The sequence below is a fragment of the Phyllobates terribilis genome, unplaced genomic scaffold, assembly GCF_046119375.1.
Source record: "Phyllobates terribilis strain yellow unplaced genomic scaffold, ASM4611937v1 Scaffold_3__8_contigs__length_932513732, whole genome shotgun sequence".
NCBI classification, from domain to species: domain Eukaryota; kingdom Metazoa; phylum Chordata; class Amphibia; order Anura; family Dendrobatidae; genus Phyllobates; species Phyllobates terribilis.
In genome coordinates this window covers 715000215-715144393 of record NW_027362763.1, presented here as the reverse complement: position 1 = coordinate 715144393, position 144179 = coordinate 715000215, and positions in this window count along the sequence as shown.

The following is a 144179-nucleotide window of genomic DNA, read 5'->3' as shown; positions in this document are numbered from 1 at the left end:
AATATCCTTCCCTCAATAATTTTCCTAATTTCTGACTTTTTTCTTTTGTGTATCATCTGTTTTGCTTTTCTTTTTCTTTTCTCATCCTTTTTAAAAAAATGAAGAAGGCAAAGCATTTTTACATTGTCACTTAGCAAAGGATCAGTTAAATATAGATGAAACCGGAAATGGATGAAACCTGGATGGAAAATGGATGGCTTCTGTTTTTTTTTTTGTCAAAATACATATTTATGGCAAATGGTAGGTCCTCTATAAATTTAGTTATTTTCTTGGCATTAGAAATTGCCTTTTGTTATAGGAAAATTGTAACCTTCGTGATGTCAAGCGATATCCTTAGCTTTATTTCTACATCCAGATTTTCCTCCTCCTGATTTTCATTTTTCTCCCTATTTCATGAATCTGTTTGATGTCAGATTTTAAACGTATATGATTCTGTGACCACATCTATTCTATCTATAGAGAAATCAAAGTATATAAACTACCGACATACTCTAACAATAATGAAGCCACAAAATATGTCTTACCTGGTCCTTAACCCCTGGAGGACAAGAGCACTGTTTTCTATATTTCCTCTTTGCAATGCAGCAGTCATAACTTTTTTTATTTTTTAGACGTAGCTGTATCAGGCTCTGTTTTTTTCAGAATGAGTTGCATGTTTCTTATTGCTTTACTATAATTTATATATAGTGTTTTATTAAATTATATTTTATATATATATATATATATATATATATATATTGTGACAGAGTCACTGGTATGGTTTATGAGGGGAGGTATGTGTCACGCAGGTTGCTGACCTGTGTGAACTAAAACCAATAAACTTTCTGCCAGCATGTTACATGCTGGGGTTTAACTCTTTTAAAGGGTGTGGTTTTATGGGAATGACATAGAGATGGGAGGGAAGTCATTCCCCATATCTCCGCCTCAGGGTGTGGCTGAGCAAAGTTTAAAAAGTCAGTTTTTTCTGTTGTTGAGTTTGGAGTGGCAAGGACTCCAGACTGGAAGCCCACAGCTCGGAGAGGAGCTGAAAGCTTGGACTACAACCTTTGTGGCTAATCCCACACTGCTATGGACTGTGTTATTGTTTATCTTTTTGATTTGTTGTTTTGCCAGCAAGGCTGTGTTTATTTTTGCTTCAGTGCAGAGCTTTATGCCACATAATAAAACCTGCAGAGAAAACACGTTTCCTGAGTTCACTTCCAGAAGCGGCTGAGTGAGGCATCCTACCACAAAATATACAAATTCATTAGATTTTTATTATTTTTATATTTGCAAAAATGCATAAATAAGTAATTTTGAGGCAGGTTTTCATTTGTTTTTGTTTTTTTTGTTCACTGATTATTATAAATGATGTAATAATTTTAACGTACAGGCTACTACGGTCATTACAATACCGAATACAGTGCTTGTATATTATTTTATTTCCATCGAGGGGGATGTTGGCTTTTGCACCATTTCAGATCAGATTCTTACTTGCAGCTTGCAGTGCAGGGATGATCATCATGACTAGTGCCCATATTCCATCTTGTGTCATGTCTTTCAACCACTTTAGGGTTCGGGAACCCAAAAGTTGTTAAAAGAAGTGAACTTTGCATTCATCGAAAATACAGAGTAAAAGACACTTGCAGTGGAGCCACCACAAAAACGTCTGAGGAGAACATGGCATCAGTGACTTGACTACTCCATTCTTTCTATCTGTCCTTCATTGACAGGCCACTTGTGTGCAGACCCGGGCTGGCAAGTCCACTATTTTTTCATTAAGATTCCTAGGTCTGACCTACTACTACAGCGGCTGAGCTCACCTTCTGTCTGTTACATGTAGTTACATGGCTTGCTACCTCAGAAAATCTTCTCTTTGACCACTCACCCAGTATGTAGCCGAGTCTGTCACACTCTCTGTGACTGGCGAGGAAGTAACTCTCTTCTTACTCCCATCTGCAGGGTAGGGTAACTCTTTTGTTCCCTGCATCTTCACTGTTACTTTCACACTCCCAACACAAGTGCACAGAGGAGTATTACTCACAAATGAAACAATTGCACCAAACATCAAAATAAGGAAAAGGTAGCAATATGATACATATCATCACCATAAGGTTTTCAGGAGGGTGTTTCTTCTCTTTCCACTCGCTAACACCCATACTGTTTCAAATTCTCAATAATTGATTCAGTTTATATCTGCTATGTTTTATATTGCTTTTTCCTTGGCTGCTTGGACACAGGATTTAGTGTGGTGCAGAGATCCAGAAGAGTCATCAATATGGGGTGGAGAGATCCAACCTCCCAGTAATTCCTGCAGATCCCTGCAAGTCAAGATGAGATGGTAATTAAAGCTAATCGTAACTACAAGACAAAGCATGACGAGGACAGCAGAACAATCAGATTTAAAACTAGAGTAAAGGTTCCCTTACACATTCGACAAATATCGACCAAACCCGCCAATATCGGGTACCAATCAGATATTGGAGAGATAAGGATCAGTAATATCCAAATTCTGACTCTTGATCATTTTGTTCTCGACAAAATAAGAGGAACAGCTCTCTCATATAGAGAACACTGAGCAAGAACTCCTGTATATGGAGGATACAAGAGAGAGCTGCCATCAGAACGAGCAGCCGAAACCTAGATTTTCATCAAGTAACTGTAAGGAATCACAGAGATGGCTGTCCTCTGTGATGTAACCCAAAGTGTTTCTCTAGTGCATGTAAGCACTAAAAGGACTATTTGGTGCACCTGGGACAGGGTTACAGGTAGTTGAGAGATGGGCGGGTCTTGCTACCCACATACCTCACTTCTGGGTGTGGTTAAGATATAAAATGGAGGCCGTTATTTGGCACATGGTCTGTGTGTTTGGAGGGAGAAGGCCTCCTGTGGGTTGTGGTCTCCTGACTGAGCCAGTGGACTGGAAGCTACCCAGCCTGTGTGCCCACAGGACTGGTTAACCAGACACTTTGCCTTAACGACTCTTTACTTTGTTTTTGCCTAAACTATAGTCTGTTTGTATTTCTTTTTGCTTTTGCCGGGTTTATGACGAAATAAAGCGACATGGACATTTAAAGGAACATGCCTCCTGATGCACCTGAGTGAGTAGAACCCCCACATAACAAACAGGGTACCTGGTATAACAATTGTATAACATAAATACTAAAAAAGTAGAGACTACATTGAATTATTGTGATTCCTCCTGGGAAATATATAAGACCCGTTAGATTCTTTCTGTTACTGGTATTGAATTTGTCTCTTACTTTGCTCTCATTCCTATCCTGATATCTTGAGGACCTTCTCTACCTTTATCTCATTCTCTAGTTCAAGGATCTTTTCTGCAAACAATTCATTACCAAGGAATGGATTTGTTGTATTGGATTTTGGGATTCCTATAATACAAATATTATTTCTCCTAGAGCGATTTTTCAAGTCCGAGACCTTTCTTCTGAGCATCACATTTTTCTTTTTAAGCTTAGAAAACGTTGCTTCTTTTTTTTTCTAATACCGTCTTCCACTGATGAAATCCGAATCTCTAGATGTTGTGTGCAGTCTTTCTGCTTCAGGATATTCATTCGAACAGATTTTAAGATCTATGCAATTACTTTATCAACTGTCTCCTTTATCATTGACATTCATTCTTCTGTTGCTGCCTTATATTGTATCACAATATTAACTTGTGGGCTATCGAGCTAAATGTCTTTGCTCTGGTAGCGCCCCTAATTCTCAGTAGAAGATTTACAGCATGTTTTAAGTCTATTTGTCAATTTTATTTTATTTTCCTGGGGTGTTGGATTATCTTTAGGAGCAAAGCTGTTGAAATACAATAAAAAAAAAGTACAAAGATACAAAGGAAAAATTGTTTTTGCTACAAAATATTAGATGTTTATGCGACTGCAATTATTAATATAATTAATTTTATCAGATTAATTAAATGAAAATCTACCTTTGACTATGCTTCTTTCAGTGGCATAAGTAGAGTCCTATAGATCCCAGACCAAAATGTGGATCTGGGAACCCCACTACCACAAGTATTTTCTCATCTGTTGCTCAGGGTCCAGTGGCATTCTAGGGTCTTCAACCATATGGCTCCACATTAGCAAATACACCATAATATCACCATACATTACTAAAGTAAACCCAGAACATCGACATCAATCTTGTCAGTAATATGCAGAGTCAAATAATTCTGCTATGCTATCATCACATATTACAAGCATATACAGTAGTAATGGTGAATGAATAATGCCACCATATTCCTACTAAATAAAAATCACCATGCAAAATCCAATATTATCACTAATGACAATAGCGATAAATACAAGTTCTACAAAGGATTTGTATATACCTTTCAAGTGAATACAGTATATATTGATCCAGTTACTCATAGATTATGTCATCTCTCATTGAAGTAATTAATTTTCCCGTATCTTCTCCATCCGGCCCAGTCCTCTATGATACTTTCTCCCAGCCATGACTCCCTGCAGAATATGTAGCGCCCCGAGGGTTCGGCCGCTACAGGAGTATTGCACCTCAACCAGAGGTGTGGTATTCCACTCCCGGGTAAGGATGGAGTATGGACCAGGGCTCAGTTAGCTGCATACATACACACTCCTCATTTCCGAGGGACAGCTCTACGGTGCTCCCATTAGTATGCAGGCACGACTGACTATGTCCCTGGCTGGAGTGGGGAGGGGGGGGAACTTAGCGATGTGGGAGCAGATAGGGGCTGGTTTCTGGGCATAGGAAGGAGCTCATTGGATGCAGGTCACCTGGGCTCAGACACGGAGGAGGAGGTATAAAAGGTGGGCACCATCTTGGAGTTCAGTCCAGTCTGTGAAGAGAAAGTGAGAGTGGAGAAGAAGGGGAGCAGAGGCTCCGCTGGAGTTCTGCTCCAGAGCCAGGCCTAGGGACATGGGCAGGGCGAGAGGGAGAGAAAAGAAAGGAACAAAACAGAAGGTGAAAGGAACAGAACAGAAAGAGAAGGAAACAAAGAATAGAAAGGCCCAGGAACACGAAGGTAGAAGGGACCCTAAGGACCCAGGAGATTACGGGTGACGGGTCAGGCAAGAAAAGGGTACCGGATCCCAAGTTGGTGGAGGTAAATAATCCTCAGCCAAGAACCGGAGGTCGTGATCATTGATTGGTGCGACCCCTCGCTAAACCTACTAGGAAGGCACCACATAGGGCCAGGGAAGCTGGTGCCAAGTTCTCCTAGAGAAGGCCCGAGGCAGCCGGACAGAAGTTTGGTCACTGGTGGGGCACGGCCAGAGGAAGGAGAGAAGGGAGTTCTGTGCCATGCTCTTGAATTGCCTGAGGGTTGACCGAGCCCCGCACCTGGTGGACGCAGCACGGCTTGAGCAGTCCTACCCGGGCAAAAGTGACTTGGATAACAGCTGTGAGTAAAAGAACCTGAACTGCAATACCTGGTCTTTGTGCTTCCTCGTCGTGTCAGCACTAACGGTACGGGGACGCCCCGCACCATCACCCCCAGCATCCCACCACACTGCCCTGAGGCTACACTCTTCCTGTGGGGAGTTATACGATCTCAGCTGCACACACCATCAGCCTCAGTGGACTGCCTTGCAGTGGCGGTTTATAATAGCCGCAATCCACGGGTGGCGTAGTCGGACTTTGCAAAACATATAGAAGACTGCCACTGGTCTGACCACCCTGAGCCATGGACCGGGTTGCCACTACTACCCCCATTATTGCCCTGTTGCCCGGCTCCGAGTGCCCCACGGCCCAGGGGGTGAGTCAGCTTTAGTGTAGTCGGCAGGATTGTGACCAACCCGCCACAAACGGGTATTGCGTGCCTGAAAAGAGACTGTTTCACTGTATTAAAGATGGTGCCCGCCCCAGAAGAACGGACGCCATAATGTGCGCGCCAAAAGACAAGAGGAAGCCACCTCCCATCGTGGGACAGGTTCCAGAATGGCGCCAAAGAAGGAGCCCACCCCCAACAGCCATGAGTGCGGCTGTAGAGATGTCCATCAAGGTGGGGGGCTGCCCCTGAAAGTGATTGTCAGCAGATTGCCCCAAGACCACCCCCAATGGGGGCGGAAAGAGAAGAAAACTGTGGGGCCGGGTGTGGTTTGGATCAGTCTCACCAGACCACACCCGGAGATGGAGAGAGAAGCCAGCTCCAGCATCCTGGCGAGGGGCCAGCTGCAGGCCGAACCACCATGCAGCTTCATGGAGCTGCTAGCACAGCTCCCCAAGGAAGACCCGGAGTATATGCGGGCTGTGCTGGAGGAGCTGGACCGGAGGATGGTCCAGGCGCAGCGGGACGTGATTGCCAGGTGGAAGGAAGAGATGGCACAGCGGGCCGTGACCCAGCAGCAGGAGGCGCTGCCACCACCCAGCAGCACGCCTGCCTCCGAGGGCGGTGAGAGTGGACCAGAGGCCGAGGACGACGCCGCGGAGGAGGCCATAGCCGCGGAGGCAGGTAACAGGGAAGTCCTTACCCCGAGTTCGGGGGCCGCAACCCTGTCCCTGTCTCCCGCCACGGTACCCGAAGCCCCGGGAGCCGTAGCTGCCACCACGCGTCCCCTGCTACCAACTGGGCCCCAGGCCGTAGGCGCCGCCGTTGAGCCCCGCCCCACGCCATGCCCTTTAACCCCGGGCGCGACCGGAAGATGACCACCGCAGGCCTGGTCACAAGGCCTAGTGCCCCCGGGCGCCGCTGCCCCGCCAGCGCCCCCTGCCTCTGCTGTGCCACCCCCGGGTGTGACCAGAAGACTACCACCGCAGGCCTGGTCGCAAGGCCTAGTGCCCCCGGGCGCCGCTGCCCCGTCAGCGCCCCCTGCCTCTGCTGTACCACCTCTGGGCACAGATCTGTTCGCCCAGCACACCGGTCCAGATGGGCTCCCTTTCATCTGGCCCCCCGGATATGTTAACCCCCGCCTCCAGAGGAGCCTGTCCGCGGAGGCCGGAGCCCCACCTGAACCCCTGATACCTGCTCCGGAGCCCATGGAAGTCTCCCAGCCCCCTGCTCGAGGACGCCCAGTTTGAGTGGGACCCGACCGGAGAAAGTCTGATGGGGTTCACCCAGGAAACGCGGGCGCCGACGGGAGTCCTGCCGCCAGCAGTTGGCGCTATTCGAGATGGAGCAGCGAGAGCGGCGCATCAGGCAAGAACAACTACAGGTTCAGAGTGCGGAACAGAAAATGAGACCCCCGAACTGCCCGCGGTCCCCGAGCCACGGGGACTGTTGTCAAATTCCAGATGGAGCATGGCTGGGGTTTCATCAGGGACCCGGACACGATAAGTGATGTGTTCGTGACCCGGAGGGATGTCGAGAGCCACCTGCCGGAGGGTCATTGAGGGCGAGACCTGTATCCTGGGGACGTGGTGACTTACACCAGACATCAAGGCGTAAAGGGGTGGTATGCCCTCCACGTCCACAGAGTGGTAGAAGAGGAGGAACAACGCCACTCTGCCCAAGGATATCAAGAGGGCCTGGACGGGCCTGAAGATTACCAGGAGCAAGGCGCATATGGAGGTCAGCATTTACAGTAAAGTGGAGAAGCGCCGGTATACATAGTTACCCGTTAGGGTACAGAGACTGTTTTGGGACTGTTTCCAGATTAGAGCGTGGTCCCCGTTGGGATTGATGTGGAACTGTTAAAAGTTGCCCCTTTCCTTACCTGGCTGAGGACTGAGAGCAGCCACTCCCCTCTCCTAAACTGGCTGGGGACTGAGACCAGCCATCCCCTTCCCCACCGGGCCGAGGACTGAGAGCGGCCGTCCTTGTAAATAGTTGCGCTTCCTAAAGCGCCCCCTATTGGTTTTATAAAAGAACTGCAACGTCTACCTCAAGACAAGTTTGCTAGAGTGTTGCACCTTTAAGAAGAATGAACACCTGGTCGCAAGTTGCACCGCGGCCAGGGCACAAGAATATGTTTTACTTAAAAATGTTGTATATGAAAAGTTTTATATGCTGCTACATGATAAGGAGAATGTTTTATATGACAAAAGAGTTCCGGTAGTATTAACAATGTCTTATAAGGAAAAGTGTTTCCCATAAAGGGAATTGAGGTGTGGTATTCCACTCCCGGGTAAGGATGGAGTATGGACCAGGGCTCAGTTAGCTGCACACATACACACTCCTCATTTCCGGGGGACAGCTCTACGGTGCTCCCATTAGTATGCAGGCACGACTGACTATGTTCCTGGCTGGAGTGGGGAGGGGGGGGACTTAGTGATGTGGGAGCAGATAGGGGCTGGTTTCTGGGCATAGGAAGGAGCTCATTGGATGCAGGTCACCTGGGCTCAGACACGGAGGAGGAGGTATAAAAGGAGGGCACCATCTTGGAGTTCAGTCCAGTCTGTGAGGAGAAAGTGAGAGTGGAGAAGAAGGGGAGTGTAGCGCCCCGAGGGTTCGGTCGCTACAGAGGTATTGCACCTCAACCAGAGGTGTGATATCCCACTCCCGGGTAAGGATGGTGTGTGGACCAGGGCTCGGTTAGCTGCATGAATCACACACACCCCATTTCCGGGGGACAGCTCAAAGGTGCTCCCATTAGTACAGTAATGCAGGCACGAAAGAACATGTCCCTGGCTGGAGTGGGGAGGGGGGAGGAAAACCCAGTGATGTAGGAGCAGGAGGGGATGGTTTCTGGGCATAGGTAGGAGCCCATTGGTTGCAAGTCACCTGGGCTCATACACTAGAGGGAGGTATATAAGGTGGGTACCATCTTAGTTCTGGGAGAAGAAGTGCAGTCTGTGAGGAGAGGCTCTGCAGGAGCTCTGCTCCAGGGCCAGGCCTAGAGTAGAGGCCGGGGCCCGAGAGAAGAGAGGAGAACAGTAAGGAAAGTAAGAAGGAACAGAACACCAAAAGAGGCCCAGAGACACAAAGGCAGAAGGAACCCTAAGGACCCAGGAGATTGCGGGTGACGGGTTGGCAGAAGAGGGTACCGGATCCCAAGTTGGTGGAGGTGACTAATCTTTAACCAAGAACTGGTGGTCGTGATCATTTACTGGTGCGACGCCTCACTACACCTACTAGGAAGGCACACCACATAGGGTCAGGGAAGTGAGCACCCAGTCCTCCCAGGAGAAGACCCGAGGCTGCCGGACAGGCGTAGTGTCACTGGTGGGGCACGGCTGACGAAAGGATAGAAGGGAGTCCTGTGCCACACTCCGGAATTGCCTGCGGGTTGATCGAGCCCCCTGCCCGGTGGACGCAGCACGGCTCAGGCGGTCCTACCTGTGCACAAGTGACCTGGATGAGAACTGTGAGTAAAGAACCTGAACTGCAACACCTTATCTCTGTGCTTTCTCACCGTGTACAGCACTACTAGTACTGGGACGCCCCGCACCACAACCACCATCATCGCTCCACATTGCCCTGAGGCTAAACTCTTCCCGTGGGGAGTCATACCACACTCTGCTGCCCTCAGAGGTCGGTTCGGCAGCGGCGGTTCTTATTGACCACAATCCACGGGTGGCGTAGTCGGACATTAAACCACAAAAATACCCATAAATAGACTGCCACTGGTTTGACCACCCTGAGCCACGGGACCGGGTCGCCGCCACGGTGACTACAACCCCCAGCATCCACAAAAAGGGCCCGGTTCCGGGTTCCCCACGCGGCCCAGGGGGCGCGTCAACTTTGGCGTAGTCGGCAGGATAGCGACCAACCCGCCACAAACGGGTATTGCGCGCCTGAAGAGAAAGAGACTGTTTAATTGAAATTGACTGTGCTGAAAAATGGCGCCTGCCCCAGCAGAACGGATGCCATAATGTGCGCGCCAAAAGACAGCAGGAAGCCACCTCCCATCGTGGGCCAGGTCCCAGAATGGCGCCAAAGAAGGAGCCCGCCCCCAACAGCCATGAGTGCGGCTGTAGAGATGTCCATCAGCGTGGGGGTCTGCCCCTGAAAGTGATTGTCAGCAGATGGCCCCAGGACCACCCCCAATGGGGGCGGACAGGAAAGAAAACCGTGGGGCAGGGTGCGGTCTGGATCAGTCTGGACATACCGCACCCGGGAATGGAAGGAGCAACGAACCCGACCAGCACCCTGGCCCGTAGCCTGTTGCAGGCTGAACCACCGTGCAGCCTAACAGAGTTGCTGGCACAGCTCCCCAGAGACCCGGAGTGTGCGCGAGCTGCGCTGGAGGATTTGGACCGGAGGATGGTCCGGGCGCAGCGGGATGTGTTTGCCGGGTGGAAGGAGGAGTTGGCCCGGGGGCCTGTAACCTACCAGCAGGAGACATCACCAGGGCCGAGCAGCACGCCCGCCTCCGAGGGCGGTGAAGGTGGACCGGTGGCCGAAGACGTCACCGCGGAGGAGGCCACAAGGACCGAGGCAGGTAACGGGGACATCATCACCCCAAGCCCTGAGGCCGCAAGCCTGCCCCCGCCTCCCGTTGCGGGACCCGAAGCCCCGGGAACCGTACCTGCCACCGCGCCTCCGCTAGTCCCGGCTAGGCCTCAGGCGGCAAGAGCCGTGGCTACGCCCTGCCCCACACCGTGCCCTTTAACCCCGGGCGCAATAAAGAGAGATATGTCACAGGCCGGGACGCAAGGCCTAGTGCACCCGGGCGTCGCTGCCTCACCAGCGCCCCCTACCTTGACTGCACCACTCCCAGGCACGACCAGCAGGCGACCACCAGCCTGGTCGCAAGGCCGAGTGCCCCCGGGCGCTGCTCCCCAACCAGGGCCCCCTGTTAGAACCCTCCTGTTAGTTTTTTCTATTTTGCTGGTCACATGACTTTTTGCCTATTTAATCCAGCTCCGCCCTCCTGGCCTTGCTGGACTTCAGTGTTACTTTTACTCTTAAGCTAGCCAGGTGCTTTGTACCTTACTCTGTAGTTTGCTTGGTCTTTTGACCACTAGTCCTTGTGTTTGTTTGTTTGTCTTTGCTCTGCTACAATTTCTGCTAGGAGGTGTCCAACTTTATCCCAGTCCTTAGTTCTTGTAGGGACCCCTCCCTTATATCTATAGGTCTGCGTTCAGACTAGCCGAGGACTTAGGCAGCTCTGTTCACAAGGAACAGGTCCCCCGCTGCATTGTAGGGAATCAGCTTAGTCCTATTGTAGGGACAGTTTTCCTATCTTTCCTTAGTGTTTGTAACAGTTCATAACAGTAAGTCCAGCCCAAAAATAAAACACTCTAAGGAAAGAAATCCTGATTTCAGCATGGTGTCAGTTCAGGAGTTGGCTCAACGCCTGCAGGGACTGTCTTTGGAGGTGGCTGAACTCCAGCAACACGTGAGTAGCTGTCCTGGAGTGCATTTTGTCGAATCGAAGGTAGGACTTCCAGATTTTTTTTATGGTAAACGGCAAGATTTTTTTTCCTTTAAAAATGCTTGTTTATTATATTTTCGTTTAAGACCCAGATCCTCGGGGAATGAATCACAGCGCATTGGGTTTATAATGTCACTTTTGCGCAAAGAACCACAGGGATGGGCCTTTTCTCTACAACCTAATGATCCGTGTTTTAGATCTGTGGAAGATTTTTTTTCTGCTATGGGGTTGTTGTATGATGATCCTGATCGAGTCTCATCTGCTGAAACTGAATTAAGACGTTTGAAGCAGGGATCAGGTGATGTGGAAAATTATTGTACATACTTCAGAAGATGGTCGGCTGAAGTGGAATGGAATGACTCAGCATTGAAATGTTTGTTTCTTGATGGTCTAGGTGAAAGGGTTAAGGATCTGCTGATTGCCTTCCCAAAACCTGGAACCTTGCAGGAGGCAATGCAATTAGCCATACGTGTGGACAGGAGACTGCGTGCTAGGAGTAATGAAGAGAAATTGACTGCTATGGCAGCTCCTAGTTTTCAGAGGGTCTGTTCAGAGGGTGGAGAACCGATGGAGATTGGGGCGATGTCACCCCACTCTCAGGAAAAGGACCGCAGGTTTGCTAAAGGATTGTGTTTTTATTGCGGTAAATCTGACCACTTTATTAAGAACTGTGTACTTCGTTTGAACAAAGAAAAAAAAAAGAGGTCAGTTACGCCCGCATAGCGTGTTTAAACTCAAAAGGGCTATTTCTTTCTGGGAGCACCTCATTTCAGGAGGAGTTGATTGAATTTCGTGTATTTGTGGATTGTGGTTCTACACTCAATGTGATTGATGAGGGTTTTTTGGAAAAATTTAAATTAGAATCCAAACTTTTGTCATCTCCTATTTCTGTGGTTGCTGTTGATGGCTCTCCCTTGAAAGGTATTACTCACAAGGTTTTTGAATTTCCCCTCACCATTAATGGTATTCACCAAGAGAATTTGGATTTGGCGGTATTAAATAATTTGCCTGCTCCAGTGGTTTTGGGGTTACCTTGGTTAAAATTGAACAATCCTGTACTGGACTGGTCTACCAATGAAATTAAGTCTTGGAGTCCTAAGTGTTATGATAGATGTTGTAACGGTCGCATTGCTGCTGTGGAAAGAGGGGAATTACCTGTACCTATTCAGGATTTTTGGAAGGTTTTTTCTGAGGAGGAGTCGCAAGTTTTGCCTCCTCATAGGGACTATGATTGTACTATTGAGTTTGTCCCTGGAGCAACTCTTCCCAAGAGTCGCTTATTTAATCTTACTATCCCTGAGAGAAAGGCCTTGGAGGAATACATACAGACAAGCTTGGCCGCTGGTCACATTAGACCTTCTAAGTCACCTGTGGCTGTTGGATTTTATTTTGTAAAAAAAAAGGACGGCGGTTTACGTCCATGTCTGGACTTTCGCGAAATTAATAAAATTACAGTACACAATTCCTACCCACTGCCATTAATTCCTGACTTGTTCAACCAGTTAGTGGGGGCCAAGTGGTTCTCTAAGATTGATCTCCGGGGGGCATACAATATGTTACGTATGAAAGAAGGTGATGAGTGGAAAACTGCTTTTAACACTCCAGTGGGTCATTTTGAGAATCTGTTTATGCCCTTTGGTCTTACCAACGCACCAGCGTTTTTTCAGAACCTTATTAATGACATCCTAAGACCGTTGATCGGTAAGAATGTGGTGGTGTATTTGGATGACATTTTGAGTTTTGCGCCGAATCTGGAGTCTCATTGGCAGAGAGTACGTGAGGTATTGCAGTTGTTAAGCGACAATTCACTTTTTGCTAAGCTGGAGAAATGTGAGTTCGCTGAGCAGAGAATTCGTTTTTTGGGCTACATTATCTCCAGCGAGGGCTTTGAGATGGACCCGGTGAAGGTTCAGGCGGTGCAGGAATGGCCTAGGCCTATTGGTTTGAAACCAATACAGAGATTTTTGGTTTTCGCCAATTATTACAGAAAATTCATTAAGAATTTTTCTATAATTGTTAAGCCGCTGACCGATCTCACCAGGAAAGGTGCGAATACGGTTCAGTGGACTACTGAGGCCACTGAAGCTTTTGTGCATCTCAAGGAGAGGTTCAGTTCTGCCCCCATCCTTATGCAGCCTGATGAGACCAAGCCTTTTTTGGTCGAGGTTGATGCTTCTTCGGTGGGGGTAGGTGCTGTTTTGTCTCAGGAAAGCAAGGATGGAGTACATCCCTGTGCTTTTTTTTCAAAAAAATTTTCTGAGACCGAACTTAATTACGATGTCGGTAATCGGGAATTGCTGGCGATTAAACTCGCATTTGAACATTGGCGTCATCTCTTGGAAGGTGCTAATTCTCCCATTCAGGTTTTTTCTGATCATAAGAATCTGATCTATCTTGATGCTGCCAAGCGCTTGAATGCCCGTCAAGCTAGGTGGGCACTTTTTTTCTCACGGTTTAATTTTTCTGTTACTTACATTCCGGGTACCAAGAATGTAAAAGCTGATGCTTTATCTCGCAGTTTTTCTCCCATGGTTGGTACCGAGGAGGAGGAGAGCATTATACAGGAAGGTGTTGTGATAGCCTCATTGGACTCCGTTTTGGAAGATGGGATTCTGAAAGCCCAGGAGGATGCCCCATCTAACACTCCCCATGGGAGGTGGTTTGTGCCTAGAAACTTTAGTAGAGATTTGTTTGTGGAGTGTCATGAGTCTCGGTTGGCAGGTCATCCAGGAATTTCGGAGACTAAGAGACTTGTAGGTCGCAGTTTTTGGTGACCTGGGTGGCAGAAGAAAGTCATTAAGTGGGTGCGTCAATGTACTGTGTGTGCTAGATCTAAGTCTTCACATGCTCCTGCTGCGGGGTTGCTTTGCCCTCTGGAGGTTCTTCCTAGTGCTCCTTGGACGCATCTTGCTATGGATTTTATTACTGATCTTCCTGCCTCTGAGGGTTGCACTGTTATCTGGGTGGTCGTGGACCGTTTTAGCAAGATGTGTCATTTGGTTCCCTTCATCAAACTGCCCTGCGCCAAGACACTCGCTAAAGCTTTTGTTAAAGAAATTGTCAGGCTCCATGGCGTTCCTACTGACATTGTTTCCGATAGGGGACCTCAGTTCGTGGCTCGTTTTTGGTGTGCCTTTTGTGACAGGTTGGGAGTCCATTTGTCATTTTTGTCTGGTTATCATCCTGAGTCTAATGGACAGACAGAAAGAAAGAACCAGGATGTTGAACAGTTTTTGCATTGTTTTGTGGCTGACAATCAAGAGGGGTGGTCTGAATTTCTGCCACTGGCTGAATTTGCTCTTAACAACCATACATCCTCTTCTGCTGGGCGTTCTCCTTTTTTTTGTTGTACTGGGAGACATTCGTCGTTTGGGTCATTCTCCAAATTGGTATCGGCTGTGCCGGAGGAGGAGAATTTTTCCGGTGATTTAGAGAGAGTTTGGACTGATGTACGTCGTAACCTTCAAGAGGCTAACAAAAAATCCAAGAGGTACTTTGACAGGAAACGTCAAGAGGTTTTGTTTACTGTTGGTGACATGGTTTGGTTGTCCTCTAGGAATCTGCAGTTGAGGATTCCTTCTAAGAAATTGGGCCCGAAGTTTGTGGGTCCATTTAAGGTGCTTCAGGTAGTTAACCAATCTGCTGTTAGGTTGGAGGTTCCTACCTCCTGGAAGATTAATCCGGTCTTTCATGTTTCCTTATTGAAAAAAGCTGATATTTCTGATAGGGACGCCACTGTCTCTGTTCCTCCGGTGGAGGAAGACGGTGAATATGAAATTTCTCGCATTCTTAATTCTAGATGGAATAGAGGGAGATTGCAGTATCTCGTTGCTTGGAAAGGTTTCGGTCCCGAGGATAACTCCTGGGTAAGGGCGGATGATGTCTCTGCTCCTAGACTTGTCGGAGCGTTTCACAGGAGGTTTCCTGATAAACCTGGGCCTCATAGAAGAGGGGGTACTGTTAGAACCCTCCTGTTAGTTTTTTCTATTTTGCTGGTCACATGACTTTTTGCCTATTTAATCCAGCTCCGCCCTCCTGGCCTTGCTGGACTTCAGTGTTACTTTTACTCTTAAGCTAGCCAGGTGCTTTGTACCTTACTCTGTAGTTTGCTTGGTCTTTTGACCACTAGTACTTCTGTTTGTTTGTTTGTCTTTGCTCTGCTACAATTTCTGCTAGGAGGTGTCCAACTTTATCCCAGTCCTTAGTTCTTGTAGGGACCCCTCCCTTATATCTATAGGTCTGCGTTCAGACTAGCCGAGGACTTAGGCGGGTCTGTTCACAAGGAACAGGTCCCCCGCTGCATCGTAGGGAATCAGCTTAGTCCTATTGTAGGGACAGTTTTCCTATCTTTCCTTAGTGTTTGTAGCAGTTCATAACAACCCCTGGGTGCGGATCTGTTCGCCCAGCCCACCGGCCCGGATGGACTGCCCCTGGTGTGGCCGGCCGAGCTGACCAGCGGCCGCCCATGAAGAGTTCAACCACCGCGCGAGCCCCTGATACCTGCTCCGGAGCCTGTGAAAGTCACCCAGCCCTCGCTACAGGATGTCCAGTTCGAGTGGGACCCCACTGGCGAAAACCTAATGGGGTTCACCCAGGAAACCCGGGCGGACGCAGCCAGTCACCTGGAGTCCTGCCGTCAGCAGCTGGCGACCTTTGAGAGAGAGCGGCGGGAGAGGCGTATCAGGGAGGAGCGACTCCAAGCCCGGAGCGCAGAACAGAAGCGGAGAGCCCGTCAGGATCCCCAAGCCACCCGCGGTCCCCGAGCCACCGGGACCGTAGTAAAGTTTCAGCTGGAGCACGGCTGGGGCTTCATTAGAGACCCGGAGGCCGCGAACGACGTCTTCGTGACAAGAAGGGACGTCGAGAGTCACCTGCCAGAGGGGCATCACGGACGTGACCTGTACCCTGGTGACGTGGTCACCTACACCCGGCACAAGGGCGCAAAGGGATTATATGCCCTCCACGTCCACCGGCTCACAGAGGAGGAGCTACAATACAACTGTGGAGAAAGTCAAGAGGGTCCGGACGGGCCTGAAGACTACCAGGTGGAGCAAGGCGAATATGGAGGACGTCGCCTGCAGTAAAGAAGAGAAAGCGCCTTTGTAAATAGTTACCCGTCAGGGTATCAGAACTGTTGTGGAGCTGTTTCTACTGAGAGAGTGGTCCCCGTTGGGACTGTTATGAGACTGTTACCTGTTTGAAAGTTGCCCTCTATATCCTTTATCTGGCTGGGGACTGAGAACAGCCATCCCTTTTCCCTATCTGGCCGAGGACTGAGAGCGGCCGCCCCTGTAAATAGTTGCGCTTCCTAAAGCGCCCCCTACTGGTTTTATAAAAAGACTGCAACGTCTACCTCGGGACAGAGAGTTCCTCACATTTAAAAGTTTGCTGAAGTTTTTGCACTTAAAAGAAGAATGAACACCTGGTCGCAAGTTGCACCACGGCCAGGATCCAAGAAAATGTTTTGCTTGAAAGTGTTTTATATGGAAAAGCTTTATATGCTGCTAGGTGATAATGCAAATGTTTTATATGACAAAAGAGTTCCGGTAGTATTGACAATATCTAATGAAAGAAAAGTGTTAAAGAAGAGGAAAATGTTTCCCATAAAGGGAATTGAACAATGTCGTCCGTTTCCTACTGTAAAAATGTTTTGAAAAAGTTTTGCATGTCTGGTAATCAAATGTTTTTGCTCTTTTCCAGCCCGAGGACGTGCTGTGGTTTACCGGGGGGGAATGTAGCGCCCCGAGGGTTCGGTCGCTACAGAGGTATTGCACCTCAACCAGAGGTGTGATATCCCACTCCCGGGTAAGGGTGGTTTGTGGACCCGGGCTCAATTAGCTGCATGCATCACACATACCCAATTTCCGGGGGACAGCTCAACGGTGCTCCTATTACTACAGTAATGCAGGCACGACAGAACATGTCCCTGGCTGGAGTGGGGAGGGGGGGAGGAAAACCCAGTGATGTAGGAGCTGGAGGGGACGGTTTCTGGGCATAGGTAGGAGCCCATTGGTTGCAAGTCACCTGGGCTCATACACTAGAGGGAGGTATATAAGGTGGGTACCATCTTAGTTCTGGGAGAAGAAGTGCAGTCTGTGAGGAGAGGCTCTGCAGGAGCTCTGCTCCAGGGCCAGGCCTAGAGTAGAGGCCGGGGCCCGAGAGAAGAGAGGAGAACAGAAAGGAAAGTAAGAAGGAACAGAACACCAAGAGAGGCCCAGAGACACGAAGGCAGAAGGAACCCTAAGGACCCAGGAGATTGCGGGTGACGGATTGGCAGAACAGGGTACCGGATCCCAAGTTGGTGGAGGTGACTAATCCTTAACCAAAAACCGGTGGTCGTGATCATTTACTGGTGCAACCCCTCACTACACCTACTAGGAAGGCACACCACATAGGGTCAGGGAAGTGAGCACCCAGTACTCCCAGGAGAAGACCCGAGGCAGCCGGACAGGCGTAGTGTCACTGGTGGGGCACGGCTGACGAAAGGATAGAAGGGAGTCCTGTGTCACACTCCGCAATTGCCTGGGGGTTGATCGAGCCCCCTGCCTGGTGGATGCAGCACGGCTCAAGCGGTCCTACCTGCTGCACAAGTGACCTGGATAAGAACTGTGAGTAAAGAACCTGAACTGCAACACCTTGTCTCTGTGCTTTCTCACCGCGTACAGCACTACTAGTACTGGGACGCCCCGCACCACAACCACCATCATCGCTGCACATTGCCCTGAGGCTAAACTCTTCCCGTGGTGAGTCATACCACACTCTGCTGCCCTTACAACATCAGCCTCAGAGGTCGGTTCGGCAGCGGCGGTTCTTATTGACCGCAATCCACGGGTGGCGTAGTCGGACATTAAACCACAAAAACCCCATAAATAGACTGCCACTGGTTTGACCACCCTGAGCCATGGGACCGGGTCGCCGCCACGGTGACTACAACCCCCAGCATCCACAAAAAGGGCCCGGTTCCGGGTTCCCCATGCGGCGCAGGGGGCGCGTCAGGAGCAGAGTCTCCGCTGGAGTTCTGCTCCAGAGCCAGGCCTAGGGACACGGGCAGGGCGAGAGGGAGAGAAGAGAAAGGAACAAAACAGAAGGAGAAAGGAACAGAACAGAAAGAGAAGGAACCAAAGAATAGAAAGGCCCAGGAACACGAAGGTAGAAGGGACCCTAAGGACCCAGGAGATTACGGGTGACGGGTCAGGCAAGAAAAGGGTACCGGATCCCAAGTTGGTGGAGGCAAATAATCCTCAGCCAAGAACCGGAGGTCGTGATCATTGATTGGTGCGACCCCTCAATAAACCTACTAGGAAGGCACCACATAGGGCCAGGGAAGCTGGCGCCAAGTTCTCCCAGAGAAGGCCCGAGGCAGCCGGACAGAAGTTTGGTCATTGGTGGGGCACGGCCAGAGGAAGGAGAGAAGGGAGTTCTGTGCCATGCTCTTGAATTGCTTGAGGGTTGACCGAGCCCCGCACCTGGTGGACGCAGCACGGCTTGAGCAGTCCTACCCGCGCAAAAGTGACTTGGATAACAACTGTGAGTAAAAGAACTTGAACTGCAATACCTGGTCTTTGTGCTTCCTCGTTGTGTCAGCACTAACGGTACAGGGACGCCCCGCACCATCACCCCCAGCATCCCACCACACTGCCCAGAGGCTACACTCTTCCTGTGGGGAGTTATACTATCTCAGCTGCACACACCATCAGCCTCAGTGGACTGCCTTGCAGTGGCGGTTTATAATAGCCGCAATCCATGGGTGGCGTAGTCGGACTTTGCAAAACATATAGAAGACTGCCACTGGTCTGACCATCCTGAGCCATGGACCGGGTTGCCACTACTACCTCCATTATTGCCCTCTTGCCCGGCTCCGAGTGCCCCACGGCCCAGGGGGCGAGTCAAATGTAACACACAGATATCATTAGCTTATTGCTTTTTCAGCATCATGACCACTTTTCCCTTACTTTTACACAAAATGTATCACTCCCTCTTGTGTCCTGCACATTTTTTTGCGCACCAGACAGTTCACCTAAAAATAAAATCTTCTCTTGTAACCCCACACATTAATAAAATCACCCTGTACGGTCCCTATATAATAGTGATACCTGTTTTTCTGCCCCCCATACAGTAGTAATGTCCTCTTTTGTGGCCCCGATGCAGCAGTAATGTCCCCTTTTGTGCCCATATACAGTACTATTGTCCACTATTTGTGTGCCCCACACAGTAGTAATGTCCCCCTTTGTACCACCGAACAGTAGTAGTATTCCCTTTGTTCTCCAATACACTAGTGATGTAAAAATATGTGCTAGCAAAGATCTGGTTTTCACAGGTGATTTGAATAAAAAAAGAAAAGTATTTGCAATAAGTGTTAAAAAGGAGTATAAAAGGATAAAAGATATAAACGTGTACGGAGACCACTATAAATATGAGAGAGCCAGAGATCTCACCTGCTGCAAAAGGAAATGGTTGTTAAATTAAAATCCTGGCTCATAGCCATCGGTCTTCTATGCATGCTCGTAGCAAATAATGTTATACAATAAAAAAATAAAACAATGAATAAGCAAAACATAAATAATTAATAGATTTCAAAGATCATTATGACTCAAAAAGAACTGGAAAAGAAGTGTTTGGTTTCTATGAGGATATCTTATCTAGAGAACATGTAAATTGTATCTACAGAGAGTAAGAGGACTTGAACTCTAGTGCCACCTATTGGAAGGAGCAATCCTACAAGGCAATATTGACCCTTTAACGAGCCTTACTACATGACTTAGAAAAAAAGCTAAACCAGAATCCCAATTTGCAAACACTGTGTTTCAGGGTATTGCCCCTCATCAGTGCAAAGTATGAGATCTTATTTGGCTAGGTGAGAGAATAAGACTGGGAGCTAAGGGGTAAGGTGTTTCCTTGTGGAGAGTGACAAGCCAGGTCTAGCATGCAAGTATGAGGAGACTGAAACGCCTTGCATGCTTCTCTGGGAAATTAAATATGCAAATTAAATATGCACTGTGTCTGCAAATTGGGATTCTGGTTTGGCTTTTATTCTAAGTCATATTGTAAGGCTCGTTAAAGGGTTAATATTGACTTGTAGGATTGCTACTTCCATTATGTGGCACTAGAGTTCAAGTCCTCTTTCTTTCTGAAGAGACAATTTGCATATACAATTTCCCAGAGAGCATGCAAGGTGTTTAAGTCTCCTCATACTGGCATGCCAGACCTGGCTTGTCACTCTCCACAAGGAGAAACCTTACCCCTTAGATCTCAGTCCAGAGCCTCTCACCTAGCCAAATCAGATCTCATACTTTGCACTGATGAGAGGCAATACCCTGAAATACCCTGAAAGCCAATCTGCAAATTGGGATTCTGGATTGGCTTTTATTCTAAGTCATATTGCAAGGATCATTTAATAGTTGATGTTGACTTGTAGGATTGCTGCTTCCAATAGGTGGCACTAGCGTTTAAGTTATCTTCCTCTCTGAAGAGACAATTTGCATATTTATTTTCCCAGAGGAGCATCCAAGGTGTTTAAGTATCCTCATATTGGCATGCCAGACCTAGCATGTCACTCTCCACAAAGAGAAACCTTACCTCTTAGATCCTTATCTAGAGAACATCATCTTACATCTTAGCCTTTGTTTTTTTTAGCTGGTTTTATAAAGCTCATATGAAGCTTGCATAAGACAAGTAATATAACATATTGGAAAATGATTATAATAGCTGCATTGATTAATTTCTTTACCATTAGTAATGTGTCCCATTTGTCATCCTCACCCCCTCCGATATAATAGTATCACCCCCCTTTGTTCTCCTTAGACAGTAGGTCTAAGGGATACAGTTTCTCCTTTGGAGAGTGCCACCTTTGAATAGGGAGACTTATAGACCATGCAATACTCCCGTGGGAATTTAAATATTTAAAAAGCTTCTTCAGAAAGGAAGAGGACAGGAAATCTAGTGCCACGTATCAAAAGTAGCATTCATTTCAGGATTGGTACTACCAATAAATTTACCTAGACGTCAATAACATCCCCCATTGTACTCCATAGTTAATAGTAATATCTCCCCAAACAGTATTGTCTCCCTTTGTGCTCCTATAAAATAAAAATAATCTAGTCCCCATACAGTAGTCCTCTTGTTCATCCCTCCGATATTAATAAAGCCCCCACAGTCATTTGCATGTCAATCTTTTCCTCCAATAGTAATGATCCCACAAAGTGGTCCTCATGTGATAGGGGTTTTACGGGCATATAATATTAATCACCTATCATAAGGATAGGCCATCAATATTAGATGAGTGAGGGTCCGATACCAGACACCTCCACTGATTAGCCATTATTAAAATGAGTAGCAGCTGTATACACACATCTTGAGCTGGGATTTCTTGAGCCAAGAGGAAAGGTAAGGAAGACATCTAAAGGCTCCTTGTGCAAAGATTTCAACCCACAAATATCCATAAAAGAATAAACCTACACTATAGTTGCACTGTATTTGCATATTAGGCAATTCAAGCATTTTATTCTGGAGAATGTTTCCAAAGTTTTTAGACAGTGTGGGACGAAAATGCTTTTAGCAAAAATTAATAGTGAATCCCACAGAAATGTAATCAAGTGGATAATACACGTCATTGTAAAGATCCAGAGCTGACTCACTGATTTACATTTGTATTGTGTAACGGGTCTGGTAGGCGGAACCTCTGAGCTACTATACAAGGGGGCGGTCCTTGTAAGGGAGCGGGTGGCGACCAGGGAAGACGGGTAGGCAGTCACAGCAGGTGACCGGGTCAGTCTCTGGGTGAACGGGCAGGAGGTCACGGCAAGTGACCGGGACAGTCTCTGGGTAAACGGGCAGGAGGTCACAGCAAGTGACTGGGGCAGTCTCTGGGTGAACGGGCAGGAGGTCACAGCAAGTGACCGGGGCAGTCTCTGGGTGAACGGGCAGGAGGTCACAGCAAGTGACCGGGGCAGTCTCTGGGTGAACGGGCAGGAGGTCACAGCAAGTGACCGGGACAGTCTCTGAGTATAGGGTAGGTACGACCTGTGACGGCTGAGCCTCCAGGTAGGCTAGCAGGCGGATGACAGATGAGTGCTCCCAGGTGAGCAGGCGAGAGTCTCTGGAAAAGCAGGTGGTCACAGCACGTGACGGCAGAGCCTCCAGGTAGGCAGGCAGGCAGGTAGCGGAGGAGCGCTCCCAGGTGAGCGGGCAAGAGTCTCTGGAATAGCAGGTGGTCACAGCACGTGACGGCGGAGCCTCCAGGAAGGCTAGCAGGCAGGTAGCAGAGGAGCGCTCCCAGGTGAGCGGGCAGGCTGGTCCATAGACAGACTGACAGGAGTAGGAAGGCAGACCGTCGGACCTCAGGCTAGCAAGCAGGTAGCAGGAATATCAGGCAGGAAACAGACAGCAAACTGGCAGGACTCTGGCAGGAATCAGGCAGGTAACTGGCAGGTAACTGGCAACGGGCCCTGAGGGCTGAAGCAGAGTAGTGAACAGTGCAACAACATTGCTCGGGCACCTCCATTTTGGAGGAGGTGCCTTATATATGGTGAAGTCCTCCGGCCATTGGCCGCGGACTCCTTAGGACGGCGCGCGCGGCCCCTTTAAGAGGGAGGGAGCGCGCGCGCGCGCGCCCTAAGCACAGTGGCCGGGAAGGAGCACGCGCTGCCAGCAGAGCGGGAGGGGGACGCCGGGCTCGGAGCAGAGAGGTGAGGGGAACAGCGTCCCTGCCTAGCAGAGGGCAGGGACGCCGACGCTACAGTACCCCCCCCTTTAGGCCCCCCCTTTTTTAGGCCAGACAGAAATTTAGCAAGGATGAGAGGGGCATGGATGTTCTCCCGGGGCTCCCACGTTCTCTCTTCAGGACCAAACCCCTTCCAATCTACTAGAAAAAAGGTCTTCCCTCTTACCCTTTTGGTGGCCAGAATGTTCTCTACCTCAAATTCGTTTTCAGCGGAAACCGGAGCAGGAGGCGTACCTGTAGACTTGGAAAAAGAGTTAAGTACCACGGGTTTGAGGAGAGATACATGGAAGGAGTTAGGGATCCGCAAGTTGGCCGGGAGTTTCAATTTATAGGCCACCGGGTTGATCTGACTGATGACCTCCAGAGGACCGATGAACCGAGGCCCTAACTTATAGGAAGGAATCTTGAGCCGGACATACTTGGACGAGAGCCAGACCTTATCCCCTGGACGGAATTGAGGAGGATCCAGACGTTTTTTGTCAGCATGTCTTTTCATACGCTCGGATGACAGAAGGAGTGCGGACCGGGTACTCTCCCATATGGAGGAAAATTTGTTAACAAGAGATTCCGCAGCCGGATTGTCCACCGAGGTGGAGACGGGAAACGGGATCCGAGGATGCTGACCGAAGACTACAAAAAACGGGGATTTGGAGGAAGATTCGCTCTCGTGATTGTTGTACGAGAATTCGGCCCATGGCAGGAGATCCACCCAGTCAGAATGGTGGGCATTAACGAAGTGCCGGAGGTAACTGGTCAGGATCTGATTGATCCGCTCCACTTGACCATTAGACTGTGGGTGGTAAGCGGAGGAGAAGTCCAGGGTGACGTCTAGCAATTTACAAGTGGCTCTCCAGAAACGAGAAGTGAACTGTACCCCACGATCCGACACGATGTGACGGGGCAGGCCATGAAGACGGAAGATGTGGCAGATAAAGTCTTTAGCCAGCTCGGGTGCAGACGGGAGGCCTGGCAGGGGAATGAAGTGAGCCATCTTGGAAAAGCGGTCAGCGACCACCCAAATGACCGTACAACCAGCTGAGACGGGAAGATCAGTTATGAAGTCCATCGCTATATGCTGCCAGGGGGCAGCAGGTACTGGCAGAGGAAGGAGGCGACCGGCTGGCAGGTGTCTCGGAACTTTGTTGTGGGCACAGGACACACAGGCAGAAACAAAGTCTATTACATCCTTGCGCAGGTTAGGCCACCAGTAGTGCCGGGAAATAAGCTGGAGGGTCTTTTTCTGACCGGCGTGGCCAGCTAGTTTAGACGAATGACCCCAGTGTAGGATCTTCTCCCGATCAGGTACCGATACGAACGTCTTACCGGGAGGGAGACGATTTAGACTCACGGGAGCCACCTGCATTACTCTGGCGGGATCGATGATGTGTTTAGGTTCCTCCTCGAGATCAGATACCAGAAAGGATCGGGACAAGGCGTCTGCTTTGATGTTCTTGTCAGCCGGGCGAAAATGTAGAACAAAATCAAAGCGAGCAAAAAACAAGGACCACCGGGCTTGGCGCGGATTAAGTCTCTGGGCATGCTGGAGATAAGCCAAGTTCTTGTGGTCAGTGTAAATTATTACCGGATGAAGAGCCCCCTCGAGTAGGTAACGCCACTCCTCCAATGCCAGCTTGATGGCCAATAACTCTCGGTCTCCTATGGAATAATTGCGTTCAGAAGAGGAGAAGAGTTTGAAGAAGAATCCGCAAGTTACCATCCTCCCGGAAGAAGATTTTTGAGTAAGTACAGCTCCGGCTCCAGAGGAGGAGGCGTCAACCTCCAGAAAGAACTGCTTGTTGCCGTCCGGACGATGCAGCACCGGGGCGGAAGAGAAGGCCTGTTTTAAGGAAAGAAAAGCCTCCTCTGCTTCGGGCGGCCACTCTTTGGGATTAGTACCCTTACGTGTGAGCGCGGAAATTGGGGCAGTCCGGGAAGAGAAGTGCGGTATGAAGAGGCGGTAATAGTTGGCGAAGCCCAGGAACCGCTGAATGGCCTTCAACCCCTCCGGTCGGGGCCATTTCTCGATGGCAGACAGTTTCTCTGGATCCATTCGTAGGCCGGTCTGAGAAATAATGTAGCCCAAAAACGGAAGCGAGGTCTGCTCAAAGAGGCACTTCTCATATTTAGCGAAGAGGTGGTTCTGCCTGAGCCTGAGCAGGACCTGACGAACGTCCCTCCGGTGAGTCTGGAGATCCGGAGAGAAGACCAAGATGTCGTCCAGGTACACCACAACGCAGGAGTAGAGAAGGTCCCGGAAGATGTCATTGACCAACTCTTGAAAGACGGCAGGAGCGTTACAGAGACCAAAGGGCATTACCAGATATTCATAGTGGCCGTCCCGGGTGTTGAATGCCGTCTTCCATTCATCCCCTTGACGGATACGAACCAGGTTGTACGCCCCACGGAGGTCCAGTTTGGTGAAGATTCTAGCCCCCCTCAGGCGATCAAAGAATTCTGGAATGAGCGGAAGGGGGTACTTATTCTTCACCGTGATCTGGTTAAGGCCTCTATAGTCTATACAGGGACGGAGAGAGCCGTCCTTCTTTTTTACGAAGAAGAAGCCTGCTCCCACCGGGGAGGTAGATTTCCGGATAAATCCCCTGGCCAAATTCTCCTCAATATATTCGGACATCGACCGGGTCTCAGCAGCGGACAATGGGTAAATACGCCCACGGGGAGGAGTAGTACCGGGTAGCAGGTCGATAGGACAGTCGTATGGTCTATGAGGGGGTAATGTCTCTGCCTCCTTTTTATTAAAGACATCAGCAAATGACCAATAGGGAATAGGAAGTCCAGGTAGATTAGTTGGGGTAGGAGAAGGACGGACGGGATGAACAGGAACCAAACAAGTCTTATGACAGTCCTGTCCCCAGCGAAGGACTTCTCCGGTCTGCCAGTCAAGCACGGGTGCATGTCTCTGGAGCCAAGGTAGACCTAGTAAGAGGGCGTGAGAGAGTCCAGGCAGAACATGAAAAGAGATGCTCTCAGAATGCAGCATTCCCACCTGCAGAGTTATGGATTCGGTGATGAGTTGGATTGGACGTGGTAAGAGGCCCCCATCCACCGCAGCGACAGATAATGGTACAGCCAGAGGTTTGGTGGGAATGCGGTATTTTTCTACCAGGGACTGTGAAATAAGATTCCCGGCCGCTCCAGAGTCAAGTTGGGCTAGTTCGAAATAACGATTCTCCTCGCAGATAATAGAGACTGACAGTAGCAGAGATGGAGAGGATTTATTCTTGTCTAGGTCGACCTCTCTGAGCGAACCTAGACACAGGCGTTTCCCGACCTCTCCGGGCAGGTACGGATCCGGTGCTCCTTACTGCCACAGTAGAAGCAGCTCCCCTCGGCACGGCGTAAGTCCTGACGGGTTTTGACCATCTTGGTCTGGTCGACCTGCATAGGCTCAGGAGAGTGTACCTGGGGAGAAACGGAGGGAGTGACGGATTTCTGAAAGGTAGGAGCTAGACGTGGAAACCTCCTCTCACGGGTGACCTCTTTGGCACGCTCCTGGAACCGTAGGTCAATCCGGGTGGCAAGAGTTATTAGGTCATCGAGAGTGGTAGGAATGTCCCGACCGGCAAGTTCATCTTTAATACGGCCGGACAGACCCTCCCAGAAGACGGATACCAGAGCGTCGTTATCCCAGGCCAGCTCCGAGGCAAGGGTACGGAACCGTATGGCATATTGGGCCACGGTGAGACTTCCCTGACGGAGGCGTAGCAGAGATGATGCGGATGAGGTCTTCCGTCCGGGTTCGTCGAAGACTTTCCGGAAAGCCGTGAGAAAGGCAGGCAAGTCGGACACCAGGGGGTCTCCTCTCTCCCATAGAGGATTTAGCCAGGCCAGGGCCTCCCCGGTGAGATGGGACATGATGAAAGCAATTTTGGCCCGGTCGGAGTTAAACTGGGACAATAGTTCAAAGTGCAGGGTGCACTGATTTATGAAGCCCCGAGCCTGGGCGGAGTCGCCTCCGAAGCGAGGAGGTGCAGAAAGCCGGGGTCCGGGGTAGGATACCATGGTATTAGTGGGCAGTGGAGCTGCCGGATTGCGAGTCATGGCACTGGCGGAGGTTGCTGGCGGAGCAGTCAGTGTCCAGGCGAGAATTGACATTCCGCAGGTGACCCAGGATGGACTCCTGTTGGGACCTCTGACGGGACAGTTCATGACACAGGTCCGAGAGCGAGGGAGCTTGGGTGCCACCGGGTTCCATGGCCCGAGCAAACTGTAACGGGTCTGGTAGGCGGAACCTCTGAGCTACTATACAAGGGGGCGGTCCTTGTAAGGGAGCGGGTGGCGACCAGGGAAGACGGGTAGGCAGTCACAGCAGGTGACCGGGTCAGTCTCTGGGTGAACGGCCAGGAGGTCACGGCAAGTGACCGGGACAGTCTCTGGGTAAACGGGCAGGAGGTCACAGCAAGTGACTGGGGCAGTCTCTGGGTGAACGGGCAGGAGGTCACAGCAAGTGACTGGGGCAGTCTCTGGGTGAACGGGCAGGAGGTCACAGCAAGTGACCGGGGCAGTCTCTGGGTGAACGGGCAGGAGGTCACAGCAAGTGACCGGGACAGTCTCTGAGTATAGGGTAGGTACGACCTGTGACGGCTGAGCCTCCAGGTAGGCTAGCAGGCGGATGACAGATGAGTGCTCCCAGGTGAGCAGGCGAGAGTCTCTGGAAAAGCAGGTGGTCACAGCACGTGACGGCAGAGCCTCCAGGTAGGCAGGCAGGCAGGTAGCGGAGGAGCGCTCCCAGGTGAGCGGGCAAGAGTCTCTGGAATAGCAGGTGGTCACAGCACGTGACGGCGGAGCCTCCAGGAAGGCTAGCAGGCAGGTAGCAGAGGAGCGCTCCCAGGTGAGCGGGCAGGCTGGTCCATAGACAGACTGACAGGAGTAGGAAGGCAGACCGTCGGACCTCAGGCTAGCAAGCAGGTAGCAGGAATATCAGGCAGGAAACAGACAGCAAACTGGCTGAAGCAGAGTAGTGAACAGTGCAACAACATTGCTCGGGCACCTCCATTTTGGAGGAGGTGCCTTATATATGGTGAAGTCCTCCGGCCATTGGCCGGGGACTCCTTAGGACGGTGCGCGCGGCCCCTTTAAGAGGGAGGGAGCGCGCGCACGCGCGCCCTAAGCACAGTGGCCAGGAAGGAGCACGCGCTGCCAGCAGAGCGGGAGGGGGACGCCGGGCTCGGAGCAGAGAGGTGAGGGGAACAGCGTCCCTGCCTAGCAGAGGGCAGGGACGCCGACGCTACATATTGTACATTTATACATAAGAGGCGCCAGCCAAAGAATATTCACTACTGAGAAATAACTTCCTCAGTGTAATCCTCAGTTAAAGAAGTTGTGTGGAAATAGAAAAATAAGGCTCCCTCCTTTCCAAAACAGTCCACCCCTGTTCACAGATTGTGTGTGTTGTTGCAGTTCATCCCCATTAGCTTAAGGCTACATGGCGAATTTGTCCGCGACACAAAATGCTCGGCCAATGTAGCAAGGCAATGTACAAGTGAATGGGGTTACATCTTAGTTGCAAAACATGGGGTCGCAGAAAATCAAACTGGTTTCAACTTTTTGTAACTTGCTTTTCATTAGGCGATTTCATTCACTTCATTATACAGTAGACTTTGGCCAAATGACCTGTGTCACTGCCAAAGTTGCAGTGTAGCCCCAGCTTTAAATAAGTATTCTCACAGCACGGTGGCTCAGGGGTTAGCCCTGTTGCCTTGCAGCGCTGGGGTCCTGGGTTTAAATCCCACCAAGGACAACATCTGTAAGGAGTCAGTATGTTCTCCCCATGTTTGCGTGGGTTTCCTCCCGGTTCTCCGGTTTCCTCCCACACTCCAAAGACATACTGACAGGGAATCTAGCTACAGTATCAGTGGAACTATAAAGTTTAGAACATGTTCTGCTATAACACATTCAACTATTAGTAGTTGTTTTCAGTCTACACTGTTATCCCTGCTACACCAAGCTTGTGGCAGACTTGCTGTGAAAGGTATAGGGCTGGTGATTAGTAACTGCATCTCCACAGAAGATGAGAGAGAGAGACAAGGAGGTAAACAGGTAAATGGTGTACAGAAATCAATGGATTGGAGAGAACTGACTAGAATGTTAAGAGTTAATGACGTGCCCCCTGGGCTGTGGGGGTACCCGGAGCCGGGCCTTGTAGATGCTGGGGGGTTGTAGTCACCGTGGCGGCGACCTGGTCCGTGACCCAGGGCGGTCAAACCAAGGGGGGTAGTCTATGTGTATAGATGTTAATGTCCGACTATGCCACCTGTGGATTGCGGTTATTGGTAACCGCTGCTGTGGGGCAGTCCACTGAAGCTGGTGGTATGTGCAGCTGTGTCACCCTGGCCTGGATGTCACAAATATAATAAAGCTGTGTCTGAGTGCAAGGGGGAGGTTCTCTGGTCAGGGGAACATTAGCATGCAATACCTCCTGTCTCAGGCCAGTAGGGGCAGCAGGCTGCCCCTATAAAAGCTGGAACTGGGGGCAGGGTTAGGGAGAACTGGACGACCTGTCTCTGGATTGAGAGCTGTCCCAGAGCAGTGAGGGACAGTTGTATTGCACCCTAAGAGGACGTGTGGTGGTGGGAGAGCCACAAGCCAGGGACAAGATGTGAAGATGTGAAGATGTGAAGATGTGAATTATCTGTCCTGGCAGATAAAGAACCAAATTTACCAGACTTTGGTGTCTGAGGCTGTGAGGATTCCACGTCCTATGGCAGATAACCAGTCCGCAGCGGACTGTACGTTCCTTGGCCTAAGAAGCCCGGAGGCTCCGCCACAGCAGAAGGGACCAGCAGAGCCGTACCAGGCCGGGAGTAGAAAGGAACCCACGTTGCAAACCATACGGGCGAGAGGACACGGTGAGCTCGGGACCGTGGGCTGTTACCCTACCAGGAGGAGATAGCCAAAAGGAGTGCAGAGAGCACGGTAGGCCTACACCCTCACCCTGACCAGGGCCAATTTCCCCGTTGCTCTCAGACATCCAGGTCCCCTCCTAGCCGGGACTGTTTGTGGGTCAGTTCACCTGTTCTAGTAAAGACCCTAGACTGCAACCTGTTGTCTGTGTGCTCCTTGTTCCTCCAGCACTAATGGTACTGGGATGCCCTACACCATCACCCCCATCTTCCATTATACTGCCCTGGGGCCGCACTCTTCCCGTGGGGAGTCTCACTATCCCAGCTGCATACATCATCAGCCCCAGCGGTCTACCTGGCAGCGGCGGTCCGCACTGACCGCAATCCACGGGTGGCGTAGTCGGACACACCAACGGCGGACTACCATTGGCCTGACCACCCTGAGCCACGGAACCGCGTTGCCACTACTACCCCCATAGTTTCCCGATTGCCCGGCTCCGAGTGCCCCACGGCCCAGGGGGCGAGTCACAGCTAGGTGATGTGACTCCCCACAGGAGGAGTGTAGCTTCAGGTCAGCATGAGTGGATGATGGTGGTGAATCAGTAGTGACAACGCGGAGTTACAGCTCTCTGCTGGTTGGGGGACCCGGTTCCCCTTCTTGGCCTGACCCCCCTACTCTTCTAGTAGCGGCGGGCGTACGGGTGGCTTGCTGCACGGCCCGTACCCCTGGGGTCCCTTCGGTTCCTGTCCTGGAGCCGTTCTGCTCCCTCTCAGGCTCAGGCCTTCTGGCTGGGCCTGCCTGTGGAGCAGAGCTCATACAGAGCCTCTGCCCCCTGTCAGCACCTCAGTCTGACTGACTGGTACTGAACTCTCCCATTCACTCCCTGAACCAAGATGGTTCCTACCTATTATACCTCTTAACACTGTGCTCCCAGGATCAATGTCCTCCACCCATCCACTACATAGTTCCCCCTCTCTAGGTGGTTCCCCCCACTCCAGCCAGGGATCAGGGACACTTGTGCTCTACTGTAGGAGCATTATCGCCCTGTCCCCCGGAAATGTGGTGTAGTGGATGTAGTGTTAGGGTCCTGAGCCATACTCCTTCCTTACCTGAGAGTGAGATGCCACATCTCTGGGTGAGATGCAATAACTCTGTGGCGACCGAACCCTCAGGGGCGCCACATTAACCCCTCTCCTGGAATGTAACTACTGTGAACTCTCAGCCAGTGGCTCAAGTTCAAGCTCCATGGAAACCAGCTGTACACTATAAAAGATAAAAGCTGTCATTGCAGGGGAATCACAGCAGAAAGTAAAAGCAAGTCAATTGCAAACTTACTTATTTTCATGCTGTCTAAATAATTATAGCAATTTAAAAAATTGGGAATACCCCTTTAATCGAGAGAAGTTTTAATATCAGATACAACCCATAGACAGGTGTGAAATGTTGCCAACTGATTTAGATAAGGATTTATATTCATCACAGCTTGTACTGTAGAAAAGGACAACACTAGTGTTGAGCGAGCACTAAAATGCTCGGGTGCTCGAAGCTCGGGCCGAGCTCGCCGTGATACTCGGGTGCTCGACCCGAGCAACGAGCCCAATGTTAGTCTATGGGAGACCCGAGCATTTTTGCAGCGGCTCCCCCGGCAGTCTGTAGAAAGCCTAAAAAGTGCCCAAAACGATAGTGACAGTGCTCAAATGACATGGGAGCAGCATGGGGATCGCCCCTGGAAGCATTTCTGACCCCCAGGTCACTGCTGTCAACAATGTGGTCAGAGGTATTAAGCCACTTTTACAGGCTCACAATAAAACCTTCAAAAACGAAAGTGAAAGTGCTTTCCTGTGAAATATGTTAACCCCTTAACGACCATTGGTCTTTCTGTTTATGTGTTTTCCTTTTTTGCTCCCCTTCTTCCCAGAGCCAGAACTTTTTTAATTTTCGTTCAATATGGCCATGTGAGGGCTTATTTTTTGCGGGACGAGTTGTACTTTTAAACACCATCACTGGTTTTACCATATCGTGTGCTGGAAAATGGGAAAAAAATTCCAAGTGCAGTGAAACTGCAAAACAAATGCAATTCCACAGTTGTTTTTTGGGTCCTTTTTTTACCACGTTCACAGATTGCTAAAACTGACCTGCCATCATTATTTTCCAGGTCGTTACGAGTTCATAGACACCAAACATGTATAGGTTCTTTTTTATTTAAGTGGTGAAAAAAAAATCCAAAGCTTGCTAAAAAAAACCAAAAAAATGACGCCATTTTCCAAGACCCTTAGCTTCTCCATTTTTCGGGATCTGGGGCCAGGTGAGGGCTTATTTTTTGCGTGCCGGGCTGACGTTTTTATTGATACCATTTTGGGGTAGATACGATGTTTTGATCACCCGTTATTGCATTTTATTGCAAAGTTGTAGCGACCAAAAAAACTTAATTCTGGCGTTTAAAATTTTTTTCTCGTTACGCCGTTTACTGATTGTATGAATTCTTCTTTTATATTGATAGATCGGGTGATTCTGAACGCGGCGATACCAAATATGTGTATGCGGTTTTTTTTTTTATATATATATTTTATTTTGAATGGAGCGAAAGGGGGGTGACAAACTTTTATATATTTTTTTATTTTTTTAAAAACTTTTTTTTTACACTTTCTGCTTGCTTCTATAGTCTCCAGAGGAGACTAGAAGCAGCAGTTGTCTGATTGCTTCTACTGCATACAAGCGATGAGCAGATCGCTTGTACGCAGGAGAAATGCTCACTTGCTATGAGCGCTGACCACTAGGTGGCGCTCATAGCAATTGAGACATGACAACCACAGGCGTCTGCTGCAGACCCTGAGTTGTCATGCCCACCCATTGGTGACCCGCGATCACGTGACGGGGTCACTGATGGGCGGGGCTTAGGACTCCCGGAAGCGCGAGTAAAATGCCACTGTCAGAGATTTAACATGTTAACAGCCGCGGGTGGATTGCGATTCCAATAATCAGCTGACATGTGCTCGCTTCAGTGCGGGCTCACCGCTGGAGCCCCCGCTGAACCGGCCTTCCCGACCTGGTGCGTACTAGTACTGACCAGGTCGGAAAGGGGTTAAGCAACATCCTTTCCAGGGTAAAGACTTGTGTATAAGGTAAAATAAATAACCAAAAACAAAAATACTCCTCCACACCTTGGGCTATGTTCACAAGTAGCATTTTTTATGCGTTTTTGCACGTTTGTATTGCTTTCAACCGTGACAAATGCATTCACCGGGAAATGTCATTTTAACATTTTACAACCTTATCTGGCCATGTGCTGTGTGACACATGCATACAGTGCTAAAAAGACATGGGAACAGCATGGGGAAGACCCCTGGAAGCATCTCTGACATCCAGGTCACTGCCTAAAAGTGTGCCCATCAGAAGTGATCCTTGCCGCATCAGAAGATGCAGACTTGCAACTATCCCCGTGCAAGTCCTTGTCCCAGGGCAGTGTTCAATTGTACCTCCCCCATAACTTGCAATACAAGCGCAAGTATGCCGCCTGCCACCCACCCACCCCCAGGCTGCAATACCATACTGCTAGCTTGCTTGCACTTGAAATTGGGCCTTTTAGGCATGTGGAGGTGGAATCTGGCCACCACGTCATGGCTGCATCGGTAGCCTGGTATTCATACTCAGTCCCCAGCCGCCCGGCGGCCGGGTGTCCACGCTTGGTCCCCAGCCGCCAGGGGGCGGCCGGGTGTCCATACTCAGTCCCCAGCCACGTGGGGGTGGCCGGGTGTCCATAAACGGTCCCCAGCCGCCCCTATTTGTTCCGGTGCGCCTTATACACAAGCGCGCATAACAAAACATTACCTGTGCCCTCCCCAGTGAATTTAGTGGGAAGGACAGCCTAACCACAAACACGTGGACAAGTGAATGTGGCCAGGAATGGTCCATCTCGCTGACGCCTTCACACTGGGTTAATATTGTGGAAGCCAGGACACAGTTGGACACTGGGATGCAACACGTCCTCCAGACATAGAGGATTGCGGGTCCTGGGTCAATCAGGCTTCAACACAAAGTTCAGAAGGTAGACAGCAGCAGTGGTCGGCCTCCTACACAACGAGTAAATTATTCATGATCATGAGGCCATCCACCTCCTTAGCTTTCTGTTCCTTGGAATGCAAGCGCATGTATGTAGTAGCAGCTAGGCCTGAGGTGGTCAGCGTTTTGGTGCATATTCTACCTCCTTCGAGGATTGCTGGATGTTTTCCTGCTACTATCCCAGTTCTATGACTCCCGTTAAAACAAAGCTTCAGGTGATGAATGATGGATGAGGTGGTGGCAAAGGAGAAAGAGCAGGAGGAACAGGGACCATTCACATCAATATCAGGCCAGCCAACCACACATGTCTTGTAGGATATGTTTCTGTACCAAAAGGAGCGGTTCAGCTACACAGTTATAAGGCATACAGTGAATGCAATGCCTACCAAAAATTTCGAGGCACTCCAATGCCCCTTGGAAGTAACATGGAGGTCAGAGGGCCTTAACTAAACCGTTTTTTCCATTTATAGCAACTGGGTCTCCTGTACACTGTTGGCCTAAGCAGGGAATGGAAGGCTTTCCAAAAATTATTAGGCACTGCAATTAGTGTTGAGCCACCCCCGTAGTGTTCGGGTTCGGTTCGGTTCGTCGAACACCGGGATGTTCGAGGAACTGTTCGTCGAACTGTTCGTCGAACACCTTAGAACACCGTCGAACACCGTTAAAACCAATGGCAGGCAAACAAAAACACATAGGAACACATAGAAAACACCTTCAAAGGTGTCCACAAGCTCACAAACTGCTCAGAAGACGCTTTCTTTAAAAAAGCCGGCCGGCAATTCAGCAGCGGCATACACCGGTACCCGACAATTTAGACATGAAGGAATAGAGCATCACACATAGATTAGATAGATAGAAACATGTCAGTCACATATATATGAAGTACAGTGACAGTGTTGATTACTGTACTTGTCATTTAGTGTAAAGGATTTATTAAAAAATATAATAGTGTTTTCGTGCACCGTCTCTTTAAAAAAGCCGGCCGGCAATTCAGCAGCGGTACCCGACAATTTATAACAGACAGAATAGAGCTTCACACATAGATTAGATAGATAGAAACATGTCAGTCACATATATATGAAGTACTGTGACAGTGTTGCTTACTGTACTTGTCATTTACTGCAAAGGATTTATTAAAAAAAATAATAGTGTTTTCATGCACCGTCTCTTTAAAAAAGCCGTCTGGCAATTCAGCATCTGTACCCGACAATTTAGAATAGAAGGAATAGAGAATCACACATAGATTAGATAGATAGAAACATGTCAGCCACATATATACGAAGTACAGTGACAGTGTTGCTTACTGTACTTGTCATTTAGTGTAAAGGATTTATTAAAAAAAATAATAGTGTTTTCATGCACCGTCTCTTTAAGAAAGCCGGCCGGCAATTCAGCATCTGTACCCGACAATTTAGAATAGAAGGAATAGAGAATCACACATAGATTAGATAGATAGAAACATGTCAGTCACATATATATGAAGTACTGTGACAGTGTTGCTTACTGTACTTGTCATTTACTGCAAAGGATTTATTAAAAAAAATAATAGTGTTTTCATGCACCGTCTCTTTAAAAAAGCCGGCTGGCAATTCAGCATCTGTACCCGACAATTTAGAATAGAAGGAATAGAGAATCACACATAGATTAGATAGATAGAAACATGTCAGCCACATATATACGAAGTACAGTGACAGTGTTGCTTACTGTACTTGTCATTTAGTGTAAAGGATTTATTAAAAAAAATAATAGTGTTTTCATGCACCGTCTCTTTAAGAAAGCCGGCCGGCAATTCAGCATCTGTACCCGACAATTTAGAATAGAAGGAATAGAGAATCACACATAGATTAGATAGATAGAAACATGTCAGCCACATATATAAGAAGTACAGTGACAGTGTTGCTTACTGTAATTGTCATTTAGTGTAAAGGATTTATCAAAAAAAATAATAGTGTTTTCATGCACCGTCTCTTTAAAAAAGCCGGCCGGCAATTCAGCATCTGTACCCAACAATTTAGAATAGAAGGAATAGAGAATCACACATAGATTAGATAGATAGAAACATGTCAGTCACATATATAATAAGTACAGTGACAGTGTTGCTTACTGTAATTGTCATTTAGTGTAAAGGATTTATCAAAAAAAATAATAGTGTTTTCATGCACCGTCTCTTTAAAAAAGCCGGCCGGCAATTCAGCATCTGTACCCGACAATTTATAACAGACAGAATAGAGCTTCACACATAGATTAGATAGATAAAAACATGTCAGTCACATATATAATAAGTACAGTGATAGTGTTGGTTACTGTACTTGTCATTTAGTATTAAAATAAAGGATTTATTATTAAAAAAATTGGCGTGGGGTTCCCCGTAATTTTAGTCTCTAGCGGAGGTTAAGCAGACAGCTGGGGCAGATGTTTGAAGCCTGGGAAGGGGGTAATACCCACGGAGCTTCCCAGGCTACTAATATCAGCCCCCAGCTGAATACCTAGCCTTTACTAGCTATTAAAATGGAGGACCCCCCCCCAAAAAATGACGTGGGGTCCCCCCTAATTTAATAGCTAGCAAAGGCTAGGCAGACAGCTGGGGGCTGATATTAATAGCCCAGGAAGGGAGCCATGAATATTGGCCCCCTCCCAGGCTAGAAACACCAGCCGTCAGCCGCCCCAGAAATGGCGCATTCATAGGATGCGCCAATTCTGGCACTTAGCCTCGCTCTTCCACGCTGCCCTGGTGCGGTGGCAGGGGGTAATAGGGTTGGGGTTGATGTCAGCTTATAATGCCAGCTGACATCAAGCCCAGGTTAGTAATGGAGAGGCGTCTATAAGACACCCCCATTACTAACCCCATAGTCAAAGTTACAAAAAACACACAAACACCCAGAATAAAGTCCTTTAATTGAAATAAAGACACAATTCTTTATTGTTCTAAATTAAACCATACTTACCATCACGCCCATTCCAGCTGAAGCCAACGATCTCCTGCAATAAAAGAAAAATAATAAAGCAACCTCATCCTTACCTTTCCATGGTTCTCAGGACAGCTTCAGCTCTGCTACATCGAGATGACAGGCTGGACCGCAGCAGAACGCTGCCATCCAGCCTGTCATCCCGCAGACACTGAGAAGCGCAGGCATGCTTGCGCTCCTCAGTGTCTGACTGTGACGGCATCCAGATGAGCCGACAATGAACTCGGCTCACCTCATGTACGTCACTGACAGCGTGGGAAAATTCTCCTGCACTCAGCGCTTCAGCGTGAGAATTTTCCCACGCTGTCAGTGACGTGCATGAGGTGAGCCGAGTTCATTGGACATGACCTCGGCTCATCTGGATGCCGTCACAGCCAGACACTGAGTAGCGCAAGCATGCCTGCGCTTCTCAGTGTCTGCGGGATGACAGGCTGGATGGCAGCGTTCTGCTGCGGTCCAGCCTGTCATCTCGATGTAGCAGAGCTGAAGCTGTCGTGGGAGCCATGGAAAGGTAAGGATGATGTTGCTTTATTATTTTACTTTTATTGCAGGAGATCATTGGCTTCAGCTGGAATGGGCGTGGCGGTAAGTATGGTTTAATTTAGAACAATAAAGAATTGTGTGTTTATTTCAATTAAAGGACTTTTTTCTGGGTGTTTGTGTTTTTTTAAATACTTTACTAGAAATTCATGGTGGTCATGTCTAATATTGGTGTGACCCCATGAATTTCGGGCTTCGGGCCAGCTGATAATGCCAAGCTGGCCTTAACCCCTTTATTACCCAGTGAGCCACCGCACCAGGGCCCTGGATGAGTTGGGTACAGCGCCAGAAGATGGCGCTTCTATGAACGCGCCATTTTCCGGGGCGGCTGCGGACTGCAATTTGCAGCGGGTGGGGCCCAGAAAGCTTGGGCCTCCCTGCGCTGCAGATTCCAGCCCCCAGCTGCCTAGTTGTACCTGGCTAGACACAAAAATAGGGCGAAGCTCCACGTATTTTTTTTTTAAATTCATGAAATTCATGGAATAATTAAGAAATAAAGGGCTTCCCTATATTGTTGTGTCCGGCTAGGTACAAATAGGCAGCTGGTGGTTGGGAGCAGCCCGTTCCTGCCTGCTGTACCTGACTGGACACAAATATAGGGCGAAGCCCCACATCAATTTTTTTTTCATTATTTCATGAATTTCCTGAAATAATTAAAAAAAAATTGACGTGGGGCTTCGCCCTATATTTGTGTCCAGTCAGGTACAGCAGGCAGGAACAGGCTGCCCCCAACCACCAGCTGCCTATTTGTACCTGGTTGGACACAACAATATAGGGAAGCTCTTTTTTTCTTAATTATTCCATGAATTTCATGAAATAATTAAAAAAAAAAATGCGTGGGGCTTCGCCCTATTTTTGTGCCCAGCCAGGTACAACTAGGCAGCTAGGGGCTGGAATCCGCAGCGCAGGGAGACCCAAGCTTTCTGGGCCACCCCCGCTGCAAATTGCAGTCCGCAGCCGCCCCAGAAAATGGCGCGTTTATAGAAGCGCCATCTTCTGGCGCTGTACCCAACTCATCCAGGGCCCTGGTGCGGTGGCTCACTGGGTAATAAAGGGGTTAAGGCCAGCTTGGCATTATCAGCTGGCCCTAAGCCCGAAATTCATGGGGTCACGCCAATATTAGACATGACCACCATGAATTTCTAGTAAAGTATTTAAAAAAACACAACACCCAGAAAAAAGTCCTTTAATTGAAATAAAGACACAATTCTTTATTGTTCTAAATTAAACCATACTTACCGTCACGCCCATTCCAGCTGAAGCCAATGTCTTCTGCAATAAAAGAAAAATAATAAAGCAACCTCATCCTTACCTTTCCATGGTTCCCAGGACAGCTTCAGCTCTGCTACATCGAGATGATAGGCTGGACCGCAGCAGAAAGCTGCCATCCAGCCTGTCATCCCGCGGACACTGAGAAGCGCAGGCATGCTTGCGCTCCTCAGTGTCTCGCTGTGACGGCATAAAGATGAGACAAGTTCATGTCCAATGAACTCGGCGCACCTCATGCACGTCACTGACAGCGTGGGAGAATTCTCCTGCACTCAGCACTTCAGCGTGAAAATTCTCCCACGCTGTCAGTGACGTACATGAGGTCAGCTGAGTTCATTGGACATGAATGAGCTCACCTCATGCACGTCACTGACAGCGTGGGAAAATTCTCACGCTGAAGCGCTGAGTGCAGGAGAATTTTCCCACGCTGTCAGTGACGTGCATGAGGTGAGCTCATTCATGTCCAATGATCTCAGCTCACCTCATGCACGTCACTGACAGCGTGGGAAAATTCTCCTGCACTCAGCGCTACAGCGTGAGAATTCTCCCACGCTGTCAGTGACGTGCATGAGGTGAGCTCATTCATGTCCAATGAACTCAGCTGACCTCATGTACGTCACTGACAGCGTGGGAGATTTCTCACGCTGAAGTGCTGAGTGCAGGAGAATTCTCCCACGCTGTCAGTGACGTGCATGAGGTGCGCCGAGTTCATTAGACATGAACTCGTCTCATCTTTATGCCGTCACAGCCAGACACTGCAGAGCGCAAGCATGCCTGCGCTTCTCAGTGTCTGCGGGATGACAGGCTGGATGGCAGCGTTCTGCTGCGGTCCAGCCTGTTATCTCGATGTAGCAGAGCTGAAGCTGTCGTGGGAACCATGGAAAGGTAAGGATGAGGTTGCTTTATTATTTTTCTTTTATTGCAGGAGATCGTTGGCTTCAGCTGGAATGGGCGTGATGGTAAGTATGGTTTAATTTAGAACAATAAAGGAATGTGTCTTTATTTCAATTAAAGGACTTTATTCTGGGTGTTTGTGTTTTCTTTTAACTTTGACTATGGGGTTAGTAATGGGGGTGTCTTATAGACGCCTCTCCATTACTAACCTGGGCTTGATGTCAGCTGGCATTATAAGCTGACATCAACCCCAACCCTATTACCCCACTGCCACCGCTACAGGGCAGTGGGAAGAGCGAGGCTAAGTGCCAGAATTGGCGCATCCTAAGGATGCGCCATTTCTGGGGCGGCTGACGGCTGGTGTTTCTAGCCTGGGAGGGGGCCAATATTCATGGAACCCTTCCTGGGCTATTAATATCAGCCCCCAGCTGTCTGCCTAGCCTTTGCTAGCTATTAAAAAAGGGGGGGCCCCACGTCATTTTTTTGGGGGGTCCCCCATTTTAATAGCTAGTAAAGGCTAGGTATTCCGCTGGGGGCTGATATTAGTAGCCTGGGAAGCTCCGTGGGTATTAACCCCTTCCCAGGCTTCAAACATCTGCCCCAGCCGTCTGGTTAACCTCCGCTAGAGCCTAAAATTATGGGGATCCCCACGCCAATTTTTTTTTAAATAAATCCTTTATTTTAACACTAAATGACAAGTACAGTAATCAACACTGTCACAGTACTTCATATATATGTGACTGACATGTTTCTATCTATCTAATCTATGTGTGATTCTCTATTCCTTCTATTCTAAATTGTCGGGTACAGATGCTGAATTGCCGGCCGGCTTTTTTAAAGAGACGGTGCATGAAAACACTATTATTTTTTTTTAATAAATCCTTTACACTAAATGACAAGTACAGTAAGCAACACTGTCACTGTACTTCATATATATGTGACTGACATGTTTCTATCTATCTAATCTATGTGTGATTCTCTATTTCTTCTATTCTAAATTGTCGGGTACAGATGCTGAATTGCCGGCCGGCTTTTTTAAAGAGACAGTGCATGAAAACACTATTATTTTTTTTAATAAATCCTTTATACTAAATGACAAGTACAGTAAGCAACACTGTCACTGTACTTCATATATATGTGACTGACATGTTTCTATCTACCTAATCTATGTGTGATTCTCTATTCCTTCTATTCTAAATTGTTGGGTACAGATGCTGAATTGCCGGCCGGCTTTTTTAAAGAGACGGTGCATGAAAACACTATTATTTTTTTTAATAAATCCTTTACACTAAATGACAAGTACAGTAATCAACACTGTCACTGTACTTCATATATATGTGACTGACATGTTTATATCTATCTAATCTATGTGTGATGCTCTATTCTGTCTGTTATAAATTGTCAGGTACCGCTGCTGAATTGCCGGCCGGCTTTTTTAAAGAGACGGTGCACGAAAACACTATTATATTTTTTGATAAATCCTTTACACTAAATGACAAGTACAGTAATCAACACTGTCACTGTACTTCGTATATATGTGACTGACATGTTTCTATCTATCTAATCTATGTGTGAAGCTCTATTCTTTCGGTTCTAAATTGTCGGGTACCGGTGTATGCCGCTGATGAATTGCCGGCTTTTCATGTTTCACTGTTGGCACTGTTCCCATCGATTTGGGCAATCACTGTAATGCCACAACCACCATGGCTGTGGCATTACAGTGAGTGGCAGACAATCCCTGCATGATTGGTGCTCTAAATAGCGCCAGACATGCAGGACACGCTTTTGGTGCACGAACAGTTATCGAACATAACCTCGAACAGCCGAATTTTTTGCAAATCGTTCGGGTTCGTCGAACAACTCGAACACCGCCCAAAACAGCTCGAATTTGAGATTGGCGAACAGTTCTAGTCGAACACCGCTCATCTCTAACTGCAATGCCCCTTGAAACAGACGTGGATTACAGTGTATTAAAAACCTTCTACCCATTATTTGGGAGTGGGTCTCCCTTAGTGTTCGCCTATGCATTGAAAAGCAAAAGCTGACAAAAATTAGGAGGAAATGCAATGCCCGTTGCAAGAGTCGTGGAGGTTAGAGGTAATTAAAAACAACATGTCAATGCCCCTTGGAAGAGCTGTGGAGTTCAGAGTGGTTTAACAAGACGGTTTTAATGCCCCTTAGAAGAGACGTGGAGTTCAGAGTGGTTTAACAAGACAGTTTTAATGCCCCTTGGAAGAGATGTGGAGGTCACAGTAGCTTAACAAGATGGTTTTAATGCCCCATGGAAGAGACGTGGAGTTCAGAGTGGTTTAACAAGACAGTTTTAATGCCCCTTGGAAGAGAGGTGGAGGTTACAGTGGAATAAAAAGACAATATCAATGCCCCGTGGAAGAGACGTGGAGGTCACAGTAGCTTAACAAGATGGTTTTAATGCCCCTTGGAAGAGTGGTGGAAGTCGCAGTGGAATAAAAAGACAATATCAATGCCCCTTGGAAGAGTGGTGGAGGTTACAGTGGAATAAAAAGACAATATCAACGCCCTGTGGAAGAGACGTGGAGGTCACAGTAGCTTAACAAGACGCTTTTAATGCCCCTTGGAAGAGTGGTGGAGGTTGCAGTGGAATAAAAAGACAATATTAACGACCCTTGGAAGAGACGTGGAGGTCACAGTAGCTTAACAAGACGATTTTAATGCCCCTTACAAGAGCCATGCAGTACAGCATATTAAAAACATTATTCCCATTATTGGGGAGTGGGTCTCCCATAGTCTTTGCCTATGCCTTCCAAGCAAAAGCTGCCAAAAATTAGGAAGGGGGAACTTGCAATGTCCCTTACAAGAGCCATGCAGTACAGCATATTAAAAACATTATTCCCATTATTGGGGAGTGGGTCTCCCATAGTCTTTGCCTATGCCTTCCAAGCAAAAGCTGCCAAAAATTAGGACAGAGGAACTTGCAATGCTGGCAACATGGACCACGGTCACCCTGGTGGTATAGTGGTCGTGGAGGCTGAGGATAAGGAGAAGAGCAAAAAACAGCCGAAATGAGGAAGCGTATACATATGTGTGGGTGTAAAGCGATGCATGGGAATACACCTCCCGAAATAACACAGTGGATTTGACTTTATGTTACTCTGCTGTCATTTGGTGGTGATGAGAAGTCTGGCCCAATCCAGCCCTTGTTCATTTTGAGAAGGGTCAGCTTGTCAGCATTGTCAGTTGACAGGCGACCTCCAAGGCATACAGAGTGTGTTCATTCCAAGTGTCCAGCTTGGATACCCAATAATTAAAAGGCACAGAGGAATCACGGAGGACGCTGGTACTCCCTCACCATCTTTTGAAACTTTCCACTCCTTGTGAGAATACCCTGCGCCTCAGGGCCTGTAAGCTGGGCAGGTCTCAGAAAACTGTCCTAGAACATTGACAGTGTTCCCCTGCCTCTGCTGGATTGGAGTTGCGTCTCTCTCGCCTGTATGCCTTAGTTGGGCAGCGAACTGTGACCTCTGCCGCTACCGTGTTCAGATGGGAATTTTTTTAATAGTTCTGCAGCAAGGGCCTTCTGGTACTGCCCCATTTTTGTAGACCTCTCCAACTCAGGAATAAGAGAGTGAAAGTTCTCCTTGTAGAGGGGGTCTAAAAGTGTCATCAACCAGTAATGACTGTCACCCAACATTTTGACAATGCGAGGGTCACGGTTAAGGCAGCGTAACATAAAGTCAGCCATGGGTGCCAGACTGGTAACGGGCAAGACTTCCGTGTCCTCACCAAGATGACGACTGATAGTGTTGAGCGATCACTAAAATGCTCGGGTGCTCGAAGCTCGGGCCGAGCTTTCCGTGATACTCGGGTGCTCGACCCGAGCAACGAGCCCAATGTTAGTCTATGAGAGACCCGAGCAATTTTGCGGCAGCACCCCCGGCAGTCTGTAGAAAGCCTAAAAAGTGCCCAAAACGATAGTGACAGTGCTCAGAAGACATGGGGGCAGCATGGGGATCGCCCCTGGAAGCATTTCTGACCCCCAGGTCACTGCTATCAACAACGTGGTCAGAGGTATTAAGCCACTTTTGCGGGCTCACAAAAAAACGTTCAAAAATGAAACTGAAACGGTTTTCCTGTGAAATATGTTAAGGAATTTACTTTCCAGGGTAAAAACTTGTGTATAAGGTAAAATAAATAACCAAAAACAAAAATACTCCTCCACACCTTGGGCTATGTTCACAAGTAGCATTTTTCATGCGTTTTTGCACTTTTGTATTGCTTTCAACCGTGACAAATGCGTTCACCGGGAAATGTCATTTTGACATTTTACAACCTTATCTGGCCATGTGCTGTGTGACACATGCATACAGTGCTGAAAAGACAAGGGATCAGCATGGAGAAGACCCCTGGAAGCATCTCTGACCCCCAGGTCACTGTCTAAAAGTGTGCCCATCAGAAGTGATCGTTGCCGCATCAGAAGATGCAGACTTGCAACTATCCCGGTGCAAGTCCTTGTCCCAGGGCAGTGTTCAATTGTACCTCCCCCATTCCTTGCAATGCAAGCGAAAATATGCAGCCAACCACCCACCCACCCGCAGGCTGCAATACCATACTGCTAGCTTTCACTTGAAATGGGGCCTTTTAGTTTGGAGGAGGCCGAAGCTGGCCACTACCTCATGGCCGCTTCGGCAGCGAGGTATCCATACTCTGTCCCCAGCCGCCCGGCGGCCGGGGGTCCACGCTCGGTCCCCAGCCGCCAGGTGGCGGCCAGGTTTCCATACTCGGTCCCCAGCCACCCTGATTTCTCCTGTCACCTTCCCCCACACTTTTCTTAGCCTGGCCTGCTTAAGGGCAGCATTGGACGAGCCCACCAGAGTACCAGACTCCTCCGGTGGGCCCTGGCTTCTCCATCAGGGGAGTTGAGAGTGCCTAGGTGAGGAGCATGATGATGATGACAGAAGTTAGCATCTGCTTTGTTTTCTTGGAATGCAAGTGACTCGCCCCCTGGGCCATGGGGCACTCGGATCCAGGCAATAGGGAACGATAGGGGTAGTAGTGGCAACCCGGTTCCGTGGCTCAGGGTGGTAAGGCCAGTGGTAGTCCGTGATGTGCTATTGATTATGTCCGACTACGCCACCCATGGATTGCGGTTATTAGGAACCGCCGCTGCATGCAGACCGCTGGGGCTGATGAGGTGTGCAGCTAGGGTAGTGTGACTCCCCACGGGAAGAGTGCGGCCCCAGGGCAGTATAATGGATGTTGGAAGTGATGGTAGTGAGAGTCCCAGTGCTGATAGTGCTGGAGGAGCAAGGAGCACGCAGACAACAGGTTGCAGTCCAGGGTCTTTACTGAAACAGGTAAATTGACCCACAAACAGTCCCAGCTAGGAGGGGACCTGGATGTCTGAGAGCAACGGGGAAATTGGCCCTGGTCAGGGTGAGGGTGTAGGCCTACCGTGCTTTCTGCGCTCCTTCTGGCTATCTCCTCGTTATAGGGTAACAGCCCACGTTTCCGAGCTTTCCGTGTATTCTCGCCTGTATGGCCTGCGACGTGGGTTCCTTTCTGCTCCCAGCCTTGTACGGCTTTACTGGTCCCTTCGGTTGTGGCAGGGCCTCCAGGCTTCTTAGGCCAAGGAATATACAGTCCCCTGTGGACTGGTTCTCTGCTGGAGGATGTAGAATCCTCCCAACCTCAGACACCAAAGTCTGGTAAAGTAAGTCTTTTATCTGCCAAGACAGGCTCTCTTCGCCTCTTGTCTCTGGCTTGTGGCTCTCCTCCTGCCACACTTCCACTTAGGTGCAATACAAAACTGTCTGTCCCTGCTCTGCTCTGTGACAAGTCTCAGTCCTGAGACAGGCCTTCAAGTTCTCTCTAACCCTGCCCCCAGCACCAGCTTTTATAGGGGCAGCCTGCTCCCCATACTGGCCTGAGACAGGAGGTACTGCATGCTAATGTTCCCCTGACTAGAGAACCTCCCCCTTGCTCTCAGACACAGCTTTATTACATTTTGTGGCATCCAGGCCAGGGTAACACATTCCCCCCTAGTGAAATTTAGTACTCCGGGACTAAACAGTAAACAAAGACAATATGCATAACCATAAAACATTAATAGACAGACGACGCACAAATTGAGTTCTTAAGGTCACAGTGTGGCCTGTGACCGGGTGTCCATATCACCAATACAACGGGGAGCCTTAACCAGGTGGGGGTCTGTCCTACCCCAAGTCCTTTACAGTCTTAGTTCATTCCTGGGTTAGGCTCCGAACGCAGTCCATACAAGGCCCCGGTTATAAAAAGTCCATAACCTGTGAGTCCTTACGGTAGCTGCAAGAAACTGAAACACAGAATTACCAAACATGCATGTAACTTGGCAAACAATTCAACATTTGGCAACAGGGTTATTTACAATTTTAGCGCGCTCTATATTCTCCAGCGAGCGGGTATCTGCCCCTTTGTGCTCCTGGTTGACCTACGTAGCCCACTGTCTGGTGGTGGACCAACCTGACTTTCCCCACTAGTGTTAGGGGTACAGCTACTAGCTGGGTGTACAGGTAGGGCAGGCAGCTGTCTGCGGGTCCTTTGGCTTACCGCAGGCATGGCAGGCTCACTGTTAGCAGAGGGTTGACTCTCCTGGGCTGCTGGTATAGGCTCTTCTGCCTCTGGAACCGCTTTCTCCTCTTCACCTTCCGGCTCTGGTGTTGGTTGTTGCTGTGCCGGTTGCAGGAAATGCAGGACGGGTACCACTATGGCATCATTTATGCGAGTCCAGGACTGAGGGAACTCTCCGAGAACGTTGCTGATCATTTCTTCCTTGTCCTCTGCGGGTTCAAGGTCACTCTGATCTTCTTCTGCACTATGGAGTTGCTCTGGGCATCTTTTGAGGTGGTCTCTGGAGACGACACTAGTGGTTTCTCCTCCGTCCTTGGTGATTACGCACACCTTTGGGTTGTCGTGGTCAGACTGCAGTACGGTGTAGGGTTCCCTTTCCCACTGGTCGTCCAGCTTATGTAGCCTTCTCTTCCGCTTCAGGACTTGCTCACCAGGTTCTAGGGGACCAGCAGGGGCGTGTTGGTTGAAGAGTTTTTCTTGCCTCTCTCTCACCTGGGCCAGGCTCTTTTCCACACTCTCCTGTACCTTCTTGTACTGCAGTTGCCTTTCCGTATCCCAGTCCACATCCGGGGAGGTGTCCTCAGGTGTTAGGACTCCCATCTCCAGGTCTACGGGCAGCTTACCTGGTCTAGCTCGCATCAGGTAAGCCGGGGTACAGTTGGTAGCATTCACCGGGATATGATTGTATAAGTCTATCAGGTCCGGCAGTTTTTCTGGCCACAGGCTGCGTTCCTCCAGGGGCAACGTCTTCAGGAGATCGATAACTATATTGTTCATCTTCTCACACATCCCGTTGGTTTGTGGATGGTAAGGCGTTGTCCGAATCTTCTTACAGCCATAGAGGTTGCAGAACTCCTGGAAGATTTCAGCCTCGAACGCTGGGCCCTGGTCTGTCAAGACCTGTTCCGGATACCCGTGTGGACGGCAGAAGTATTGCTGGAAGGCTCTGGCCGCTGTTTGGGCTGTCAAGTCCTTTACCGGGACCACCACTAGAAAACGGGAATAGTGGTCCACGATTGTCAGGGCATAGATGTATCCTGACCGGCTTGGAGCCAATTTGACGTGGTCCAGAGCTACCAGCTCAAGAGGCTGCGTGGTGACGATGGGCCTCAAGGGTGTCTTCTGGCTGGTGCGGTCCTTCCTCCTCAGGTGACAAGGGCCACAGTCTCTGCATCACTTTTCTACAGCTCCTCTCATGCCGACCCAAAAGAACCTTCCTCTTAGCAGGAACTCCAGTTTCTTCCAACCGAAGTGTCCCGCTCTGTCATGGTAAGCCCCCAGGACCATGGCTGCATCCCGTCTTGGGACCACGACTTGCCAGGTCAGCTCGTGCGTCCGGTGGTTGACAATCCTTCTGCACAACTTGCCTTCGTAGAGGAACAGCTTGCTCTTCTCTTTCCATAGCTGCTTGGCTTCCTCTGGAGCATCCGGATCTATGCGGGCATCTTCCTGGGTCAGCAGATCTTTCACCAGGCGGATGGCAGGGTCACTATCTTGGGTCTCGGCCCAGCTGTGGTGAGGTAGGGGATTGATCATCACGGTTGTTAGATCCTCCTCCTTCACGCGGTGGGAGTATTGAGCGGCTCCATACCGGTGAAACGCGGGGAGTTCTACCTCCTCCAGCTCTTCTGGGTCTTCTTCACCTTCAGGTAAGTGAGGCATCCTCGATAGGGCGTCAGCGTTGGCATTGGTTTTGCCGGCCCGGTACTTGATCACGAAGTCATAGTTGGAGAGACGGGCCATCCACCGCTGTTCTAGGGCACCCAGTCTTGCATTGTCCAGGTGTGTCAACGGGTTGTTGTCCGTGTACACGGTGAACTTTGCGGAGGCCAGGTAATGCTTGAAGCGTTCCGTCACGGCCCACACCACCGCCAAGAATTCTAGCTTGAAGGAGCAGTAATTCTCCGGGTTCCTCTCGGTGGGCCTCAGCTTCCGGCTGGCATACGCGATCACCCTTTCTCTGCCCTGTTGGTTTTGGGACAGTACGGCTCCCAGTCCCACATTACTGGCGTCTGTGTGAAGGATAAAAGGCTGGCCATAATCAGGGTAGGCCAGGATCTCATCCCCCGTGAGGGCCATCTTCAACTGGCGGAAGGACTCCTCTTCCGGTTTATCCCACTTGAAGGGTGGCTTTTGACTCCTGGACTTAGACTGTCCAATCAGGAGGTCCTGCATAGGAGCTGCCATCTTGGTGAACCCGGGGATGAACCTTCGGTAGTAGCCTACCAACCCGAGAAACTGTCTCACCTCTTTGATGTTCGAGGGGCTTGGCCAGCTCTTGATTGCCGTGACCTTGTCAGGGTCGGGGGCCACTCCTTCCGCGCTTACCACGTGCCCTAGGTACCTTTGGTTTCAGCAGGTGACACTTCGATGGTTTCACCTTCATAGCCTGCCAGGGCTTCCAACACCTCGGCCAGGTGCTTTAGATGGTCCTCGTAGGTTTTCGAATAGACGATCACGTCGTCCAGGTAAAGGAGGACCGTCTCAAAGTTTCGGTGCCCTAGACAGCATTCCATCAGCCGCTGGAAGGTCCCTGGTGCATTGCAGAGCCCGAAAGGCATACAGTTGAACTCACTCAGTCCCATCGGGGTGGTGAAGGCGGTCTTCTCCTTGTCAGCCTCTGCCACAGGAACTTGCCAGTACCCGCTAGTAAGGTCCAAAGTAGAAAAGAAGTTAGCTGATTTTAGTGCGGCTAAAGACTCCTCTATTCTAGGCAGCGGATATGGGTCTTTGTGGGTGATACGGTTGATTTGTCTATAGTCGACGCACATTCTCATGGTGCCGTCTTTCTTTTTCACCAGAACCAAGGGGGCTGCCCAGGGGCTACAGCTATCTCTAATGACCCCAGCTTCTTTCATTTCTTTTAGCATGCCCTTTGCGTTCTGATAATGTGCAGGGGGTACAGGTCTGTGTCTTTCTTTTATCGGTGGGTGGCTCCCTGTGGGGATGTGGTGTTCTATCCCCTTTACTCTGCCGAAGTCTAGCGGGTGCTTACCAAAGACTCTCTCGTACTCCTGTACCACCCGGTAGACTCCTTGTTTTTGGTGCAGGGGAGTGGAGTCAGCACCCACATGGAGTTTCTGGCACCAGTCCTCCTTTTGTTTCTGGGAGCCATTACCCTCCGTCTGTGGAGATGGAGGCAAGGGTTCCACGGCCCTGATAGCTTTGTGTTCGACAACAAACAGTTTGGCAAGTGTAGCGTACCTGGGTAAGTGTACCTCCCTCTCCCCAATGTTGAGAATGCGGACAGGCACCCTCCCATGACGGACATCAACCACCCCCCGGGCTGTCAAAATGGTGGGCCTGCTGTCTGAGTACACGGGTTCTACCATGGCTTGGTAGTCTCTACCTCTCAACCCGATTGCAGTCCGACACCAGATCATCATTTCACTTTTGGGAGGCATGGAAATGGGGAATGGGTCACTCATTCTTACGCTACCGATCTCACCACCAGACAGTTCTACCTGCTGCCGTCTCATCAGGGCTTTTATCTCCTTGTTGAGGACTCTCTGTTGGCTGGAACTAGCATTCACCGCCACCTGTTGTAGAATTACAATTACCTCTGAAAGACAATTTTCAATTACGTTAGTACCCACAGTTATTTTAGGGTGACTTTCACGTCGGTCAATGTCCACAATAATTACTCCATGTGCCGGTAGTTCAACTTTACCAATTTTTATGGTCATCTCCTTGAACCCCATCTGCGGCACGGGTAAGCCATTACTGGCGATGATGCTCAAGTTACTGTCTGGATACCGTGTGATATCAGCATCAGTCCAATACTGCTTAAAAAGTACATAAGGGATAGTGGTTACTTGTGACCCAGTATCCAGCAAGGCGCTCATGGGGATACCGTCCAGCACCACGGGTAAAACCGGGCGCCCCCCAACGTACTTATCACGCCAATTGTAAGGGCCTGGTGATCTTATGCCTGGGGGTTGGCCCTCTGCCCCAGGTTGGACCCGTTTAAATTACAGTACCTGGAAATGTGTCCGGGCTGGTTACATCGACGGCAAATGGGCTGTCCAACCTCTGCGTAGCGGTCTGTGGGCCTCCCTCGGAACGACGGGATCCTCCTCTGTCGACGCCACGGGACATCCTCCGGACTTGAACCCAGCTCGATGGGTCTTGACGGGTCCACTTGCAACGCCTGGACGGTCCTGGTCAAAGCCGCGACGCTCCTGGTCAGCTCCTGGACTTGGTGGTGCAGGTCTTTCGACGGGGCTTGGTTCAGGGCCTGTGCATCAGCCCCCACGGGGTCCATAGAGGAGGGCGCCGCCTCCTGGTGGTAGGTGAGAGCAGGGCGCCGGGGTTTATAGCGCCACTGGTTGCAGATTCACGGAGCACCCTTATGGCCCTGTCCTTCAATTGGGCAAAGGTCAGGTCGGGGTTCTGAAAGAACATGAGGCGCAGTTGGGCCCTGTGGGCGCTAGACAGCAGACCTTCTATGAATTGTTCTGTTAGCAGCTTATCCGTTTCCTGCACACTGCCAGGGTCAGTTTGTTGAATAGCCCTCAAGGCTTCCTGCAGATTTAGGGCATAGTCTCTGATGCTGTCCTGTGCCCGCTGCTTACATCCATAGAACCTCATTTTAATTTCAGCGGAGGTACGTGTGTCAAAGGTACCCCGCAGCTGGGCCAGAATACCCTTTACGGTTCTTTTCTCCTCAGTGGGCCATGATTTTACCTCCCTTTGGGCTGCGCCAGTTAACTGCCCTGTTAGTATGCTGACCTTCTGTTCCTCTGTCAGGGGGTAAACGTGGAACAAACTGTACAGCCTTTCCTTAAAGTCAGTTAGGGCATGGGGCTCCTCTGAGTACTTGGGCAGCCAGGCCGCTCCAGGGATGTAGGGCAGGGAAAAGGGCATCACCGCTGCTGCAGCTGCGTTGGTGGTAGTGGGTGCCTCTGTGTCCGACATCTTCCTCCTCCCTAGTTAAGCGTGGCCTACCTTCCGACGATCCTCTTCTGTAGGCCGCGGCTCCGCTGCTGCTGCTATGGACGAGAACCTGGCGTCGCGTCCTGATGACGTCAGCGTCGCTGTCTCTCCCTTCCAGGACCTTGCGCAGCGTCGGTGCGTGGGGCGGAGCTTCGGATCTCGCGCGGTTTTGACGTCCACGCCCCTCTTCTTCCCGCGCGGCGTCCTGAAGATGGCGTCCCATGGCGGGAAACAGCTGCGGATGGCGGGAAGACGGCAGAAGATGGCGGGAAACGGTCCAAGATGGTGTCTGATGGCGGGAATCGGCTCCGGATGGCGGGAAACGACTCCGGACGGCGGGAAACTTCGCCACAGGTAAGTTACAAAAGTCTTTTTCAGGCACGCAATACCCGTTTGTGGCGGGTTGGTTGCAATCCTGCCGACTACGCCAAAGCTGACTCGCCCCCTGGGCCGTGGGGCACTCGGATCCGGGCAATAGGGAACGATGGGGGTAGTAGTGGCAACCCGGTTCCATGGCTCAGGGTGGTCAGGCCAGTGCTAGTCCGTGATGTGCTATTGATTATGTCCGACTACGCCACCCGTGGATTGCAGTTATTAGGAACCGCCACTGCATGCAGACCGCTGGGGCTGATGAGGTGTGCAGCTAGGGTAGTGTGACTCCCCACGGGAAGAGTGCGGCCCCAGGGCAGTATAATGGATGTTGGGAGTGATGGTAGTGAGAGTCCCAGTGCTGATAGTGCTGGAGGAGCAAGGAGCACGCAGACAACAGGTTGCAGTCCAGGGTCTTTACTGAAACAGGTAAATTGACCCACAAAGAGTCCCAGCTAGGAGGAGACCTGGATGTCTGAGAGCAACGGGGAAATTGGCCCTGGTCAGGGTGAGGGAGTAGGCCTACCGTGCTTTCTGCGCTCCTTCTGGCTATCTCCTCGTTATAGGGTAACAGCCCACGTTTCCGAGCTTTCCGTGTATTCTCGCCTGTATGGCCTGCGACGTAGGTTCCTTTCTGCTCCCAGCCTTGTACGGCTTTACTGGTCCCTTCGGTTGTGGCAGGGCCTCCAGGCTTCTTAGGCCAAGGAATATACAGTCCCCTGCGGACTGGTTCTCTGCTGGAGGATGTAGAATCCTCCCAGCCTCAGACACCAAAGTCTGGTAAAGTAAGTCTTTTATCTGCCAAGACAGGCTCTCTTCGCCTCTTGTCTCTGGCTTGTGGCTCTCCTCCTGCCACACTTCCACTTAGGTGCAATACAAAACTGTCTGTTCCTGCTCTGCTCTGGGACAAGTCTCAGTCCTGAGACAGGCCTTCAAGTTCTCTCTAACCCTGCCCCCAGCACCAGCTTTTATAGGGGCAGCCTGCTCCCCCTACTGGCCTGAGACAGGAGGTACTGCATGCTAATGTTCCCCTGACTAGAGAACCTCCCCCTTGCTCTCAGACACAGCTTTATTACATTTTGTGGCATCCAGGCCAGGGTGACACACAAGCGCATGTATGTAGTAGCGGCTAGGCCTGAGGTGGTCCGCGTTTTGGCGCATATCCTACCTCCTCCGAGGATTGCTGGATGTTTTCCTGCTACTATCCCAGTTCTATGACTCCCGTTAAAACAAAGCTTCAGGTGATAAATGATGGATGAGGTGGTGGCAAAGGAGAAAGAGCAGGAGGAACAGGGACAATTCACATCAATATCAAGCCAGTCAACCAGATATGTCTTGTAGGATATGTTTCTGTAACAAAAGGAGCGGTTCGGCTACACAGTTATAGGGCATACAGTGAGTGCAATGCCTACCAAAAATTTCGAGCCACTCCAATGCCCCTTGGAAATGACATGGAGGTCAGAGGGCGTTAACTAAACCTTTTTTTCGATTTATAGCAACTGGGTCTCCCGTGCACTGTTGGCCTAAGCAGTGAATGGAAGGCTTTCCAAAAATTATGAGGAACTGCAATGCCCCTTACAAGAGCCATGTGTGGCACCCCAGGGGTCTGGTCACCACAGTAATAGAGATATTACGTCGGAGAGCAAGTGGGAGGTTTCCTGGTTAGGATACCTTAAACATGCAACATCCTCCTGCCCCAGTCCTGGGAGGGGAGAATTCTGCCCTTATAAACTGGATCTGGGGCGGGGTTGAGTGAGTCAGAGAACAGTCAGAGTCAGAGTGAGAGCAAGGGAAAGTAAAAGCAAGGAGCTCTGTAGGAGCTAGGAGCTAAAGACCAGAGGCTGGAAGCTGAGCAGAGCTCGCCCTGGCAGAAGACAATAGGAACCGGACACAGGAGTCCGAAGCTGTGAGGACTTATATATCCAGCAGCAGAAAACAGCCGGCAGGGGATTTCAGGTCCTCTGGCCATAGAAGCCCGGAGGCTCAGTCACAAGCAAGGGACCAGCACCGCCGTCGTGGAGCGGAGGCTAACAGAAGGCCCCAAGTCACCAGCCATACGGGTGAGCACTACACGGTACACTCAGGGACGTGGGCTACTTCTACCCGCTTACAGCAAGGTAGCCAGGAAGAGTGCAGACAGACGGGGAGGCCTACAACTCCACCTGGCCAGGGGAACTCCTGCTTGCTCACAGACTGACCAGGCCTCTTATGCTAGCCAGTACTCCCGGGAGGGTCTACCTTTATAATCATCAGTAAAGACCCTGAACTGCACTGCAAAGACTCTGAGTCATTCCTGCTGCGCTCGTGCACCATCACCCCCATCATCCACACTCACTGCCCTGAGGCTATACTCCTCCCGAGGGGAGTTATCCCATTCTATGCTGCGCACACAACACCAGCCTCAGCGGTCTGCCTCGCAGGGGTGGTACTCCCTGACTGCAATCCACGGGTGGCGCAGTCGGACAATTAACCTCAAAACCTAAGAAAGACTGCCACTGGTTTGACCAGCCTGAGCCACGGGACCGGGTCACCGCCACGGAGACTACAGACCCCAGAGACCCGGCACCGGGTATCCCACACACGTGTACACACGGCCCAGGGGGCGCGTCACATGCAGTACAGCATATTACAAACATAAGTCCCATTATTGGGGAGTGGGTGTCCCATAGTATTTGCTTATGCTTTCCCAGCAAAAGCTGCCAAAAATTAGGACGGAGCAACTTGCAATGCCCCTTACAAGAGCCATGCAGTACAGCATAATACAAACATAAGTCCCATTATTGGGGAGTGGGTGTCCCATGGTATTTGCTTATGCCTTGCAAGCAAAAGCTGCCAAAAATTAGGATGGAGCAACTTGCAATGCCCCTTACAAGAGCCATGCAGTACAGCATATTACAAACATTAGTCCCATTATTGGGGAGTGGGTGTCCCATGGTATTTGCTTATGCTTTCCCAGCAAAAGCCGTCAAAAATTAGGACGGAGCAACTTGCAATGCCCCTTACAAGAGCCATGCAGTACAGCATATTACAAACATAAGTCCCATTATTGGGGAGTGGGTCTCCCATAGTATTTGCTTATGCTTTCCCAGCAAAAGCTGCCAAAACTTAGGACGGAGCAACTTGCAATGCCCCTTACCAGAGCCATGCAGTACAGCAGATTACAAACATAAGTCCCATTATTGGGGAGTGGGTGTCCCATGGTATTTGCTTATGCTTTTCCAGCAAAAGCTGCCAAAAATTAGGACGGAGGAACTTGCAATGCTGGCACCCTGGTGGTATAGTGGTGGTGGAGGCTGAGGATAAGGAGAAGAAGATTAAACAGCCGAAACGAGGAAGCGTATACCCATGTGTGGGTGTGAAGCGGTGCATGTGAATACACCTCCCGAAATAACACAGTGGATTTGACTTTATGTTACTCTGCTGTCATTTGGTGGTGATGAGAAGTATGGCCCAATCCAGCCTTTGTTCATTTTGATAAGGGTCAGCTTGTCAGCATTGTCAGTTGACAGGCGAGTGCGCTTATCAGTTATAATTCCCCCAGCGGCACTAAAAACACGCTCCGATAACACGCTAGCGGCAGGGCAGGCCAGGACCTCCAAGGCGTACAGAGAGAGTTCATTCCAAGTGTCCAGCTTGGATACCCAATAATTAAAAGGCACAGAGGAATCACGGAGGACGCTTGTACGATCGGCAAGGTACTCCCTCACCATCTTTTGAAACTTTCCACTCCTTGTGAGAGTACCCCGCGCCTCAGGGTCTGTAAGCTGGGCAGGTGTCAGAAAACTGTCCCAGAACGTTGACAGTGTTCCCCTGCCTCTGCTGGATTGGAGTTGCATCTCTCTCGCCTGTACGCCTTGGTTGGGCAATGAACTGTGACCTCTGCCGCTAGTGTGTTCAGATGGGAATTTTTTTAAGAGTTCTGCAGTAAGGGCCTTCTGGTATTGCCCCATTTTTGTAGACCTCTCCACCTCAGGAATAAGAGAGTGAAAGTTCTCCTTGTAGCGGGGGTCTACAAGTGTCACCAACCAGTAATGACTGTCACCCAACATTTTGACAATGCGAGGGTCACGGTTAAGGCAGCGTAACATAAAGTCAGCCATGCGTGCCAGACTGGTAACGGGCAAGATTTCCGTGTCCTCACCAAGATGACGACTGACCATGCTCTCCTCCTCCTCTTCCTCCTCCCCCCTGTCCTCAGGCCACCCACGCTGAACCGACGGTATGACACTTGTACAGGTACTACCGTCTACAACGCATGATAGCAGCTCCTGTTCTTCCTCCTCCTCCTCCTCCTCCTCCTCCTCTCCCTCATTGTCCCCCAATGCACGTTGGGATGAGATGAGGCTGGGCTGTGTGTAATCGCCCGCTACGGCTTCTTGATCAATCTCATCATACTCTGGCTGCAATGCCTCCTCTTTAATTCTCTGTAGAGAGCGTTGCAAAAGACAGACAAGTGGGATGCTGACACTAATGATGGCATCATTGCCACTCACCATCTTGGTGGCCTCCTCAAAGTTTGTCAGGATGGTACATATGTCAGACATCCAGGTCCACTCCTGAGGTCTTATGTGTGGAGTCTGACCTGAATATCGACGGCCTTGTTGCAGCTGGTACTCCACAACTGCTCTCTTCTGCTCACAAATCCTTTGCAACATGTGGAGGGTAGAGTTCCAACGTGTGGGGACATCACACACCAGTCGTGTGCCGGAAGCTGCAAACGCTGCTGCAACACATCAAGGGTGGTGGAAGCTGTAGCCGACTTGCGAAAATGAGCTGACAGGCGGCGTACTTTCACGAGCAGATCTGGCAACTCGGGGTACGATTTAAGAAACCGCTGAACCACGAGGTTAAGCACATGAGCCAGGCATGGTACGTGTGTGATCTCATCTCGCCTCAGAGCCGCCACCAGGTTACGGCCATTGTCACACACGACCATGCCGGGATGTAGGTTCAGCGGTCTCAGCCACAGATCTGCCTGCTCTTTCACAGCTGTCCACAACTCACAAGCAGTGTGAGGTTTATCACCTAAGCTTATGAGTTTCAGCACAGCCTGTTGCCGCTTGGCGGAGGCAGTACTGAAATGCTTCCAGCTTGTAACTGATGTGGTGATATCTGAGATGGAGGCTGAACATGAGGAGGAGGAGGAGGATGCGCAGGAGCTGTACACTGTGGGGGCAACTCTGACTGACATAGGGCCCATCCCAAGGTCCGACTGGGTCCCGGCTTCCACTATATTTACCCAGTGTGCCGTCAGAGAGATGTACCGTCCCTGGCCACAAGCACTTGTCCACGTGTCCGTTGTCAGGTGGACTCTCCCAGTAACTGCGTTGTTGAGGGCACGGCAGATGCTTTGGGACACGTGCTTGTGTAGTGCGGGGATGGCACACCGGGCAAAATAGTGTCGGCTGGGGACCGAGTACCGAGGGACGGCCACCGCCATAAGATTGCGGAAGGATTCCGTCTCCACCAGCCTAAAAGGCAGCATTTCCAATGCAAGCAGTCGTGAAATGTGCGAATTTAGGACTGTGGCCTGTGGGGCGTTAGCTGCGAATTTTCGCTTTCATTCAAAGGTCGGGGATATGGACAATTGAACGCTGCGGTGGGACGTGGACGTGGACGTTGATGCTGTTTCTTGAGACACTGCCATAACAAGTGAAGACTGAGAGGAGGGGGCATCTTTGCATGCAGTATGGACAGGGGATTGCCTTGCACACACAACAGGGGGTTCTATTGCACGCACAACAGTGGAAGAAGCAGTGGTGACACCCGCTGACACTGGTCGTGGACCCTGGGTTTCGCCCCACAAAGTCGGGTGCTTTGCTGCCATGTGCCTGATCATGCTGGTGGTGGTCAGGCTGGTAGTTTTGTCACCCCTGCTGATGCTGGCATGGCAGGTGGAACATATGGCCTTTTTGGGGTTATCAGCAGAGTCTTTAAAAAAATTCCAGACTCTGGAAGACCTACCGCTTGAACTGGCAACGTCCCTCGTGTTGGTGTTACGGGGAACGGTTGCCTGCCTTCTGTCTGCGGCCACCGCACTGCTTCTTCCTGCCTGTTGGGGTACTCTGCCTCCCTCCCCCTGTGTGCTGCTGGCCTCACTCTGCATGTCCTCCTTCCACGTTGGGTCAGTTACTAGATCATCCACCACCTCCTCCTCTTCCACTTGCGCACCACGATCCTCCTCCTAACTTCCTGGCAATTGTGTCTCGTCATCGTCCACCTCTTGTGACAGATTGCCAACGTCGACTTCCTGTGGCCGTGGCTGTTCAAATATTTGGGCATCGCAACATGGGATCTCCTCTTCCACCACTTCAAGCGTATCAGGCGAGGGGCCCAAATATGGAAATGGACCAGTGAACAGCTCTTCAGAGTGTCCAAGTGTGGGATCACTTGCTGTCTGACGACACTCGGCATGGTGGGAGGAAGGAGCATCAGAGTGAGGAGGAGTATGCGGTCGAGACTCACGGCTACTAAGAGTTGACCGTGTGGAAGACAGACCGGAGGTGGTGGTGCCCAGGTAACTGGAAGTATTGTCTGCTATCCAATTAATAACCTGTTCACACTGATCAGTTCTCAATACTGGTGTTGTTCTGTGCTTCCCTAGTAATTCGGTCAAGAAGTGGGAGCGAGAAGATGTGGCTGTTGGTTGTGGCACATTTTCACCTTGGCCACGGCCCCGTCCTCTGCACGAACCATCACCAGAACGTCCACTTCCACGTCCCTTGCCACGCGCCTTGCCCATTGTAAATGAAGTAAAATAGCTTACACTTGCACTATCAATGGAAAAAGGGTAATAAAGAGTAGATTAGAACCGTGGAAGAGGAAAACCACAGTTATTGTTTACTGGGGTATACCACACTTTTATAAATAGAGATATTTGCGGCTGAACAGTGAGCGACACACTCAAACTGCTTTTTTTTTTAGATACCAAAGGCCCAAAACTGGATAGTACAGCGATTTGACCCGTGGAACTGCGAAACCACAATGGGATGTCGGGCCTACACAAGACTATTTTCAACAGATATATTTTTGTGTCACAACAGTCAGGAGACACTACTGTTTTTCTTTACGGAAAAACTACCAAAACCTGAATAATAGAGATTTTTTACCGTGGAACAGCAAAAGCACACTTCTGTCTCTCTGGCCTACACCAGACTATTTTCAACAGATATATTTGTGTCTGAAAAATCAGGGAGACAGTATTATTATTTTTATACAGCAAAAAATGCCAAAAACAGGATAATAGAGATGTTTTACCATGGAACATCAAAACCACAGTAATAATTTACTGGTGTATACCAGGCTTTTTAAAATATATATATATTTGCGGCTGAACAGTGAGCGACACACTCAAACTGTTTTTTTTAGATACAAATGGCCCAAAAGTGGATAATACAGAGGTTTGTACCGTGGAACTGCAAAACCACACTTGTATTTCTCGGGCCTACACCAGACTATTTTCAACAGATATATTTGTGTCTGAAAAATCAGGGAGACACTATTTTTTTTTTTTTTTACAGCAAAAAATGCAAAAAGCAGGATAATAGAGATTTTTTACCGTGGAACAGCAAAAGCACACTTCTGTCTCTCTGGCCTACACCAGACTATTTTCAACACATATATTTGTGTCTGAAAAATCAGGGAGACACTATTATTATTTTTATACAGCAAAAAATGCCAAAAACAGGATAATAGAGATGTTTTACCGTGGAACATCAAAACCACAGTAATAATTGGCTGGTGTATACCAGGCTTTTTAAAATATATATATATTTGCGGCTGAACAGTGAGCGACACACTCAAACTGTTTTTTTTAGATACAAATGGCCCAAAAGTGGATTATACAGAGGTTTGTACCGTGGAACTGCAAAACCACACTTGTATTTCTCAGGCCTACACCAGACTATTTTCAACAGATATATTTGTGTCTGAAAAATCAGGGAGACACTATTTTTTTTTTTTTTACAGCAAAAAATGCAAAAAGCAGGATAATAGAGATTTTTTACCGTGGAACAGCAAAAGCACACTTCTGTCTCTCTGGCCTACACCAGACTATTTTCAACAGATATATTTGTGTCTGAAAAATCAGGGAGACACTATTATTATTTTTATACAGCAAAAAATGCCAAAAACAGGATAATAAAGATGTTTTACCGTGGAACATCAAAACCACAGTAATAATTTACTGGTGTATACCAGGCTTTTTAAAATATATATATATTTGCGGCTGAACAGTGAGCGACAAACTCAAACTGTTTTTTTTAGATACAAATGGCCCAAAAGTGGATAATACAGAGGTTTGTACCGTGGAACTGCAAAACCACACTTGTATTTCTTGGGCCTACACCAGACTATTTTCAACAGATATATTTGTGTCTGAAAAATCAGGGAGACACTATTTTTTTTTTTTTACAGCAAAAAATGCAAAAAGCAGGATAATAGAGATTTTTTATCGTGGAACAGCAAAAGCACACTTCTGTCTCTCTGGCCTACACCAGACTATTTTCAACAGATATACAGTGCTGGCCAAAAGTATTGGCACCCCTGCAATTCTGTCAGATAATACTCAGTTTTTTCCTGAAAATGATTGCAATCACAAATTCTTTGGTATTATTATGTTCATTTAATTTGCTTGCAAGGAAAAAACACAAAAGAGAATGAAGCAAAAATCAAATAATTGATCATTTCACACAAAACTCCAAAAAAGGGCCGGACAAAAGTATTGGCACCCTCAGCCTAATACTTGGTTGCACAACCTTTAGCCAAAATAACTGCGAACAACCGCTTCAGGTAACCATCAATGAGTTTCTTACAATGCTCTGCTGGAATTGTAGACCATTCTTCTTTGGCAAACTGCTCCAGGTCCCTGATATTTGAAGGGTGCCTTCTCCAAACTGCCATTTTGAGATCTCTCCACAGATGTTCTATGGGATTCACGTCTGGACTCATTGCTGGCCACCTTAGAAGTCTCCAGTGCTTTCTCTCAAACCATTTTATAGTGCTTTTGGAAGTGTGTTCTGGGTCATTGTCCTGCTGGAAGACCCATGACCTCTGAGGGAGACCCAGCTTTCTCACACTGGGCCCCACATTATGCTGCAAAATTTGTTGGTAGTCTTCAGACTTCATAATGCCATGCACACGGTCAAGCAGTCCAGTGCCAGAGGCAGCAAAGCAACCCCAAAACATCAGGGAACCTCCACCATGTTTGACTGTAGGGACCTTGTTCTTTTCTTTGAATGCCTCTTTTTTTTCCCTGTACACTCTATGTTGATGCTTTTTCCCAAAAAGCTCTACTTTTGTCTCATCTGACCAGAGAACATTCTTCCAAAACGTTTTAGGCTTTCTCAGGTAAGTTTTGGCAAACTCCAGCCTGGCTTTTTTATGTCTCGGGGTAAGAAGTCGGGTCTTCCTGGGTATCCTACCATACAGTCCCTTTTCATTCAGACGCCGACGGATAGTACGGGTTGACACTGTTGTACCCTCGGACTGCAGGGCAGCTTGAACTTGCTTGGATGTTAGTCGAGGTTCTTTATCCACCATCCGCACAATCTTGCGTTGAAATCTCTCTTCAATTTTTCTTTTCCGTCCACATCTAGGGAGGTTAGCTACAGTGCCATGGGCTTTAAACTTCTTGATGACACTGCGCACGGAAGACACAGGAGCATTCAGGTCTTTGGAGATGGACTTGTAGCCTTGAGATTGCTCATGCTTCCTCACAATTTGGTTTCTCAAGTCCTCAGACAGTTCTTTGGTCTTCTTTCTTTTCTCCATGCTCAATGTGGTACACACAAGGACACAGGACAGAGGTTGAGTCAACTTTAATCCATGTTAACTGGCTGCAAGTGTGATTTAGTTATTGCCAACACCTGTTAAGTGCCACAGGTAAGTTACAGGTGCTGTTAATTACACGAATTAGAGAAGCATCACATGATTTTTCAAAGGGTGCCAATACTTTTGTCCACCCCCTTTTTTAGGTTTGGTGTGGAATTATATCCAATTTTGCTTTAGGACAATTCTTTTTGTGTTTTTTTCATTGAAGACAAATTAAATGAAGAGAATAATACCAAAGAATTTGTGATTGCAATCATTTTCAGGAAGAAACTGAGTATTATCTGACAGAATTGCAGGGGTGCCAATACTTTTGGCCAGCACTGTATTTGTGTCTGAAAAATCAGGGAGACACTATTATTATTTTTATACAGCAAAAAATGCCAAAAACAGGATAATAGAGATGTTTTACCATGGAACATCAAAACCACAGTAATAATTTACTGGTGTATACCAGGCTTTTTAAAATATATATATATTTGCGGCTGAACAGTGAGCGACACACTCAAACTGTTTTTTTTAGATACAAATGGCCAATAGAACTGCAAAACCACACTTCTATTTCTCTGGCCTACACCAGACTATTTTCAACAGATATATTTGTGTCTGAAAAATCAGAGGCACACTTTTTTTTTTGGGGGGGGGGGCACCAAAAGGTTAATAAGATGGGTATTTGTACATTGTGAAGGAGGAAAAAAAAAGAGGATTTAGATAAAGAAAGTGGATTTTTCCTGGCCCCCGGGACCTGGAGCTAAGTCCAGCAATTTCAGCAACAGGAGCAGCACACAGGACTGTAATGCAGCGTTTGCTGGTATAACCACTGTGTCTCCTATACAGCCTGCCTGCCTGCCTGCCTGATATACCTGGGATGGATATTAGTCCTGAGAAGGACTGTTTGTTTGATCTGGCAGCCTTTACAGACCCTACACTAACTATTTTGCAGTATACCTCTCCCTAAATCAGCAGCGCTGTCCCTGCACTGTCTGATCCGGAGCGACTGTGTCCAAGATGGCGGCGCCCGGTTTTAAATACTCGAGGTGACGCTGTGCGACAAGCCAATCACTGTAATGCCCACAAACAACATGGCTGCGGCATTACAGTGACTGGCTGGCAATCCCTGCATGTTCATTGGCTCTGTAAAGAGCGCCAAACATGCAGGGCGGAGACCCGAGCTCCCGCCCGAGTAACCCGGAAATGCTCGGTGCTCGCCGAACATTCCGAGTAGCGTGATGCTCGGGCGAGTACCGAGCAGTGTCGAGCATGTTCGCTCAACACTAGACAACACCTATTGATCGAATGCCTGTTACAGTGCCTTGAAAAAGTATTCATACCCCTTGAACTTTTTCACATTTTTTCACGTTACTCTCATGAATTAAATGTATTTTATTTGGGATTTCATGTGATATACCAACACAAAGTAGAAAGTATTTGTGATGTGTAAAGGAAATTATACATGGTTTTCTAAATATTTAAAAAATCAAAATCCGAAAATTGTGATGTGCATTTGTATTCAGCCCCCTGGCTCAATACTATTTAGGACAATCTTTCATTGCAATTACTGCTGCAAGTCTTTTGAGACTTTGAGGCCAGCTTTGCACATCTAGAGGCTGAAACTTTTGCCCATTCTTCCTTTCAAACTAGCTCTAGCTCAGTGAGATTGGATGGAGCTGTCTGTGAATAGCAATGTTCTAGTCTTTAATGTATATTTCCCAGCTCCTCCTGTGATGGAAATGCCTCCACCCCCTTCTGTGATGTATATGCCCCCAGAACCTCCTGTGATATATATGCCCCCAGCACCTCTTGTGATGCTTGTGCCCTCAGCCCCTCCTGTGATGTAAATGCCCCCAGCCCCTCCTGTGATGTATATTCTCCCAGAGTCTCCTGCGATGTATATGCCCTAGCTCATCCTGTGATGTACAGTACATGACTCAACATCTCCAGTGACGTATATGCCCCAGCATCTTTTTTGATGTACTTTAAATACCCCATCATCTCTTGTGTTGTGTATGCTGCAGCCCCAGTGTCTCCTATGTGATTTATATACAGTTCTCTGTGTCTCCTATGTGATTTATATAGAGCAGTCTCGGTGTCTCCTATTTTATGCATATACTGGAGCCCCAGTGTCTCCAATGTGATGTGTACAGCAGTCTCGGTGTATCCTATGCAATGTATATACTGCAGATCCCCCACTGCTTGAGTTCTAGAAATGTTACATGAGCAGTGATGAATTTATCGTTGTGAGGAGATATGTAGTGTAATCTATATCTGTGTTCAGCCCCGCAGATCCATCACTGCTGCAATTTATTTTCAAAATTTATTGAAAGGAATTGACTGCACCCCTGACAGACGCAAATCTGGAAAAGCAGTAGCAACAACATCAATACCACTTAACATCGTCGCAAGAGAAGCAGTTCCAGTCATCACATTAAGGGTAAGGTAATTAAATGTTTGACCAAATATAACAGGATAAATTTCAAGTTGATGATTTTGTACGGCCCCCGAAGGAAGGTATAAATATCCAAATGGCCCCTGGTGGAAAAAAGGTTCCCTACCTCTGATTTAAAGCATTCAAGTTTACAATAATCAGCTTTTGCTTTAACTGCAGCCATGAAGGAACTGTTATACCTTATAATAATACATTTCACACATGCAAGAACTTTATCCAACTTTACTGCATCTTTCTTCATTTACTATCTGGACAATCAGCAGGCTGGTGAAAGGGTGTGCTAAATTCTCTATTCTGAACTTTTTTTATGTTACATTTTGCTGTTTGGCACAATTACTGTAGATGTAGCTGCTTTTTATTCTTGCTTTTAAAAGACTAAAATATTGTAAAGAACTGAGAGAGCGAAAAGCAGGAGAGTTCAGAATGATTCTTTCATCAAATTCTACATTTCCAGAATTGTGATATGTGTCATTTTAGTCAGAAAAAAATTTCTATACTCATACTCTACTGATTAGTGGAAGACACTTACAACTCTGCACTCCTAACGTTTTGATGTATAACTTAAAAACTGAAAAAAGTTTAAAAACCTTTCAGCGTGTTTGAACAAAACCTTACATCCAAATCTACAGGAGACTGGAGCATTTGCATGCACTGTTATATCAAACTGCTGTGAATAAAGACACCACTGCAGTGATTGACAGCCTCCAAAAGGCTTATTTTTTGTTGGGTGTTTTAACTATTTGTATAAATGATTATTTGATATCACTTGAAAAGGATTGATACCAATTTCTTATCTGCCAACTCTGGCAGTTCACTCACTCAGTTACCACATATCAGTCTCTCAGACACAGGTTCCAGTCTCCTACTGTTATGTCTCTCCTAGTGACCTAGATCCTCAAAGCTCCTGTATTATTAGAGCATTTCATGAGCAGCACGGACAGGTAGTGCTGGAGCAGCAGAATGAAGAGTGGGATGTAGAGGATAGATAACCGAGTGTCAACCCTCTAGGAATGAGAAATTATACTAACAAATTATCCAAAGGGTAAATGGACCCAACTTAAGGGATAATGTGATTAAAACTTGACTTTTATTGTAATTAACTAAAATGGTCTAACAAATAAAGAGTAAAATAACCCAGGTGGTATTGTTGTGTAGCATTTCTTTGGGACTCCTATGGGATATCACTCTCCTAAAGCTATTATATCTCCTACCTAGATTAATGGCTGCAGTCCACCAGCTAGGATAGCTTTTTTAAGGACAATTATAGATATCATTTGCCAGTCCAATAGCGCCGATTAAAATTCACTCATAGTCTCCCCGGCATGTTTCGCCATGACTAGCTTCATCAGGGGACTGAGGCTAGACTGAGTTAAAAAAAACAGAGTGCAAGGTCTTTTAAGGCTACTGTTGTGACATCATCAAATTAACAAACCAATCAGGTATTCCCATATGCTGGGTCCAATCAGAAATAAAGCTGTAATTAATGATGTGTCACTCTGACAGCCCATAATAAATCTTGTAACAAAAAGGATATCCGTAATTGGCTATGGCCGTTTATGCTTATCTCCCATCTTATGAAATCACTATGGGGATAAAGAATGGTTTCTAGTGATGTCAGATGCCATAGTTATCGCACAGGATCGGAGTATTCCATAGGGTGTTGGCCATCCTGTAATGTCACGTTGCAGGCACATATGCACTTGCGTTATTGTGAGTCATCGGCAACTGTATTATCTAACGATCTCGCCCACCATCCTATGTCACAGGTATGGGGGCATGTACGTCACCCAGTCACAAAGTGATCACAGGCCAGTCGCCAAACCAGAATTGCGATGATGTCACAGTCACATGTTCAGGTCTTGTAAAACAGAGGTCACATTCATAGAATCATAGAATCATAGAATGGTAGAGTTGGAAGGGACCTCCTGGGTCATCTGGTCCAACCCCCTGCTCAAAGCAGGATTCACTAGATCATCTCAGACAGATGTCTGTCCAGCCTCTGTTTGAAGATGTCCATTGAAGGGGAACTCACCACCTCTCGTGGCAGCCTGTTCCACTCATTAATCACCCTAACTGTCAAAAAGTTTTTTCTAATATCTAATCTGTGTCTCCTCCCATTTAGTTTCATCCCATTGCTTCTAGTCTTTCCTTGTGCAAATGAGAATAAAGATGATCCTTCTACAATGTGACAGCCCTTGACATATTTGTAGACAGCTATTAAGTCTCCTCTCAGTCTTCTTTTTTGCAAGCTAAACATTCCCAAATCCTGCAACCGTTCCTCATAGGACATGGTTTGCAGACCAGTCACCATTCTGGTCGGTCTTCTCTGAACTTGCTCCAGTTTGTCTATGTCTTTTTTAAAATGTGGTGCCCAAAACTGTACACAGTATTCCAGATGAGGTCTGACCAAAGAGGAGTAAAGACCGATAATGACTTCACGTGATCTAGACTGTATGCTTCTGCTAATACATCCCAGAATTGTATTTGCCTTTTTTGCTGCTGCATCACACTGTTGACTCATGTTGAGTCTATGATCTATTAGTATACCTAAGTCTTTTTCACATGTACTGTTGCTTAGCTCTATTCCTCCCATTCTGTATATGCTTTTTTCATTTTTATTGCCCAGATGTAGTACTTTGCATTTTTCCCTGTTAAAAACCATTCTGTTGGATGCTGCCCACTGCTCCAGTTTATTTAGGTCTTTTTGAATCCTCTCTCTCTCTTCTCTAGTATTAGCTATCCCTCCTAGCTTTGTGTCATCAGCAAATTTAATCAGCTTACCCTCAATTCCTTCATCTAAATCATTGATAAAGATGTTGAACAATACAGGTCCCAGGACGGAGCCCTGTGGTACCCCACTTGAGACATTCATCCAGCTGGATGTGAAGCCATTTACAACCACCCTTTGAGTCCGATCACTAAGCCAGTTATGAATCCACCTAACAGTTGCCTGGTCCATTGCATACTTGGTCATTTTTTCAATAAGGATGGTGTGAGATACTTTGTCAAATGCTTTGCTGAAGTCAAGATATACTATATCTACAGCATTTCCCTGATCCACCCAGTCAGTGATTCTGTCATAGAAGGAAATTAAGTTAGTCTGACATGACTTATTAGTTACAAACCCATGCTGACTCTGGTTAATCACTTCATTCTTATCCATGTACTTACATATATGTTGTTTAATAATTTGTTCAAAGATCTTTCCTGGTATAGAAGTCAGACTCACCGGCCTATAGTTCCCTGGGTCCACCTTCTTCCCCTTTTTGAAGATAGGAACAACATTTGCTCTTCTCCAGTCTTCTGGGACTTCTCCTGTTCTCCAAGAATTTTCAAAGATTATGGAGAGTGGTTCTAAAATTTCTTCTACGATCTCCTTCAGTACTCTGGGGTGTAATTCATCTGGACCTGGAGACTTGAACTCATTTATGTTAGCTAAATATTCCCTCACAATCTTTCTGTTTACAGATAACTTGGATTCCTCTATTCCTTTAAAAGGACAGTGAAGATCAGTTGATGTTACATTTTCTTTCTGAGAGAAAACAGATGCAAAATAGGAATTAGAAAGTTTGGCCTTCTCAACATCCTCTCTTACCATTTCTCCATTTTCATCCTGTAAAAGTCCTATAGCATCTTTGACTTTTCTTTTACTTTTGACATACCCCCAAAATCCTTTTTTATTGCTTTTGACATCTCTTGCAAGCCTTAATTCATTGTCAGCTTTAGCTAACCTGATATGTGCCCTGCAGGATCTGCAGACTGCATTATAATCTTCTTTAGATATGCCTCCCTCTTTCCATTTAATAAACATTTCTTTCTTTCTTTTTAGCATGTGTTTAAGTTCTGTGTTCATCCATCCTGGTTTCCTTAAAAGCTTCCCATTCTTCCTACTTTTCGGGATTGTTAACGATTGTGCTTTGAGAATCTCATTTTTAAAAATTTCCCATCCTTCCTGGACATTTTTGTCCTTAAGGACATCCAGCCATTGGATCCCTCCTATTCTCTTTCTGAGTCTCTTAAAATCTGCCTTTCTAAAATCTAACCTTGAAGTTTGAGTCTTCACATGTCTTCCTCCTCTAGTTATCCAAAATTCTATAATAGCATGATCGCTGCCTCCTAGGGTCCCAGCCACCTTTACCTCCTCAACCATTTCCTCCCTGTTTATAAGGATTAGATCCAAAGTAGCAGATCCCCTTGTTTTCTCCCCTACCTTTTGGAAGATAAAGTTGTCAGCAAGAGAGGATAAGAATTTGCTTGACCTGTTAGTTTTACTTGAGAGAGATTCCCAACAAATGTCTGGATAGTTGAAATCTCCCATGACCACTACGTCATATTTTTTGGAGAACTTGGTCATTTGATACATAAAGAGTTCATCCATATCTTCAGCTTGCCCAGGTGGCCTGTAGTAAATGCCTACAATGGTGTCCTTTCCGTTGTTCTCTTCTTATATTCTTACCCAAACAGTTTCCACAGAACTCCCAGTCTCTGAAGCTTCAATCTCTGTGCAGATATACGCTTTTCTAACATACAATGCAACACCTCCTCCTCGTTTATCAAGTCTGTTTCTTGCAAATAAGTTGTATCCTTTTAGCCTTTTATTCCAATCATGTGTATCGTCCCACCAAGTTTCAGTGATTCCAATGACATCATATTCCTTTTCCTGCATTAGTAGTTCCAATTCTCCTTGTTTGCTGCCCATGCTTTGTGCATTTGTATAAAAACATTTTAGCTTGTGATTGGTTTCTCTTCCTCCCATATTTTTATTATTTAAATTGTTTTGTCTTTGTTCTTCTTTTCCACTTCCAGTAGCAGAGATCTCAATAGTATTTGTCAGCTGTATGGCTTTTTCTGGCCTTTTGCTTCCCTTCCCACATTGTTCTAGTTTAAAGCTCTTCTGATGAGTGTAGCAAGGCGACTTCCAAATACATGTTTTCCAGTCTTCGTAAGGTGCACCCCATCTCTAGCAAGTAGTCCATCGTATAGGTAATTCATTCCGTGATCCAGAAATCCAAATCCTTGTTGACGGCACCATCGACGTAGCCAGTTGTTCACCTGTAGAATCTTATTCCACCTCATTGTTCCATGGCCATCCACTGGGAGGATGGATGAGAAGACCACCTGCGCTCCCAATTCTTTCACTTTCTTGCCTAAGTCTTCAAAGTCACTGCAGATGGTTTCCAGGTCCTTTCTTGCGGTGTCATTTGTCCCCACATATATTAGCAGGAATGGGTAGTGATCTGTAGGTCTGAAGAGTCTTGATATCCTGTCAGACACATCTTTAATTTTTGCTCCTGGAAGACAGCACATTTCTCTTGAGGTTATGTCTGGTCTGCAGATAGTGGCCTCTGTTCCTCTTAACAGGGAATCCCCCATGACCACCACTCTCCGTTTTTTCTTCACAACATTCTTCTTTCTCCATCCAGGAGGATTCTGAGGGCTTACAAGGTTATTCATTGCTGGCAAAGTCTTATTTTGCTGTATTTCTTCATGGTTCTCCTGCGTGAGAGCCTGGTACTCGTTCCTGAGCAGTATGGGTGCTGACTGCCTCTTGATCCTCCTGCTTCGGTGGGTCACATGCTTCCATTCCTCGGTTTCGTCAGGTGCAGTTCGAATTTCTTCTCTTTCTGAATCATGAAGAGATAATTCTGCTCTGTCTAAGAACTCTTCACCTTCCTTAATGATTTTCAAGGTAGTTAACCTCTCTTCTAGATTTCGCAACTTTTCCTCCAACAGGGACACAAGCTTGCATTTCTGGCATGTGAAGTTTGGCTTTTCCACTGGCAAGTCTGTGAACATGTAGCAGGATATGCAGCTCACCAAATGGCTCCTGGACTCTTCCATGTTCTTATTGTTAATGTTCTGAAAACAGTGAAAAAAGCTTAAAAAAAAAGGTTCAAAATGCGCAGGATTCAGTCCTACCGTAATCGCAGGCCAATCACCAAAACAGGATTGCAATGATGTCACAGTCACATGTTCACGTCCTGTAAAACAGAGACCACATTCAAGCCAATGGTGATTACAGGCCAATTGCCAAACTAGGATTGCAATGATGTCACAGTCACATGCTAAGGTCATGTAAAACAGAGGCCACATTCAGTCCTACAGTAATCGCAGGCCAATCACAAAAACAGGATTGCGATGATGTCACAGTCACATGTTAAGGTCCTGTAAAACAGAGATTATTCCAAATGATATTGGTGGTTAGATGAAAGTTTATTAAGATCCCTTGATATGCACAGTAACAATATAAGCAAATTGATTCCAATATCCAATGATATATGCAATAGGACCTTTTAATAGGACCTGCACAGTAATGATAAAATAGGACTGAATGTGTTCTGTCCCATGATTGGGACATTTACAGACTATACTGGACATTTTACATACTGTATTGCATGTCTTTCAGTTTCCATGTATTCCAGTTGTTGCTATGCTGTAAGATTCACTTTCCTTGAAGTCTGTCCCTTCTCTCTCCCTGTCTTCCTCTCATGTGACTTGTTTAGCTAACCCCTCCCTTCTTTCCCATGCCTTGCTTTAATTCTCCTTCTTGGCTAGTGTTGAGCCACCCCCGTAGTGTTCGAGTTCGGTTCGGTTCGTCGAACACCCGTATGTTCGCCGAACTGTTCGTCGAACTGTTCGTCGAACACCTTTGAACACCGTTAAAATCAATGGCAGGCAAACAAAAACACATAGAAACACATAGAAAACACCTTCAAAGGTGTCCAAAAGCTGACAAACTGCTCAGAAGACACAACTAACACATGGAAAAGTGACAAGTACATATAGTCAAGCAAAAAGAAAAGAGGTGGAGGAGTAAAAGGAGGGGGGACACAGATATAGGCATGTCATGCCCTTCTAAAATCAAAGAAGTGCAAAGCCGACACGGCCAGTCCGTTCCTGCCCGTGCGACCTCCGTGTAGCCGGGTTTGTGCCAGAGCCACGGTGGACCCTGGCGGCCAGCCCCCCTCTCCCAATACTGGTGCCTGTCCGCTGGTGGGTCGAGCAAACCCCCCTGCGGTGGAGGCAGGTTTAATCTTTTTAATTTAAATTGTCTCTCTAATTTGAATGAGTACACTTTAAATCCTTTTACAAGGATCTATTGGAGGGCAAGTCTCATGCCAGCAGCCGCGTAATTCCAGCTCCAGTAGCGTTCACTAAAGCTGCTGCAGTTAAAAAGCTTTTATAAGGATCGAGCTCGGCGATCCACCGCAAGGCGTCCTACCGCCAGTCCCAGCCCCTTTGCCTTGGGGTGCCTCCCCGATGCTCTTCACTGAGTGTCCCGGGGGCCTGAACCATTTCCTTTGAAAAAATTAAGTGTCCAAACTACAGGTGGTTTAGCTTGTTTAACAGCTGGGATAATCCGCTGACTAGCAGACACTGCTACTAGGCACAAAGTATTTCCTCGGCTAGATGCAGTTAAAAATTTGTAATTAGATACTCTCGCTGGATGCAGTGAAAGCATTCCATAGTCTCCTGGCATGCCATATATTATTCTCTTTAAAAGCTTGGGGTAGAGGTCTAGGGGACCCTTTTATAGCCAAAATCACGGCCCTGTATCGCAATACGTCACCTAGGCTGAAGATAAATGGAACATTTTCATCACCTTTCATAATCACCAATGGGACAAGGCAGGGATGTCCTCTGTCCCCTCTCTTATACATCCTAGTGATGGAGCACCTGCTCTCATCAATTCGCAATAACCCCAATATTAGGTGGATTGAGGTGGGAGGCACCGAGTACAAGTGCTCTGCATTTGCTGATGATGTCCTAGTATATATCACTCAATCACATATATCCATCCCTGCTGTTATGGCTGAAATAGATCACTTTGTTACATGGTCAAATTTTAAAATCAATGCAGTGAAGTCTGAGGAACTCGATGTCTCCCTCGCCAAATCCATACAGGATTCCATCCAGTCCAACTTTCCCTTTGCCTGGCCCTCACAGGGTATCAAATACTTAGGAATTCGTATTCATAGAGACCTCTCCCGTCTATGTTATCTTAATTTTGGGCTCTTTATTGAACAACTCCATACAGACCACGGTTGGGAAGTTAGAACTGTAAGATTCACTACGTGAACCACTGGTGTTTTGTGGAAAAGCACATGTACACTGTGTTCCAAATTATTATGCAAAAAGTGTTTAGGAGTGATAAGGGAAGAATTTGTTTGTTTGTCAGTTAAACTCATTGATGGTGATGTGTGTCAGGGCTCTTTATATCACTGTAAGCAATTGCAGACAGCTGTGCTAATTAGTTTGACAGGTGTGTCCAATGAAAGGCAAGACTACTTAAGAAGGCTGTCCCACATTATTAAGCAGCCTACATTTTCTGCGAAAATAGGAAAGAAAAAGGATGTGTCGGCTGCTGAGAAGCAACAAATTGTGGAGTGTTTAGGTCAAGGCATGACTACAATCAACATTGCCAAGACACTTCATCCTGATCATCGCACAATCAAGAAGTATGTAGCTGATTCACAGTACACACATGTGCGTGCTGATAAGGGAAAATTGAGGACTCTTTCCTACAGGCAATTACGTCAGGTTAAAAGAGCAGCGGCAAAAAAGCCTAGTCATAGCAGCAGACAAGTTTTTGAAGCTGCTGGTGCCTCCAACGTCCCACGAACAACAAGATGCAGAGTCCGTCAGAGGTTTGCAGCTGTGCGTAAGCCATCCTGTCCACCTCCACTATCCACTGCACACAAGCAGAAACGGCTCCAGTGGGCCAAACAATACATGAAGACTGACTTCAAAACTGTTTTGTTCACCGATGAGTGCCGTGCAACGCTCGATGGTCCAAATGGATGGAGTGGAGGATGGCTGGTTGATGGACACCCCATGCAAACACGGCTACGTCGCCAACAAGGAGGAGGTGGAGTAATGTTTTGGGCTGGAATCATGGGGAGAGAGATTGTCGGCCCCTTTAGGATCCCTGAAGGGGTAAAGATGAACTCCATAATGTATGTGGAGTTTCTCAAACAACACTTCCTGCCATGGTTCAAGAAGAAGAACCGTGTATTCCACAGCAAGATCATTTTCATGCATGATAATGCACCGTCTCATGCTGCACATAACACATCTGCATCTCTGGCTGATATGGGCATAAAAGGGGACAAACTTATGGTGTGACCCCCATGCTCCCCTAACCTCAACCCCATTCAGAACCTCTGGAGCATCATCAAAAGGAGTGTCTATGATGGCGGGAGGCAGTTCACATCTAAGCAACAGCTCTGGGAGCTATGTGCAAATGTAACATCACGTAGAATAAAGTTTTGAGTTGAAAACTGTTTGATTTCAGTTTCTAATAACCTGCTAATGCTTATAATTTCAAAAATGACAATTTTTTTGCTCTTTATTAAAATGAAAAGGTTGATCGAAGAGTGTGGAGGATCTAAGAGTGTGGCAACCCAGTAGTCAGGATTACTTCGAATTCTGACAATCTGAGGGTCATGCTGCAGGTAGTGCAGCAAGAAGGCACTCATGTGTCTGGCGCATCTAGGAGCCCCAAAATTATTTTCCGGGCTAGATGCAGCTAAAAATTATTATTAATTTGAAAGATGGTGGAGCTTAGTATAGATGGCCTAATAGAATCAGTACTGCAAACTGCTACAAAGCCCAAATTATTTTCCAGCCAAGATACAGATAAACATGATTAGTAATTTTAAATCTGGTGGAGTTTAGTATAGATGGCCTAATAGAATCAGTACTGCACACTGCTACAAGGCCCAAATTATTTTCCAGCCAAAATACAGATAAACATGATTAGTAATTTTAAATCTGGTGGAGTTTAGTATAGATGGCTTAATAGAATCAGTACTACACACTGCTACAAGGCCCAAATTATTTTCCAGCCAAGATACAGATAAACATGATTAGTAATTTGAAACCTTAAAACGGTTAGTGAGGTGATTTTAACAAATCATCAAGCTTTTACTCTCCCCAGGATGACACAGGGGTAGAAAAGTCATTTCGGATCCATGATTTGTTCATTTTTATGAACGTGAGTCTGTCTACATTATCAGTGGAGAGCCGCGTGCGCTTATCTGTCAGCACACCACCAGCAGCGCTGAACACACGTTCAGACAGAACGCTGGCGGTGGGGCATGACAAGATCTCCAAGGCGTAAGTGGCGAGCTCCGGCCATTTATCCAGATTGGAAGCCCAAAAAGAGCAAGGGTCCAGTGACACAGTCATGGCTTCAATGTTTACTTGGAGATACTCCTGTACCATCCTCTCTAGTCGTTGACTATGTGTCAGACTTCTTGTCTCCTGTGGCCTTGCAAAGGATGGGCTAAAAAAGTGGTGAAATGATTCCGCAAAATTGATGTTACCAGCAGATACTGTGTTTCTGTTACGTTTTGAGTGCTGAACACTCGACGGTCCCACGGTTGGCAAGTTGGAACTGTGAGATTCACTACGTGCACCACTAGTGTTTTGTGGAAAAGCACATGTAAGATTCTGCAACAGTCTCTGCTGATACTCCTGCATGCGTGCATCTCTTTCTATGGCAGGAATAATTTCTGCAAATTTACTTTTGTACCGGGGATCTAACAGTGTGGCAACCCAGTAGTCAGGATTATTTCTAATTCTCACAATTCGAGGGTCATGTTGCAGGTAGTGCAGCAAGAAGGCACTCATGTGTCTTGCGCATCCAGGAGCACCAAGTCCCTGTTGTGTTGGTGGCGAGGTAACAATCATGCTTCATTCCTCTGCCCTCTCCTCCCAACCTCGCACAACAGAAATGTGATTAAGGTCTCCCTCATCTGATGAGTCTTCCATCAGTTCGTCCTCCATTTCTTCCTGGGCTCCTGCACCTTCCTCACTAGTTTGGCTGCTACCATGCGCCCTGGTTAAACCATCTCCCCCACCCTCACATGCCTGCCGCCTTGGTGCTGCCGACCGACTGGACCTTTCAGATGTTAGACCTTCCGCATACAACTCCTCCTCCTCTCCTTCCTCCACCTCCTCTTGTGCCACCACCTGACTCCGAATTCTGTTTAACATGTGCTCCAGCATGTAAATCACCGGAATAGTCATGCTGATAATGGCATCATCAGCACTAAACATCTTCGTCGCCATTTCAAAACTGTGCAGAAGGGTGCATAAGTCCGTGATCTGAGACCACTCCTCCAGCGTGATTTGCCCCACCTCTGGATCTTGTTGGCCCAGGCTATACGTCACAACGTATTGCACCAGGGCTTGTCGGTGCTGCCACAGTCGCTGCAACATGTGCAGAGTTGAATTCCACCGGGTAGGCACATCGCATTTTAGCCGGTGAAGTGGCAGGCCCAACGACTTCTGTAGAAATGTAAGTCGCTGAGCTGCGGGATGCGAACGGCGGAAGTGAGCACACAGCGACCGTGCCCTCTGCAGAAGGCCATCTAGTCCGGGATAGTGGGCTAAAAATTGCTGGACAACCAGGTTCAACACGTGAGCCATACAAGGCACGTGTGTGACATTGCCCCGGCGAAGGGCCGCACCGAAGTTTGCAGCATTGTCGCACACGGTCTTCCCTGGTTTCAGGTCCAGTGGAGACAACCATTCATGAAACTGGTTCTCCAGAGCTGACCACAACTCCTCAGCTGTGTGACTCACATTTCCTAGACATTTCAAAGTAAAAACCGCCTGATGACGTTGAGCCCTGCTGCCAGCATAGTAAGGAGGTGTGCAGGATCTCTTCTGCGCAGTTAGAAAGCTTGTGGCATGACCAGACAGGCTTTGGGTGCAGGTGGAGGACCGAGAGGAGGTTGAGGAGGCAGAAGCAGTGGAGGAACTTTGAGATAAAGAGGATTGACGCACAACTCGTGGGGACGGCAAGACTTGGACAGCAGCCCCTTGTCCTGTTGTCACCATAGTTACCCAGTGCCCAGTCAGCGACATGTAACGCCCCTGTCCATGCCTACTCGTCCAAGTGTCTGTGGTGAAATGCACCCTGTCACACACAGAGTTTCTCAAAGAAGCGGTGATGTTGTGTGCGACATGCTGGTGGAGCGCAGGCACACCTTTCTTTGAGAAGTAGTGCCGACTGGGCATCTGGTACTGGGGCACTGCGACGGACATAAGGTCTCGAAAATCCTCTGTGTCCATTAGGCGGAAAGGAAGCATTTCTGTAGCCAAGAGCTTGCAGATGGTGAAATTCAACCTCTTAGCTTTCTCATGGCTAGGAGGAAATGGTCTTTTACTTGTCCACATCTGAGGGAGCGAGGGCTGGCTGTTGTGCTTAGACGGGGTTGAGAAGGGTGTCCCCGGCAAACTGCCGGTCTGTGAGGAAGATGCAGGTGGACATGTTAGGTTGCCTTGATCCAAAGGTGGTGCTATCGATGTCGGACAGCGCTGAACACCAGCTGGTGTTTCCACCTCCAAAGAAAATTAAGATCTGCCAATCACGCTGGCTGTTGCGGGTAAAGAGGTGGCAGGTCTGCGTCCCAAAACAGGTGTGACTGCTGTTCCCCCAGTCACAGAGGATGAAGAGGCCGCGGATGCACAAGATGTGGCAGACGGTGGTTGGCCCGGCCGGCTAGGCCGCATTGAAGCACAGTGAGCTTCCCACTGCAAATTATGCTTCATATCCATGTGCCGGTTCATGCATGAAGTACTCAAACTATGTATTTTTTGGCCTCTACTTAGCTTTTGCTGACAAATGTTACAGATAACACGAGTTGGGTCATCTTTGTCGATCTGAAAAAATGCCCAGGCTATGCAAGGCTTAGCACCCATGCGACCAGAAGAGCCACCACGACTTGTGGTCGGAGGCAGAGTTGTGTTTGAGAATGCAGTTGTTGACATGCTTCCAGTACTATGTCTCTGTCCAGGAAGGCGCAACCTGACCTCGTCGTCACTAGCATCCTCCTCCACCTCCTCTGCTGACCTCATCTCTTGGCTGACTGTGGGTTGACAGTAAGTGGGACCTCGTCATCATCACCCTGTGTGTTATCACACCCGTCGTCCTCAGAGCCAACCTCTTCCTGCCCTGACAAAAAACTAAAGTTGTCGCTCCAATCAGGTATTTGAGTCTCATCATCATCTTCCTCATTGTCTCCACCAACAGGAGTTACAGTTTGGGAACGAGGGTCTACATTATGGTCATAACCTTCTGCATCTGGTCCTGGATCCGACTCATAAAGATTCTGGGCATCAGTGCAGATCATTTCCTCGTCTGGATTCACAGAAGCTCTGGAGCCGACCTCTGAATCCCAGGCTATAGTATGAGTAAACAGCTCTGCAGACTCAACCATCTGTTCTACCCCATACTCAGAAGGGCAGCTGGAGACTTGGGAGCTGTGAGGAAGCAAGTGCGATTGGGGTGACACCTCTGAGGACTGGAGTATTTGTGATGTTGAAGTTGAGGTGGAGGAGAGCCCACTTAAAGGAGCACTTGATATCCGTTGAAGCACCTGCTGTTTTTGTGCCTCATCTGGAATTTGTAGCGATTGGCGTGGCCGTAAGAAAGGGATCTTATCACATTGTCCGCTAAAAGAAGTAGACATCTTAGTTTGGCAGGAAGATGGTCTTTCTTCTGCAGATGTTACTGTTGCTTTAACACCTACCCCACGGACAAAACCTTTTTTTCCCTTCCCAACACGCCTATTCCCCTTTCCACCAGCAGCAGGCCTTTTTCCACTCATTTTGGTGGTTAACTAATTCACAACTCTGGAGTGGTTTGCACAAAAAACAATGGATGGGAACCGAGCAGAGCTGAGTGGCCAAACTGTGGTATTAGCCCAAAAGTATTGGCTGGGTTAGATGCAGATAAAAATTAGATTGAATTTGCAACCTGGTGGAGGTTAGTATGGATGGACTAATAGAACAAGTCCCACACACTGCTACAAGCCAAAATATTTTTTCAGAGCTAGATGTAGAAAAAAATTAGATTGAATTTGCAACCCGGTGGAGGTTAGTATAGATGGACTAATAGAACAAGCCCCACACACTGCTACAAGCCGAAATATTTTTTCAGAGCTAGATGCAGATAAAAATTATTTTGAATTTGCAACCTGATGGAGGTTAGTATAGATGGACTAATAGAACAAGTCCCACACACTGCTACAGGCCGAAATGTTTTTTCAGAGCTAGATGCAGAAAAAAATTATATTGAATTTGCAACCTGTTGGAGGTTAGTATAGATGGACTAATAGAACAAGTCCCACACACTGCTACAAGCCGAAGCCCAAATATTTTTTCAGAGCTATATGCAGATAAAAATTATTTTGAATTTGCAACCTGGTGGAGGTTAGTATAGATGGACTAATAGAATGATGCTATGCCCAAAAGGTTTTACTTCACTAGGTGCAGTAAAAAAAATTGTATTCTATACACAGGTGGTGTAGCTTGCAACACAGATAGGCTTCTCCACTGACTAACACACACTGCAAGAGGACAAAAAGGATTTGCTTTGCTAGATTTCGCCAAATGCTGTGAAAAAAACTTGCACAGCACTGGCACAGACCTGCCTGGCAAAAAGTGATAGGAACTGATGTAACCTAGCCCTGAAAAGGACTGCAATTACAATTAGTCTTTACTCCCAACCTATTTAAGAGCACAGACCTGCCTGATAAAAGTGATAGGAACTGATGTAACCTAGCCCTGAAAAGGACTGCAATTACAATTAGTCTTTACTCCCAACCTATCTATTTAAGAGCACAGACCTGCCTGATAAAAGTCGTAGGAAATAATGTAACCTAGTCCTTAAAAGGACTGCAATCACAACTATTCCCTACTCCCAAGCTATCTGTATATTTGTGCGAAAATTGGCTTGAAATTAACAAGGTATAGCGCACACAGCAACAGCGGTGCCGTCTAACACGCAGCTGCAGCAGTGAGAAAATGGTGGCGACGGGGAAAATGGCTGGGTCTTATAGGGCAAGGACATGTGACATACACTGCCAATGACACATGCCCTTGCTTGTGTGAAAAAAAGCAGTTCGCTCCGTGTGTGCGCTGCTGATAGGCTGACAGATTGCACCTCCCCACTGTAAATGCGGGAAAGAGAAAAAAAAATGGAGATCTTCATTATTTCTGCAGAGATCCATCCCCTGCCCCTCCCCCCGCCCCGCTGTACACTCAAACTGCGTATTAACATTAATTTTCAGCATTACTGAGAAAAAATCCAGATATGATTTTTGGTGCACGAACAGTTATCGAACATAACCTCGAACAGCCGAATTTTTTTCAAATCGTTCATGTTCGCCGAACGGCTCGAACACCGCCCAAAACAGCTTGAATTTGGGGTTTGCGAACAGTTCGAGTCGAACACCGGTCATCTCTAATCTTGGCACCTTCTGAAGCTCATGTGCTCACAGCCTGTTCTCTGAAAAGTTCTTTTTAACCTGTTGCTTCTACATGCATTCACCAAGAGTTCTTACAGAAAACAAAGTCTCTTCTGAATTCTTCACAACGTGCCTGCTAGCTGCTGAGTTAAGCCATCTGCGACCATCACCATTTGTAAGTACAGGTGAAGAGACCCCGTCTCACAGAGCCATATTTACAGCCACAGGCCATGGGGACAGAATAGTTAAAAAGAAGTTCCCAAATTCATCTGTAAGCCAGCCACAGCTTCTATAAAGCCCCAGAATATTCACCAGAGCATCTGCTCTCAGCATATAAGAGACCATACAGTGTTCCCTCTCCCTGTAAATTAGGTGGCTGAGGGAATGACTACATGGTCTCTGCCAGACCCATTGTTAGAGGAAGAATGCATAGAACTTGATCCACCATCTACCGAGAAGGTTAAGCACCCCACAAAGCCTACATGGAAGGTTAGAGAGAACCTTGAAATCAGTAACCATGAACTTTCCTGTGTTATAGCAGACTTGTGGCAAAAACTGCTGAGTCACATGGACAGCCTGTCTCAGCCTGCTTCTCTCAAACTACCACCAGAGGGAGCCCTTGCACAACTGTGTTCAGATTATCAACTGTATGTAAAAATAACAGATGAATATACCACCATTTTACAAAAACTTAACCCTTCTGTTTCTTGCAAAGAGCTGCAAGCCTTCCAACAACTTAACTCTGAGAGAGAAAGCATGGTGCGTGATTGTAAGGTGCCCCAGTGAGGTAGTCGTGGGCGAGCTGTAGCCCCCTCTCGCTCTGGCACCCTACAGACAATACGTGTCCTCCCTCTGAAGTGTGGCTGTGTATGTGGTGCTCTTCACTTACTTCAAGCCATCCGATCGCGGCTGTCTCCAGGCATTTCTCTTCTGGGACCTGGGCAGTGATAAATTCAGAGGACACGAGGTTCTTAACCAGAACTTGAACTTTACTTGGGGAAGAGGAATATATACAATATTTACAGGCAGATATAATGGATAAGGCCCGACAGGTTATCATCTCTCTCACAGGCGCTGGCAACTCCTTCAGCCCTGGTTCCCTCTTTAAGTGAAGCATCTCTGTGACTCTAATCTCTGGCCCAAGAGACTCTTCCGCAATACCAACAGTGATCTGGATCTGATATCTCTCCCCCACGTCTTAGCCTGGAGTCCTATTTATCTTCCTCTGCTTCCTGCAGACTAGAAGTGCCCCGGGTCCTCACTACCTTTGATGAGTTTCCCGGCCGGCTAACAGGACTCTTGCTCTTGCGTAGGGAGACTTTCACACTGGTGATCCCTACTGTCTGAAGGTATGGAGCTCTCGTCTACCGTAGCAGCCAATATATATTCAGGCTGCCTGTATGGTTCTCTGTCCTATCTCTTACTGAAGAATCACTTCCTGATTCTGGCAACTAAACAGAGATTTTCCTAATGTGCCCACCCTCAGTGAGCTGTCATCACACAGCATTAACTCATCACTGTCTGTAACACTGCTAGCAGACTCAACCTGACATCTGCACCCAGGACAGTGGCATCTTGTGGCTGTTTACAGGTACTGAGCCCACAAGGAATTATGCCAGGAACAAGCTCTATATCACTCAAGGCTTGATCCGGGCACTAAGTTCCCCCTCTACTCTACTGACTGGACCACTAAAACTAAACCCTTAGCTTGGTCTACCAACAGTTCAAAGAGGTCTGACTTCAGGAACACTTCCTTTAACTATCTCAGTGCCAAGGGAAGGCTACGCCCTTCCCCACTATTACATGATATTAAAGCCAAGATAGAGGCAAGAATTGCACTAATGGCCGAGATGTCTTTGCATTTCTGGCTTAGCCAGACAGTCAAAGCGATCATCTAAGTCACGCACTTCAAAATCTTCAACCCTCAGTGAACAGCTTATAAGAGCACGTGCTGAAGCTGAGGCTACTACGGTACAAGCTACCTTTGCTTAAAAACTGATATGATATGAAAACTGATATGGAAGTAGAGGCCGCCAACACAGCACGCCAAAAGGTGGAAATGGAAGCCAGAGCAGAGTGCCAAAAGGTGGAAATGGAAGCCAACGCAACACACAAAAAGGCAGAAATGGAAGACAATGCAGCATGCCAAAAGGCAAAAATGGAAGCCAGCGCAACGCGCAAGATGGCTGAAATGGAAGCCAGCGCAGCACACAAAAAGGCAGAAATAGAGGCCCTAGAGAAGGAATGTGAACATGTCACTGCCATGGCAAGGTTAACGGTCCTGGAACAAGCCATCAATGGGAGCCAAGGAGACAGCATCAGTTTAAGTGAATTTGATGCCGAAGACCCCCTTAAGCATACAAGAGACTATGTACAAAGACAAAATAGTGCACCCCTGATTTCAGCAATCATTCCTGATGTCACAGACATTCCTCTAAGGCAACAGGACACGGAGCGTATACCAGCATCTTGCATACAAGGTCAGTACAACACACTGCCAACCCTTCATCCTGGTCCTCCTCCATGCACCAGAATGTACCAGGTCCCTGCACCTCACCAAACCCTATACACAGAAGCACACTTGCAGGCTAATATGCAGGCAAGTCATCATATTCCCGTCAGCCACACAGTTTCAGTCCCATGTGTGGTAGAATCTGGGCGCATTAAGCCGGTTACTGGACTAAATGCCTATGCTGCACCATACTTTCCTGCATCCCTAGGTCACAACACCACAGACTGTATGAACAATGCTAGCCAGCCAGTAACTGTCTTTCCAAAATCAGAGAATGCTATGTCCTGCTTTGCAAGGTACATGATTCGCCGTGGTGTAACTAAGACCGGTCTTACAAAGTTTGATGATCAACCTGAAAACTACAGGGGTTGGAAATGTACCTTTAAAACCGCAATCAGTGACCTCGGCATCACCGCTGCTAAAGAGCTAGACCTGCTGATCATGTGGCTTGGGCCACAATCCAGAGAATGAGTCAAGAGACTTAAATCTGTCCACATCAGTAATTTAATGGCTGGTCTCACTGCAGCATGTGAGAGACTAGAATGAAGCTATGGTAGTCCTGAGGCCATAGAAAATGCCCTGTTTAAGCGTCTAGATGACTTTCCAAAAATATCCAGTGAGGACAGTCTAAAATTCCAAGAGCTCAGGGAACTCCTGTGAGAGCTTCAGCTCGCCAAAGCAGACCCACACCTGCCTGGCCTCAGCTACCTGGGCTCTGCTCGTGGGGTAATCCCAATAGCTTCTAAGCTACCATCCTATATCCAAAATAGGTGGGCCATGCTTGGATCAAAATACAAAAGGGAAAACCAAGTCTCCTTTCCTCCATTTTCCTGCTTCTGTCAGTTTATCGAAAACATTGCAGAGTGTAAGACTGACCCAAGCTTCTTCCCCAAAGGACCCAGCGGCCCTGGTTCATTTCTAGAGATGAGCGGTGTTCGACTCGAACTGTTCGCCAATCTCAAATTCAAGCTGTTTTGGGCGGTGTTCGAGTCGTTCGACGAACTTGAACGATTTGCAAAAAGTTCGGCTGTTCGAGGTTTTGTTCGATAACTGTTCGTGCACCAAAAGCGTAACTGGATTTTTTCAAAGTAATACTGTTAATTAGTGATGAGCGAGCATGCTCGTCACTGCTCGGTACTTGCCCAAGCATCTCAGTACTCGAGATGATCGGAGCTCGCCGAGTACTTTCGAGATGCTCGGGCGGGAGCTTGGGTCCCCGTCCTGCATGTCTGGCGCTATATAAAGCTCCAATCATGGAGGGATTGTCTGCCACTAACTGTAATGCCACAGCCATGGTGGTTGTGGCATTACAGTGGTTGCCCAAATCGATGGGAACAGTGCTCACAGTGAAACATGAAAAGCTGGCAATGCAGCAGCAGCGGCATCCACGGTACCGACAATTTATAACAGAAAGAATAGAGCATCACACATAGATTAGATAGATAGAAACATGTCAGTCACATATATAATAAGTACAGTGACAGTGTTGGTTACTGTACTTGTCATTTAGTGTTAAAATAAAGGATTTATTAAAAAGAAATTGGCGTGGGGTTCCCTGTAATTTTAGTCTCTAGCGGAGGTTAAGCAGACGGCTGGGGCAGATGTTTGAAGCCAGGGAAGGGGGTAATACCCACGGAGCTTCCCAGGCTACTAATATCAGCCCCCAGCTGAATACCTAGCCTTTACTAGCTATTAAAAAATGGGGAACCCACGTCATTTTTTTTGGGGTCCCCCCTATTTTAATAGCTAGCAAAGGCTAGGCAGACAGCTGGAGGCTGATATTAATAGCCCAGGAAAGGTGCCATGAATATTGGCCCCCTCCCAGGCTAGAAACACCAGCCGTCAGCTGCCCCAGAAATGGCGCATCCATAGGATGTGCCAATTCTGGCACTTTGCCTCGCTTTTCCCACTGCCCTGTAGCAGTGGCAGTGGGGTAATAGGGTTGGGGTTGATGTCAGCTTATAATGCAAGCTGACATCAAACCCAGGTTAGTAATGGAGAGGCGTCTATAAGACACCCCCATTACTAACCCCATAGTCAAAGTAAAAAAAAACACACCCAGAATAAAGTTCTTTAATTGAAATAGAGACATTCCTTTAATGTTCTAAATTAAACCCTACTTACCGTATCTCCCATTCCAACTGAAGCCAACGATCTCCTGCAATAAAAGTAAAATAATAAACCAACCTCATCCTTACCTTTCCATGGTTCCCATGACAGCTTCAGCTCTGCTACATTGACATGACAGGCTAGAGCACAGCAGAACGCTGCCATCCAGCTTGCCATGCCGCAGACACTGAGAAACTCCTCAGTGAAGCTCCTCAGTGTCTGGCTGTGAGGATGAGCCAAGTTCATGTCCAATGAACTCAGCTCACCTCATGCACGTAACTGACAGCGTGGGAGAATTCTCCTGCGCATGCGGTGCCGGCAAATGACATCACCGCATGAGCAGGAGAATTCTCCCACGCTGGGATGGCATTGAGATGACAGACTGGATCGCAGCAGAGCGCTACCATCCAGCTTGTCATCCTTCAGAGACACTGCAGAACGCAGGCATGCTTGCGCTCTGCAGTGTCTCTGAAGCGCTACCTGCAGTGTCTCTGAAGCGCTGGATCGCAGCAGAGTGCTACCATCCAGCTTGTCATCCTTCAGAGACACTTAAGAGCGCAAGCATGGAAGGGGCAGTAATAGCTGATAAATCAGCAAGCACTCTGCAGTGTCTCTGAAGGATGACAAGCTGGATGGTAGCGCTCTGCTGCGATCCAGCCTGTCATCTCAACGCCATCCCAGCGTGGGAGAATTCTCCTGCTCAAGCGGTGAGCGCAGGAGAATTCTCCCATGCTGTCAGTGACGAGCATGAGGTGAGCTGAGTTCATTGGACATGAACTCGGCTCATCTGGATGCCGTCACAGCCAGACACTGAGGAGCTTCACTGAGGAGCTTCTCAGTGTCTGCAGCATGGCAAGCTGGATGGCAGCGTTCTACTGCGATCCTGCCTGTCATGTCAATGTAGCAGAGCTGAAGCTGTCCTGGGAACCATGCAAAGGTAAGGATGAGGTTGGTTTATTATTAGAGATGAGCGTTGTTCTACTCGAACTGTTCGCCAATCTCAAATTCGAGCTGTTTTGGGCGGTGTTCGAGCCGGTCGGCGAACACGAACAATTTGAGAAAAATTCGGCTGTTCGAGGTTATGTTCGATAACTGTTCGTGCACCAAAATCATAACTGGATTTTTTCTCAGTAATGATGAAAATTAATGTTAATACGCAGTTTGAGTGTACAGCGGGGCGGGGGGAGGGGCAGGGGATGGATCTCTGCAGGAACAATGAAGATCTCCATTTTTTTTTCTCTTTCCCGCATTTGCAGTGGGGAGGTGCAATCTGTCAGCCTATCAGCAGCGCACACACGGAGCGAAGTGCTTTTTTTCACACAAGCAAGGGCATGTGTGATTGGCAGTGTATGTCACATGTCCTTGCCCTATAAGACCAAGCCATTTTCCCCGTCGCCACCATTTTCTCACTGCTGCAGCTGCGTGTTAGACGGCACCGCTGTTGCTGTGTGCGCTATACCTTGTTAATTTCAAGCCAATTTTCGCACAAATCTACAGATAGCTTGGGAGTAGGGAATAGTTGTGATTGCAGTCCTTTTAAGGACTAGGTTACAGCATTTCCTACGACTTTTATCAGGCAGGTCTGTGCTCTTAAATAGATAGATTGTGGGAGTAAAGACTAATTGTAATTGGAGTCCTTTTCAGGACTAGGTTACATCAGTTCCTATCAGTTTTTGCCAGGCAGGTCTGTGCCAGTGCTGTTCAAGTTTTTTTCACAGCATTTGGCTGAATCTAGCAAAGCTAATCCTTTTTGGCCGATTGCAGAGTGTGTTAGTCAGTGGAGTAGCCTATCTGTGTTGCAAGATATACCACCTGTGTATAGAATACCAATTTTTTTACTGCACCTAGTGAAGTAAAATCTTTTGGGCATAGCATCATTCTATTAGTCCATCTATACTGACCTCCATCAGGTTGCAAACTGAATATAATATTTTTCTGCATCTAGCTCTGAAAAAATATTTGGGCTTCTAGCAGTGTGTGGGACTTGGTCTATTAGTCCATCTATACTGACCTCCATCAGGTTGCAAATTAAAAATAATTTTTTTCTTCATTTAGCTCTGAAAAAATATTTGGGCTTCTAGCAGCGTGTGGGACTTGTTCTATTAGTCCATCTATACTGACCTTCAACAGGTTGCAAATTAAAAATAATTTTTTTCTGCATCTAGCTCTGAAAAAATATTTGGGCTTCTAGCAGTGTGTGGGACTTGGTCTATTAGTCCATCTATACTGACCTCCATCAGGTTGCAAATTAAAAATAATTTTTTTCTGCATCTAGCTCTGAAAAAATATTTGGGCTTCTAGCAGTGTGTGGGACTTGGTCTATTAGTCCATCTATACTGACCTCCATCAGGTTGCAAATTGAATAAAAAAATTTTCTGCATCTAGCTCTGAAAAAATATTTGGGCTTCTAGCGGTGTGTGGGACTTGGTCTATTAGTCCATCTATACTGACCTCCATCAGGTTGCAAATTAAAAATAATTTTTTTCTTCATTTAGCTCTGAAAAAATATTTGGGCTTCTAGCAGTGTGTGGGACTTGTTCTATTAGTCCTTCTATACTGACCTCCAGCAGGGTGCAAATTGAATATAATTTTTTTCTGCATCTAGCTCTGAAAAAATATTTGGGCTTCTAGCGGTGTGTGGGACTTGGTCTATTAGTCCATCTATACTGACCTCCATCAGGTTGCAAATTAAAAATAATTTTTTTCTGCATCTAGCTCTGAAAAAATATTTGGGCTTCTAGCAGTGTGTGGGACTTGGTCTATTAGTCCATCTATACTGACCTCCATCAGGTTGCAAATTAAAAATAATTTTTTTCTGCATCTAGCTCTGAAAAAATATTTGGGCTTCTAGCAGTGTGTGGGACTTGGTCTATTAGTCCATCTATACTGACCTCCATCAGGTTGCAAATTGAATAAAAAAAATTTCTGCATCTAGCTCTGAAAAAATATTTGGGCTTCTAGCGGTGTGTGGGACTTGGTCTATTAGTCCATCTATACTGACCTCCATCAGGTTGCAAATTAAAAATAATTTTTTTCTGCATCTAACCCAGCCAATAGTTTTGGCCTAATACCACAGTTTGGCCACTCAGCTCTGCTCGGTTACCATCCATTGTTTTTTTGTGCAAACAACTCCAGAGTTGTGAATTAGTTAACCACCAAAATGAGTGGAAAAAGGCCTGCTGCTGGTGGAAAGGGGAATAGGCGTGTTGGGAAGGGGAAAAAAGGTTGTGTCCGTGGGGTAGGTGCAGAAGAAAGACCATCTTCCAGCCAAACTAAAATGTCTACTTCTTTTAGCGGACAATGTGATAAGATCCCTTTCTTACGGCCACGCCAATCGCTACAAATTCCAGATGAGGCACAAAAACAGCAGGTGCTTCAATGGATATCAAGTGCTCCTTTAAGTGGGCTCTCCTCCACATCAACTTCAACATCACAAATACTCCAGTCCTCAAAGGTGTCACCCAAATCGCACTTGCTTCCTCACAGCTCCCAAATCTCCAGCTGCCCGTCTGAGTATGAGGTAGAACAGATGGTTGAGTCTGCAGAGCTGTTTACTCATACTATAGCCTGGGAATCAGAGGTCGACTCCAGCGCTTCTGTGAATCCAGACGAGGAAATGATCTGCACTGATGCCCAGAATCTTTATGAGTCGGATCCAGGACCAGACGCAGAAGGTTCTGACCATAATGTCGACCCTCATTCCCAAACTGTAACTCCTGTTGGTGGAGACAATGAGGAAGACGATGATAAGACTCAAATACCTGATTGGAGCGACAACTTTAGTTTTTTGTCAGGGCAGGAACAGGTTGGCTCTGAGGACGACGGGTGTGATAACGCACAGGGTGATGATGATGAGGTCGGAGATCCCACTTACTGTCAACCCACAGTCAGCCAAGAGATGAGGTCAGCAGAGGAGGTGGAGGAAGATGCTAGTGACGACGAGGTCAGGTTGCGCCTTCCTGGACAGAGACGTAGTACTGGAAGCACGTCAACAACTGCATCCTCAAACACAACTCTGCCTCTCACCACAAGTCGTGGTGGCTCTTCAGGTCGCATGGGTGCTAAGCCTTGCATAGCCTGGGCATTTTTTCAGATCGATAAAGATGACCCAACTCGTGTTATCTGTAACATTTGTCAGCAAAAGCTAAGTAGAGGCCAAAAAATACATAGTTTGAGTACTTCATGCATGAACCGGCACATGGACATGAAGCATAAGTTGCAGTGGGAAGCTCAGTGTGCTACAATGCGGTCTAGCCGGCCGGGCCAACCACCGTCTGCCATATCTTGTGCATCCGCGGCCTCTTCATCCTCTGTGACTGGGGGGACAGCAGTCACACCTGTTTTGGGGCGCAGACCTGCCACCTCTTTACCCGCAACAGCCAGCGTGATTGGCAGGTCATCATTTTCTTTGGAGGTGGTAACACCAGCTGGTCTTGAGCGCTGTCCGACATCGATAGCACCACCTTTGGATCAAGGCAACCTAACATGTCCGCCTGCATCTTCCTCACAGACCGGCAGTTTGCCGGGGACACCCTTATCAACCCCGTCTAAGCACAATAGCCAGCCCTCGGTCCCTCAGATGTGGACAAGTAAAAGACCATTTCCTCCTAGCCATGAGAAAGCTAAGAGGTTGAATTTCACCATCTGCAAGCTCTTGGCTACAGAAATGCTGCCTTTCCGCCTGGTGGACACAGAGGATTTTCGAGACCTTATGTCCATCGCAGTGCCCCAGTACCAGATGCCCAGTCGGCACTACTTCTCAAAGAAAGGTGTGCCTGCGCTCCACCAGCATGTCGCACACAACATCACCGCTTCTTTGAGAAACTCTGTGTGTGACAGGGTGCATTTCACCACAGACACTTGGACGAGTAGGCATGGACAGGGGCGTTACATGTCGCTGACTGGGCACTGGGTAACTATGGTGACAGCAGGACAAGGGGCTGCTGTCCAAGTCTTGCCGTCCCCACGAGTTGTGCGTCAATCCTCTTTATGTCATTTTTCCTCCACTGCTTCTGCCTCCTCAACCTCCTCTCGGTCTTCCACCTGCACCCAAAGCCTGTCTGGTCATGCCACAAGCTTTCTAACTGCGCAGAAGGGATCCTGCACACCTCCTTACTATGCTGGCAGTAGGGCTCAACGTCATCAGGCGGTTTTTACATTGAAATGTCTGGGAAATGTGAGTCACACAGCTGAGGAGTTGTGGTCAGCTCTGGAGAACCAATTTCATGAATGGTTGTCTCCACTGGACCTGAAACCAGGGAAGGCCGTGTGCGACAATGCTGCAAACCTGGGTGCGGCCCTTCGCCGGGGCAATGTCACACACGTGCCTTGTATGGCTCACGTGTTGAACCTGGTTGTCCAGCAATTTTTAGCCCACTATCCCAGACTAGATGGCCTTCTGCAGAGGGCACGGTCGCTGTGTGCTCACTTCCGCCGTTCGCATCCCGCAGCTCAGCGACTTACATCTCTACAGAAGTCGTTGGGCCTGCCACTTCACCGGCTAAAATGCGATGTGCCTACCCGGTGGAATTCAACTCTGCACATGTTGCAGCGACTGTGGCAGCACCGACAAGCCCTGGTGCAATACGTTCTGACGTATAGCCTGGGCCAACGAGATTCAGAGGTGGGGCAAATCACGCTGGAGGAGTGGTCTCAGATCAGGGACCTATGCACCCTTCTGCACAGTTTTGAAATGGCGACGAAGATGTTTAGTGCTGACGATGCCATTATCAGCATGACTATTCCGGTGATTTACATGCTGGAGCACATGTTAAACAGAATTCGGAGTCAGGTGGTGGCACAAGAGGAGGTGGAGGAAGTAGAGGAGGAGGAGTTGTATGCGGAAGGGCTAACATCTGCAAGGTCCAGACGGTCGGCAGCACCAAGGCGGCAGGCATGTGAGGGTGGGGGAGATGATTTTACCAGGGCGCATGGTAGCAGCCAAACTAGTGAGGAAGGTGCAGGAGCCCAGGAAGAAGTGGAGGACGAACTGATGGAAGACTCATCAGATGAGGGAGACCTTGATCACATTTCTGTTGTGCGAGGTTGGGGGGAGAGGATAGAGGAAGGAAGCATGATTGCTACCTCGCCACCAACACAACAGGGACTTGGTGCTCCTGGATGCGCAACACACATGAGTGCCTTCTTGCTGCACTACCTGCAACATGACCCTCGAATTGTGAGAATTAGAAATAATCCTGACTACTGGGTTGCCACACTGTTAGATCCCCGGTACAAAAGTAAATTTGCAGAAATTATTCCTGCCATAGAAAGGGATGCACGCATGCAGGAGTATCAGCAGAGACTGTTGCAGAATCTTACATGTGCTTTTCCACAAAATACCAGTGGTGCACGTAGTGAATCTCACAGTTCCAACTTGCCAACCGTGGGACCGTCAAGTGTTCAGCACTCAAACCGTAACAGAACCACAGTATCTGCTGGTAACATCAATTTTGCAGAATCATTTCACCACTTTTTTAGCCCATCCTTTGCAAGGCCACAGGAGACAAGAAGTCTGACACATAGTCAACGCCTAGAGACGATAGTACAGGAGTATCTCCAAGTAAACATTGAAGCCACGACTGTGTCACTGGACCCTTGCTCTTTTTGGGCTTCCAATCTGGATAAATGGCCGGAGCTAGCCACTTACGCCTTGGAGATCTTGTCATGCCCCGCAGCCAGCGTTCTGTCTGAACGTGTGTTCAGCGCTGCTGGTGGTGTGCTGACAGATAAGCGCACGCGGCTCTCCACTGATAATGTAGACAGACTCACGTTCATAAAGATGAACAAATCATGGATCCGAAACGACTTTTCTACCCCTGTGTCATCCTGGGGAGAGTAAAAGCTTGATGATTGGTTAAAATCACCCTACCAACCGTTTTAAGCTTTCAAATTACTAATCATGTTTATCTGTATCTTGACTGGAAAATAATTTGGGCTTTGTAGCAGTGTGCAGCACTGATCCTATTAGGCCATCTATAATAAGCTTCACCAGATTTAAAATTAAAAATAATTTTTAGCTGCATCTAGCCCGGAAAATAATTTTGGGGCTCCGAGATGCGCAAGACACATAAGTGCCTTCTTGCTGCACTACCTGCAGCATGACCCTCATATTGTCAGAATTCGAAGTAATCATGACTACTGGGTTGCCACACTCTTAGATCCCCCAAACTTTTCGATCAACCTTTTCATTTTAATAAAGACCAAAAAAATGGTCATTTTTGAAATTATAAGCATTAGCAGGTTGTTAGAAACTGAAATCAAACAGTTTTCAACTCAAAACTTTATTCTAGGTGATGTTACATTTTCACATAGGACCCCTTGTTCGAAAGGAGCTTCTGAACTCTCTCGTCCATTGAATTTGTCAGGTTTTGGATGGTTTCTGCTTCAATTGTTTTGCATGAGGACAGAATACCCTCCCAGAGCTGTTGCTTAGATGTGAACTGCCTCCCGCCATCATAGACACTCCTTTTAATGATGCTCCAAAGGTTCTGAATAGGGTAGAGGTCAGGGGAGCATGGGGGTCACACCATAAGTTTGTCCCCTTTTATGCCCATATCAGCCAGAGATGCAGATGTTTTATGTGCAGCATGAGATGGTGCATTATCATGCAGAAAAATGATCTTGCTGTGAAATACACGGTTCTTCTTCTTGAACCATGGCAGGAAGTGCTGTTTGAGAAAATCCACATACATTATGGAGTTCATCTTTAGCGCCTTCAGGGATCCTAAAGGGGCCGACAATCTCTCTCCCCATGATTCCAGCCCAAAACATTACTCCACCTCCTCCTTGTTGGCGCTGTAGCCGTGTTTGCGAGGGGTGTCCATCAACCAGCCATCCTCCACTCCATTCATCTGGACCATCGAGCGCTGCACGGCACTCATCCGTGAACAAAACAGTTTTGAAATCAGTCTTCATGTAATGTTTGGCCCACTGGAGCCGTTTCTGCTTGTGTGAAGTGGATAGAGGAGGTCGACAGGATGGCATATGCACAGCTGCAAACCTCTGAAGGACCCTGCATCTTGTTGTTCGGGGGACGTTGGAGGCACAAGCAGCTTCAAAAACTTGTCTGCTGCTATGACAAGGCTTTTTTGCCGCTGCTGTTTCAACCTGACGTAATTGCCTGTAGGAAAGAGTCCTCAATTTGCCCTTATCAGCACGCACACGTGTGTACTGTGAATCAGCTACATACTTCTTGATTGCCAAGACACTTCATCCTGATCATCGCACAATGTTGATTGTAGTCATGCCTTGACCTAAACACTCCACAATTTGTTGCTTCTCAGCAGCCGACACATCCTTTTTCTTTCCCATTTTGGCAGAAAATGTAGGCTGCTTAATAATGTGAGAGAGCCTTCTTAAGTAGTCTTGCCTTTCATTGGACACACCTGCCAAACTAATTAGCACAGGTGTCTGCAATTGCTTACAGTGATATAAAGAGCCCTGACACACATCACCATCAATGAGTTTAACTGACAAACAAACAAATTCTTCCCTTATCACTCCTAAACACTTTTTGCATAATAATTTGGAACGCGGTGTACATGTGCTTTTCCACAAAACACCAGTGGTTCACGTAGTGAATCTCACAGTTCTAACTTGCCAACCGTGGTCTGTATGGAATTGTTCAATAAAGGGCCCAAAATTAAGATAACATAGATGGGAGAGGTCTCTATGAATAGGAATTCCTAAGTATTTGATACCCTGTGAGGGCCAGGCAAAGGGAAAGTTGGACTGGATGGAATCCTATATGGATTTAGGGAGGGAGACATCGAGGGCCTCAGACTTCGCTGCATTGATTTTAAAATTTTACCATGTAACAAAGTGATCTATTTCAGCCATAACAGCAGGGATGGATATATGTGATTGAGTGATATATACTAGGACATCATCAGCAAATAGAGAGCACTTGTACTCGGTGCCTCCCACCTCAATCCACCTAATATTGGGGTTATGGCGAATTGATGAGAGCAGGTGCTCCGTCACTAGGATGTATAAGAGAGGGGACAGAGGACATCCCTGCCTTGTCCCATTGGTGATTGTGAAAGGTGATGAAAATGTTCTGACGCACCCCCTGTGCCTTGGGACACCCGGAGCCGGACCCTTTTTGGTGGATGCTGGTGGTTGTAGTCTTCGTGGCGGCGATCCGGTTCCGTGGCTCAGGGCGGTCAAACCAGTGGCGGAACTATTTATGTGGTTTTGATGTTTAAATGTCCGACTACGCCACCCGTGGATTGCGGTCAGAGTGAACCGCCGCTACAGGGCAGACCGCTAAGGCTGGTGTTGTGGGTGCAGCAGAGCGTAGCATAACTCCCCACGGGAGGAGTATAGCCTCAGGGCAGTGTATGCGGAGGATGGGGGTGATGGTGCAGGGCAGCAGCAGTAACGACACGGAGTCAGTGATGCAGTTCAGGGCCTTTACTCACAGTTCTTATTATCCAGACCACGTCTGCAGGTAACGGCTGCCCACGTCGTACTGTGCTCACCAGGTGAGGGGCTCAGACAACTCCCAGATAACTTTGGAGCGCTTCACAGGACCCCCTTTGTGTGTCCTTTGTCTGGCCTTTCTTACCAACACTTCTGTCCGGCTGCCTCGGGCCTCCTCTTGGTAAACTTGGCGCCAGTTTCCCTGACCCTATGTGGTGCCTTCCTAGCGGGTGGAGCCTCCGGTTTCTAGCTGAGGGTCGTTTCCTGCCTCCACTAGTTCGGGGACCGGTCTCCCCCTTTGGCCTGACCCCTCCACGCAGGTGGATTCGGGCGTGCGGTGGCGACTCGCCCGTCCGCACCCCTGGGATCCCTTCATTCCTCGTTCCTGGAGCCTTCTCCGCTCCTCTTCCTTCCTTCTCCCTCTTGCAGGCCTGGGCCTCTTTTACTAGGCCCGCCTCCGGAGCAGAGCTCATGCAGAGCCCCTGCTCCCTGCCACTTCTGCTCAGACTTCTCTGCACTGAACTAAGATGGTGCCCACCTTTTATACTCCCTTCTCAATGCACCCAGGAACTGCTTCCTCCCTGCTCCTGCACTGCAGGGTTCCCCTTCCTCAGTGTTCCCTCCCCCCACTCCAGCCAGGGACATCCTATGGATGCGCCATTTCTGGGGCGGCTCAAGGCTGGTGTTTCTAGCCTGGGAGGGGCCCAATAATCATGGCACCCTTCCTGGGCTATTAATATCAACCCCCAACTGTCTGTCTAGCCTTTGCTAGCTATTAAAATAGGGGGGACCCCACGTCATTTTTTTGGGGGGTCCCCCATTTTAATAGCTAGTAAAAGCTTTGTATTCAGCTTGGGGCTGATATTAGTAGCCTGGGAAGCTCCGTGGGTATTACCCCCTTCCCAGGCTTCAAACATCTGCCCCAGCCATCTGCTTAACCTCCGCTAGAGCCTAAAATTACGGGGAAAACCATGGCAATTTTTTTTTAAATAAATCCTTTATTTTAACACTAAATGACAAGTACAGTAACCAGCACTGTCACTGTACTCATTATATATGTGACTGACATGTTTTTATCTATCTAATCTATGGGTGATGCTCTATTCTTTCTGTTATAAATTGTCAGGTACCGGTGTATGCCGCTGCTGAATTGCCGGCCGGCTTTTTTAAAGAGAAGGGTTCATGAAAATCGGAGGGCACTAGTGTGTTCCAAGTGCCCATCTATGTTTTTCATGCACCCTCCTATATACCCTGCCTGCCTGTCTGCCTATATATTCTGCTTGCCTGACGTTTAATTGAGCACTGTTCCCATCGATTTGGGCAATTTTTGACTTTCTGCAGACCGCCAGGGGGGACCGACAGAAAAATGCTCGAGTTTCCCATAGACTTACATTGGGCTCATTGCTCAGGTCGAGCACCCGAGTATTCCAATGTGCTCGACCTGAGCTTTGAGCACCCGAGCATTTTAGTGCTAGCTCATCACTACTGCTAATCAATGTTAATAGACAGTTTCAGTGTAGAGTGGACGGGGGGAGGGGCAGGGGATGGATCTCTGCAGAAATAATGCCGATCTCCACTTTTCTTTCCCGCATTTACAGTGGGGAGGTGTAGTCTGTCAGCCTATCAGCAGCGCACACACGCAACGAAGTGTTTTTTTTCACACACGCAAGGGCATGTGTCATTGGCTGTGTATGTCACATGTTCTTGCCCTATAAGACCCAGCAATTTTCCCCGTCGCCACCATTTTCTCACTGCTGCAGCTGAGTGTTAGACGGCACCGCTGCTGCTGTGGGCGCTATACAGTATAACTGTGTGAATTGCGAGCGAATTTCCAGTTACATAGAGAGATAGGTTTAGGGAGTAGGGACTAGTTCTAATTGCAGCACTTTTGAGGACTAGGTTACAGCAGTTCATAGCACTTTTTGCCAGGCAGGTCTGTGCCAGTGCTGTGCAAGTGTTTTTCACAGCATTTGGCGAAATGTAGCTCAGCCAATCCTTTAGGGCCTGTAGCAGTGTCTGTTAGTCTTTGGAGTAGCCTATCTGTGTTGCAAGCTACACCACCTGTGTATCTAATACAAATTTTTTACTGCATCTAAGCCAGCCAATCCTTTTGGGCCTGTAGCAGTGTCTGGTAGTCAGTGGAGTAGCCCATCTGAAGCAAGCTACACTACCTGTGTATCTATTAACAATTTTTTACTGCATCTAACCCAGGAAATCTTTTTGGGCCTAGTAGCAGTGTCTGCAAGTCAGCGGAGTAGCCCAGCTGTTAAGCAAGCTACACCGCCTGTAGATCTAATTACAAATTTGTAACTGCATCTAGCCCAGGCAATACTTTGGGCCTAGTAGCAGTGTCTGCAAGTCAGCGGAGTAGCCCAGCTGTTAAGCAAGCTACACCACCTGTGCTTTGGACACTTAATTTTTTCAAAGGAAACGCTTCGGGCCCCCGGGACACTCAGTCAAGAGCATCGGGGAGGCGCCCCAAGGCAAAGAGGCTGGGACTGGCGGTAGCACGCCTTGCGGAAGACCGCCAAGCTCGATCCTTATAAAAGCTTTTTAACTGCAGCAGCTTTAGTGGACGCTACTGGAGCTGGAATTACCGCGGCTGCTGGCACCAGACTTGCCCTCCAATAGATCCTTGTAAAAGGATTTAAAGCGTACTCATTCAAATTACAGAGCCAATTTAAATTACAGAGCTTAGACCTGCCTCCACCATGGGGGGTCTCGACCCACCAGTGGACAGGCACCAGTATTGGGAGAGGGGGGCTGGCCGTCAGGGTCCACCGCGGCTTTGGCACAAACCCGGTGACACGGAGGTCGCACGGGCCAGAACGGCCTGGCCGGGTCGGCTTCGCACTCCAGCGTAGTCCCTCTGCCTGCTCGCACCCGTAACCTGGGATGCGCAAGCGGCTTTGCTTCCCAGGGCTGTTCCCCACCCAGCAGGAATGTGGGGGAGCTCAGGTCGGCCTTCCACTGTACTCTCTTACCTCCCTCGCCCTCTTTCCTTCTTCCGTTCTCCATCTAACCCCTCGGCTCTGTGGTGTCCGCTCTCCCTCCAGCTCTCTCCTTCTCACAGGTGGACTACCGCGTGTATTCACACTGTGGCGAATCTTTTGGGCCCAGGCATAAGAAGTCGTCGAGGTAATGGATAATATGTGCCCCCTTAGAAATGTCCATGACGACCCATTCGAGGAAGCAACTAAATGCTTCAAATAGTGAGCAGGATATGGAGCACCCCATGGGCAAACAGCGATCTATATAGTGTGCTCCTTCCCAGAAGCAGCCCAATAGGCGGACACTATTCGGAGGCACAGGTAGTAAGTAACCGGAACGCCCCCTCAATGTCTGTTTTGGCAATTAGGGTGCCCCTTCCCAACTTCTTGACCCGCCTGATTGCCTTGTCAAAGGATGTACAGTATATACTACTGTACTTGGTTCCGCGTCGATGTTGTCGTTTTTCTGACCTGCCCCTTGGATATGACAAATGGTGGATTAGTCCGAATGTATTGGGTTACGTTTTTGGCACGACTCCCAACGGGGATACCACTACGTCTTGTAAGGAAAGTGTTCTGAAAGGAACCGCCATTCTACCTAAAGATATTTCTTTTTTTAATTTTCTTGTCACGACGTCTGGGTGTTGGTAGGCTGATTTTATATTTTTACTCTAGCCTTTCTTGATTTTAGAAGGGCATGACATGCCTATATCTGTGTCTCCTCCTCCTTTTACTCCTCCACCTCTTTTCTTTTCGCATGACTATATGCACTTGTCACTTTTCCATGTGTTAGTTTTGTCTTCTGAGCAGTTTGTCAGCTTTTGGACACCTTTGAAGGTGTTTTCTATGTGTTTTCTATGTGTTTCTATGTGTTTTTGTTTGCCTGCCATTGGTTTTAACAGTGTTCGACGGTGTTCGACGAACCGTTCGACGAACCATTCGGTGAACATGCCGGTGTTCGACGAACCGAACCGAACCCGAACACTACGTGGGTGGCTCAACACTAGTCATTTCCTCCCAAGTATGAAAGTAAACGTTGAAGCAACAGAAAGAACAGCAATCCAGTAAAAGCAAAGAAGACTGATGTTCTTCCCACACCTTTACCAACTCCAGTCAAGAGCGAGGTACAGTGGGTACGGAAAGTATTCAGACCCCTTTAAATTGTTCACTCTTTGTTTCATTGCTGCCATTTGGTATATTCTAAAAAGTTAATTTGTCTCATTAAAGTACACTCTGCACCCTATCTTGACTGAAAAAAATAGAAATGTAGAAATGTTTCCAAATTTATTAAAAATGAAAAACTGAAATATCACATGGTCATAAGTATTCAGACCCTTTGCTCAGACACTCATATTTAAGTCACATGTTGTCCATTTCCTTGTGATCCTCCTTGAGATGGTTCTACTCCTTCATTGGAGTCCAACTGTGTTTAATTAAACTGATAGGACTTGATTTGGAAAGGCACACACCTGTCTATATAAGACCTCACAGCTCACAGTGCATGTTAGACAAAATGAGAATCATGAGCTAAAAGGAGCTTCCCAAGGAGCTCAGAGACAGAATTGTGGCAAGGCACAGATCTGTCCAAGGTTATAAAAGAATTTCTGCATTACTAAAGGTTCCCAAGAGCACATTGGCCTCCATAATCCTTAAATGGATGAAGTTTGGGACCACCAGAAATCTTCCTAAACCTGGCCATCCAGCCAAACTGAGCAAACATGGGAGAAGAGCCTTGGTGAGAGAGGTAAAGAAGAACCCCAAGATCACTGTGGCTGAGCTCCAGAGATGCAGTAGGGAGATGGGAGAAAGTTCCACAAAATCAACTATCACTTCAGCCCTCCACCAGTCAGGCCTTTATGGCAGAGTGGCCCGACGGAAGCCTCTCCTCAGTGCAAGACATATGAAAGCCCGCATAGAGTTGGCTCAAAAACACATGAAGGACTCCCAGACTATAAGAAATAAGATTCTCTGGTGTGATGAGACGAAGATAGAACTTTTTGGTGATAATTCTAAGCGGTATGTGTGGAGAAAACCAGGCACCGCTCATCACCTGAGCAATACAATCCCAACAGTGAAACATGGTGGTGGCAGCATCATGCTATGGGGGTGTTTGTCAGCTGCAGGGACAGGACGACTGGTTGCAATTGAAGGAAACATGAATGCGGCCAAGTACAGAGATATCCTGGATGAAAACCTCTTCCAGAGTGCTCTGGACCTCAGACTTGGCTGAAGATTCACCTTCCAACAAGACAATGACCTTAAGCACACAGCTAAAATAACAAAGGAGTGGCTTCAGAACAACTCTGTGACCATTCTTGACTGGCCCAGCCAGAGCCCTGACATAAACACAATTGAGCATCTCTGGAGAGACCTGAAAATGGCTGTCCACCAATGTTCACCATCCAACCTGACAGAACTGGAGAGGATCTACAAGGAAGAGTAGCAGAGGATCCCCAAATCCAGGTGTGAAAAACTTGTTGCATGAGTCCCAAGAAGACTCATGGCTGTACTAGCTCAAAAGGGTGCTTCTACTCAATACTGAGCAAAGGGTCTGAATACTTATGACCATGTGATATTTCAGTTTTTCTTTTTTAATATATTTGCAAAAAATTCTACCTTTCTGGGTTTTTTTCAGTCAAGATGGGGTGCAGAGTGTACTTTAATAAGAAAAAAAAATTAACTTTTTAGAATTTACCAAATGGCTGCAATGAAACAAAGAGTGAAAAAATTAAAGGGGTCTGAATACTTTCCGTACCCACTGTATGTGAAAATATCGAAAATCCTAATCGTATGTGTCCCATTCATAAGATGACACGTCCCCTAAAGAAGTGCATCGGCTTCAGAAAGAAACCCCTCCTGGAATGCAAGGAGCTTCTAAAGAAGTTTGGGTATGTTACAGATGTTGTGCGTCTACTGAACACCTTGCTAAAGACTGTAAAATCGCTATTAAATGTTTTGAGTGCAACAATGAGGACCAACGTTCAAGTGCTCCATCCATCCCAACCTGATTCTGCACCGCTTGCTCCTTCCCCCACCACAAGGCATGGTGGGGAGAATACAGAGCAACCAGCAAGTCCTACCACAATATCTTCCTCATGTACAGAAGTCAGTGCAGAAGACCTGTGTGACAAGTCCAGTGCGAAGATATGTCTAGTGAACATGCATCCTAAGGGCCATCCAGAGAAAAACGTAACGATGTACACTGTTCTGGACGATCAGAGCAACCGATCCCTTGCAAGGTCAGAACTCTTTGATCTGTTTGACTTAAAGGGAAACGCTCACCCCTACACTCTGGGCACCTGTAGTGGTGTTACAGAGGTCGCTGGGAGAAGTGCCAATGGACTCACAGTATCTTCTCTTGAGAACAATGTGAAGATACCCCTACCTACTTTGTTGAGTGCAACCAGATACCATCAAACAGAGAGGAGATCCCTACTCCAGAGGCTGCTCTTCTTCACCCCCATCTAAAGACTGTAGCTAACAAGATTCCAGCTCTTGACAAGAGCGTGAAAATCCTGATCCTGCTTGGCAGAGACCTTATGCAGCTACACAAGGTACGTCGGCAAATCAACGGCCCACATGATGCTCCATTTGCTCAACACTTTGATCTAGGCTGAGTTATCATAGGTGATGTCTGCGTGGAAAGGACAAAGAGACCTACAAGGATCTTCTCACTTAAGACTCAAGTCTCACCAAATGGTTGCAACACTCACTCTCAACCATGTCCACTTCATTACTGGGTGAAAGAGAGGCCGAGTAACCGTACGTGGCAGCAAGAAAACCCTAACAACATAAACACGTTCACATCCTGTGATGACAACCTCGGGTCAACAGTGTTCAATTCTTCAAGTGATGACAACCAGCTGGTACCTGCAAGAGAAGACAGTGGAAACTATCTCAGGTTCCTACTGCACAAGGACAATGACGTCCACAACGAGGTCATAGACTACTGGATGAAGGTACATGTCTTCGGGAACAGCCCATCACCTGCTGCAGCAATCTGTGGACTGAGACAGACAGCCCAGGAAGTTTAGAGAGAGTATGGATCTGATGCTCCTCTATCTGTGAAGAAGAACTTCTATGTGGAATATGTGCTTAAACCTCTACCCATAAGTGAAGAGACAATTGGTCTTCTCTCTGCAGCACAGGAAATGTTGTTAGCAACAAACCTCAGACCTAACAAGACCATCTCCAACATCCAGGAGGTAATGAAGGCATTTCCATCTGAGGACCGTTCAACAAGCTTAATGGATCTTGTTCTAGGTTCTAACATTCCTTCCATGCAACGCAGCCTTGGTCTGCTCTTGGATATTAAACAGGACACATTCTCATTCCAGGTGTCAGTCTGCATTAAACCCTTCGCCCAACGAGGAGTCTTACCTGTTGGGAACAGCACCAACAATCCTCTCTGGTTTACAGCACCCATCACCATTCAAGGTAAGATTCTGTTAAGACAGTTGACTGCTGAGAACACGGATTGGAACACTTCACTACCGTCCCAGAAGCCACAAAGGTGGGAAACATGGAAAACGTCTCCAAGGATCTTAGATCATCCCATCTCGTTCCTATCTGGCTCTCCCTTAACGTATTTTTCAGCCGCTACAAGAAGAGAAGTCCACATTCTCTCCGACGCATCTACAAGGGTCATAGCTGCAGTAGCCTACCTGAAAACCTCAGATGCCGTCAACAAGGTACATTGTGAATTTGTCCTAACAGGACTAACCTAGCCTCAAGGCCTGCTCACACTGCACCAAAACTTGTTCTTTGTGCAGCCGTACTGGCAGTGGAGGTTGCAGAAGTTGCTCCTGAACTGTGGCACCACAACTCCACCAATTTGCATCCAACTCACACAGAAACAGGACTCGTGGCTGCACCCAGCCTTTGTGACAACATATGGCGGTCATTTCCAAGTTTTTTTCCTGAGGACTCTTGTTCTGTCAATGCTGGCAGCACATTTGAACTTGACGAACCAATCGCTGATGGGAACACCAGACCCATCATCTCTACACTCGGCATACCTGTGACTCCAAAATTGATGCTGAGGCCTAATCTCTTTGGACGCTTTTTGAGCTGGTCACCGGTTGTGCAGGCTGGCATTCGCCTTACTTATAGCACCAAGTGTTTCATGGGTGAAGGCATCACATGAAGGACATCGCTTCTGGACACAGCTTACGGTGAGGAGTCTACCGCCACATACCTTCAGCTGTGTTGGAACATTGAACTTTCTCCAGCGGATTGTTGGTTGGGTGGAAGTGTTTGCACGTTGTGGCTTCCCCAATCTGAAGATGGGTTTCCATTTGGACTCGAAGCTGTTGAGGACTTCAGGCCTTTATCTGAAAGCTGGACTACAACTGTTGTTGTTATTGTTTTTTGCTGTGTATTTCTTTGTCTTTTAGGTTGACAATGACATCACCAGAAGATATCACGTCATAGAATTATTGAAATCTAAAGATTTCAGACGGGGAGTGTTCTGTCCCATGACTGGGACATTTACAGACTATACTGGACATTTTACATACTGTATTGCATGTCTTTCAGTTTCCATGTATTCTGGTTGTTGCTATGCTTTAATGTTCACTTTCCTTGAAGTCTATTCCTTCTCTCTCTCTGTCTTCCTCTCGTGTGACTTGTTTAGCTAACCCCTCCCTTCTTTCCCCCGCCTTGTTTTCATTCTCCATCTTTTCACCTTCTGAAGCTCATGTGCTCACAGCCTGTTCTGTGAAAAGTTCTTTTTAACCTGTTGCTTCTACATGCATTTACCAAGAGTTCTTAAAGAAAACAAAGTCTCTTCTGAATTCTTCACAACCTGCCTGCTAGCAGCCGAGTTAAGCCATCTGCGACCATCGCCATTTGTAAGTACAGGTGAAGAGACCCCGTCTCACAGAGTCAAATTTACAGCCACAGGGCATGGGGACAGAATACCAGGGATTGAAGCTTGAAGAGGACAATTTGCATATTCCAGGTGCCTTCTGGGAAAAGCGAAGAGTCTCCTTCAGCTAGAAGATCGTCGGGTACAGCCGGGACCAGCTGCTTGGAAAGCATCGCCAAACCAGGGATTGAAGATTGAAGAGGACAATTTGCATATTCCAGGTGCCTTCTGGGAAAAGCGAAGAGTCTCCTTCAGCTAGAAGATCGTTGGGTACAGCCGGGACCAGCTGCTTGGAAAGCATCGCCAAACCAGGGATTGAAGCTTGAAGAGGACAATTTGCATATTCCAGGTGCCTTCTGGGAAAAGCGAAGAGTCTCCTTCAGCTAGAAGATCGTTGGGTGCAGCCGGGACCAGCTGCTTGGAAAGCATCGCCAAACCGCGCGCCCGATGGCGCGCAAATTTGTTTAATTTGTTTATCCTAGGGTATCACAAGAAAGAAGACAGACATCAAGTCAGCAGGGACAAGGAGCAGCATGGCAGATGTGACAACCTACATGGTGAGCTGCAACATGTGCTACATGTTCACAGATCGACCAGAAGCTGAAATCAACTTCACCTGCCAGAAGTGTAGACTACTGGCTCTTTTAGAAGAAAAGGTGCAGGGACTGGAAGAAAGAATTGCGACATTAAAACTCATCAAGGAAAATGAAGACTTCCTGGACAGAACAGAAGAGTCACTACTGGTCACGGAAAGTGAAGGAAGCGTCAGAGAACCTCCAGAGGCAGACAAATGGAGGCAAGTGACCATAAGAAGCAAGAAGACCATGGAGACACCACCAACCACACAACTGAGAAACAGATTCCAAGGACTTGTGGAGGACGAAGATGGCACACCTAAGGATGAGGAACTACCAGCAAGCAAAAAAGAAAAGAGCACCCAGAAACACCCAGAAGCGACAAGAAAAAGGACAGCCAAGAAGAGAAGAAGAGTGGTGGTGGTGGGAGACTCACTACTGAGAGGAACAGAAGCAGCTATCTGCAGACCGGACATAACCGCAAGAGAAGTATGCTGCCTCCCAGGGGCGAAGATCAAGGATGTTACCGATAGAATACCGAAGCTCATCAGTTCCAAGGATGTCCACCCATTTCTTCTGATACATGTTGGCACCAATGACATGGCAAAGAAGGACCTACCGACAATCTGCAAGGACTTTGAAGCATTGGGGAAGAAAGTAAAAGAACTGGATGCGCAGGTAGTTTTTTCTTCTATCCTTCCAGTAGACGGGCATGGCGTCAGGAGATGGAACAGCATCCTTGATGTGAACAACTGGCTGAGACGATGGTGCAGACAACAAGGATTTGGATTCCTGGACCACGGTGTGAATTACCTCTATGACGGACTCCTTGCCAGAGACGGACTACACCTCAACAAACCCGGGAAACACACATTCGCCAGGAGACTCGCAACACTCATCAGGAGGGCGTTAAACTAGAAGAAGAGGGGATGGGAAGAAAAATGCCGGACACGAACATGCAACCAGAGAACATACTAATGAAAGATATGAAGTGCGACAAAGAAGGTCCAAGACAAGATACTTGGAAGGGAGGTAAGAAAATTTCTAATACAATCCACAGGGAGAAGATTGGAACAAAACAAAATCGTGTAAACTGCGTGCTAGCAAATGCCAGGAGCCTGACAAACAAGATGGATGAACTGGAAGCAGAAATATCTACAGGTAACTATGACATAGTGGGAATAACCGAGACATGGTTAGATGAAAGCTATGACTGGGCAGTTAACTTACAGGGTTACAGTCTGTTTAGAAGGGATCGAAGAAGTCGGAAAGGGGGTGGAGTCTGTCTATATGTAAAGACGTGTCTAAAGCCTACAATACGGGAGGATGTATGGGAGGGAAATGAGGAGGTCGAGTCCTTATGGGTGGAGATACATGGGGCAAAAAACAATAATAAAATTATCATAAGAGTCTGTTATAAACCACCAAATATAGCAGAAGCCACGGAAAGTGTATTAATGAGACAAATAGACGAAGTAGCAAAAAATAACGAGGTGATTATTATGGGGGACTTCAACTACCCCGATATAGACTGGGAAACCGAAAGCTGTAGATCTCAGAAAGGAAACAGGTTTCTGTCAATTATCAAAGACAATTATTTGTCACAACTTGTGCAGGAACCAACTAGAGGGACGGCCCTTTTAGACTTAATATTAACTAACAGGCCAGACAGAATAACTGAGGTGCAGGTCGGGGGGTCACCTGGGAAATAGTGACCACAACATTATACAATTCTACATGTGCTTCAGTAGGGTGCCCAGCAAGGGAGTCACAAAAACACTGAACTTCAGGACGGCAAAGTTTGATCAGCTAAGAGATGCCCTTCACCTTATAGACTGGGATAGTATCTTCAGTAATAGGAGCACGGATAGAAAATGGGAAATTTTCAAAACAGTCCTACATAGTCACTGTAGAAGGTACATACCTTATGGGAATAAAAGGGCTAGGAATAGGAGGAAGCCAATGTGGCTAAATAAGGAAGTCAAGAGGGCAATGAAAAACAAAAAAAGGGCTTTCGGTAAACTTAAACAAGAAGGCAGCGAGGAAGCGCTAATATCGTATAGGGAAAAAAACAAAATTTGTAAGAAACAAATAAGAATAGCAAAAGAGGAGACAGAGAGACTAATTGCCAAGGAAAGTAAAACGAATCCCAAACTGTTCTTTAACTATATAAACAGTAAAAGGATTAAAACTGATGGAGTTGGCCCATTGAAAAATAACCTGGGTAAAATCATAGAGGGCGATGAGGGTAAAGCAAAGCTACTCAATAGCTTCTTCTCCACTGTTTTCACACAAGAAAACAATTTAGCGGAGGAAATGCAGAGTGATAAAGTAAACCCTCCAGTAAATATCACCCACCTAACCCAGGAGGAAGTTCAGAAACACCTACATAATATCAAAATAGACAAGTCACCAGGCCCAGATGACATACACCCCCGGGTACTAAAAGAATTAAGTAATGTGATAGACAGACCGCTGTATCTTATATTCAAGCACTCTTTATGGACAGGGACTGTCCCACTAGACTGGCGCCAAGCAAATGTGGTACCAATATTCAAAAAGGGGTCTAAAAGTGACCCTGGGAACTATAGACCAGTCAGCTTAACGTCTGTTGTGGGTAAATTGTTTGAAGGATTTCTTAGAGATGCTATTGTAGAATATCTTAATGATAATAACTGTCTAACTCCATATCAACATGGATTCATGAGGGATCGCTCCTGCCAAACAAACCTGATCGCCTTCTACGAGGAGGTGAGCTCACAGCTGGACCGGGGAGAGTCAGTGGATGTTGTATACCTTGACTTCTCCAAAGTGTTTGATACCGTGCCACACAAAAGGTTGGTATATAAAATGAGAATGCTTGGTCTGGGGGATAATGTGTGCAAGTGGGTAAATAGCTGGCTGAGTGATAGAAAGCAGAGGGTGGTTATCAATGGAGTAAGCTCAGGGTGTGTCAGGGTTACTAGCGGGGTGCATCAAGGGTCTGTCTTGGGCCCTATATTATTTAATATATTTATTAATGATCTAGTGGAAGGGTTGCATAGTAAAATAGCAATATTTGCAGATGATACTAAACTTTGTAAAGTAGTTAATACAGATGAGGGTAGGGCACAGCTACAGGAGGATTTAGATAAATTGGGGAGTTGGGCCAAAAAATGGCAAATGGGGTTCAATGCCGATAAATGTAAGGTCATGAACATGGGAAAGAAAAACAGCAGTCACCCATACATATTAAATGGGAAACCGTTGGGGAAATCTGACATGGAGAAGGACCTGGGCGTCTTGGTTAATAGCAAATTAAATTGGAGTGCCCAGTGTCAGGCAGCAGCTGCGAAGGCAAATAGAGTCATGGCATGCATCAGAAGAGGAATAGGGGTATATGATGAGAACATTGTTCTTCCTCTGTATAAAGCGCTGGTAAGGCCGCACTTAGAATATTGTGCACAGTTCTGGGCTCCGGTGCTCAGGAAAGACATATTGGAGCTAGAGAGGGTACAAAGGAGGGCGACTAAGGTAATAAAGGGAATGGAGGGACTAGAATACCTAGAGAGGTTGTCAAAATTAGGCCTATTTACATTGGAAAAGAGAAGGCTTAGGGGAGACCTCATAAACATGTATAAATACATCAGGGGGCAGTACAGAGATCTCTCCCATGACCTGTTTATGACGCGCCCCTGGGCCTGTGTCGCGCTGCGTTGCGCATGCGGGAGCTTACCCGGAGCCGGATCTCTTGAGGGTTGTAGTCTCGTGGCGGTGATCCGGTCCGTGCCCAGGGAGTCAGACTAAGTGGCGCTGTATTAGCGGTAGATGTTGGACGACTACGCCACCCGTTGAGTACAGCTAAGGAGCTGCTGCTGCAGGGCAGACCGCTGAGGCCGGTGGTAGGATTGTGCAGCGTGATAGCATAACCCCCAACGGGAGGGGTATGGCCTCAGGGCAGCCGACGTGGATGATGGGGGTAGCAGGAACCACTCAGAGACGGTACGGTGTAGTTCAGGGTCTTTACTGGTGACAACGATAGACCCTCCCGGAGTACTGGCTAGCGATTGGGGCCTGGTCAGTCCTTGAGCAGATGGGATCTCCCCTGGCCAGGCGGAGTTGTAGGCCTCCCAAACTAACGATACTCTTCTGGCTACCTTGCTAGAAGCGGGTATAAGTAGCCCACGTCCCTGAGTGTACCGTGTGGTGCTCACCCGTATGGCCGGTGACTCGGGGCCTTCTAGTAGCTTCCGCTCCACGACGGCGGTGCTGGTCCCACGCGTGTGACCGTGCCTTCGGGTTTCTGGGCCAGAGGACCTGCAATCCCCTGCCGGTCGGTTTCTGCTGCTGGATAGGAGTTAGTCCCCACAGCCTCGGACTCCGGGTCCGGTGATAACTTCTCAGTCAGGGCGAGCTCTGCAGCTGCCAGCCCCTGACTCCTTTTAGTACTGCTCCCACAGAGCTCCTGATGTTCTTTCCTATATCTGCTTCTCTTCTCTGTCTCTACTTCTTCTCTACTCACTAACCCTGCCTCAGCCCTAGGTTTATATAGGGGAAGTTCTTCCCCTCCCAGGACTGGGCAGGAGGTGTGGCATGCACAGGATCCCTGACCAAGAGACCTCCCACCTGCTCTCAGACATAACATTGCCGTTACTGTGGAAACCAGACCCCTGGGGTGTCACATTCCCCCCTAGTGAAATTTAGTACTCCGGGACTAAACATATTTTTAGAAAAACATAACAAGGTATAAACAATAATAATACAATAAGAAAAACACATAAAGATGGTTACGACGTGTCCGCAACTGGGTGCAGTCTTTGAAGAAAAGCAAGGTGTCCATTTCACCAAAACAGGGAGACGTAACCAGGTAGGGGTCTGTCCTGCCCCGAGTCCTTAACAGTCTTTAGTCCGTCCTGGGTTACGCTCCAACTATACACAAAGGATTCCCGGTAAATCCACCAAGGACTCCTATAAATAACTAGAAACACATAATTATACACAAGCAACAAGAAAAACAGGTAACCACAAATAAAACAATTTATACACTTCAAATCCTCCAACGTGCGGGTAACTGGCCTCTAGTGGCCCTAGTGGACCTACGGAGCTGACTGTCTAGCCCTGAACTACAGGGTGTAGGAGCTGTCAAGGGTAAACTGGGCAGCTGTCTACCGGCTCTTTGACTCACTAGGGGTACGGCAGGCTCACTATAAGCAGAGGGTTGATCCTCCTGTTCTGCTTGTGTGGAGTCTTCTGCCTCCTGGACCGGCTGCTCTTCCAGCTCTTCCTGTTGCTCCGTAGGCACTTGGGATGCTGGTTGGAGGAACGTGAGGACGGGTACCACAACTGCACCATTGACTTGAGTCCAGGACCGAGGGAAGTCTCCGGGCACAGTACTAACCATATCTTCCCTTTCCTCTACGGGTCGATGGTCTTCTTGTTCCTCTTCAGGGTTCCGTAGCTGTTCAGGACACTTCTTCAGGTGATCCCGGGATACAATGGCTATGGTCTCCCCTCCGTCTTTACTGATGGTACAGACCTTCGGGTTCTCGTGGCTTGAGGGCAGTACGGTGTACGGGTCCTTCTCCCACTGGTCGTCCAACTTGTGGAGCCGTCTTTTCCTCTTCAAGACCTGCTCTCCGGGTACCAGGGGAACAGCGGGAGCATACTGGTTGAAAGTTTTCTCTTGTCTTTCCCTAGCCTGACAGAGACTTCGCTCCACGCTCTCCTGTACTTTCCGGTACTGCTGCTGCCTCTCTGTGTCCCAGTCTGCTTCTGGTGAAGTGTCCTCGGGTGTCAGGACTCCCATTTCCAGGTCAACAGGTAACTTACCAGGTCTCGCCCTCATTAGGTAAGCCGGGGTACAGTTGGTGGAACCTACCGGGATGTGGTTGTATAGGTCCACTAGATCGGGCAGCTTCTCAGGCCACAGACTGCGTTCTTCCAGGGGCAACGTTTTCAGGAGATCCATTACCACTTGGTTCATTTTCTCACAAAGTCCATTAGTTTGCGGATGATAGGGTGTCGTCCTTATCTTCCGGCAGCCATACAGAGTGCAGAATTCCCGGAAGACCTCCGCTTCAAAGGCAGGTCCCTGGTCCGTCAGCACTTGGTCCGGGTACCCGTGTGGACGGCAGAAGTGCTGCTGGAAGGCTCTAGCTGCTGTTTGAGCCGTTAAGTCCTTAACGGGGACGACAACCAAGAACCGGGAGTAATGATCCACAATCGTTAACGCGTAGACGTAGCCACTTCTGCTTGGGGTCAGTTTTACATGATCCAAGGCTACCAGTTCCAACGGCTGCCGGGTGACGATGGACTGCAGGGGAGTCTTCTGGCTGTCACGGTCCTTCCTTCTTAGGTTGCACGGGCCACAGTCTCTGCACCACCTCTCGATGGTTCCCCTCATGCCTACCCAGTGGAACCGCCCACGCAGCAGGAACTCCAGCTTCTTCCATCCGAAGTGTCCAGCCCCGTCGTGGTATGCTTCCATCACCATGGCTGCGTCTCTCCGTGGCACCACTACTTGCCAGATTAGTTCATGCGTCCGGGAGTTAACCATTCTGCGGCACAACTTCCCCTTGTAAAGGAACAGTCGACTCTTCTCAGCCCACAGTTGCTTGGCTTCCTCCGGAGCGTCTGGGTCAAGGCGAGCCTCTGGCCGAGTCAGCATCTCCTTCACCAGCCGGACGGCAGGGTCACTGTCTTGCGTTTCCTCCCAGTTGTAGTGAGGCAAGGGGTTAAACGTAGCGGCTTGCTTACTCTTTACCCGATGGGAATACTGGATAGTCCCATGACGGTGGAACGCGGGGAGTTCGACTTCTTCCAGTCCCTCTGGATCTTCTCCTACGTCCGGTAGGTTTGGCATCCTGGACAGGGCGCCGCGTTGGTATTGGAGCGTCCTGCCCGGTATTTGATTGTGAACTCGTAGTTGGACAGACGGGTCATCCATCTCTGCTCTAGGGCACCGAGTCTTGCAGTGTCCAGGTGTGTCAACGGGTTGTTATCCGTGTACACGGTGAACCGGGAAGAAGCGAGGTAGTGCTTAAAGCGTTCGGTGACTGCCCACACCACTGCCAGGAACTCTAGCTTAAATGAGCTATAATTCTCAGGGTTTCTTTCGGTGGGTCGCAGTTTTCGGCTGGCGTAAGCGATTACTCGTTCTTTCCCCTGCTGGATCTGGGACAGCACGGCTCCTAGCCCGATGTTACTTGCGTCGGTGTAGAGGATAAAGGGCTGGCTGTAATCAGGGTACGCCAGGATTTCATCCCCCGTGAGGGCCATCTTCAGCTGGCGGAAGGACTCTTCTTCTAACTTCTCCCATCTGAAGGGTGGCTTCTGGTTCTTGGCCTTCCGGGACTGGCCTATCAGGAGGTCCTGCATAGGAGCTGCCTTTTTGGTGAAACCGGGGATGAATCTGCGGTAATAGCCTACCAACCCGAGGAACTGCCGCACTTCCTTTACACTGGAGGGACTTGGCCATTCCTTAATTGCGGTGATCTTATCAGGGTCGGGAGCCACTCCGTCAGCGCTCACCACGTGTCCCAGGTACTGCACCTTTGGTTTCAGGAGGTGACACTTGGAGGGTTTCACCTTTAGGCCGTAGCTTGCCAGAGCTTCGAACACTTCCGCCAGGTGTTTCAGGTGGTCCTCATACGTCTTGGAATATACGATGACATCGTCCAGGTACAACAGGACCGTCTCAAAGTTTCTGTGGCCCAGACAACACTCCATTAATCGTTGGAAGGTTCCTGGTGCATTGCAGAGTCCGAACGGCATGCAGGTAAACTCGCTAAGTCCCATCGGGGTGGTGAATGCGGTCTTCTCCCGGTCCGCCTCTGCTACAGGAACCTGCCAGTACCCACTAGTGAGATCCAAGGTAGAGAAGAAGTTAGCAGATCTTAAAGCAGCCAAAGACTCCTATATCCTTGGTAAGGGGTACGCATCCTTGTGTGTGATACGGTTGATTTTCCGGTAATCTACACACATCTTCATGGTGTTGTCTTTCTTTTTGACTAAGACTAGTGGAGCTGCCCAGGGGCTACAGCTATCCCTGATCACCCCAGCCTCCTTCATGTCTCTAAGCATCCCCTTGGCGTGTTGGTAGTGTGCAGGGGGTACGGGTCGATACCTCTCTTTTATGGGAGGATGGTCTCCCGTGGGGATGTGGTGTTCTACCCCCTTGACTCGCCCGAAGTCTAACGGGTGTTTACTAAACACTCTCTCGTACTCTTGCACCACCCGATAGACTCCCTGTTTCTGGTGTGAGGGAGTGGAGTCAGTACCCAAATGTAGTTGCTGACACCAGTCCTCCATTGTTTTCTGAGAGCCGTTACCTTCCTCCGGGGAAGATGGAGGCAAGGGTTCTACGGACTGTATGGAATCTTGATTGATGGTATACAATTTGGCTAGCGTGGCATACCGGGGCAGGTACACTTCCCTCTTCCCGATATTTATTATGCGAACGGGCACCCTCCCATGGCGTACATTGACCACCCCCCGTGCTGTCAAAATGGTGGGCCTACTGTCTGAGTAAACTGGTTCTACCATTGCCTGGTAATCTCTACCTCTCAGACCAATAGCTGCCCGGCACCAAATCATCATTTCACTTTTCGGGGGCATGGCAATAGGGAAAGGGTCACACATTCGCACGCTACCAATCTCACCACCGGAGAGTTCTAGCTGTTGCCGTCGCATCAGTGCCCGGATCTCTTTCTGGAGCACTCGCTGCTGGCCGGAGCTGGCGTTCTTGGCAACCTGCTGTAAAAGGAAAATCACCTCTGCAAGACAATTTTCAATTACATTAGTTCCTAGAGTTATCTTTGGGTGACTCTCGTGTTTGTCAATGTCTACAATGATCAGTCCCTGTGCTGCCAGTTCGACTCTACCGATTTTAATGGTCACCTCTTTAAATCCAATCTGTGGCACGGGCTGACCATTGCTGGCGATGATACTCAAGTCGTCGTCAGGGTAGCGGGTGATATCCGAGTCATTCCAGTACTGCTTGAAGAGCACGTACGGGATGGTGGTGACCTGTGACCCGGTGTCCAGTAGGGCACTCATAGGAATGCCATCCAGTACCACGGGTAAGACTGGACGTCCTCCCACATATTTGTCGCGCCAGTTCGATGGGCCTGGTGATCTTTTTCCTGGGGGTTGGCCCTCTACCCCAGGTTGTGCCAGTTTAAAGGACAGTACCTTGCCATATGTCCGGGTTGATTGCAGCGGCGGCAGATGGGTCGTCCGTCCTCGTTGTATCGGTCGCTGGGTCTTCCTCTGGCCGGTGGGGTCCTCCTTGGTCGACGCCACGGGATGTCCTCCGGTCCGGATGCCAGCTGGATCTTCCCTGGAGTGGAAACCTGTAAAGACTGCACAGTTCGGGTTAGCGCAGCAACGCTTTTAGCTAGCTCTTGGACCTGATGGTGCAGGTCTGGAGCCGGGTCATTGTTCAAAGCCTGCGCATCAGCTCCCACAGGCCCTGCCGACAAGGGCGCCGCCTCCTGGTGGTAAGTGGTAGTGGGGCGTCTGGGGGTCACAACGCCACCTGGTGCCGGTTCTCGAAGCACCCGGATGGCTCTGTCCTTGAACTGTGCAAATCCCAGATGAGGGTCCTGTAAGGCCATTGCCCGCAACTGGGTTCGGTGGGCATTGCAATATAAATCCTCTATAAATTGTTCAGTCAACAGCCTGTCCTCGTCTCCCACGCCATCAGGGTCGGTCTGCTTAATGGCTCTCAGGGCCTCTTGTAGGTTCAGGGCATAGTCCCTTATACTCTCATGTGCCCGCTGTTTGCACCCGTAGAATCTAAGCTTGATCTCGGCTGAGGTGCGGGTATCAAAGGTGTCCCTCAGCCGGGTTAGTATCCCTGCGACAGTCCTCCCCCAAGGTGGCCAGGACTTTACCTCCCTTTGGGCTGCTCCGGTTAATTGGGCCACCAGGATGCTCACTTTTTGCTCCTCTGTGAGGGGGTGCACCTGGAAGAGGCTATCCAGCTTTTCTCTAAAGTCATGCAGGGTATGTGACTCCCCTGAGTACTGGGGTAGCCAGGCTGCCCCCGGGATATAGGGCATGGTGAAAGGCATAACCGCAACAGCGGTGGCGCTGGCGGGGGTTGAAGCGGTGAAGCTCTCCTCCGTATCCGACATCCTTCTCCCCCCTAGTGGACCGTGGCCTACCTTGCGATGATCCTCTTCCGTAGGCCGCGGCTCCGCAGTGGATCGTCAGGGTTGAGGACCTTCCGTCGCGCTCCTGTGACGTCGGCGTCTGCTGGGCTCCTTCCAGGACCTTACGCAACGTCCGGACGTGAGGCGAGGCTTCAGTTCTCGCGCGCTTTCGGAGTCCACGCCCCTCTTCTTCCCGCGCGGCGTCCTCAAGATGGCGTCCAATGGTGGGAAAACTCCACGTATGGCGGGAAGAAGGCCGAAGATGGCGCCGGATGGCGGGAAAACTCCACCAATGGCGGGAAGGAAGCGGAAGATGGCGCCGGATGGCGGGAATCTTCACCACAGGTAAGTTTGAACAGTCTTTTTCAGGCACGCAGTACCCGGTGGTTGCGGGCACGAAATCCTGCCGACTACGCCAAAAGTTGACGCGCCCCTGGGCCTTTGTCGCGCTGCGTTGCGCATGCGGGAGCTTACCCGGAGCCGGATCTCTTGAGGGTTGTAGTCTCGTGGCGGTGATCCGGTCCGTGCCCAGGGAGTCAGACTAAGTGGCGCTGTATTAGCGGTAGATGTTGGACGACTATGCCACCCGTTGAGTACAGCTAAGGAGCTGCTGCTGCAGGGCAGACCGCTGAGGCCGGTGGTAGGATTGTGCAGCGTGATAGTATAACCCCCAACGGGAGGGGTATGGCCTCAGGGCAGCCGACGTGGATGATGGGGGTAGCAGGAACCACTCAGAGACGGTACGGTGTAGTTCAGGGTCTTTACTGGTGACAACGATAGACCCTCCCGGAGTACTGGCTAGCGATTGGGGCCTGGTCAGTCCTTGAGCAGATGGGATCTCCCCTGGCCAGGCGGAGTTGTAGGCCTCCCAAACTAACGATACTCTTCTGGCTACCTTGCTAGAGGCGGGTATAAGTAGCCCACGTCCCTGAGTGTACCGTGTGGTGCTCACCCGTATGGCCGGTGACTCAGGGCCTTCTAGTAACTTCCGCTCCACGACGGCGGTGCTGGTCCCACGCCTGTGACCGTGCCTTCGGGTTTCTGGGCCAGAGGACCTGCAATCCCCTGCCGGTCGGTTTCTGCTGCTGGATAGGAGTTAGTCCCCACAGCCTCGGACTCCGGGTCCGGTGATAACTTCTCAGTCAGGGCGAGCTCTGCAGCTGCCAGCCCCTGACTCCTTGTAGTACTGCTCCCACAGAGCTCCTGATGTTCTTTCCTATATCTGCTTCTCTTCTCTGTCTCTACTTCTTCTCTACTCACTAACCCTGCCTCAGCCCTAGGTTTATATAGGGGAAGTTCTTCCCCTCCCAGGACTGGGCAGGAGGTGTGGCATGCACAGGATCCCTGACCAAGAGACCTCCCACCTGCTCTCAGACATAACATTGCCGTTACTGTGGAAACCAGACCCCTGGGGTGCCACATTTATACCAAGGATGGTGACAAAGACGAGGGGGCACACTATGCGTCTGGAGGAAAGGAGATTCCTGCACCAGCATAGAAGGGGATTCTTTACGGTTAGAGCCGTGAGACTCTGGAACTCTCTGGGAGAGGAAGTGGTGATGTCCAACTCACTTAATGAGTTCAAGAGAGGCCTGGACGCCTTTCTTGAGAACAATAAAATTACATCTTATGCTTAGTTAATTAATCCAGGGATTTAATCTGACTGACAGATTGGTGTCGGGAAGTGAATTTTTCCTCAATGATGTAAATTGGCCTATACCGCATGGTTTTTTGTTGCCTTCCCCTGGATCAACGCTGCGGAATAGCTGCAGTGCACAAGAAATAGGCTGAACTGGATGGACGCTTGTCTTTTTTCGGCCTTATAAACTATGTAACTATGTAAATAGAATGTGGTCTCTGTTTTACCGGACCTTTAGCATGTGACTGTGACATCATAGCAATCCTGATTTGGCAATTGGCCTGCGATCACCATAGGACTGAATGTGATCTCTGTTTTTCAGGACCTCAACATGTGACTGTGACATCATTGCAATCCTGGTTTGATGATTGCCTGCAATCACAGTAATGATATAATGGGACTGAATGTGGTCTCTGATTTTCAGGACCTTAACATGTGACTGTGACATTATCGCAATCCTGGTTTGGCGATTGGCCTGTGATCACTGGGTGACGTACATACCCCAGTACATCTGGCATAGGACAGTGGGCAAGACCATTAGATAACACAGTCGCCGATGATGCATGCGCATATGCGTCGGCAACATGACCTTACAGGATGGTCAACACCCTATGCAAGGTGCGATAACTAGGGCATCTGACATCACTAGAAACCATTCGTTATCCCCATAGTGATTTCATAAGATGGGAGATAAACATAAACGGCCATAGCCAATTACGGATATCCTTTTTTTTAGAGGATTTATTATGGGCTCTCAGCGTGACACATCATTAATTACAGCTTTATTTCTGATTGGCCACAATATGTGGGAATACCTGATTGGTTTGTTAATTTGATGATGTCACAACAGAAGCCTTAAAAGACATGCACTCTGTTTTTTAACTCAGTCTAGCCTCAGTCCCTTGATGAAGCCAGTCATGGCGAAACATGCCGGGGAGGCTATGAGTGAATTTTAATCAGATTTAGTGGTCTTGCAACTGACATCTATAATTGTCCTTAGAAAAGTTATCCTAGCTGGTGGACTGCAGCCATTAATCTAGGTAGGAGATATATTAGCTCTAGGAGAGTGATATCCCATAGAGGAGTCCCAAAAATGCTTTTCAGCAATACCACCTGGGTTATTTTACTCTTTATTTGTTAGACCATATTAATTAATTACAATAAAAGTCAAGTTTTAATCACATTATCTCTTAAGTTGAGTCCATTTACCCTTTGGGTAATTTCTTAGTATGAGCTGTAGAGGAGACTCTGAACCAATGTAATAGGGCTGAAAAAGCAAGTATAGCAAAGATGGATCCATAATGACTGGCATAGCAGAGCAAGATCAGCGATGACAGGTGAAGCAGTGCTTGATCCATGATGACTGGTATGCAGAATTTGGCACTTCTATGGTGCCAGAGAGTTGTAATTCGCAAAGAAGGTGAGTTGGAGTCTCAGCAACTGGTGTAGAAGAGTAGGCACAATGATAAAGCATACCTAAAGCTGTGTTACGATACTGTCGTAGTACTGCTTGAAACCAGTGACCGAAGGAGCGCACGTCATAGTAGCAGTTCTTGTAGTTAGCAAAAGGAGTTGTAGGAAACAATCCGTAGGTAGGTGAGAATAATCTAGGTAAGAATGTTCAGGAGCTTGGAGACTGGAAACTAGGCTAACAGCTAGACACAATACTCAAGGTGAGAGATCCATGTGGCTTTAAGTAGGCCCAAACAGGAAACAAGATGGATCCCACAGGTTCAGAATCTGCCATCTTAGTAAATGGCAATTGCTGGACACAACAGCAGCCTCCAGTGGTAAAGAGTGGGATTGCAGCACAATTATTAAGGTTAACAATAGCAGCCACTAGTGGTCAAACTGTAGAAGGACAACTGGAATCCTGACAGACTGTGGTGAGAAATTGGAGAAGCAGAACTAAGTTTCACATGAGTTATAATATATAAGAGTTGGTATAGTGATACAGCAGACTTCACTTAGCAGTGTTGTAGAGCTGTTTGCAGCAGAGTTCAATATGGCAAAGCTGATCCAGCAATAAAGCAGAGTTGATTCAGTAATCTAAAAGAGCTGAGTGTGCAGCAGAGTTCAATATGGCCGACATGGCACAGAGATATGAGAAAAAGTTAGTTGTGACGTGGCCACCAACTACCTGAATGCTCTGGTATCATCCCATCGCCTGAGCGGGTTAAATGGATATGCTTAGGGTTTACATGATTTCTAGGGTAGCTTGACTAGTAGGATAGGAGAGAGTACCAGCTGAAGAGAAGAGATGGTACAGCATTCACCGCTGGAACCAAGACAGGTGAGTAGTGTCAGTCAAATTCGGTTTGGCAATTGTCTTTATATTCAGGCACCAGCACTCATACTCCTCTTGTGCTGGTGTGGCAATCCTCACAGACTGGCGGCAAATCACACTTATGGTGACTAATCTTTTACTAGATATCGGATGCTCTTTTGACTCACAGGAATAAGCTTGTATGCTTTGCTCGCCGGTGGCTTCCTTTTTCCTTACTTTCTAGTGGTGGTACTCTACCATGCAGGTGGAGTGACAAGTAAATTTCCATTTTAATAAGATGCTGTTAAGTGATGCTTTTAATATACACTCCTCAAAATTGAAATTGCAACACCAATAAGGACAAAGCTGTAAGGTTATACAAATCGAGAAAGTAGCAGGCGTCACTAAGATCTGAAAATGACTAAATCAAACTCCGACCTGTGGCATATGGGAGCGGTATAAAAAGCCAAATTGAAGCATTTTTTTTTAGTCACATAAAACCTCAAAAACAGGATCAAGTCTTTTGGAATGATTGTGCGATGCCTCCTGTTTGCCGACTTGCCAGTTATCACCAATTGCGAAGAGAATCTGTATAGGAAAGAGAGTGCTTATAGGACAGTATTATGTGTTGAAGGGATGGAGATCTATCTCCCCTCTTAGTGTACAGGTACGCTTTTATTATAGTATTGTCTTCAGAATAAAACACCAAACCAGGCTTGAAAATGAACGGCTACTGCCAATCCTGCAGACGAGGGAACGCTCTTGAAAGCTGGAAGAAGTCGCTTGGAAGATTAGTTATACAGCGACGCCGCTATTGAAGAAAGGATCTGGTGACCAAGTAGTAAAAATAACTCGCATTTTTTTTGAAATGTATGATGTCCATGCCATTCTGGGTTGGACTGACCCTTTCATCAGGAACAAATATCATGTTTTATGCCAATCAGTCTAAAGCAGAAGCAAATAGATGGATCCTTACCTACAGAAGCGCAGTCTTATATCCGTTCTTCGAGATGACTTTTCGTGCTCTCAGTTATCACCACTTGTCACAAACTGAGAGGGACAGAATGTTTGAACTGAGACACCTACAGATCGCAATGCACATAGTCTGAAATGTCACCACTGTTCAACATTCTATATCCAAGTGACTGGGATGAACTATAATGACAGCAAATCTCTGCACAGACAGATCGTTGTTAGATTAAAAGAATGAATCCATTTTGTTCTGCAAGTGAAATTGGACATCACATACTAAGCTTAAGGCGTCAAGCAGTGTCTGCACAAATCATGAGAAGGTGTTTGCGTGACATTGTGCTACGAGCCATACTACCAGCTACAGGTGTTCTACTAACCTCACACCACCGCTCACAAAGGCAAGACAGCAATGGAGGCTAGAATGGAGGTCTATTGTCTTTAGAGATGTGTTCAGTTTTTGTTTTGGATGCAATAGTAGCTGGTGATTGGGCTGGAGACCACTTGGGTAACTCCATGAAGAGGCATTCACAAGAAGTCACACTGGTTGTACTCTCGGGATTATGGTATGGGGTGGCATAATATACTGTAGTCTTCATTCCAAATACACTAACAGCTTGGCACCATTACATTGATAAGTGGTGGAACCATTTTTCCAAAGTTTCCCAGAGCCCTCTTGTAATACGACAACTCCAGGCCACATGTTGCTCATGCTTCTGTGAGCAGCCTGCATGGATTAAACTTGCTACCATGACCTGCAGCGTCTCCAGACTTGTGTCCCACCGAGCACATCTAGGACGTCATTGGTGGGTGATTACTCAGGAGCTGCCAGCAATAGATTTTGATGATTTGTCCAAATGCATTCAGGGTTGCAGAAGATTCATTAGATGACCATTAATAACCTCATTAATAGCAGCCGAGGCTGTAAGTGGGGGGATTTCTGCATGTGGCCGTTATACTCTATGCTGAATAAAAGAAACATTTTGTTTACATTTTTACATAATTTGCATATCATTAATGCATCTATCCATCCTGAGATTTCAATAATTCCGTGACTTTCCTTCTTAGTTTTGCAATTTCAATTTTGAGTAGTGTAGATTGAATTCTGTAAGCTATAATAATTTATGTATCTAATTTGTTTATATAGTGTTTTTGTGGGTATTCTTACATTGAGAATTTATTGTGTCTGTCAGGCTCCATTATGCACGGATATGTGGGACATATGGTTGAGGGCAAATTAAATCACAATGCCATAATTACCGCTATTTAATTTTTGCTAACAGATCCACAGTTATGAATCACTGTTCAATGGCATCTAAATTTAAAAATCTGGAAATCCTGCAAGACTCTTGATGCTTCATGGTGCTGAAGGATTTAGAAGTATAGTACAAAACCGAATATGTTGCTTTGTCAACATTATTTGAAGTTCTATGGTAAGAAAATGTGAAATAATTTCTTACTATCATTTTTTTCAAAAGAACAGGCTTTATTTATCGATTGAATTATTTCCTTATTGGTGGGGATATTAGTGGATTTCCAGAAACTTGTGATCACACCAAGGAAAGACCCTGCCTACAGTCCCGCCCTGGACCATGGGCATCTCATTAACTCAAAGCTGCAAACACTGATTACACAAGAACCACAAGACGGATTTCTTCACCTCAAGTATCATTTTAATCAGTGCCGCAGACCCAACATGGCACTGCCTGTAGTTTACTTAGCAAAATCCTACTGACAAGTTTGCTTTAAAAGACAAATGATTGCAAGTAGTCATTTTTAAAGTTTTCTGAGACAAGCAAAAAGTAGACTGTATGAATTACATAAGATAAAAAACCAAAAGCATTGCTTATGTAATAAATTCCTTGACTCTTCAGAAGTGACATGCTGCCCACCCACAAGATCAGTGCTGCTAATCGCTGTCATCAGGCTCCCAGTGGAGTACGACAGCGGAAATAACATAGGTAGGTGGCATTTGGGGTGCATGGAGGTAAACTCTAGTTGACACTGAAGCAGTTGAAGATTTATCATGTCAGTAAGAGTACTTTTCTTATTTTGTGCCATAAAGATGTTCCCATGGGGAACAACTTTTATAGCATAATTGCCATATCTGATATATGCAAATCCAACGCTGGACCCTACATCTATCTTGAGAACGAGACTCAGGCGCGCAAGCAGGAATGGAGAGGTTGCTGTGTGTGAGCGTCTCTTTCCATCATTTACATGGGAGTTTCAAAAATTACTCAACACAGTGAGACCCATATCAAACATTTATGGCTTATATTATTGATCAATGAAAAAACAAGGGGAAAGGGAAAGGGAAAACGTATGTCAGCTCACCATGTAATAGCCAGACTCATCCAGTCTCAACGAAGTCTTGCAGCGGAGACGCCCAGGTCATGGGCTACCAAGGTTCAAGTAATGAGAAAGCAAGTAAAGATGTCTCCAGCAGGACCAGGGTTGTATATATCTTGTTAAAACTTCACTTTTAATTTCAAATTGTAAAAGCCAAGGATGAGTTACAAAATGAGCCGCTATATTACTCAGTTTGTAACTCATCCTTGGCTTTTACAATTTGAAATTAAAAGTGAAGTTTTAACAAGATATATACAACCCTGGTCCTGCTGGAGACATCTTTGCTTGCTTTCTCATTATATTATTGATCGACCATAAATATTTCAGATGGGACAACCAGTGATGTAACTTGAATGTTGGGGGCCCCAATGAAAAAGCTCCAAAGGGGCCCCCAACTATTGCAAATCTTCAATAGCAGTGGTCTTTTCATATGGGCCAAAGGAATCTTTTGGGCCCCATAGGGTCCAGGGCCTAGATGAGATTGCATCCCCTGCATTGGTTATAGTTACACACCTGGGAACAACCTCTTTAACTCCCTTGACATCCAACGAAAAAGGGGCTCTGAAATGCTCTGAAATTCAGAACACTATTCTTGACTTCTAATGGTCAGATTCTCATGGATCTAGAAGTTATACCTTACGTAGAGCTCTATGTGCTTTGTTATATGGTCATATGTAGTAAATAAGGGTAGGGCAAAGGGTGGTCCAAGACTTCCCCACTCAACTTTACAGAAGATAGTTGACATATGAGATTTTTTATAAACTTGCGCTAGTGTTCATCATTTGTATTTTTTCACTTTCACCCAAGTCATCCTTCCTGGCTCTCCCCAATTCCTTCATCAATTGGAAAAGGATTGTTTTGGGTCAGACCAATGTACAGTGGGTACGGAAAGTATTCAGACCCCTTTAAATTTTTCACTCTTTGTTTCATAGCAGCCATTTGATAAATTCTAAAAATTCTTTTTTTTTCTTATTAAAGTACACTCTGCACCCCATCTTGACTGAAAAAAAAATGTAGAAATTTTTGCAAATTTATTAAAAAAGAAAAACTGAAATATCACATGGTCATAAGTATTCAGACCCTTTGCTTAGACACTCATATTTAAGTCACATGCAGTCCATTTCCTTGTGATCCTCCTTGGGATGGTTCTACTCCTTCATTGGAGTCCAGCTGTGTTTAATTAAACTGATAGGACTTGATTTGGAAAGGCACACACCTGTCTATATGAGACCTCACATCTCACAGTGCATGGTAGACAAAATGAGAATCATGAGCTCAAAGGAACTTCCCAAGAAGCTCAGAGACAGAATTGTGGAAAGGCACAGATCTCGCCAAAGTTACAAAATAATTTCTGCATTACGCAAGGCTCCTAAGAGCACAGTGGCCTCCATAATCCTTAAATAAAAGAAGTTTGGGACCACCAGAAGTCTTCTTAGACCTGGCTGTCCAGTCAAACTGAGCAATCGTGGGAGAAGAGCCTTGGTGAGAGAGGTAAAGAAGAAACCCAAGATCACTGTGGCTGTGCTCCAGAGATGCAATAGGGAGATAGGAGAAAGTTCCACAAAGTCAACTATCACTGCAGCCCTCCACCAGTCGGTGCATTTATGGCAGAGTGACCCGACGGAAGCCTCTTCTCAGTGCAAGACATATGAAAGCCTGCATAGAGTTTGCTCAAAAACACATGAAGGACTCCCAGACTATGAGAAATAAGATTCTCTAGACTGATGAGACAAAGATAGAACTTTTTGGTGATAATTCTAAGCGGTATGTATGGAGAAAACCAGGCAGTGCTCATCAACTGCCAATACAATCCCAACAGTGAAACATGGTGGTGGCAGCATTATGCTATGTGGGTGTTTTTAAGCTTCAGGGACAGGCTGACTGGTTGCAATTGAAGGAAACATGAATGCGACCAAGTACAGAGATATCCTGGATGAAAACCTCTTCCAGAGTGCTCTGGACCTCAGACTTGGCCGAAGGTTCACCTTCCAAGAAGACAATGACCCTAAGCACACAGCTAAAATAATAAAGAAGTGTCTCCAGAACAACTCTGTGACCATTCTTGACTGGCCCAACCAGAATCCTGACCTAAACCCAATTGAGCATCTCTGGAGAGAGCGGAAAATGGCTATCCACCAACATTCACCTTTTAACCTGACAGAACTGGAGAGGATCTGCAAGGAAGAATGGCAGAGGATCCCCATATCCAGGTGTGAAAAACTTGTTGCATCATTCCCAAGAAGATTCACGGCTGTGCTAGCTCAAAAGGGTGCTTCTACTCAATACTGAGCAAAGGGTCTGAATACTTATGACCATGTGATATTTCAGTTTTTCTTTTTTAATAAATTTGCAAAAATTTTTACATTTCTGTTTTTTTTCAGTCAAGATGGGGTGCAGAGTGTACTTTAATGAGAAAAAAATTAACTTTTTTGAATTTACCAAATGGCTGCAATGAGACAAAGAGTGAAAAATTTAAAGGGGTCTGAATACTTTCTGTACCCACTGTATATTGGAAAAGATGATTTATCTGTATAAATCATAAAGACAGAGAAATGTTATATTATAGCACAGCTGGATTATAAAAGGATCAAGTCTATCAATTCACATGAATGTATCATGGCAAATTATGTCATAGGCAGCACGGTGGCTCAGTGGTTAGCACTGTATCCTTGCAGCACTCGGGTCTTGTGTTCAATTCCCATCAAGGAAAACATCTGCAAGGAGTTTGTATGTTCTTCCCGTGTTTGCGTGGGTTTCCTGCGGTTTCCTCCCACACTCCAAAAACTTAGTGATAGGGAATTTAGATTGTGATCCCTAATGGGGACAGTGATAATGGCGTCTGAAAAGTGCTGTGGAATATGATGGCACTATATGAGTAAGCATAATAAATAAATATTATCTGTGGTGGTAAAAGAAATGGTTAAATGAGAGCAAAAGTAATTTCTGCAATATCTGTATTTTATGTTTTTCAATTACTTAGTATTATATGTTCTTTGTAATTACAGTAATAAATATAGTGCAAAATTCCCCAAAGATGTCTGTAGCCTTTAATCATGTAAACAAGTTTAAGGAATCACTGATTTTTTTACTACATGTATCTATTTATTTGATTGCCAAAGCATCTATAATCCTCTTAGTCAAAGAGATGTTTCGAATAAGTGCACATTTAAAGCTTGCAAAATACTCATAACAAGTTCCAGAAATCATCAATTATTCCTTGTTATGAGGCTACACAAGAGCAAAAAGTAGAAAAGCTTCTCTCTTGTTCCTGATACTTTGTCTTTGCATAAAATCAGTTTGGAATATAATTTTAGAAGCTTAGCAGATACGTGAGGTCTTTGTACTGTGGATTTTAATCTTGTTAGCGGACTCTTGAGAAGTCTTGTTGAATTCTATGAAACTGGAACTTTTCAATACCTTCCACGCTTAAAACTTTTTTTTCCCAACTTTCCATAATTAGTAGTGTTGAGCGAGCATGCTCGACACTGCTTGGTACTCACCTGAGCATCTCACTACTTGGGATGATCGGCGAGCACCGAGCATTTCCGGGTTACTGGGGCGGGAGCTCGGGTCTCCGCCCTGCACTTATGGCGCTTTTTAGAGAGCCAATGAACATGCAGGGATTGCCAGCCAGTCACTGTAATGCCGCAGCCATGTTGTTTGTGGGCATTACAGTGATTGGCTGGCCGCACAGCGTCACCTCGAGTATTTAAAACTGCGCGCCGCCATCTTGGACACAGTCGCCCGGGATCAGACAGTGTAGGGTCAGTGCTGGTGAGTTAGGGAGAGATATATAGTGCGAAATACGTAGTATAGGGTCTCTAAAGCCTGCCAAATCAAACAAACAGTCCTTCTCAGGACTAATATCCATCCCAGATATCAGGCAGTCAGGCAGGCTGTATAGGAGACGCAGTGGTTATACCAACAAACACTGCATTACAGTCCTGTGTGCTCCTGCCGGTCAAATTGCTAGACTTATCCCCTGGTCTCAGGGGTCAGGAAAAATCCATTTTCTTTTAATCTAAATCCTGTATTTATTTTTTTTCCTCAGTCAGACTGTACAAATATGCATCTTATTAACCTTTTAGCATTCCCCCCCCCCCCCAAAAAAAAAAAAAATTGAGTGTGTCTCTGACTGTTCAGACACCAATATATCTGTTTAAAAGATTCTGGTGTAGGCCAGATAACTAGAACTTTGGTTTTGCAGTTCCATGGTTTAAATCTCTGTATTATCCAGCCTTTGGCCGTTTTTCTGTAAAAAAAACAGTAATAGTGTCTCCCTGACTGTTCAGACACAAATATATCTGTTTAAAATATTCTGGTGTAGGCCAGATAACTAGAACTGTGATTTTGCAGTTCCACGGTTCAAATCTCTGTATTATCCTGCTTTTGGCCTTTTTTCCGTAAAAAAAAACAGTAATAGTGTCTCGCTGACTGTTCAGACACAAATATATCTGTTTAAAAGATTCTGGTGTAGGCCAGATAACTAGAACTGTGGTTTTGCAGTTCCACGGTTCAAATCTCTGTATTATCCTGCTTTTGGCCTTTTTTCCGTAAAAAAAACAGTAATAATGTCTCCCTGACTGTTCAGACACAAATATATCTGTTTAAAAGATTCTGGTGTAGGCCAGATAACTAGAACTGTGGTTTTGCAGTTCCACGGTTCAAATCTCTGTATTATCCTGCTTTTGGCATTTTTTCAGTAAAAAGAACAGTAATAGTGTCTGCCTGACTGTTCAGACACAAATATATCTGTTTAAAAGATTCTAGTGTAGGCCATATAACTATAACTGTGGTTTTGCAGTTCCACGGTTCAAATCTCTGTATTATCCTGCTTTTGGCATTTTTTCCGTAAAAAAAAACAGTAATAGTGTCTCGCTGACTGTTCAGACACAAATATATCTGTTTAAAAGATTCTAGTGTAGGCCAGATAACTACAACTGTGGTTTTGCAGTTCCACGGTTCAAATCTCTGTATTATCCTGCTTTTTGCCTTTTTTCCGTAAAAAAAACAGTAATAGTGTCTCCCTGACTGTTCAGACACAAATATATCTGTTTAAAAGATTCTGGTGTAGGCCAGATAACTAGAACTGTGGTTTTGCAGTTCCACTGTTCAAATGTCTGTATTATCCTGCTTTTGGCATTTTTTCAGTAAAAAAAACAGTAATAGTGTCTGCCTGACTGTTCAGACACAAATATATCTGTTTAAAAGATTCTGGTGTAGGCCATATAACTATAACTGTGGTTTTGCAGTTCCACGGTTCAAATCTCTGTATTATCCTGCTTTTGGCATTTTTTCCGTAAAAAGAAACAGTAATAGTGTCTCCCTGACTGTTCAGACACAAATATATCTGTTTAAAAGATTCTGGTGTAGGCCACATAACTATAACTGTGGTTTTGCAGTTCCACTGTTCAAATCTCTGTATTATCCACCTTTTTGCCTTTTTAACATAAAAAATAAAAAAATTGAGTGTCTCGCTCAGTGTTCAGACACAAATATATCTGTTTAAAAGATTCTGGTGTAGGCCAGAGAAATAGAACTGTGGTTTTCCTCTTCCACAGTTCTAATCTCCTTTTTATTACCCTTTTTCCATTGATAGAGCGAGTGTAAGCTATTTTACTTCATTTACAATGGGCAGGGCCACGGCCACAGGAAGTCAACACTGGCAATTTGTCACAAGAGGTGGACGATGACGAGACACAATTGCTACGAAGTGAGGAGGAGGATCGTGGTGCTCAAGTGGAAGAGGAGGAGGTGGTGGATGATCCAGTAACTGACCCAACATGGCAAGAGGACACGCAGAGCCAGGCCAGTAGCACACAGGGGGGAGGGAGGCAGAGTACCCCAACAGGCACGAAGAAGCAGTGTGGTGGCCGCACACAGAAGGCGGACAACAGTTCCCCGTAACACCAACACGAGGGATGTTGCCAGTACAACTGGTAGGTCTTCCAGAGTCTGGAATTTTTTTAAAGACTCTGCTGATAACCCCAAAAAGGCCATTTGTACCACCTGCCATACCAGCATCAGCAGGGGTGACAAAACTACCAGTCTGAACACCACCAGCATGATCAGGCACATAGCAGCAAAGCACCCAACTTTGTGGGGCGAACCCCAGGGTCCACGACCAGAGTCAGCGGGTATCACCACTGCTTCTTCCGCTGTTGTGCGTGTAAGAGAACCCCCTGTTGTGCGTGCAAGGCAATCCTCTGTCCACACTGAATGCAAAGATGCCCCCTCCTCTCAGTCTTCACTTGTTATGGCAGTTTCTCAAGAAACAGCATCAACGTCCACGTCCACGTCCCACCGCAGCGTTCAATTGTCCATATCCCAGACCTTTGAACGAAAGCGCAAATTCGCCGCCAACGCCCCACATGCCACAGCCCTAAATTCGCACATTTCGCGACTGCTTGCGCTGGAAATGCTGCCTTTTAGGCTGGTGGAGACGGAATCCATCCACAACCTTATGGCCGTCCCTCGGTACTCGGTCCCCAGCCGACACTATTTTGCCCAGTGTGCCATCCCCGCACTACACAAGCACGTGTCCCAAAACATCTGCCATGCCCTCAACCACGCAGTTACTGGGAGAGTCCACCTGACAACGGACACATGGACAAGTGCTTGTGGCCAGGGACGGTACATCTCCCTGACGGCACACTGGGTAAACATAGTGGAAGCCGGGACCCAGTCGGACCTTGGGACGGAACACATCCTCCCCACACCGAGGATTGCGGGCCCTATGTCAGTCAGAGTTGCCCCCACAGTGTACAGCTACTGCGCATCATCCTCCTCCTCATGTTCAGCCTCCATCTCAGATATCACCACATCAGTTACAAGCTGGAAGCACTGCAGTACTGCCTCAGCCAAGCGGCAACAGGCTGTGCTGAAACTCATAAGCTTAGGTGATAAACCTCACACTGCTTGTGAGTTGTGGACAGCTGTGAAAGAGCAGGCAGATCTGTGGCTGAGACAGCTGAACCTACATCCAGGCATGGTCGTGTGTGACAATGGCCGTAACCTGGTGGCGGCTCTGAGGCGAGGTGAGATCACACTCGTACCATGCCTGGCTCATGTGCTTAACCTCGTGGTTCAGCGGTTTCTTAAATTGTACCCCGAGTTGCCAGATCAGCTCGTCAAAGTACGCCGCCTGTCAGCTCATTTTCAGAAGTCGGCTACAGCTTCCGCCGCCCTTGCTGTGTTGCAGCAGCGTTTGCTGCTTCCGGCACACCGACTGGTGTGTGATGTCCCCACATGTTGGAACTCTACCCTCCACATGTTGCAAAGGATTTGTGAGCAGAAGAGAGCAGTTGTGGAGTACCAGCTGCAACAAGGCCGTTGATATACAGGTCAGACTCCACACATAAGACCTCAGGAGTGGACCTGGATGTCTGACATATGTACCATTCTGACAAACTTTGAGGAGTCCACCAAGATGGTGAGTGGCGATGACTAGAGATGAGCGGTGTTCGACTAGAACAGTTCGCCAATCTCAAATTCGAGCTGTTTTGGGCGGTGTTCGAGTCGTTCGACGAACACGAACGATTTGCAAAAAATTCGGCTGCTCGAGGTTATGTTCGATAACTGTTTGTGCACCAAAAGCATAACTGGATTTTTTCACATCATGCAGGGATTGTCTGCCACTCACTGTAATGTCACAGCCATGGTGGTTGTGGCATTACAGTGATTGCCCAAATCGATGGGAACAGTGCTCACAGTGAAACATGAAAAGCCGGCAATTCAGCAGCGACATACACCGGTACCCGACAATTTACAACAGAAAGAATAGAGAATCACACATAGATTAGATAGATAGAATCATGTCAGTCACATATATAAGAAGTACAGTGACAGTGTTGGTTACTGTACTTGCCATTTAGTGTTAAAGTATTTATTAAAAAAAGTAATAGTGTTTTCATGCACCGTCTCTTTAAAAAAGCCGGCCGGCAATTCAGCATCGGTACCCGACAATTTAGAACAGAAAGAATAAAGCATCACACATAGATTAGATAGATAGAATCATGTCAGTCACATATATAAGAAGTACAGTGATAGTGTTGATTACTGTACTTGTCATTTAGTGTTAAAATAAAGGATTTATTTAAAAAAAATTGGCGTGGGGTTCCCCGTAATTTTAGTCTCTGGCGGAGGTTAAGCAGACGGCTGGGGCAGATGTTTGAAGCCTGGGAAGGGGGTAATACCCACGGAGCTTCCCAGGCTACTAATATCAGCCCCCAGCTGAATACCTAGCCTTTACTAGCTATTAAAAAGGGGGGACCCCCCAAAAAAATGACGTGGGGTCCCCCCTATTTTAATAGCTAGCAAAGGCTAGGCAGACAGCTGGGGGCTGATATTAATAGCCCAGGCAGGGTGCCATGAATATTGATGAGATGGATCAAGAAGCCGTAATGGGTGTTTACACACAGCCCAGCCTCCTCTCATCCCAACGTGCATTGGGGGACAATGAGGAAGAGGAGGAGGAGGAGAAGGAAGAACAGGAGCTGGTAACATGCGCTGTAGACGGTAGTACCTGTACAACTGTCATACGGTCGGTTCAGCGTGGGTGGCCTGAGGACAGGGGGGAGGAGGAGGAGGAGGAGGAGAGCATGGTCAGTCGTCTTCTTGGTGAGGACTCGGAAGTCTTGCCCGTTACCAGTCTGGCACGCATGGCTGACTTTATGTTACGCTTCCTTATCCGTGACCCTCGCGTTGTCAAAATGTTGGGTGATAGTCATTACTGGTTGGTGACACTTTTATAACCCCCGCTACAAGGAGAACTTTCACTCTCTTATTCCTGAGGTGGAAAGGTCTACAAAAATGTGGCAGTACCAGAAGACCCTTGCTGCAGAACTGTTAAAGAAATTCCCATCTGAACACGCTAGCGGCAGAGGTCACAGTTCGTTGACCAATCAAGGCGTACAGGCGAGAGAGACTCAACTCCAATCCAGCAGAGGCAGGGGAACTGTTAGAACTCTCCTGTTAGGTTTTTTCTATCTTGCTGGTCACATGACCTTTTTTGCCTATTTAATCCTGCTCCGCCCTCCTGGCCTTGCTTGACTTCATTGTAATTTCTACTCTTAAGCTCCCCTGGTGCTTAGTTACCTTTCTCAGTCAGTTTAGCTAGGTCTTCGGACCTTTATGTTCTATGTTGTGTGTTTGTCTTTTACTGCTACAATCTCTGCTAGGAGGTGTCCAACTTTATCCCAGTCCCTAGTTCTTGTAGGGATCCCTCCCTTGCATCTATAGGTCTTCATACAGACTAGCCGAGGACTTTAGCGGGTCTGATCGCAGGATCAGGTTCCCCGTTACATCGTAGGGATCAAGCTTAGTTCTATTGTAGGGACAGATCTCCTTTCTTTCCTTAGTGCTTGTAGCAGATCATAACAGTAAGTCCAGCCCAAAATTATCTCTAAGGAAAGACCTCCAGTTTCCATCATGGTGTCGGTTCAGGATTTGGCTCAACGCCTGCAGGGACTCTCTCTGGAGGTGGCCGAGCTCCAACAACACATGAGTAGCTGTTCTGGAGCACATTTTGTGGAGCCAAAGGTACGTTTGCCTGATTTATTTTTTGGTGATCAACAAGAATTTTTTTCCTTTAAAAATGCTTGTTTGTTGTATTTTCGTTTGAGACCCAGATCCTCTGTTGATGAATCACAGCGCATAGGGTTTATAATGTTACTTTTGTGCAAAGAACCTCAGGGATGGGCCTTTTCTCTCCAACCTAGTGATCCATGCTTTAGATCAGTGGATAGTTTTTTTTCTGCTTTGGGTTTGTTGTATGATGATCCTGATCGTGTCTCATCAGCTGAGACTGAATTGAGACGTTTGAGGCAGGGATCAGGTAATGTGGAAAAATATTGTTCTCACTTCCGTCGGTGGTCTGCCCAGGGTGGGTGGAACGATTCAGCTTTGAAAAGTTTGTTTCTTGCGGGGCTAGGTGAAAGGGTTAAGGATTTGCTGATTGCTTATCCCACACCTGGAAACTTGCAGGAGGCAATGCAATTAGCTATACGGATGGACAGGAGACTGCGTGCAAGGGTTAATGAGAGTAAATCCTCTGCCATGTCAGCTCCGAGTCTTGAGAGGGTCTGTACTGACATTGGAGAGCCGATGGAGATTGGGGCGATGGCACCCCGCTATCAGGAAAAAGACCGCAGATCTTCTGAAGGTTTATGCTTTTATTGCGGGAAATCTGACCATTTTATTAAGAACTGTGAGCTTCATATGAACAAAGAAAAAAAAAGGTCAGTTACGCCCGTATTGCCTGTTTAAATACTAAGGGGGTATTTCTTTCTGCTACTACTGCTGCTCAGGAAGAATTAATTGAATTTCGGATATTTGTGGATTGTGGTTCTACTCTGAATGTGATTGATGAGGGATTCTTGGAAAAACTTAAATTAAAACCCAAACCTTTGTCATTCCCTATTGCTGTGGTTTCTGTAGATGGCTCCCCCTTGAAGAGTGTTACTCACAAGGTCTGTGAATTTCCCCTCACTATTAATGGTATTCACCAAGAAAATTTGGATTTGATGGTATTAAATAATTTGCCTTCTCCAGTAATTTTGGGGTTACCCTGGTTAAAATTGCACAATCCTGTACTGGATTGGTCTACCAATGAAATTAAGTCCTGGAGCCCTAAGTGTTATGACTAGTGTTGTAACGGACGTATTGCTGCGGTGGAAAAAGGGGAATTACCTGTACCTATTCAGGATTTTTGGAGAGTTTTTTCTGAGGAGGAGTCACAAATTTTGCCTCCCCATAGAGACTATGATTGTACCATTGAATTTGTCCCTGGAGCGACTCTTCCTAAAAGTCGTTTATTTAATCTTACTATTCCTGAGAGAAAGGCTTTGGAGGAATACATACAGACAAGCTTGGCCGCCGGTCACATTAGGCCTTCCAAGTCTCCTGTGGCTGTTGGATTTTTTTTTGTTTAAAAAAAGGACGGCGGTTTATGTCCTTGTCTGGATTTTCGTGAGATTGATAAAATTACTGTACGCAATCCTTACCCACTGCCATTGATTCCTGATTTGTTTAACCAGTTAGTGGGGGCCAAGTGGTTCTCTAAAATTGATCTCCGGGGGGCATACAATTTGTTGCGCATGAAGGAGGGTGATGAATGGAAGACTGCTTTTAACACTCCTGTGGGTCATTTTGAGAACCTGGTTATGCCTTTTGGTCTTACCAATGCTTCAGCATTTTTTCAGAATCTTATTAATGACATCCTTAGACCTTTGATCGGCAAAAATGTGGTTGTGTATTTGGATGACATTTTGATTTATTCACTGGATCTGGAGTCTCATTGGCGGAGCGTACGTGAGGTATTACAGTTATTACTTGACAATTCGCTTTTTGCTAAGCTGGAGAAATGTGAGTTCGCTGTACAGAGAATTAGTTTTTTGGGCTACATTATCTCCAGCGAGGGCTTTGAGATGGACCCTGTGAAGGTTCAGGCGGTTCAGGAATGGCCTAGGCCTATTGGTTTGAAATCGATACAGAGGTTTTTGGGTTTCGCCAATTATTACAGAAAATTCATTAAAAAATTTTCTATTATTGTCAAACCACTGACCGATCTCACCAGGAAAGGTGCTAATGCGGTTCAGTGGACTACTGAGGCCATTGAAGCTTTTGTGTTTCTAAAGGAGAGGTTCAGCTCTGCTCCCATCCTTATGCAGCCTGATGTGACTAAGCCGTTTTTGGTTGAGGTTGATGCTTCTTCGGTGGGGGTCGGTGCGGTGTTGTCTCAGAAAAACAAGGATGGATTACATCCCTGTGCTTTTTTTTCAAAAAAATTTTCTGAGACTGAACTTAATTACGATATTGGTAATCGGGAATTGCTGGCTATTAAACTCGCATTTGAACACTGGCGTCATCTCTTGGAAGGTGCTGAATTTCCCATTCAGGTTTTCACTGATCATAAAAATCTGATCTATCTTGATGCTGCCAAGCGCTTGAATGCCCGTCAGGCTAGGTGGGCACTTTTTTTCTCGTGGTTTAATTTTTCCTTTACTTACATCCCGGGTACCAAGAATGTTAAAGCTGATGCTTTTTCTCGCAGCTTTTCTCCCATGGTCGATGCTGAGGAGGAGGGGAGCATTTTACAAGAAGGTGTTGTGATTACTGCATTGGACTCTGTTTTGGAAGATGAGATTCTTAAAGCACAGGAGAATGCCCCATCTAACACTCCCCATGGGAGGTTGTTTGTGCCTAGGACCTTTAGGAGAGATTTGTTTGTTGAGTGTCATGAGTCTCGGTTGGCAGGTCATCCAGGAATTTCTGAGACCAAGAGACTTGTGGGTCGCAGTTTTTGGTGGCCTGGATGGCAGAAGGAAGTCATTAAGTGGGTGCGTCAATGTACGGTGTGTGCTAGATCTAAGTCTTCACATACTCCTGCAGCGGGGTTGCTTTGCCCTCTGGAGGTTCCTAGTGCACCTTGGACACATCTGGCTATGGACTTTATTACTGACCTTCCCCCCTCTGAGGGTTTCACAGTCATCTGGGTGGTCGTGGACCGTTTTAGCAAGATGTGTCACTTGGTTCCTTTCATCAAACTGCCCTGCGCTAAGACACTCGCTAAGGCCTTTGTCAAGGAAATTGTCAGACTACATGGCGTTCCTACTGACATTGTTTCGGATAGGGGACCTCAGTTCGTGGCTCGTTTTTGGCGTGCTTTTTGTGACAGGTTGGGAGTTCATTTGTCGTTTTCATCCGGATATCATCCTGAGTCTAATGGCCAGACAGAAAGGAAGAATCAGGATGTTGAGCAGTTCTTGCGTTGTTTTGTGGCAGACAATCAGGAGGGGTGGTCTGAGTTTCTGCCACTTGCTGAGTTTGCTCTTAACAACCATACATCCTCTTCTGCTGGTTGTTCGCCTTTTTTTTGTTGTTCTGGGAGACATCCGTCTTTTGGGTCATTCTCCAAATTGGTATCGGCTGTGCCTGAGGAGGAGAGTTTTTCCGGTGATTTGGAGAGAGTTTGGACGGATGTGCGTGGTAATCTTCAGGAGGCTAACAAAAAATCTAAGAGGTACTTTGATAGGAAATGGCAAGAGGTTTTGTTTGCTATTGGTGACATGGTTTGGTTGTCCTCTAAGAATCTGCGGTTGAGGATTCCTTCTAAATAATTGGGTCCCAAGTTTGTAGGGCCCTTTAAGGTGCTTCTGGTAGTTAACCAATCTGCTGTTAGGTTGGAGGTTCCTACCTCCTGGAAGATTAATCCGGTGTTTCATGTTTCTCTGTTGAAAAGAGCTTATGTGTCGGATGGAGACGCCTCTGCCACTGTTCCTCCGGTGGTGGAGGACGGGGAATACGAAATTTCCCGCATCCTAAATTCTAGACGGTATTGAGTTTGCAGTATCTCGTCGCTTGGAAGGGTTTCGGACCCGAGGATAACTCATGGGTGAGGGCGGATGATGTTTCTGCTTCCAGACTTGTCAGAGCGATTCACAAGAGGTTTCCTGATAAGCCTGGGCCTAGGGGATCCGGAGGATCCTCATAGAAAAGGGGGTACTGTTAGAACTCTCTTGTTAGGTTTTTTCTATTTTGCTGGTGACATGACCTTTTTTGCCTATTTAATCCTGCTCCGCCCTCCTGGCCTTGCTGGACTTCATTGTAATTTCTACTCTTAAGCTCGCCTGGTGCTTAGTTACCTTTCTCAGTCAATTTAGCTAGGTCTTCGGACCTTTATGTTCTATGTTGTGTGTTTGTCTTTTACTGCTACAATCTCTGCTAGGAGGTGTCCAACTTTATCCCAGTCCCTAGTTCTTTTAGGGATCCCTCCCTTGCATCTATTGGTCTTCGTACAGACTAGCCGAGGACTTTAGCGGGTCTAATCGCAGGATCAGGTTCCCCGTTACATCGTAGGGATCAAGCTTAGTTCTATTTTAGGGACAGATCTCCTTTCTTTCCTTAGTGCTTGTAGCAGATCATAACAGGAACACTGTCAACATTCTGGGACAGTTTTCTGAGACCCGCCCAGCTTACAGGCCCTGAGGCGCGGGATACTCTTACAATGAGTGGAAAGTTTCAAAAGATGGTGAGGGAGTACCTTGCCGACCATACCAGCGTCTTCTGTGATTCCTCTGTGCCTTTTATTTATTGGGTATCCATGCCGGACATTTGGAATGAACTCGCTCTGTACGCCTTGGAGGTTCTGGCCTGCCCTGCCGCTAGCGTGTTATCGGAGCGTGTTTTTAGTGCAGCTGGGGGAATTATAACTGTTAAGCGCACTCGCCTGTCAACTGACAATGCTGACAAGCTGACCCTTATCAAAATGAAAAAGGGCTGGATTGGGCCAGACTTCTCATCACCATCAAATGACAGCAGAGTAACATAAAGTCAAATCCACTGTGTTATTTCGGGAGGTGTATTCCCATGCACCACTTCACACCCACACATGGGTATACGCTTCCTCATTTCGTCTGTATTTTGCACTTCTCCTTATCCTCAGCTTCCACCACCACTATACCACCAGGGTGATTGAGGTCCGTGTTGCCAGCATTGCAAGTTCCTCCGTCCTAATTTTTGGCAGCTTTTGCTTGGAACGCATAGGCAAAGACTATGGGAGACCCACTCCCCAATAATGGTAATAATGTTTTTAATATGCTGTACTGCATGGCTCTTGTTTGCCAGCATTGCAAGTTCCTCCGTCCTAATTTTTGGCAGCTTTTGCTTGGAAGGCATAGGCAAAGACTATGGGAGACCCACTCCCCAATAATGGGAATAATGTTTTTAATATACTGTACTGCATGGCTCTTGTTTGCCAGCATTGCAAGTTCCCCTGTCCTAATTTTTGGCAGCTTTTGCTTGGAAGGCAAAGGCAAAGACTATGGGAGACCCACTTCCCAATAATGGGAATAATGTTTTTAGTATGCTGTACTGCATGACTCTTGTAAGGGGCATAAAAAATCGCCTTGTTAAACCACTCTGAACACAACAGCTCTTCCAAGGGGCATTAAACCTGTCTTCTTAAGCTACTGTGACCTCCACCACTCTTACAAGGGGCATTGATATTGTCTTTTTATTCCACTGCGACCTCCACCACTCTTCCAAGGGGCATTAAAACTGTCTTGTTAAGCTACCGTGACCTCCACCACACTTCCAAGGGGCATTAAAACTGTCTTGATAAACCACTCTGAACTCCACAGCTCTTCCAAGGGGCATTAAAACCGTCTTACTAAGCTACTGTGACCTCCACCACTCTTCCAAGGGGCATTAAAACCGTCTTGTTAAACCACTCTGAACTCCACAGCTCTTCCAAGGGGCATTAAAACCATCTTGTTAAGCTACTGTAACCTCCACCACTCTTCCAAGGGGCATTGATATTGTCTTTTTATTCCACTGCGACCTCCACCACTCTTCCAAGGGGCATTAAAACCATCTTGTTAAGCTACTGTGACCTCCACCACTCTTCCAAGAGGCATTAAAACCGTCTTGTTAAACCACTCTGAACTCCACAGCTCTTTCAAGGGGCATTAAAACCGTCTTGTTAAGCTACTGTGACCTCCACCACTCTTCCAAGGGGCATTAAAACCATCTTGTTAAACCACTCTGAACCCCACAGCTCTTCCAAGGATCATTAAAACCATCTTGTTAAGCTACTGTGGCCTCCACCACTCTTCCAAGGGGCATTGATATTGTCTTTTTATTCCACTGCGACCTCCACCACTCTTCCAAGGGGCATTAAAACTGTCTTGTTAAGCTACTGTGACCTCCACCACTGTTCCAAGTGACACTGATATTGTCTTTTTATTCCACTGCGACCTCCACCACTCTTCCAAGGGGCAATAAAACTGTCTTGTTAAGCTTCTGTGACCTCCACCACTTTTCCAAGGGGCATTAAAACCGTCTTGTTAAACTCCACAGCTCTTCGAAGGGGCATTAAAACTGTCTTGTTAAGCTACTGTGACCTCCACTACCCTTCCAAGGGGCATTAAAACCATCTTGTTAAGCTACTGTGACCTCCTCAGCTCTTCCAAGGGGCATTAAAACCGTCTTGTTAAGCTACTGTGACCTCCACCACTCTTCCAAGGGGCATTGTTTTATTCTACTGTGACCTTCACCACTCTACCAAGGGGCATTAAAACCATCTTGTTAAACTACTGTGACCTCCACCACTCTTCCAAGGGGCATTGATATTGTCTTTTTATTCCACTTCAACCTCCACCACTCTTCCAAGGGGCATTAAAACCGTCTTGTTATACCACTCTGAACTCCATAACTCTTCCAAGGGGCATTAAAACCGTCTAGTTAAGCTACTGTGAACACCACTACACTTCCAAGGGGCATTGATATTGTCTTTTTATTCCACTGCGACCTCCACCACTCTTCCAAGCGGCATTAAAACCGTCTTGCTAAACCACTCTGAACTCCACAGCTCTTTTTGTTAAGCTACTGTGACTTCCACCACTCTTCCAAGGGGCATTAAAACCGTCTTGTTAAGCTACTGTGACCTCCACCACTTTTCCAAGGGGCATTGATATTGTCTTTTTATTCCACTGAGACCTCCACCACTCATCCAAGGGGCATTAAAACCGTCTTGTTAAACCACTCTGAACTCCACAGCTCTTCCAAGGGAAATTAAATCCGTCTTGTTAAGCTACTGTGACATCCCCCACTCTTCCAAGGGGCATTGATATTGTCTTTTTATTCCACTGCGACCTCCACCACTCTTCCAAGGGGTATAAAAACCATCTTGTTAAGCTACTGTGACCTCCACCACTCTTCCAAGGGGCATTGTTTTATTCTACTGTGACCTTCACCACTCTACCAAGGGGTCATTTAAACCATCTTGTTATACCACTCTGAACTCCACAGCTCTTCCAAGGGGCATTAAAACCATCTAGTTAAGCTACTGTGAACTCCACTACACTTCCAAGGGGCATTGATATTGTCTTTTTATTCCACTGCGACCTCCACCACTCTTCCAAGCGGCATTAAAACCGTCTTGCTAAACCACTCTGAACTCCACAGCTCTTCTTGTTAAGCTACTGTGACTTCCACCACTCTTTCAAGGGGCATAAAAAACATCTTGTTAAACCACTTTGAACTCCACAGCTCTTCCAAGGGGCATTAAAACCATCTTGTTAAACTACTGTGACCTCCACCACTCTTCCAAGGGGCATTAAAACCGTCTTGTTAAGCTACTGTGACCTCCACCACTTTTCCAAGGGGCTTTGATATTGTGTTTTTATTCCACTGAGACCTCCACCACTCATCCAAGGGACATTAAAACCGTCTTGTTAAACCACTCTGAACTCCACAGCTCTTCCAAGGGGCATTAAAACCATCTTGTTAAGCTACTGTGACCTCCACCACTCATCCAAGGGACATTAAAACCGTCTTGTTAAACCACTCTGAACTCCACAGCTCTTCCAAGGGACATTAAATCCATCTTGTCAAGCTACTGTGACATCCCCAACTCTTACAAGGGGCATTAATATTGTCTTTTTATTCCACTGCGACCTCCACCACTCTTCCAAGGGGCATTAAAACCATCTTGTTAAGCTACTGTGACCTCCACCACTCTTCCAAGGGGCATTAAAACTGTCTTGTTAAGCTACTGTGACCTCCACCACTCTTCCAAGGGGCATTGAAACCATCTTGTTAAGCTACTGTAACCTCCACCACTCTTCCAAGGGGCATTAAAACCGTCTTGCTAAGCTACTGTGACCTCCACCACTCTTCCTAGGGGCATTAAAACCGTCTTGTTAGACATCTCTGAACTCCACAGCTCTTCCAAGGGGCATTGATACCATCTTGTTAAGCTACTGTGACCTCCACCACTCTTCCAAGGGGCATTAAAACCATCTTGATAAGCTACTGTGACCTCCACCAATCTTCCAAAGGGCATTAAAAACATCTTGTTAAGCTACTGTGACCTCCACCACTGTTCCAACGGACATTAAAACCGTCTTGTTAAGCTACTGTGACCTCCACGTCTCTTCCAAGGGGCATTAAAACCATCTTTTTAAACCATTCTGACCTCCACGTCTTTACCAAGGGGCATTGAAAGCGTGTTGTTAAAACACTCTGAACTCCACAGCTCTTCCAAGGGGCATTGAAATGTTGTTTTTAATTAACTCTAACCTCCACGACTCTTCCAACGGGAATTGCATTTCCTCCTAATTTTAGTCAGCTTTTGCTTTTCAATGCTTAGGCGAACACTAAGGGAGACCCACTCCCCAATAATGGGTAGAAGGTTTTTAGTACGCTGTAATCCACGTCTGTTTCAAGGGACATTGCAGTTCCTCATAATTTTTGGAAAGCCTTGGGTTTCCTGTACACTGTTGACCTAAGCAGTGAATTGAAGGCTTTCCAAAATTTATGAGGAACTGCAATTGCTATAAATGGAAAAAATGGCTTAGTTAAGGCGCTCTGACCTCCATTTCACTTCCAAGGGGCATTGGAGTGCCTCGAAATTTTTGGTAGGCATTGCACTCACTATATGCCCTATAACTGTGTAGCCGAACCACTCCTTTTGGTACAGAAACATATCCTACAAGACATGTGTGGTTGACTGGCCTGATATTGATGTGAATGGTCCCTGTTACTACTGCTCTTTCTCCTTTGCCACCACCTCATCCATCATTCATCACCTGAAGCTTTGTTTTAACGGGAGTCATAGAACTGGGATAGTAGCAGGAAAACATCAAGCAATCCTCGGAGGAGGTAGGATATGCGCCAAAACGCTGATCACCTCAGGCCTAGCCGCTACTACATACATGCACGTGCATTCCAAGGAAAATAAAGCAAAGTAGATGGATGGCCTCAAAAATGCTCAGGTCTCCCATAGACTAACATTGGGCTCGTTGCTCGGGTCGAGCACCCGAGTATCACGGTGAGCTCGGTCCGAGCTTCGAGCACCCGAGCATTTTAGTGCTCACTCAACACTAATAATTAGTGAAATGCTGAACATTCGAAACTGGAAAGTTTTGGTGTAAGATGCTATGCTTGAACAATATAACATATGATAATATATACAGTATACATTATTGGTATGATAATATCAAATATTATTAGCATGATAATATGTTTTTGTATATAGCACAATTTATTAAAGGGGTTGTCTAATGAAGACTGTCCCTTGAAATATACATCATTAAAACATTTATGTTGTTTCAGGTAACTGTCATGTTTCTATGAAGAATAGCACTATTTCTGGCCAGCTATTGCTTGGCGACTAGCTGATACGATATCTCCCATAATTAGCATACGTAAACATGAGAGATTCCTGCTCTCATGTTTTAGAAGCAGCAACATAGAGAACATCATACTGCAGTAATGAGCAGGGTAGCTGAGAATCCAGCTCTAGGGTGAGATTAAACTCCAAATTTCTAGCAGCAACATCATCTTTCTGTCCCTTTCTCTCTCTCTCCCCCTGTGCCTCCCATCACCATAGACTTCAGTCAGCAGAAATAACCTGATCCCTCAGTGAGATAGTAGCTCCTCTTGTCTTTCATCAGTTTTTGAAAGCGAAGAATTCAGGATAGTGTTGAGCGTGCATGCTTTACTCTACTCGTTCCTCGCCCGAGCATCACGCTACTCGGGATATTCGGCGAGCACCGAGCATTTCCGGGTTACTCAGGCGGGAGCTCGGGTCTCCGCCCTCCACGTTTGGTGCTCTTTACAGAGCCAATGAACATGCAGGGATTGCCAGCCAGTCACTGTAATGGCGCAGCCATGTTGTTTGTGGGCATTACCGTGATTGGCTGGCCGCACAGCATCACCTCAAGTATTTAAAACCGGGCGCCGCCATCTTGTGCACAGTCGCTCTGAATCAACCAGTGTAGGGTCAGTACTGCTGAGTTAGGGAGAGAAATATAGTGCGAAATAGATAGTGTAGGGTGTCCAAAGCCTGACAAATCAAACAAACAGTCCTTCTCAGGACTAATATCCATCCCAGATATCAGGCAGGCAGGCAGGCTGTATAGGTGACGAAGTGGTTATACCAGCAAATGCTGCATTACAGTCCTGTGTGCTCCTGTTGGTCAAATTGCTAGCCTAATCACCCCGGTCTCAGGGGCCAGGAAAAATTTTTTTTTTTTCATCTAAATCCTGTATTTTTTTTTTTTTCTCAGTCAGACTTTCCAAATTCGTGTCTTATTAACCTTTCCAACCCCCTCCCAAAAAAAAAAATCGAGTGTGTCTGTAACTGTTCAGACACCAATATATCGGTTTAAAAGAGCCTGATGTAGACCAGAAAAAAAAACTGTGGTTTTGCAGTTCCACGGGTCAAATCTCTGTATTATCCTGTTTTTGGCATTTTTTTCCGTAAAAAAAAACTGTAATAGTGTCTCCCTGACTGGTCAAACACCAATATATCTGTTTAAAAGATTCTGGTGTACGCCACATAACTATAACTGTGGTTTTGCAGTTCCACGGGTCAAATCTCTGTATTATCCTGCTTCTGGCATTTTTTGCCGTAAAAAAAACAGTAATAGTGTCTCCCTGACTGGTCAGACACCAATATATCTGCTTAAAAGAGTATAGTATAAGCCACATAACTATAACTGTGGTTTTGCAGTTCCACGGGTCAAATCTCTGTACTATCCTGCTTTTGGAATTTTTTGCCGTAAAAAAAAACAGTAATAGTGTCTCCTTAATAGTTCAGACACAAATATATCTGTTTGAAAGATTCTGGTGTACGCCACATAACTATAACTGTGGTTTTGCAGTTCCATGGTTCAAATCTCTGTATTATCCACATTTGGGCCTTTTTTTACATAAAAAAAATAGTTTGAGTGTGTCGCTGACTGTTCAGCCCAAAATATATCTATTTAAAGAAGTCAGGTATACGCCAGTAAATTAGAACTGTGGTTTTGCAGTTCCACAGTTCAAATCTCTGTATTATCCAGCTTTTGGCGTGTTTTACATAAATAAAAACAGTAATAGTGTCTCCCTGTCTGTTCAGTCACAAATATATCTGTTTAAAAGATTCTGGTGTAGGCCAGAGAAATAGAACTGTGGTTTTCCTCTTCCACGGTACTAATCTCATTTTTATTACCCTTTTTCCATTGATAATGCGAGTGTAAGTGTAACTACCAGTGTGACCACCACCAGCATGATAAGGCACATGGCAGCAAAGCACCCGACTTTGTGGGGCGAACCCCAGGGTCCACGACCAGTGTCAGCGGGTGTCACCACTGCTTCTTCCGCTGTTATGCCTGTAACAGAACCACCTGTTGTGCGTGCAAGGCAATCCTCTGTCCATACTGCATGCAAAGATGCCCCCTCCTCTCAGTCTTCACTTGTTATGGCAGTTTCTCAAGAAACAGCATCAACGTCCACGTCCCACCACAGCGTTCAATTGTCCATATCCCAGAGCTTTGAACGAAAGTGCAAATTCGCCGCCAACGCCCCACAGGCCACAGTCCTAAATTCACACATTTCACGACTGCTTGCGTTGGAAATGCTGCCTTTTAGGCTGGTGGAGACGGAACCCATCCGCAACCTTACGGCGGTGGCCGTCCCTCAGTACTCGGTCCCCAGCCGACACTATTTTGCCCGGTGTGCCATCCCCGCACTACACAAGCACGTGTCCCAAAACATCTGCCGTGCCATCAACAACGCAGTTACTGGGAGAGTCCACCTGACAACGGACACATGGACAAGTGCTTGTGGCCAGGGACGGTACATCTCCCTGACGGCACACTGGGTAAACATAGTGGAAGCCAGGACCCAGTCGGACGTTGGGATGGAACACATCCTCCCCACACCGAGGATTGCGGGCCCTATGTCAGTCAGAGTTGCCCCCACAGTGTACAGCTCCTGCGCATCATCCTCCTCCTCCTCCTCATGTTCAGCCTCCATCTCAGATATCACCACATCAGTTACAAGCTGGAAGCAGTGCAGTACTGCCTCAGCCAAGCGGCAACAGGCTGTGCTGAAACTCATAAGCTTAGGTGATAAACCTCACACTGGTTGTGAGTTGTGGACAGCTGTGAAAGAGCAGGCAGATCTGTGGCTGAGACCTCTGAACCTACATCCAGGCATGGTCGTGTGTGACAATGGCCGTAACCTGGTGGCGGCTCTGAGGCGAGGCGAGATCACACACGTACCATGCCTGGCTCATGTGCTTTACCTCGTAGTTCAGCGGTTTCTTAAATCGTACCCTGAGTTGCCAGATCTGCTCGTCAAAGTACGCCGCCAGCTCATTTTCGTAAGTCGGCTACAGCTTCCGCCGCCCTTGCTGTGTTGCAGCAGCGTTTGCAGCTTCCAGCACACCGACTGGTGTGTGATGTCCCCACACGTTGGAACTCTACCCTCCACATGTTGCAAAGGATTTGTGAGCAGAAGAGAGCAGTTGTGGAGTACCAGCTGCAACAAGGCCGTCGATATTCAGGTCAGACTCCACACATAAGACCTCAGGAGTGGACCTGGATGTCTGACATATGTACCATCCTGACAAACTTTGAGGAGTCCACCAAGATGGTCAGTGGCGATGATGCCATCATTAACGTCAGCATCCCACTTGTCTGTCTTTTGCAATGCTCTCTGCAGAGAACTAAAGAGGAGGCATTGCAGCCAGAGTATGATGAGATGGTTCTAGAAGCTGTAACGGGCAATTACACACAGCCCAGCCTCATCTTATCCCAACGTGCATTGGGGGACAATGAGGGAGAGGAGGAGGAGGAGGAAGAACAGGAGCTGGTATCATGCACTGTAGACGGTAGTACCTGTACAACTGTCATACGGTCGGTTCAGCGTGGGTGGCCTGAGAACAGGGGGGAGGAGGAGGAGGAGACATGGTCAGTCGTCTTCTTGGTGAGGACACGGAAGTCTTTCCCATTACCAGTCTGGCACGCATGGCTGACTTTATGTTACGTTGCCTTAACCGTGACCCTCTCGTTGTCAAAATGTTGGGTGACAGTCATTACTGGTTGGTGACACTTTTAGACCCCCGCTACAAGGAGAACTTTCACTCTCTTATTCCTGAGGTGGAGAGGTCTACAAAAATGTGGCAGTACCAGAAGGCCCTTGCTGCAGAACTGTTAAAAAAATTCCCATCTGAACACGCTAGCAGCAGAGGTCACTGTACGCCTTGGAGGTCCTGGCCTGCCCTGCCGCTAGCGTGTTATCGGAGCGTGTTTTTAGTGCAGCTGGGGGAATTATAACTGTTAAGCGCACTCGCCTGTCAACTGACAATGCTGACAAGCTGACCCTTATCAAAATGAACAAGGGCTGGATTGGGCCAGACTTCTCATCACCACCAAATGACAGCAGAGTAACATAAAGTCAAATCCACTGTGTTATTTCGGGAGGTGTATTCCCATGCACCACTTCACACCCACACATGGGTATACGCTTCCTCATTTCGTCTGTATTTTGCACTTCTCCTTATCCTCAGCTTCCACCACCACTATACCACCAGGGTGATTGAGGTCCGTGTTGCCAGCATTGCAAGTTCCTCCGTCCTAATTTTTGGCAGCTTTTGCTTGGAATGCATAGGCAAAGACTATGGGAGACCCACTCCCCAATAATGGTAATAATGTTTTAATATGCTGTACTGCATGGCTCTTGTTTGCCAGCATTGCAAGTTCCTCCGTCCTAATTTTTGGCAGCTTTTGCTTGGAAGGCATAGGCAAAGACTATGGGAGACCCACTCCCCAATAATGGGAATAATGTTTTTAATATGCTGTACTGCATGGCTCTTGTTTGCCAGCATTGCAAGTTCCTCTGTCCTAATTTTTGGCAGCTTTTGCTTGGAAGGCAAAGGCAAAGACTATGGGAGACCCACTTCCCAATAATGGGAATAATGTTTTTAGTATGCTGTACTGCATGACTCTTGTAAGGGGCATAAAAAATCGCCTTGTTAAACCACTCTGAACACAACAGCTCTTCCAAGGGGCATTAAACCTGTCTTATTAAGCTACTGTGACCTCCACCACTCTTACAAGGGGCATTGATATTGTCTTTTTATTCCACTGCGACCTCCACCACTCTTCCAAGGGGCATTAAAACTGTCTTGTTAAGCTACCGTAACCTCCACCACACTTCCAAGGGGCATTAAACGTCTTGATAAACCACTCTGAACTCCACAGCTCTTCCAAGGGGCATTAAAACCGTCTTGCTAAGCTACTGTGACCTCCACCACTCTTCCAAGGGGCATTAAAACCGTCTTGTTAAACCACTCTGAACTCCACAGCTCTTCCAAGGGGCATTAAAACCGTCTTGTTAAGCTACTGTAACCTCCACCACTCTTCCAAGGGGCATTGATATTGTCTTTTTATTCCACTGCGACCTCCACCACTCTTCCAATTTTCATTAAAACCATCTTGTTAAGCTACTGTGACCTCCACCACTCTTCCAAGAGGCATTAAAACCGTCTTTTTAAACCACTCTGAACTCCACAGCTCTTTCAAGGGGCATTAAAACCG